Below are 122,108 nucleotides of genomic sequence, written 5' to 3' on the forward strand. Positions count from 1 at the left end.
ATAAGAGTGAATCCCATTCTCTAGGGTTTTCTTCCAAATGTCTTTTAATAAGGTTAATAATGACCTTATTAGATGCCTCTGCTTGCCCATTCGCCTGAGCGTAATAAGGAGTTGAATGAAGCATCTTGATCCCCCTGGATCTAGTAAACCCTAACACTTCCTGACCAGTAAATACAGTACCCTGATCTGCCGTTATTGTCTCTGGTATTCCATATCGATGAATAATTCTTTCCTCTATAAACTCCTTTACTACTTTTTGAGTTATGTTCTTATACGAGGCGGCTTCGACCCACTTGGTGAAATAATCTGTAGCAACCAATATGAAACTATGTTTTCTAGATGATGGAGGATATATTTTCCCAATTATGTCCATTGCCCATCCTCGAAATGGCCACGGTTTGATAATGGGTTGCATAATTGCTGCAGGGACATGTTGTAATGATCCATATTTTTGGCATGTCTCACACCCTTTAGCATAATCAATACAATCTTGAGTCATTGTTGGCCAAAAGAACCCAAATCGTCTTAATAACCATTTCATTTTTATACCTGCTTGATGCGCACCACATATTCCTTCATGTACTTCTGCCATTGCTATAAATGACTCTTTTTTACTTAAACATCTAAGCAGAACATCATCGATTGTCTTCCGATATAATTCTCCATCCAACAGCAGGTACTTCAACACTTGCTTTTTAAAGGATTTATCATTAGAAACTGGGTTCTCTAGATATTGAATGATAGGTCTCCTCCAATCTTCTTCATCGACATCGATATGCTCCCTATTGGACTGTATCATCATAATTCGATTGTCTATCGATGGCAAATTTTTTGTTTGTGTAACAATAAGTTTTGCTAATTCTTTTGATATTTTATACCCAGATGCCATTTGAGCTAACTCATTGGCTTCCGCATTATCATTTCTTTTTATATGCTCCAGTTCATAATCAAAGAACTCGTTCAATAAAACTTTCGCCATATCAAACTATCGAACAATATTATCATTGAAGCATTGATAATTTCCCGATAACTGATTGATCACTAATTGGGAATCCCCTTTTATTCTTACAAACTTAACGTTCATGTCAGCCAATATATTAAGGTCAACAATTAACGCTTCATATTCTGCTTGGTTATTGGAGCAATCAAAATCAAGTCGACACATAAGTTTTGTTCGATGTCCCTGAGGGGATACGATCATGATCCCAATACCAAATGTTGTTGTCGTACTTGACCCATCAAAATACAATGTCCATGGTACCACCTGTATCGATCCCTCGACATTTTCCTCTTCCAGATGTACACATGGAAATTCTGTAATAAAATCAACAACCGCCTGACTTTTAACTGCTTTAAGCGGCACGTATATCAAATGTATTTCGGACAAAGCGAAAGCCCACTTGGCAATTCTTCCTCTGATAATTGGGCGAGTTAACATATATTTGATAATATCCGTCTTACAAATTACCTGAACTGTTGTCGGCAACATGTAATGACGTAATTTTGTACAAGCAAAGTACAATGACAAGCATAACTTCTCCACCGGAGTATATCTTTTTTCTGCATCATTTAACATCCGGCTGAAATAATATATTGCTTGCTCTTTTCCATTGTCATTCTCCTGTGCCAACATGCTTCCAATGGTATTGTTAGCTGCCGACAAGTAAAGCTTCAACGGCCTACCTGGCTTGGGTGGCATCAAAACTGGTGGACTGATCAAATAGTTTTTAATCTGCTCAAAAGTATGTTGATGCTCTTTCCTCCAAACGAATTGATCTTGATTCTTAAGCTTAAGCAGTGGAGAGAATACCTCTATCTTACCCGACAGATTTGCAATAAATCGACGCAAGAAATTTATTTTACCTATGATCATCTGCAATTGTTTCTTGCTTACAGGTGGTGGCAATTCCAGAATAGCTTTAGTTTTATTCTTATCTATTTCTATTCCCCTTCGATTAACCATAAACCCTAGAAAGTTGCCAGCTCTTATCCCGAAAGCACATTTAAAAGGATTCATTTTCAATTTAAATTTCTGCATCCTTATAAAAGCACGTTCAAGATAGGTTAGATGACTTATCTGGTCTGATTTGATGATGATGTCATCGATGTAAACCTCCATGAAATCCCCAATCATATCATGGAAGATAAAATTCATAGCTCTCTGATAAGTTGCTCCAGCGTTTTTTAATCCGAATGGCATTACCAACCATTCGAATGTCCCAATAGCTCCTGGACATCGAAATGCTGTTTTATGAACATCTTCTTTCAATATAAATATCTGATTATAACCCGAATGACCATCCATTAATGACATAATCTCATTGCCAGATGCTGAGTCGATTAACATATATGCCATTGGCATTTGATACTCATCTTTTGGGGTTGCCGCATTTAGATCACGAAAATCTATACACACCCTTATCTTTCCATTCTTCTTTTTAACTGGCACGACATTTGATAGCCACTCGACATATCTTGCAGTTCTAATAAAGCCCGCTGCCAACAAGCGTTCAACTTCCTCTTTAACCTTATGTACAATTTCTGGTGCAAACCTTCTTGGTGTTTGTTTATGTGATCGGAATCCTTTCTTAATTGGCAATCTATGCTCAATCACATCTCGTCCTAGTCCCGGCATTTCATGATAATCCCATGCGAAGCAATCCCTATGCTTCCGTAATAACTCAATCAACTGGGACTTTGCATCCTCATCTAACAGTGCACTAATGAAGATTGGTCGATGATGTTGGGCATCTCCAATACCAACTTCTATTAGCGGATCTTGAGCTTCAATAAGTTTATTGTCCTCTTTGAGGGGTGATTCTTCAAATTCCATAATGCAGTCATTAAGATCTTGACTACTTGCTTCGGCCTTATAGGCCGTATACCTCCTATTGAGGTCGCCTAATAATGTAAGGTTCTCCATGAACAACCTTGTCCAAACACCCCGCCAGGTCAGTTTTGGGAATCCAATGAACATTTCCCTTGTCAAACCAGCAGAATGCAACATCCCTTGAATCAATTCTTGGTGGTTCGATAACACATGAATTATCATCTGACATCTTCCTTAACTCTCGATCAGTTCTTAAAGCATGTGCCCATGACACATGAGCCTTACTATTAGCTTTAACATATTCAACTTTGCTTCCGTTCCAGAATGCTAACATCTGGTGAAGGGTCGATGATACACACTGATTTCCATGGATTCAATCTCTTCCTAACAACACGTTATATGAACCATCTGCCTCGACAACACAGAAAGCTGTTCTAGAAGTTTTAGATCCTACAGTCAGGTCAGCCACAAATACTCCTTTGACCTCTGTTACTTCTCCTGTAAAATCCGACAATTGTATATTCGATGGGATAATTTCTTCATCTCTTTTTCCTATCTTTTTGAAGAACCTATATGGAATCAGATTTAAAGTGGATCCTCCGTCGACCAGAACCTTGGAAACCGGACGGCCATCTATCCTAGCATTTATATTAAGTGCCCTCAGATGTTTGGATCCTTCGTAAGAAGGTTTTTCAAACTCCATCAATTCTTCTTCATTCTCAAATTGAAATTCTGCCTTGTCTTCATCATCAATAATTGAACCTCCATTGGTTGTTGATTCTACAGATGTCACTCTATATTGCATTGGAAGTCTAGCTTGAACCATACATGAACTTAAAGGTGAAACAGATCTCGATAATACGGCAGGTCTAAGTGCGACTTTATCATTAGTCTTAGCCTTTTTCTGATCATTTTTGTGCTTATCCTGACTAGAATCCCCAGGATTCCTTTTCCATGCTAAATTCCTAGCTCGGAATTTCTTAGGTTTATAAGGTATTGATGGAATTTGAGTAATATGAATCTGATTAACCTGTCTTTGTAGTTCATGCATCTTCTTCTTCCTTTGTAACCTCCTTTTTTGAGTCCTTGTTACATTACCCCCTGGACCTTGAACTTCTCCTGATTCAAACCACTCATCTTCAAGCGAATTGCTTGGTATTTTCAAAGTTCTAGTTCGATGAGGCGTTACAGTCGTCTTGGTCTCTCTTTTAGGTGAATCATCAAATTCCTCACCCCATCCAGTTGCAACCACTTCTTCCGAATATATAGGAGGTGGACCATAGTCAACATAGTAGTCGAATTTACCACTAGGCTCTCCTAATGTTCCAATTCTAGGGTCGCCTTCTTCATAACGTTGCTTGAAAGACTTCCATTTTGTTGAGTGTTGTCTCGAACTATCGATATCCTGAGTATTTTGCTCCTGATTCGGACGTTCATTCCTGTCTTGACCATTTCGAGATCGACTCCGATATTCAGTCTTTTTGTTATAATTTTGATATCCAAATTGATCCCAAAAAGGTTTCTCTTGTGAAACATCCTGTTTCGAAAGATGCTCTCTAAGTCGATCATAATTGATTTCTTTTTTACACCGAGCACATAGGTGTGGCTGCATCATTCTTCCTTTAGGTTTTAATGATACCATTCCGGTCATCACGGGGAATGGATCAACATCCACCTCTATAGGAGCCTTTTCTTTGTCATCTGCAAATTTGATTTTGCCTTGTCGAATTGCTTCTTGAATATTCTTTCTTAACACAATACAATCAACTATATTGTGGCTCCATGAGTGATGCCACTTACAGTATTTCTTTCCTCTCATATCTTCTGGGCTTGGTATAACTTGGCCTTCAGTAAGCTTGATTTGCCCATCAGCCAAAAGAAAATCAAATATTTCATCGACCTTATTTATGTCAAAGGAATAATACTGGACGTCCTTTGATTTGACCATGACAGTCCCCTTTTCTTTCGTTTTAGCTGGCTTCAAAGCAGGGCAAGTGTATGGCTTTTCTATTATCATCTTGGCAACTGCCACTTCAGCATACTCTGATTCATTTTCATCGACCAGTGTTTCATCGACAAAGTTTACTTCATGTCTAGCATGCTTTCGATCTTTTTCTTTCAAAAAGTTTTCATGCTTCACAGCAATGGTAGTCAATAAAAATAAATCATAATAAGCTTGTCCTACCATTCTTTCCCTAATGGCAAACTTTAGACCGTTAAAGGCAAATTCAGCAAACGTTCTCTCAGGCAATGGTACGAGACATCTATTCCTTGCCTTTCTAAATCGAAACATGAACTGATCAACTGACTCATTATTATATTGTCTCATTGCTGATAAATCTGCCACAGATATGTCTGGCACTGCCCTTTGAAATTGACTATGAAACATCATTTCTATTTGATCCCAAAAGGTTATAGAATGAGGCGGTAGAGATGTGTACCAGGTAAAAGCGGTTTTGGACAATGATAACGGAAACAAGCGCAACTTCTAATGATCTCCGTATGTAGCATCTCTACATAAAGCAGTGAATCGATTGATATGTTCCTGTGTTGACTGCTCGTCTTCGCCAGTAAACAGGCTAAATTCCGGCATCTTTAACCCCCTTGGGTACGGAACGGTATCCATCCATTCTGGGTAGGGCTTCCTGTACACTTGCCTAAAAACTCCTGGTTCACCACCGTATTGCCGTAACATTGGATCCACTATGTGATGGTTTTGTCCTATTGGGATTACAACTGGTGGTGCATTTTGTTGCAGAAGTTGATGCATCTGATATTGGGGTATTGGCGCTTGTGGTATTGGTTGTAGTAATGGATATTGTGCTACTGGCTGTGGATGCTGTGGAGTTGGATTTTGTAGTGGTGGCTGTGGATATTGTGGAATTGTGTTTTGTAACGGTGGTTGTGGATATTGTGGAATTGTGTTTTGCAACGGTGGTTGTGGATATTGTGGAATTGTGTTTTGTGGTAAGGGCTGTAACGGTTGTGGCACTTGATAATGTGGCATTGGCTGCGGCGTTGTTACATTCCTCCCTGGACTATCCGTATTAACATTTGACCTGAATAACCCTTGAGGAACGCTTGGTTGAGCAACAAAACCACTGGTCAACACATTGTTGTGTAATTGATACGGAGCAATATGCTGAGGAACCATATTTGCCGTAGTCACATTTGTCTGAACTGAACCAGACGAATTTGCTCCATTGGCTACTAGTTGAACCGTATTGATATTCTCGTTTCGATGTGTTGAATTAACCGCATTACCTTCAATTGTTGATAACTGGGCGCGTGTTTGATTTGCCAACGCATTTTCTCCTCTCTGAAGAATTCTTACTGGTGCAAGAGGCATAATTTGCCCTGCTGTTGCACTGCCAGAGTTTGTGATTATCGTTTGTCCAAGACTTCCAACTGCACCTGGAGGTACGACTGGGACAGTCTGTGGTTGAGAAGAATTCATCGATGAACTCGGCCTTCCAGTGATTTCTTGAACCGTATTGATAAACAATGGCCTAACAGTATCAGCCACGCATCTAGTGACTAAATTAGCCAGATCATTATGTTGTTCTTCCATGATTCTTCTCATAGTAGCAAGTGTAACTAGATTTGGTTCTAATTGCCTTCTTTGCACTTCAATAAGGTGTCTGGGAAACTCTATCTCCCCTACCTGACCTTGCTCTGTAATTGTTCACCCGTTTGATGATTCTGTACGTGTCGCTCGTTCTACAGCAGGATTCGGGGGTGCACTGCTCCCTGGAACATTGTTATTCTGGTCCAATTGGCTCTGACTTCTCGTTCGTGCCATTGTTACTCCTCCAATTGATCTAAGAGGTCCCACTGAGCGTGCCAAAATTATGTTTCATCGTAAATGTCCTCACGACGAAATATAATTCACCGAAAGTAGTTCTTCGGCTCTTAATAAAAGGAGACTCGAGTTCTAGATCTAATTCGGACGGGAGCAATCCAGCGTGAATAAGGAACTTGATTTATATAGAAAATCTAGACGAATCCATCCAATTGCTGGTGGCGTCCGAAGTTACAAAGACCTGAGCAACTATAGCTAAGGAAACTGAAAGTACGAAACTGGAGAGTAAAGACTATAACTATAGAAGCTGAAAGTGCGAAACTTGGAAATAAAGATAAAAGACAACATTTGTTTTGTTCATGTGTGCCGGGGGGTTTTCTGTTGGTAATCAGATGCTATTTATAGCGCAGACTTGGTAACCGTTCTTGGTGTTGTATCCAATCTCTACCGTTGATTTCATCTTTACCGTTCATGTGATGACACCTGTTTATCAACCGTTATCGATCTTGTCTTTTGTACGAAGGGAGAACCGCTTTTAAGCCCATTTAGTCTCTGAAACGATAACCGTCATCGAGCCCATCGGTTCTCTGTCTGACACCTATCCCTTGGGATGATAACCATCATCGAGCCTTTTCTCCATTCGACACTTGTTTCTCGAGATGATAATCGTCATCGAACCTTTTCTCCACTTGACACCTGTCTCTCGAGATGATAACCGTCATCGAGCCTTTCCTCCGTTTGACACCTGTCTCTTGGGATGATAATCGTCATCGATCCTTTCCTCCGTTTGACACATGTCTCTTGGGATAATAACCGTCATCGAACTTTTCCTCCGTTTGACACCTGTCTCCTGAGATGATAACCGTCATCGAACTTTTCCTCCGTTTGACACATGTCTTTTGGGATGATAACTGTCATCGAACTTTTCCTCCGTTTGACACCTGTCTCTTGGGATGATAGCTGTCATCGAACTTTTCCTCCGTTTGACACATGTCCACCGGAAATAAGGACCTTCGTTGAGCTTTTCTGACTTGACGTCCAGTATCCTTTTCATCGATGAAAAGCACCTTTAGCACTTGGACATTTGTCTTTTCCGGAGCAAAGACTTTCATCGAATCTTTCATAGCTTTTCTCCGTCTGACACCTGTTCAACAGAAATAAGGACCTTCATCGAGCTTTTATGCCTTGACATCCATCACCCTTTTCATCGATTTCATCGATGAGAAGCATTTGAGCACTTGGACATCTGTCTTTTTCTGGAACAAAGGCCTTTATCAAATCTTTCATGGCTTGACATTCGTTCTTCTCCTTGTCGACATCTTCGATGAAAATTCTCTCAACATTCTTAATCCCCCTCCATCTGAATTTCAAATTTCCCGCTTACGACTGTCCGTACCTGCCTGCTGCCATTTCAGTACAGGTGATGTCATTTCTTGTCGTTTTATTCATATATCCTCACAATGAAATCTCTAATTAATTTCAGGTGTCAACAGAGTCAAATTCAACAAGGCAATATATTGCTTCTCCGAGAAACAAAGACCAAAGTTCTTTGTTTAGCCTCTACGCCTCGCCTACGTGAGAGACAATGTCACATGTGCTTTAAACCAATCCGTCCCCCTATTTCAAATCCCCTTCTTGAGGATGACTCCCCGTGCTTTGCATGAATCTTGAGAATTAGAGAATCCACAGTCGAAAGCTGAACTTAACTTAAAAAATGCATTGTCAGTTATGGTTTCGAATACAACCGAAATGTGATGAACTCTGCTCCGAACCGTCGAGAAGTTATTGGGTACTTCCGGAGTATAGCATGGGCAGCACTCGACTAGACAATAAAAGAGTTGCGAGACAGAGACTATACAAGGCTCGACGTACCTTTTTTTTAGAGAGCACCGAAGCGTCACATCTTATGAGCAACAAATTATTTCGCCGCACGGTTCTTGAACATGAAGGGCTCACACTTTCCCATGCGACATCACTTGCATGTTACAGCAATTGTGACTTCCTCATACAAATCGGAAAGATCTTTTGGTAATAGGATTCCAAAATGTTAAGGGGTCGAAAATGAAAATTCAAAAGGAAAGAAGGACTAGAATTGAAAAGTGAAAGGACTCCCCGGCGACGTTCCCACGTATTCCCCAACGGAGCAGTACCTAACAAGGAAGAGACAACACCGTCAATACTCCCTCCCTAACTTCACTTCATCACCGTTTTCTCTCCACTGCCACCTCTTCTTTTCCGCCGTTTCTTGGCGGACCTAACGCGTTCACTTTATCTTGAAATTGTTCCAGTTTCTTTGTTTGTTTGCTAGCTTGGTTACATAACGGTGCGGCTTTTCTTGTTGCAGGTCTGATCGATTTGAGCTCATTCTGAAAGAGAGGGAGAAATGTCGAAGACGCTGGTGCAGCCCGTCGGGCAGAAGAGGCTGACCAACGTGGCCGTTGTCCGGCTCAAGAAGCATGGGATGCGCTTCGAGATCGCCTGCTACAAGAACAAAGTCCTATCTTGGCGCTCTGGCGTGTGAGTCTCTCTCTCTCTCTCTCTCTCTCTCTCTCTCTCTCTCTCTAACTCCTCGGACGATGCGTGCTTGTTTGCCATCTTCTTTGGAACTGTATTGAGTTTAAAATGACCTGTACGCCGCTTGCCGTGTTAAATTTTGAATGGCCACTTCGCTGCGTAGGAGAATTACTTCTCCATGATTCTTTGTCTAGTATTTGAAATTTGAGTTATATGTATGTGAGCATCAAGAATGTTGAAGATGGTGAAAAATATAATTTCTGTGTTTTCAATTGATACTTCTTCATATTCACTTAAACTGTGGAAGACTCCCTGTTGATACTTGCTTCTATGTTTCAAACATTATATAGAAGGGAAGTATTTTGCGATGCAGATATAATTGTTACTTTTCGTGGAACAGCGCGCAGGATGTGGATGAAGTACTCCAGTCGCATACTGTGTATTCAAACGTTTCAAAAGGAGTTCTTGCCAAGTCAAAAGACCTAATGAAATCCCTTGGGACAGATGATCAGACAAAAATATGTTTGGAGGTCAGTGATATTATATTGTGGATCGTTACAAGGAGAAAATCATGTGTGTACAATTTTCTCTGGGGGTGAATTAGAATAGATGTCTGCAGTTCGCAAGTCTTGCAACTTCTGTTATTTGCATTTATTGCTCATGTAGATTTTGGATAGAGGAGAGCTTCAAGTTGCTGGAAAGGAGAGGGAGATCCAATTCGCAAGTCAGTTTCGAGATATTGCCACAATTGTTATGCAGAGGACGATCAATCCTGAAACTCAACGCCCTTATACTATTAGCATGATTGAACGACTAATGCATGAAATTCACTTCGCTGTTGAGCCAAATAGCAACTCAAAGAAGCAGGTATCAAGATATTCAATTTTGATGGACTTATAATAGAAATCTTGTTAAAAAGATGGACTTGCAGAATAATGTTTTGCTTCGGTTAAACTTTTAGAATATCATGAACTTGATGTTATAAATGTCTGTTTTCATACTGTATAAGGCCTTGTCATCTTTAGAGTATCATGATATTTTACTGTTGGATTTTCTTATCTTTTCTTTTCTTTTTCCTTGTTTCTCAGTTAAATTTCTATGGTAACTAGCTTTTCCCCGTTGCACATATTTACAGAGGAATTTTTGGACATTTATTGCTTTGAACTGTGTATGCAGAAAATAGCAAGATCGGACATCTATATGCTCATATTAACACAAACGTTTAATAGTACAAAACCTAATGAAGGAATCAATCTTTTGCAGCGCTTCACATCGCTATGTTTAATAAGCTTATATCCTAAATTCTCATGCAGGCACTGGAAGTTATACGTGAACTTCAAAAGCATTTTCCAATAAAAAGAGCTCCTATGAGGCTCAGATTCATCATCACTGAACAGAATGTTTCTTCGCTCGTGGAAAAGCTCAATGCATGGAATGCTAGTATCGTTTCAAGGGATGAATCTGCAAGTGAAATATCTGTTGTAAGTCTTAGACCATTTTCTTGGAAGATTTGCACTTACACTACATAAGTCGCACATGAAAACATTTCTGAATTCGTGAACTCTGAAATTATGTTCTTCACTTTTGCATGCATTTATTGGATTGACCCCATCACAGAATAAAGTGCATATCTAAGAGTATCTCTAATAGGGTGATTCTTACACACCGACTTACAACGTTGGACGAGTGTTAAGACGACTTCTTTCTTGTTTGATTATCATTTTTCATTTCCTTTATCCCCCTTTTAGGAGCTTTTTTTTCTCTCATATTAGCTAAGCTCCTGCTTCTGTTAGGGTAGGCTCTTCAATTTACCAGTTTCTCTAATTTTTCTTTGGTGCTGTTTGTAGTTTTCTGCGATGAGAATTAATGACATCTTCTATGTGCATAGATGTTTGGCCGGGGACAATATGCCTCTACGTATATGTACTCCATGAGTCTGGAATTTTCTTGTCAAGTGATGAAGTTTGGACTAATATCCGAAACCCCTCTTTAATGGAAATAAATTGGATCTCTTCTATATTGTTTTCTTGCACCTAGGATGACAAGAAATACATTCTTTTTTATGCATTACAGATCTGCTCTAGATAAGTTGAGATGATGCGGTAAAAATCCTAAGCTAGTGATGCTCTGTGCAATGAGGATTAGTCTTGTGTGTTTAGGTATGATGTGCCTCTGTTTACGAGCACACGCATTTTATGCAGGTATGTGAAATTGAACCAGGATTCTACCGGGACTGTGAAGCCTCGGTAAGAAACTTGCAGGGGAGAGTGGAAGTTCTTGCATATTCAGTGCATGCTGAAGGAGATACCCAAGTGGACCATATGATGATGACGAGGACATCCCATCCCGGTCTGAACCCGATTCGGTAGTCCAGCTAAGTGAGAGGATGCAGAAACAGACACTCACGTCTAAAAAGGAGAGCACGGAGGAGGAAGTAAAGCAGAACAAGTGCAGCACATGCAATGCGTTGGTAGGGGCCGCAAAGCAGTACAGGGAGCACTTCAAGAGCGACTGGCACAAGCACAATTTGAAGCGGAAGACCAGGCAACTCCCCCCTCTCTCAGCGGAAGAGTGCATGACCGACATGGACTTGGACGACTCGCGAGCAGATTTGAAGGATTACTCATTTTGAGGCTGGTTTTGAAGCTACTGAGGCTTGGTTTTTGTGGAGTCGATGCATGTACCCAAAATATATTTTAGTACAGAGTAAAACTAAGTCTAGTAAGTATTGTGCCCTCCGCTTACTTCTTGGCATATAGTCCTGGGGGCAAGTCAGATGGGTCGAATTTATCAAACACTTGTGTTCACTTTATTCCTTGTTCATCGTGTTCGGTCATCAGTCGATACTCGATAAGTTGGCCTCGTATTTCTGTAAAAGAGTTGAGCAGAAACTTTCCGACGAATGTCAAGCGACCTCACCAAGTTCCCGAGGACTTGACGAGTCTCACTGTGCTTTTCCTGTGGCCTTATTCTTTGGTATTCGAAACCAAATGGATTAGCTTGATGAACAGCATAGTTTGCATACTTAATATTATTATGAAGCCAATCGATCCAATGACACTAGCATACTGAATCAGCCACCAGTTGGAATTGATTTTTGATAATTCCTAACTTCTTCTTATCATGAATGCAAGGTTTTATTGAAGAAACAGAAAAGGAAGAAACCAATTTAGTGAAAACGCAAAACTTCATCAGAAGTGCTCCAAGTTTTCCATGACCAGGTTACCTATTGGAAAGACCGTGGAAGAAGTGAATGTTGCGATTCACTTGCTTTGATTGTCGAATTTTCGCAGTTCAATTCAGTTGATGTGTTGATGACATTTGGAGTTGCATTGAATTTTTTAGGGACAATCATAAAGCAAGTCCTTGAGACCTAAAAATTTATGTTTCAAGCATTTAAATCCTAAAACTCGCAACTTTGATGTACTTGAGGCCTCTTTTTAATTCCTTTAAAACGCCTCCATTTAATTATGCTAAAACGAAGTGGACGGAAAATGCCATGCGGGTTATTTTTCATTCTTACGTGGTTCTTGATGAAAAAAATGTAGCTTAAGCTTTCATCTATTAAAAACTAACGGAGCTAATGAAAAGATTAAAGTAGATGATTATGGTAAGTCCTAGGACATTTAAAGTGCGTCAATTGATGATCGGTAAGCTTGCCAACTCAGAAAAGATTAAAGTAATATTCCATCACCAATTTTTAAAATGCGATAGTAAATTGATGATCGGTAAGCTTGCCAAATAGTAATTATAGTGACTGTGCTGGTCCCTAATTTTAATCTGGAGAAGTAATTATAGTTCCTTGATTGAATGCAATTTGCAAGTCCTATTCATAAATTTTAGCATTCGTTTTACTCTATGCTGGCTCTGGAAGTCCTGTGATCAAAACAGGGAGTGTGATCTGTAAATATCTGCATCTTTGTTTGATTTTTTTTTTTGGCGCTTCTTTTGAAAATTAAGGATTTTTCTGTCTGTTGTTCGATGAAGGAATCACTGTGGTTCTTGATTGTGCTATTTCTTCGATCAGTGAATCATACTCAGTTTGATTTCCTTTTCCAGCTGGATGCACCGATGGAAGTCGCATTATATGGGACTTTGAGACCCGGGGCGTCGCAAAAGAGCTCCGTGACAAAGAATGCACTGCTGCAATTACGAGTGTCTGCTGGTCCACATATGGCCACCGCATGCTTGTGTCTGCTTCTGATAAATCTCTTATTCTTTGGGATGTTCTAAGTGGAGAGAAGATAGCACATACAACTCTGCAGCATACAGTTCTACAAGCTCGTCTTCATCCTGGTTCCTCGACTCCATCTATTTGCCTGGCCTGCCCTTTCTCATCATCTCCCATGATCGTTGACTTGAACACTGGAAGCACAACAGCTCTTCCAGTTTTGACTGCCGATGTGAGCAACGGAATTGCTCCTCTGCCCCGTAACAAGACATCAGATACATCAGTAACTTACTCTCCGTGCAATGCATGCTTTAACAAGCATGGGGATCTGGTTTATGCAGGAACTTCAAGGGGAGAAATTCTTATAATAGATCACCAGAATGTCAGAGTGTGTGCCATCGTCCTTGTTTCTGGTGGCTTTGTTATAAAAAATGTTGTGTTTAGTAGAAATGGACAGTACATGTTGACAAATTCCAATGACCGGATGATTAGAATCTATAAGAATCTTCTACCTCCTAAAGATGGATTAAAGATGCTTGATGAATTGAATGAGAGCTTCAGTGAACCAGATGATGTGGAGAAATTGAAGGCTGTTGGATCGAAGTGCTTGGAACTTCTCCATGAGTTTCAAGATTCCATCACTAGGGTCCAGTGGAAAGCACCTTGTTTTAGTGGTGATGGAGAGTGGGCGATTGTTGGTGCTGCAAGTAGAGGAGAGCACAAAATTTATATATGGGATAGGGCCGGGCATCTTGTTAAAATTCTTGAAGGCCCAAAAGAAGCATTGATGGATTTGGCATGGCATCCTGTTCATCCGATTATCATTTCTGTTTCTTTGACTGGCTTGGTTTATATATGGGCTAAAGACTATACTGAAAACTGGAGTGCGTTTGCTCCAGATTTCAAAGAGCTTGAGAAGAATGAGGAGTACGTCGAACGAGAAGATGAATTTGATTTGGTGCCTGAAACTGAAAAGGTAAATGAGCAGATTATGAGCTTGGCTTATTTTGCTTGAAAGGTTAACAATTATTGAATGTGTATGCATACAGGTGAAAGAACCAGATGTTCATGAAGATGATGAAGTTGATGTTCTGACTGTGGAGAGGGATTCAGCTTTTAGTGACTCAGATATGTCCCAGGAGGAACTGTGCTTTTTGCCTGCAGTTCGTTGTCTTGATGGTCCCGAGCAGCAAGACAAGTGTGTTGGCAGTTATTCCAAGTTGCCAGATGGTAACCATTCTGGATCGCCACTTTCAGTAGAGGCTGGTCAGAATGGAAATGGGAGCAACCATAATTCAAGCCCCCTCGAACGTAAGTTTTCTTTTCCCCGCTTGCTGTATTTTCTGAGTGTTCAGATGCTTCCCTTGTACAGCAGACTGGATTTTCCTGTCAATTCCTGCAATATAGCAATTAGGTTGTACCTGTGACTATTGTTCTTACCTAAAGCAGATGCCTGACTTAATGTCTGCATGATATATTGCTCACCTCTAGATTTGCTTAGCAACTGCTAGGAATCTTGGTAATGCATTTTTTTCTCTGACATGGCATAGAGGCAGAAAAGACTACATTGAGTATGTGTGATGAAAATTTAGCTGACAATATAGGCACACTATTAATGGATGTTACGGAGGAGGGCAAAGGAGAGTCTCGGAGGAGGGGTAGTAATCAAGTTGCAGGAATCTGTAGATGAAAATGTGATTTCAAAATAAGTGATTAATGGTTTTTAAGCATGTAAAAGGAAAGTGATGCTTAGGCTGTTTTGTGTTCTGTCTCTTGTGGGGAAGTTAATAGATTGTCATTCTCTGAGTTCATGTGTGGCTGAAAGATTTTTCATCTGACTTGTCTAACTTATGCAGCCATGGAGAATTCAACTGCCGAGGACACAGACGGAGCGCGATTAAAAAGAAAACGCAGGCCTTCGGAGAAGGGGCTGGAATTGCAGGCAGAGATGGTCAAGAAACCTGTGAAACCTTTGAAACCGTCTGGTCAATTGTCGAAAACTAAATAACCTGTGATTAATCCGGATTCTAGTAATGGTGTATATAGAGACGATGGTTCTGATTGATTCAATCAAATTGCAAATTCTCATTTCATTTTCACCCGCTTGACGCAATGTTTACTGATCTCTACACTAGGCTTTGCTTTGAATGCCGCCGTCACCAGGTTCACTGAAATATTCGAAATCCTTACCGTTTGGTTTGAACGAGGGATGATCTTCTTTTAATTCGTTTTCAACAATAGAACCATGATTACACTTGGTGATTCTCTGGTGATTGGCCAATTTCCTTCTCTTCATCTTGTTTAGTTAAAATTTGCGGGAAGACTTGAAAATATTAAGAAGAAGGGAAATGAAGTTGGAATTGCCTCACTCATCAGTATCAAGAAGAGAGCTTGGATCAATCCTTGAATCCGTTGGATTCCAATTTGCCATCGGTTTACCATTTTTTTGTCAGTTAACGTATGGATTTTGAAGCTCAACGAGGACCAAATTGATCCGTTTTTCTTGTCACATTTCATAAACTCTTTTTTATCACATTCCACATTTTTTTTCAATATTTTTGTGATGCATGATCATTCGGAGTCACAGAATTACCTTCTCAAAGGTTGAATTACAATTTGTTACATATTATCGATACTTTGGTCGGATAGACTCAATTGACAAAATGTGAAAAAGGTTTAGGAATCGATTGGCAAAATTGGAAGATTTATGATTGAATTGGCAAAAATATAATAGGTTTTATAATTTTTTTGGATAATTTTCGCCGTGATCCTTCTTAATGGGTCGACAAAATCGGCAATCCCTATGGACCCGGCCGGTAGCTGAAAGAGTTGGATTTTTGACTGTTTGAGCTTTAGGATTTATGACTCGACCGCCTTCTACAGAAAAGGATGACCCACTTTGAGCCAATTTCTGCATTGTTTATCTCATCGCCATGGCGAGTATACCAAAGCATTTTCCAATGGGTAATCACTTAATGCATGAAATCACCAAGCGTAATGAACTGCCCTCTCGTGTAGTATAAGTATGAGCAAGCCTGACAGTACATAAATGCAATCACACACAGACACAGACGCACAAGAAACACCTTCTTATCTCCATAGAAAACACACTTCACTCCCCACACTAGCTCGGAAATGGCACGTCCAGGAAAGTGCTTTCTCAATGTCGCGGCGGTGGTGATGATGTTGGTGTTGATTCTTCCATCCTTGAGCTATGCCGCTTCATATAATGTAGGGGACGATTTCGGCTGGTCTTATGATATTGATCTCGATACGTGGGTCGCCGACAAGACTTTCTATGTCAATGATGTTTTAGGTAATCGATTTTGCCGTTGTCATTATAAGAGTAGGAAATGCATGTTCTCACGAATTGGCTGAAGCGGCATGTCTACATATACAATCTGCATGGACATCACTTACCGATGCCGAATGACTACGTGCATGTCGTTTATCATGTTTAGTTTGTCCAGATTGTACTTCGATTGTGATTTGGATAAATCGAACAGTCAGTTTCTAAATTGAATAACGGCAATAGGATGAATGGGAGCATGTCGTCATTTCTTTTTTTGTGTTTATGGCTTCGACTGAACCGGTTCTAAGCGTTCATGTAAATGGACAGTATTCATCTATGACAACACCGCTCATGATGTGGTCTCCGTTGATGCAAATGGGTACAACACATGCTCGACGAGTACATACTACGGGACCTTTACCAGTGGCCATGACGAGATAACACTGACGAGCGCCGGCACATGGTACTTCATCTGCTCGTATCACTGCGACTTCGCCAACCAGAAGATGGCGGTCCCCGTCTATTCATCGTGAAGCGATGCCGATGCGGCGGCTGACCAGGGCAAGGATTTCGTCGGTCTTAGCACATGCTGCAGAGTAGATCTCAAGGTGTTTTGGCCTGTTTAGTCCTGGCAGTCACTCTCAATGCCTTTTCATTTTGGTGTGTTTACTTTCTTGTTTTCTCATAGTACGAAGTAGGGAAATGAAGTTGGAATTTGTCTCAATAACGAAGGCATGCGATGGCCTCAATAGAATGCTTCGAGTGCTTTGCCTTGTTAATTAAGGATCAGCAAAAGAGGTCTACTTATCCTTGAATCCAATCATTTACAACTTTTTTCCTTTTTATCTCTGGATTTTTGGAGCTCATGAAGCCCATATGTAATAATCACCTTGTTAAAGATGCCCCTTCACCACCTTGTTCATGAATTTGGCTATGCAAAAGCCATTCACGGTTGCAGAATTGCCTCTCCAATTTAAATCGTAAATTGTCACAAATTTTTGGGGGAAATTATCGAAAAGGTCTTAAACCTATTGCACATGTGTCAATTCAATCCTAAACTTTTCAATTTGCCCAATTTAGTCTCAAACATTTTGACGATTTGCTAATTTAGTCCCGAACCTTTAAATTGTGTCAATTTTTTTTTTGTAAGGTAAGATGTATATATACTAATACGCACCAATTACAAAGAAGGGGAGTCGTACTTAAATTGTGTCAATTTAGTCCTAAACCTTTTGATAATTTGCTAGCTTGTAATATGGGCCCGCATATTAACTTAGAGTAGTATGCACGCATTTAATTTGTGAAGATCCTGTTTAGTCGCTTATAATCACCATCGTCACCACATCTGCGCTCGATACTGTGGGCGACCAGAGCGAAGAGCAAGACTAACGATTTCTTCGGGTATCGGGTTGTGAGAAGAACGGGGCAGGGAAGTTTTCCTCTTGAACTTTTCCTCCCTCACGAACAAAGCATGAATAAGTATTTTTCCTTTTGTCACACCGGTCCGTCTGATACAACTTCTTTAGGGTGTCCAACTTTTCTGAAAATATACATGTTAAAATATTTAACTACCAAATCATGCTTTCATCGAACAAAATCGTTGAATACGTTTGAGAGAAAGATTCTCATCAGGAAATTTCTGCAACTTTGAAAACCATTCTACCCATTTGAAGAGTTGAGGATAAGAAATTTGCTTTTATTTGAATTTCAGCATTTGGGAGAAAGAAGACATATCTAGTTCAACTACAAAATGATATCCAAGAAGATGAAATTCAAACTTCTTGATGTCATATCTTATTACTGTAGCAATGTATTATTCATCAGTACTGTAGCAAGAAGAAAAACGTGCAAGATGTCTTTTCAAGCCTCTTATTTGCATCCCCATAATATATTTCCACGCCTAGTATTAGGCCAATTTATTGAGCGGAACCTTCAGCTAATTTATTAAGCGGGCCTAGCTCGCTTGTAATATGGGCCCGCATCATTGTGTTGGGCCAGGTCGGGTCGAATATCGTGCTCAGAAAGAATTGATCAATGCAACTCAATCCTTTAAATTCAAATATAAATTGAAAAAAGAAATTATTGCCATTTGGAAGGAGGAAGAGAATCTATTAAGAAAACGATTAGGCTGCGTTTGGTCGACCGGATAAAAGCCAGGATAGGATATATTTTATCCTATCCTGTGTTTGGTGGTGGTCCAGGATATGATAAGGTCGGATATAGACCGGATAAAAAAATCCGGTGGGGGGGTGGGATAGACCCGGATAGGATTTCTAATGCCTATTTTTCCAGAAACCCTACACTCCACTCGCCGTCATCTTCATCCCCACACCTTGTGCGCTTTCACCCAAAAAATTTCTCGGCTTTTTTTCCTTCACTGACTCCTCCGGACCCGTGAATAGCAAAAAAAAAAAAATTATCCTATTTGACTTTAAATCCGTAGTCCACCAAACAGTGGACAGAATATGAAGAAATCCTGGGATTTCTTCATATCCTATCCAGTCATATCCTGTTTAGAAATCCGGACGACCAAACGCAGCCTTAGTGGTTACGGAATGGAAATACTTGTGGACATGAAGTAAGATACAGCTTCGACTCTCACTAGATTTAGTGCAAAATAATATCATATTATATTTGGACTTTGCTAGCATAGCATTGTTCGAGCTACCGTCGGAATATAAGTATGTTGCGATGCATAAATTCTTGAATGAGTGAAACTCACAACAATTTATAATTATTTATTTTTTATTTTTTTATGTTTCAAAATATATTGTTATTCTCACAGTAAATTAATGACAGTCACGTAAGCATTTCTATATTCTAATCACCCCTATAGATCTGTCTTCATATCTTATTTCATTTATTGCGGTGATGAAATGAAAGAAGTGATTTGGCAAAAAAACTGACATGTGAACAGATTCTGATTTGAAAATTAAAAAGAAAAAAAAAACAGGAAAAGAAGAGGCCCAACCCCATTCCATTCTGCAGTAAATAAGGGTAAAAGCAAGGACTTGGGCTCTCACTCTCATGCATCACATTCGAAATTTCAAAAAGTGGCCAATTTCCTCATATCCCAAAGCCCCAAGCGAGCTTCCCGGAAAGAGGGATGGAGAGTCGACACCGACATTTTCGAAGTGGGGTCACAGCATAAAAATCAATTTTTTAAGGAAAAAGAAAGCCATAAACTAGTTATTTTCGAGAACATAATAAAAATTTCTGGACAGAAATTATTTTCGAGAATAAAATAGTTGCGAAACGCACCCTAAAAGCCCGGGACATCGACATGATTCTGTTCTGTTTTGCACCCTAAAAGCCCGGGACATCCGCATGATTCTGTTCTGTTTTTCAACCGTTTCCCAATGCAGTCACCCAAAAGAGCAATAAATTCGTTGAGAGAAATAAATTAAAAGGAAGGAAAGAGGGAGGGAGAGAGAGAGAGATTGCTTTTATTGGCCCCATTTAGCAATTTCTGGGCATTAAAGGACCTTCCTTTCCTCACCTGCATAAAGGGTCACTTCATGCTCTTCGCTCCCTCACTCCCAAAATCTCTCTCTCTCTCTCTCTCTCTCTCTCTCTGTTCCTCTCACTCTTTTTCTTTTTCACTCCGTGTGAGTACCGAGAAGTAGTCTCTCTGCTTCCTGAGGGAGGGGGTCTATCAGAACATTTATCCGATAATTCAGACCGACATTGCCATTCCTTCACTTCAATCACTTCACCTTTTGTCTTTTTGCTGGGGCTCTTTTTTGTGTTGAAACGTTCGAAGCAAAGAATAATCCCCATTAGCACTATTTCATCCCACATTTCTGATTCCCCATTACAAACTCCAAGACTGTCCAAACGCTCTCTGTTTCCTAATACTTGGCATTCCTGGGAAGTTTCGGTCACATTACGGAGAGGCTCGCGAGGCTCACCATTTCGATGGCTCCTCTGCTTCTGGTGCTGGTTCTATGCATACCCACCATGGTTCTTGGTGGTCATGACTATGGGCAAGCTCTGAGCAAGAGCATCCTCTTCTTTGAAGCTCAGAGATCTGGCCATCTCCCCAGGAACCAGAGGGTCTCCTGGAGGGCCAACTCTGGCCTTAACGATGGCAAAGCCAGCGGAGTAAGTCGCACTTTCTCCTCCTTTTTTGGCTACCCTTATCACCAAATGGCAAAAGAAAAAAAGAATTCGACACAATCTGCTAAACGGAACTTGATTGTTTCTTTTTGGACGTTTATTCTCTTTGGGGGGATCTACAGGTGGATCTGGTGGGAGGGTATTATGATGCAGGGGACAACGTGAAGTTTGGGCTGCCAATGGCGTTCACAGTGACGATGATGTCGTGGAGCATACTGGAGTATGGGAAGCAGATGGCCAAGAGCGGCGAGCTTGGCCACGCCATGGAGGCCGTCAAATGGGGCACCGACTACTTCATCAAGGCCCATCCTCATCCCTATGTCCTCTATGGAGAGGTTAGCAAAACTCATTCAGAAACTTCTTCTTTCTTTTCTCAAATGAATCTTCAGTCACAAACTAATCACAAAATCGATGCATGAACAAGTAGGGGCCTCCATCTAGTTTGATAATTACATACATTGATATTGATTATGGGGGTATCTTTCTGCCTTCTCTTTCTCTTTCTCTCTGTCGCTTTCAATGGATTTATCTTGTGCTCTTTCTATAGGTAAAACAGAGAGCAATTTGGTTTGAACATTAGTTTATGAATTAAATGTTGATAACGGTTTCTTTTGATGCGGTTTGGGGAATGCGATATTGGAATTGTCGCTTAGGTGGGGGATGGAAACAGCGACCACTACTGCTGGCAGAGGCCCGAGGACATGACCACCGACAGGAGGGCGTACCGGATCGACCCGAGCAACCCCGGGTCGGACCTCGCCGGGGAGACCGCCGCCGCCATGGCCGCCGCCTCCCTCGTCTTCCGCCGCCACGACCCCGCCTACTCCGCCGAGCTCCTCCGCCATGCCCAACAGGTTTCGCACTAGTTCGATTTACAGAAAGGCATTTTTGAATTGGATGTGGAGCTTGGTCGGTGCGAGCAGACACCTGTTTGCTTGCATTCATAGAGATGGACCACCTAGGGCCCGTTTGGTAACGTGCCAAATAGTGAAAATTTCTATTCTTTTGTTCCCAGAAATAGTTTGAGGAACGTAAATGCGTTTAGTAAACTTTTTGTTCTCGAGCACATTTTGCAAAAATTTGTCTTAGAAAGCAGTTTTGGAAGAGAAACAAGAAGTAAAAAAAGTTGCTTCTTGTTTCTAAGACAATTTTGAAAATCAGTTTTTTTTCTTCTTTTTCTTTTTTTTCTTTTCTTATTTTTGTGTTGTTCTTCCTTGGGCTGGGCCGGCGACCGGCCACAGCCCAGGGCCGGCGAGGGTCGCCCTCGCCGGTGAGGGCGACCCTTGCCGGCGAAGGCGACCCTCGCCTCCGCCGGCGGCCGGTGAGGGCCATGACGCCCTCGCCGGCCCTGGGCTGTGGCCGGTTGCCGACCGCTGGTCGCCGGCCAAAGAAGAAAATGGGTAAAAAGAAAAAAAAATTAAACAATTCAAAATATTATTAAAATATTATTTGGGAACAGAAATTTTGTGTAGTTACCAAAGGCATTTCTGTTCTTTTCTACTCTAGGAATAGAAATTTTAGACAGTTTATCAAACGCCTTAAAATACTCAGAAATTGTTTCCGGGCATAGAATAAAAAAAAATCACTTCTGTTCAGAAATAGTTCCCGGGCACAGAATGGTATTCATGCGCACCCCTAGTGACCTAGCTATCTCCTCTACATCACATTGTCCTTGGCCAAGAAAATCTTACTAAAAAAAAAGCTGATTTAAAAGGAACTAATTATTAAATTTAAAAAGCTGCTGGTGAAAATTTAAATCTCCTTATGGTATTCTACCTCAATTAATGCAACATGAGTATCCTTTTTTCCTTTATAGCATGATGTTTCCTTATCCCATCCAAAACATTTCGTACCGGTCGGTTTAAAAATCAAATTCGCAATTATTGATACTATCTTGGCATGTGTATATAGGGTCTAATAAGGGTCTATACAAATAATCTTCAAAAAAAAAAAGGGGAGACTTTACTTAAAATCGAATTTTAAAAGGAAGTCATTTATTCTAAACTTCAACTTGGATGACAAATTCATAATCGAATTTAAAAAAATTAATTTGGATATGGGCATAAAAAGAAATAATTAAAGAATGATGATAAATGGCGGCAATGAAGCTCGGCGTTAGGATTTGGATCTTCTTGGTAAGGCACATAGTATTGCGCCTAGATCTAAATCGTATCGCCGAATCTGGACCGTCCACTGTACCGATCGAGTGTGACTCCTCGTCCTTCTGCCGTATCTCATCACGTGAGAGGACACTGTCGGCGTCGGCCAACCTTCTTCCTTTACTAGTTTTTCTATTTTTTATTTTGCATTATTTTGTCCTCTATCTTCTATTAAATTGCAGTAAAAATAAAGAACCCAATCAAAACAACACAAAAAAGAAGAGAACAAGTATCTTAAGAATTCCTATTATGCTAAAAAAATGTATATAATTTACGTAAATTTTCCTTTTTCCTTTTTCTTTCTTTTTGTTGGGCGAAAAAGGAAAATGACAACGAGACTTTGCTTGGGTGTCTTTTTTTTTTTTTTTTTGTTTCTTCTTTTTTTTTTCCAGCTATTTGAGTTTGCGGACAAATACAGAGGGAAATACGACGACAGCATCACCCTGGCCCAGAAGTACTATCGATCAGTCAGTGGTTACAACGTGAGTGTCTCGGCATGACTGTCCGTATCAACTGTTCATTTTCCATGTCTAGATACTCGTAGATGCGTATAAAGATGGTGATTAGTTTGAGTCATGTCATAAGTTTCAGGGTTGGTTCATGTTGCATCTGTTTGAGATTTGCTAGCTACAAATGCGCTTGAGATTAACAGTACTTAGACCTCGCAACGACTCTGTTTATCGAGATCATGTGTTGCGATTGAATCAAGGCCGAGAGTTCGTATGTGCGCGTCGTAAAGAAAGGATTAAGATGGACTTGTTGGTTTTTTTCTTGGGGTGGTGCAGGATTAGCTGTTGTGGGCAGCTGCGTGGCTGTTCCGGGCAACAAACAATCAATATTACTTGGAGTACCTGGGCAAGAATGGCGACTCCCTTGGTGGGACAGGATGGGCCATGACTGAATTCAGCTGGGATGTCAAGTATGCCGGTGTTCAGACGCTTGTGTCGAAGGTCACTTCTTTTCTTCAATCACAGCACACATCAACCAAATCTCTTATCACTCGCTCGATCACCCATTTTATTCATTCGGCTAGAGACGAAATTGCATATTAACATGTCGGGCTCACCTCGTCTCGTTTAGTTGATCATTGGCATTATAGTTGTCGCATAATGCCAGTGTGGCTCGTCGCCACTCGGCTCTGTGAAGTTCAGTTGCTTATTAATGGGATGTATCCCGATATACGGGAGTTACAGACACAATGGATTAGTTTCTTATCATTCAATCTGCATATTGACGTGCGTAAACTCGCCATAGATCATGTGCGGTTTCTTGGTCGAATTTGATGAAGTCTTGGACTCTTTGTTCAACAAAGGATAAGCTCCGTGAGTTAGTAAAATCGATCTTTGATTTATGATAGGTGATTTTGTAATCATCCGGATTAGATGGTTCCTCTATACTAGGCAAAAACATCACTCTGTTGTAGCGGTTTGGATGAGGAAGCTTGACTGGGTTCTTGTGTGTCGCTTCCACTGCAGATTCTGATGCAAGGGAGAGCAGGTCACTATGCACCGGTATTCGAGAGGTACCAGCAGAAGGCGGAGTACTTTATGTGCTCGTGCCTCGGCAGAGGGACTAGGAATGTCCAGAGGACACCCGGCGGTCTCATGTTCCGCCAGCGGGGGAACAACTTACAGTTCGTCACCAGTGCCTCATTCCTGATGACTGTCTACTCCGATTACCTCGCGTCTTCTAGAAGGAACTTGCACTGCTCCTCGGGTGCCATCGCTCCTTCTGCGCTCTTCTCGTTCGCAAAATCACAGGCACGTTAATGATTCCTGACTCTCTCGCGTCTTTTCCTGGTTCAATTTATAGTCTAGTGAATTCATAAGAAATACAATAAGGAACCAGCTAACAAGTGCATCGACAAGATGAAAGGGCAAAGATTCAATCAATTGCTGGAGCATAAATCATTACACTTGCAGGTGGACTATATTCTTGGGGACAACCCAAGAGCAACAAGTTACATGGTGGGGTATGGAACCAACTACCCGAGGCAAGTCCACCACCGGGCTTCTTCGATCGTCTCTTTTAAGGTCAACCCCACATTCGTGAGCTGCCGAGGAGGCTATGCAACCTGGTTCAGCAGAAAGGCCGGCAATCCGAATCTCCTGACTGGTGCAATAGTCGGCGGACCTGATGCCTATGACAATTTTGCAGACCAGAGGAGCAACTACGAGCAAACCGAGCCAGCCACATACAACAATGCACCTCTCCTCGGCGTGCTTGCAAGGCTAAGTGGAGGCCACGGCGGATATAACCAGCTTCTTCCAGGTGAATAGATCATGATAATGAATGTTATATCCAAATTTTGTTTTGATTAGAAGCAGCATTTTGGACTAACTCCCTGGTTGTTCATCATTGACTAATAAGCATCTTCGTGCAGTTGAGCTTCCTGCCCTAAAACCGATTGTTTCGCGACCAAATCCAGTCCCAGGTAATTGAATTGTCTATAAATCCAATAACACATTTCTTCTTTTCTGGTGGGAATGTCTACATCTTAGATCTGACTTATATCATTGATACTAACAGGAACAGAACCATCATATCATTTGATTCGTCCATCCTAGAAAAAAAGAGATAAGCAAAAGCTTTACATTAGTGTGCAAAAATGGTGATGACTGGATGAGACATCAATACTCTAAGTTAAAGAGATTCATCGCTGATTCATCGCAAATTTGCGACGGACAAATACCATCCGTTGCAAATTTGCGACGGACAAAGACCGTCCGTCGCAAATTGGTGGCCGGTCGCCGGAACAACAAAAACAGAAAAAAATTAGCTACGATACTTACCGGTGGAAAAGCTTCACCGAGATTAATTTCTGGACGCACGGATTATTGAGAGAAATGATAGAAGGAGAAGGTGAGAGAAAAGCGGGCAACCTGACGAATCACTACTGAGAGAGAGAGAGAAATTGACGGGTCGGGTGGGGTGCATATCAAAAAATTAATTTTCCGTCACAAATTAGCGACGAACCCTTTTTCGTCGCAAAATCCGTCGCAAATTGCGACGGATAAAATATTCGTCGCGACGGAAAATAAATCCGTCGCAAATTTGCGATGGAAAATTAGTCGTCGCAAATTTGCGACGGAATTATTTTCCGTCGCAAATTTGCGACGGATTATTTTCGTCGCAAATTTGCGACGGATTTATAGTTTGTCGCAAATTAGCGACGAAAATAATCCGTCGCAAATTTCCGTCGCAATAATCATGTTTTTTTGTAGTGAATAGGCACAATGTCAGAACAATATGCACATGGGTACAATGTACCTTAACTGTATACTGTGAGGATCTTGCCCGTACGATCTAAACAAGGGTAACTTGAATCTCAAACAGTAAAAGTTCATTGACCGAAATAATTGATATTTCATACTTGATTGGAAATTTTCAAGGGATAAATGTAATTTCTATCAAACTTCCAATAATTTCTTGTTAGTAATTTCATTTGATCATATGATTAATAACTTTCTAAACGTGTTAACAAATCATGAATTTAGAGTCGAGATATAGGACAACGTATCACTCAAACTCGACCTTTACAAGAGCTAAAGCTTGGCCCTCTATTTAACATCAACTCGAGCTACTTGAGGTCGACCCAGCTACGTGCTTAACGGCTTGATTTGATCATAATTGAAGCTCAAGTTAAGCTATAACTTCAGACTCGGCTCGAACTTGAGTGTACAGCATTTGAATGACACGGTTTTCACGTTTCCCGTACTTCTCCAATAGGATCCAGCGAGGCAAAGCTCGAGTTCACGCCTTACAATGCTTGAGGTCGGCCCATTCTCAGCTCGACTTGACAAAAACTGACGGAGCCAAGGCTAAATAAGCTCCCCGCACATAGATTTGCCAATGCATGCCCTTGTGTTTAACGAACTTGGACTTATGTCACTAAGTTGCATTATCTCTCCAAGATCATTGGGTGAGGAAGATCTCATGATCCTTAATGGGTCGGCAAAATCCACAATCCCTATAGACACGGCCGATAGTTGGAAAGAGTTCGATTTTGACTATTTGAGCTTAGGATTTAGGACTCAACCGCCTTCCGCAGAAAGGATGACTCACTCCGAGCCAATTTCTGCATTGTTTATCTCATCGCCATGGTGAGTTTACCAAAGCATTTTCCAAAGGGCAATCACTTCATGCATGGAATCAGCAAGCATAACGAACCACCCTCTCATATAGTATATATATGTGAGCAAGCCTAACAATACACAAATGCAAGCACATGCGAACACACATACACACACAAACGATCTCCTTATCTCCATAGAAAACACGCTTCACTCTGCGCAATAGCTCGGAAATGGCACGTCTCGGAAAGTGCTTTGTCAATGTCGCAACAGTGGTGATGACGTTGGTGCTGATTCTTCCGTCCTCGAGCTATGCCGCTACGTATTATGTAGGGGACCAGGATGGCTGGACTTACGATGTTGACTTCGACTCCTGGGTTGCTGGCAAGACTTTCTATGTCGGTGATGTTTTAGGTAATCAAGTTTACCGAAGTAGTGATAAGAGTAGGAAATGCATTTGAGCATGCATACGCTAAAGCAGCATATCTACATGAACATCACTTACTAATGGCTAACGATCATCATGTATGATCTGTTGAGATTCGACTTCTATTCAGATTTGGGTAGATGGGAAAGCCTTTTTCTCATCTAAAAAATAGCGATAGTATTCATAGGAGTGTTGTTATATCCCGTTGTGCTTACTACTTGGACTGAATTGATTCTGAGTATTAATGTAATTGGCAGTTTTCATCTATGACAACACCCAGCATAACGTGTTCTTAGTCGATGCAAATGGGTACAACACATGCTCAACGAACAAGTATTACGGGAGCTATGCTAGTGGCAACGACCAGATAACACTGACTGCGGCCGGCAACTGGTACTTCATTTGTTCGTATCACTGTGATTACGCTAGCCAGAAGGTTGCAATCACTGCCTTTTCATCGTGAAGTGACGTCAATGTGGTCTACCGAGGCAGGATTTCACGGGTCTTAGCACCCGCTACACAGTAGATCCCAAGGTGTTTTGGTCTGTTTAGTCTTGACAGTTACTCTCAAGGCCTTTTCATTTTGGTGTGTTTCCTTTCTAATTTTCTCATAGTATGAAGAAGGGACATGAGGTTGGAATTGTCTCAATAACTAAGGCATGTAATGGCCTCAATAAAATGGTTTGAGTGCTTTGCCTTATTAATTAAGGATCAATAAGAGAGGTCTACTTATTCTTTGAATCCCCTGGTTACCTGCTTCTTCCTTTCTATATATCTGGATTTCGAAGCTCATGGAGAACTGAGACAAATCCTTCTTTCTAATTTTTTACATTCCAGGAACATTTTAGTCGAAAATATCAGATATTCACCATGTTAAAGATGCCCTTCACCTCCTTGTTCATGGTTTTGGCTATGAAAAGCCATTTGGGGTTACAGAAGTGCCTCTCGAAATTAAATCGTATATTCTGACGTAGTTTTGGCTCTTTTTACATTGATCGAGTTACAAATGCTTGAATGAGGTGAAGCCAGGGGAATTTGAACAAAGTGCCTTATGTCGATCCAGTGCTTATGTTCCATTTGGAGTGACTTTCATTGTTTCAAATTTTGAGATTTTCATAGTTTTGCTTCTACTTATCCACAGTAAAATCAGATTTGACGAAAGAGATGGCGAACTCGTTCAGCCAATTCTTAATATAGGTCGTTCAATGTCACCTTCTTCGTTCAAATTTACTAAAAATCACCCAAAAAATCAAACATGAGATTTATTCAACAAACTGGACGATAGATTTCACTTCATGGGGAAGCTGATGATGACATGTAAGTAAATTTCTTTTATTCGAGGATGATATGTTGTTGATAAAAGCTAGTTCTTTTCTCTTGTGGAAGATCCATATTTGTAGGACAAATAGGCCCCGAGAGCTACAATCACCACAATTGCCACCCCCATGTTCACAACCAGTTGCCTGTCTTCGTTCGAACCTCTGGTCAGTCCCTTCACTGCCCTCTTCACAGCACCCACCAAATCCTCGGTTTCAGTCACTTTCTTGCCTGAGAAGGCTTTTGGAATGCCGAGCTTTTGTGCATCATCATCCAATCTGGCCTCGTTGTTATTCTTCTTCAAAACCTCTATCTCTCCGTTCTTCTGCGCATTGTCCTCATTCTGTGATGATGTTTTGTTTCCCTTATCATGTGCAGTCTGTTGATCTCTGGGTTTCTTGATCGTCTGCGATTCATCGGCAGGTCTATCGCCCTTCTCCTTTGCTCCAATTCCCGAGCCTTCATCAACTCTATATGCAGCACGGTCCGACATTGCATTCGATGCAGCTTCTTTAGGCTTGACCCCGCTTGCATTCTGTGATGTTGGGTCACTGGAGGAGGCTTTTGGAGGGGCATCTTCTAGACCCTTTTGATGTTTTGGCTGATCAACGGCTTCCTTCGCGCCAGCGACCGCCTTGTCGTCGCTCTTCTTCTTTCCAATGTCATCGCTTGAGGTGGTCTTTGGGGGAACATTTTGTTGACCAACCTTAGGAGATTTTGGCTCTTTTTCAGTGTTCAAAGATTGTTTCTGAGTCCTCACTTGGGGTGGTGCTTCTTTAGGAGGGACTTGCGTGACGGTTTTCTTTGGCAGAGTTAAGACGAGAGTTCCTTGCTCGAACTTGCCCCTGATCTCGCCCGGCTTGCAATTCTCCGGGACACGGAATTCCTTGCCAAAACGGCTAAATTTGTTGGGCCCGAGAGGACGCTCTCCACGGACTTTCACAGTTCGCGGTCGCTCATTATATGTGACCCTGATTTGCTCCTTCGCAAAACCTGTGTATCAACATGTTCGCATACGATGTGAAAAGGCCGAATTTCGAGTTATCATGTTGGTGACAAGGATTTCATCATGGTCAGCTGAACCAATTGCGCGAGATGGAAACTCAGGACATGTCTTGATATCAAGAAATTATGACGCACGTACTAAACTGAATCGAACCGCAAAACATAATGCAACTTTGATTCTGGGATCGGGCGAAGCAAGAAAAGGGAGGAGACGAAATGCTGATGGAGAAACAAGGATGATACCAAGAAGAAAAAGGAAGAGATACGCCAAACCTGGAAGAGAAACGCTCAAGAAATTCGCGGTCGGTTCTTCCCGCCACTCGAACTTGGGCTCAAAATCCTCGTACACGGGACAGCCCAACGCTTGCGCCATCCGGCCAGCAACAGTCCTGGATGTTCTCGGCCCTGTCGCCATTAACGTGCCTTGTATTTTCTTCCTCCTCCTTAACTATTGATCGGATATAGTTATTCGTAGTGCGTCTTTTGCTTGATCGCAAGATAGACATTTTGCCCGGCGCTGTTGGTCCGTATATATAGTCTTCGACGATGGTATTGGTAATGCCCGCGGCGTACGAAGGCTTCTTGCGTTTTGTGTCTGATACGTGAGATTATTCCTTGTTGATTGCTGTGGTCCGTCTCTTTGTTGATGTTTTTGGAGTCAAATTCGACAAGGCAATACATTGCTTCTCCGAGAAACAAAGACCAAAGTTCTTTGTTTAGCCTCTACGCCTCGCCTACGTGAGAGGCAATGTCACATGTGCTTTAAGCCAGTCCGTCCCCCTATTTCAAATTCCCTTCTTGAGGATGACTCCTCGTGCTTTTGCATGAATCTTGAGAATTAGAGATAGTCGAAAGCTAAACTCAACTTAAAACATGCATTGTCAGTTCTTGTTTCGAATACAACCGAAATGTGATGAACTCTGCTCCGAACCGTCGAGAAGTTATTGGGTACTTCCGGAGTATAGCACGGGCGGCACTCGACTAGACAATAAAAGAGTAGCGACACATAGACTATACAAGGCTCGACTTACCTATTTTTTAGAGTGCACCGAGGCGTCACATCTCATGAGTAATTAATTATTTCTCCGCACGGTTCTTGAACATGAAGGGCTCGCACTTTCCCATGCGACATCACTTGCATGTTACAGCAATTGTGACTCCCTCATGCAAATCGGAAAGACCTTTTGGTAATAGGATTCCCAAATGTTAAGGGGTCGAAAATGAAAATTCAAAAGGAAAGAAGGACTAGAATTGAAAAGTGAAAGGACTCCCCGGCCACGTTGCCACGTAATTCCCAACAGAGCACCTTACAAGGAAGAGACAACATCGTCAATACTCCCTCCCTCACTTCACTTCATCACCGTTTTCTCTCCACTACCACCTCTTCTTTTTCCGCCGTTTCTCGGCGGACCTAACGCATTCACTTTATCTAGACCTAAGCAAGTCCTTAAAAGGCTTCATATTTATTCAATCCGGACCTCGGGACCTCCAAAAGGTAAAACATCTAGAGAGTATTGTCTAGAGCTACGCAAGAAAAAGATACAGACTCCAATTAAGAAAATAAGTCTACGGGTACCGGCACATTAAAATAAGGAATGCAGTCTGGCTACCCGTCTAATTATTAGCTGGAAACGTCCTGTCTTGGTGAGATTATCCTATTACCAGTCAACTGAGGATCCAGGCAGACCCCTTGATTTTGATAAATAAATGCCGCTTGGCGTATCCCGTGGTGTTCGCCATCGCATGGTAACTGTTGAGAAGACCTTTCGGTAACAGGATTCTCGAATGTTGAGGGTTCGAAAATGAGAATTCAAAAGGAACGAGGGACTGGAATTGGAAAGCGACAGCACTCCCCCCGACCACGTTCCCACGAATTTCCCAACGGAGCACCTAACAAGGAAAAGACAAAACTACATCGTCAACTAACCCCCGCCCTCACTTCACTTCATCACCGTTTTCTTCTCTCCAGCACCACCCCTTCTTTCCTCAGCGGGTCTAACACGTTCGCTTCACCGTCATCTTTTCGTTATTTCCTTTTTCTCCTCTCTCTGTTCATACCTGCCAATCACTGCTCTCTTTCGCTTCCATTCAGCTGCAAGCATCTCTCTCTGCTTCTTCTTTTTGCACTGTAAGCTCTCTCTGTCTCTCTCTCTCTCTAAAATGTGGCTTTTTGCTCTGAGAAAAGAATCTAGAAAGTGGTCTTTTTTAAGCTTTTGCCTTTACAATACTCGAGAACAGGGGATAGCGGATCGACCCTTTTAGCTCTTCAAGCTTCTTTAGCGTGACTAGGCGATAAGGGCTGTGTAAAGATGGTTCCTTTTTTTTAACTCGCGCACGGTTGCTTAACGAGAGAGGAGAGAAGCGCACTGTCGCGCGAACTGTTGTGCTCTCGCCTCTTTTTCTATGAGCGCGACAGAACGGGGCAGTTTCCCGGAAATGAAACTGATGGGTGGTTCCCTTTCTGGGTGATGCAGTACTGAACGAGGGCTCTTGTGGGTGGTGGGGGTCGTGGTGAGGACTGAGAGATGAGCAGGGCTTTTCTTCAAACACTTGGGGTGCTTTCGTTATGGTGGTTTGTGGCATCAGCAGTGGCTCAGTCCCCAGGGTACGTTGCGTACAAGGACCCGGAGCAACCGGTGGCCGCAAGAGTGAAGGACCTCTTGAGTAGAATGACGCTGGAAGAGAAGATTGGTCAGATGACACAAATCGATCGCATCGTGGCGACTTATGACTTCATGAGAACCTACTCCATTGGTAAATAGAACAGTTCCAACATCGTTTATGCTTGTGCATCTTATTTTATTTCTTTCTTGTGTTTCTTTTTGGGGCACTTGGTATGTGGGGTTTGTTGTTGGATTATTATATATTCTAAAAGTTCACATATTTTAAGGTGCAATAGTAAGGACCTACCATTTGCAAAGTTTATCAGGAGCCGTCACATTTCATGTCTGGGGTCCATGCATGTTAAACCTACTGTAATGTGAGTGAGGGGACACAAGATCTAGCAGTTTAATTTGCTTGTGTCACAATGATTGTTCAGTTTTAGCTATCCAGTGCAGTGTATAGGTTGCCACCAGACCGTCACAGAGATAATATTTTGTGGTAAAAATCCAGGAAAAAATCCTAGCATTATCAACTCAGGTATGCAGACACAGACATGATTCATTTTGGTTTCATTTTGCAAGGGAAGCGGTCTCTTCCCTTCCCTCCTATGCTTGCTTGGATCAGGATGCAGGGCCAAGCCTGATCAAGGAGTCTCTATTTTACTACGAGACGCTAGGGGTGATCAACCTCTTTCACGGTTGAATGTACAAGATGGGGTCTAGCAATAAGTTAGACCTCTCATACCGATAGAACTTATTTCAATGTTATAAAAGAAGCGAACTTCTATCTTGGAGTTGAAAAAAGCATGATTCTCCTTCCACATTTACTCTTGCAATCCTTATTGTAAGTGCGATAATAGGAATACAAAAGTCCTATTTATTTTTCTTCAAAAGTGTACATCCCTCGAAGTCATATGACACGTTTTGTCTGTAGTAAATCTGTATGTGATGTTACCATATATAAAGCCACACCAATTACACATACTTCATGCATTTTGTACATCAGAGACGCTGCCTCCTGAAGTCATGCTACGGAAGATGCTTTGCAGGCATCAATAACCGTGAACCATCTACTGAAATCTTTGGTTGATGTGATTATGATATGTTACTGACTCCATCAAACCCCGCCTTTTTTTTCACACTTAATCTCTGAGAAGTTTGCCGATAACTAATGCAATAACTCGTATCTGTTTATAGCTGTCACAGAGACAACATCATCTTAATATCAAGAAAGTGTCCCATAAAACTAATAGGTTCAATCGGCAGACTCTTGAAATGTCATTGGGCATGTTGCAGGGAGTGTCTTGAGTGGCGGTGGGAGCACACCACTTCCAGAGGCAAGTGCAGAGGATTGGGTCAATATGATAAATGGCTATCAGAAAGGTTCTTTGTCCAGTAGATTGGGTATCCCAATGATATATGGAATAGACGCTGTTCATGGGCACAACAACGTGTACAATGCCACAATTTTTCCGCATAATATTGGTCTTGGCGCAACAAGGTAAAAAAAGTGTTACTTCTTGTGGGTATTGTAATGTTATAGCTTTAAAAATTATCTACCCTCTAATGTGGTATAGAGTTCTGAGATACTGTCCTGTCCGATTTTTTACTGCATCAATTTTATATCAATTTCTGAAATACCAGCATGTGACTTGGTAGGTTTAGTAATCTGAATTAGTATCATTTGGTTTGAACTTGCTTGCCTGTACTTCCTTCAAGGCATAATATTTACCTGATATGCCATTTACTCCAGAACTTTGAAAATAGTTCTCTGGATCAATCTAAGTGGAATTTTTCATTGATTATTACCTCATGTGCAGAGACCCCGACTTGGTGAAAAAGATTGGTGCTGCCACAGCCCTTGAAGTCAGAGCCACAGGGATTCCTTACGTCTTTGCTCCCTGCATTGCAGTAAGCAGCTTAAACTAAATGTTGACAGAATCAAGCAAAAACATATCTGATAGACGCTTCTAAAGCTGTCAAATATGCCTTTTCAGTGCATCTTTATAGTACTTTCAGAATTTTATTTCTTGAAACTATTTTGATAGGTTTGCAGAGATCCAAGGTGGGGTAGGTGTTATGAAAGCTATAGTGAAAACGAGGAAATTGTGCGACAAATGACCGAGATTATACCTGGATTACAAGGGGATATTCCTTCTGGCTCTCGCAAAGGAGTTCCATATGTTGGTGGAAAGTATGAACTCTATGGCTTTCTAGTGTAGACTGGAGATTCAAATTGTAATGTGCTAAGTTATTATGTCTAGGCGGTACCCTTTGTTTTAAATGGGAAATATTTCTTAAGCAATTCAACATTTTCTGATGATTACATGATATGCCATATATGACACGCCCGGCGCCCTGGAAAGTGCATTCTCTCTGATCAGCCAAAACTGTAGTCATGTTTCTCTATGATTAGTTCCTCGGTCCGTCAATTACTACTGATCTTCTGGCACCATCTTTACTAAGAAATGCTCTGTCTTTAGTATTGAAGTCCCGTCAACTTTGATCTTTTCCTGTTCTAGTTGTCAGTTGTCAATATCGAATTGCCTTTCTAGATTATCCTCCTTGGTTTTTACATCAAAATTTCCACAGGAACAAGGTTGCAGCGTGTGCAAAGCACTTTGTGGGTGATGGAGGAACTACCAAGGGGATCAATGAGTACAACACCGTTGTTGACATGCATGGTTTGCTCAGCATCCACATGCCTGCTTATACAGATGCAATAATTAAGGGTGTTCAAACAGTCATGGTCTCTTACTCTAGCTGGAATGGAGAAAAGATGCATGCTAATCGTGACCTAGTTACTGGTTTCCTTAAGGACACCCTCAAATTCAAGGTTCGATCCACTCTGCATCGTTTCAGCTATATGCATGATTAGCACACCACAGCGGCATTTCATACTGCTCAACAAATTGTGTCCTCAGGAGAAGGTTTTTAGGAGTCCCGAGATGGGAACAAAGGTTTATATATGGCATTAGGTGGTCACATGATGTGCATAAAGAGTTCTGCTTTTGTTATTCCTAGCATTATAGTGTTTGTGCAAGTTTTTTTCAATGCTGATCCTCCATCAAATTGGGATGTCCGATTAAAATTCATTTTGAAAAACTCATCTTTTAGCCTCAACAACCTACATTCTTCATGCTCTGTTCATATGAATTTTCTGCCATCCTAGACTAATTTACTTAAAAATTTTCAAGCACTAGGCAAACTTGATGCATGAGAAATTATGTGGTCTAGCAATCTGCTTCTCTGTATGGCCTAATCATCATCTACATCTCCTGTGTTCTATCTATTTATATTCTAGTTCCATCGGTGCTACTCATCTATGTCAAATCCTCGTATATATAAAATATTTTAATAGTTAGCTTCTTGGTTGCTGAACACCATATACTGCCATGCACTTGATTGCAGTTATCCGACAAGTCGCCCACTTGCCAAATATCTTCATTAACACCCATATTCTGCCACAAACTAGCTCTGTCAAATGTTATCTACGCATCTTCACTTTTTGGAAGACATACTTTATTGAGATGTAATTGACGGTAGATCACAGTTATTAAAAGATATATAGTAGATCCCTGTTGAAGGTGGTTAAATCTAGGGTGTTGTGTATTAAGTCATCGTAAAATATCCATGTCACAGAATATCAAGCACTTACTCTTGGATATTTCAATGAATTTTAGGGCTTTGTTATCTCAGACTGGCAAGGCATAGACAAGATCACTTCTCCTCCACATGCAAACTACACCTATTCTGTAGAAGCTGGAATTTTAGCTGGCATCGATATGGTTAGGTTCTCTCTGCTATTTGATATTTTTACAACTGTCTTTTAAGAGATAGCTCCACATTTGACTTAAGATCAAAGCAAATGTAGTTAACACCTAGTCTTGGTTTTGTGTCTTCAACAGGTCATGGTCCCTTTCAATTTTACAGAATTTATTGATGATCTAATTTACCTAGTTAAAGAGAAGGTTATACCTATGGATCGAATTGATGATGCAGTGGAGAGAATATTGTCTGTTAAGTTCACCATGGGCCTCTTTGAAAATCCTCTGGCTGATCTTAGTCTGGTGAACGAACTTGGAAGCCAGGTTAGTGAAGTTATTGTTCCATATGAACATTCCAAGTTTCCATACTAGATCATGAGATCTGCGGGGGCTTGGTGCTAAGGCAAACGAAAAACACTTTACAAAGGATTGGGCATTTTACTTGGCATATTCCATGAAGCACCGTCATTTTTCAGTTACATATGCTTGAATTTCTTTATTTTCTCCCACTGCTATTGTAAGTAAGCTAACCTACATCACCATGGATAATTACTTGTCCTGTTAGTGTACCAGGCACACAGAGAGTTGGCAAGGGAAGCTGTGAGAAAATCTCTTGTGATGCTGAAGAATGGGAAAAATGAGACTGACCCTTTACTGCCACTTCCAAAGAAGCCAAAGAAGATCCTAGTTGCAGGTAGTCATGCTGATAATTTGGGTTATCAGTGTGGTGGATGGACGATCGCCTGGCAAGGATTTAGTGGAAATAACTACACCAGAGGTACTACTGCTGCTGCTGCTGCTGCTGCTACTACATCTACTACTTCTTTGTGTCTTCTTCTTCAGTTCTATCTAAGGATGTTGAAGTATTGTCCCACATCACTTGACAACGGGTCTTAAATACTTTTTATATTCATGTGGTCTCCCTCCATCTCTCAGTCCAATGCTATCCCTTTCACGAATGTGCGTCCACCCCCACTCATAATTCGGCTTGCACGCTCTTTATATTCATGTGATCTTCCTCCACCTGAAGCTTTTGGGTTAGAATTTCTAACAAAGGACTGTTTACACATATTGGTTCAAGAATTCTCTCATGCAATATTGACCTATAAGGGTTGTATAGCATCATGGCATTTCGTTTTCTTGAACAATTAAAGTCTTTTGTTTTGTTTCTGAAAGGAGACAGCAGGATAAGCATCTAAATGGTAAGCTTTGCAATGAAGAAAGCTTAAAAAGTTTGTGGTCAAACTAGTTATGCATTATGGTAAAGTGAAGATCTAGGTCATTTGTTTAATTACCCTGGTTTTGTTTCCATGTTGTGTTGGGAAAGGTAATGGTGGCATGAGGTTCCTCAGGAAAGGAGAAAGAAATTATCATTGAAGCCTGAACTTGCTAAGGAGGGCATTTGGCATTGTTCAATCCTGTGCAGACTTGCATGCCGATAACTGTGTCGTCTAATCTTTACCTAAAAGTTAAATTAAGAAAACTATTTGGTCTAGTCCAGAGATTACATACTATTGGAGCACAATCCTTGTCCTGCCTTGATCTCCTCTGGTGATGTTAAGCGCTCTTGTTCTGGGCCTGTTGGTTTTTAGTTACTAAGGATACGTGAAGTATAATCTTTCAGGTTCCTCTGAAGACAACTAAATGGAAACTTTTGTATTGATGGTTTTTTTTTATGCTGCCACAGGAACTACCATCCTCAGTGCCATAAAGTCTACAGTGGATTTGAGCACAGAAGTAGTCTACCAAGAAAACCCCGACAAGGATTTTGTTAAGTCCACTGATTTCGATTATGCTATTGTTGTTGTGGGTGAGCACCCTTATGCAGAGACCGCTGGAGATAGCATGACACTTACAATGGCAGACCCCGGTCCCACCACCATTACCAATGTCTGTGAGGTTGTGAAGTGTGTGGTCATCGTAATTTCAGGGAGACCTCTTGTGATTGAACCATATATTTCTTCAATTGATGCCCTAGTGGCAGCATGGTTACCGGGCACCGAAGGTCAGGGAGTGGCTGATGTTCTTTTCGGGGACTATGGTTTCAGTGGAAAGCTTCCGAGGACATGGTTTAAATCTGTGGATCAACTACCGATGAATTTTGGGGATTCGCACTACGACCCACTCTTTCCTTTTGATTTTGGACTTAAAACTGAGTCTGTCTCGGGCCTTGTAGCAAGGTAACTACTATTGGTGAATTCATTCTAAGGGGGTGAGCTCCAAAATTAAAACTGCTTTGGCGTTAAGATTATGTTGATTGGCTTATGCTGTCTATAATTTGGGTTGGCAATTGACAAATGTGGTTGCACGCTTATTGGAGATTAGACTACTTTAGATTTTTTGCATTGCCATGTGAATCATTCAATTCTTTTCCTTAACATTACCGTGGTATCTGATAATTTTTTGTTCGAAGAACTTGCTCTTTGTTGGTGTGGTGGTGATATGCTCCAACTGAATTTATCTCAATGATGACTGTAGATGGTGATGGTTTATTTACCAATATGCAATCCTGAAGTGCAAGTAATAGCTGTTACCCTGTATATTTGACAAGACAATAACCTGGTTCTTCTGTGCTGAATCAAATTTCTCTATACAGGGCTACCTCAGACGGCGCTGATTGGAGACCACACCCCCTAATGGTCATGGCCTGCTTAGCTTTCGGCCTATATTTCACAGGTACGTTGACACGACTTCCAACTGTCCATATCATGCTTCCATGGCTTGTTGCTCGACTTTGCTTTCAACTGGTTGATTTCTTTGTCATTTGTTTTCTGATGCCAGTAGGTTATAGGTGGCGGGCGTCGGAGGTCGAATTGATATGGTAGAAGATTTAGCTTCTGTAGTTCATTTGAATGTACTCCGGGGAGAATGATTTATCTCCTTGTATCTTCTTGTAGCCTTATTTGATTCATGAGAGCAAAATAGCTTCTCCCTCCCCAACTCTGCATTCCGACGGTGTAACGACGCGGGTTTCCGGAACTATATATCGGAGCATTTGTTGGGATCTTCTATGGTTTATGTATCTATATCTTCTTCACCACTCTCGAGAGGCGGAGTTCTGTGCACAGGTGCGGTTAGTCGGAACACGGAGACGTCGAAACTTCTCAAATTCCTGCAAATTAAGTAACGTGTCGATCATCGGAATTTCTCGATCATCCTTGAAAAAATTTCGGTGCCATGACATCCCCCGGTGCCATTTGATTCGACGAAGTGTGTCAAGCCTGTGAGATTAAAAATGTTCATCCTAATGACTGACCGGAGGTCATTGAGAATAATAGGACAGCGGATTCTTAAAAGCTCGTATTGTACTTACGTCGGCATTTTGGGTTTTCTAGCTCGATCGCTGATCATAAACGAAAAGGAGCCTTGATCACTGAAAATGGCACCGTTTGATTGCGCATGTCCTAGCTCAAATACCGGAGCTACTCTCCCTGATTTATGAATAAGCAACAAATAAGGCGGTGGTTTTTACATGTCGACACGTTTATAAAGTTACTAATGTAATTCTCAAAATCACTCACTTTTGAAAAATTACTGCCATTAATTTGAAAATTACCGACCATGTTTGAAAAGTCGGTGATTTCAACTTAACGTGGTTTTTGAACTATTCGTAAACGAGTAATGAATTATTAATTTTAACAATTGATTTACTATCCTTAAAAAAAAAATCTGAATTGGGCCGAATACCGTAGCGATACCAGATAGAAGGCCCAGGCCCAAGCCTCGTTCCGAGACGCGAAGGAAAGCTACGCGTGGACAAACTGGTGGTGGGGGGCATGCGACACGCGGCAGTCTCCTACAGGTCCACGGCTGAAAATCGATTTTTTTTCCCCTTATTTTCCGGACGATTTTCAAATTTCAAATCGCGCTCCAACGGTCATATTTTGCCCCTAGGGTTTCCACCAACGTCTCTCTCTCTCCCCCTCTACGGGCTACAAATACTCTCTACACCGTCCGGTCTCTGCAGATTTGCACCAAAACGCCTTGTTTTGACAAACGCCAAGCCCTCTCTCCGATCTTCTCCGACGCCGAATCCGTGGTCGCGATCTCTCGGAGCTGAAATGGAATTCCACACGCTGTCGAGGAGGGAGCTCCAGGTGCTGTGCAAGAGGAACAAGATCCCCGCCAACATGACCAACGCCGCCATGGCCGATGCCCTTGCCGCTCTCCAACATGTAATTAACCCATCTCCTCTCCTTCTCAGTGATTCCGATGATGATTCGACGGTGTATCGCCATCGATTTCGCCGCCGGCTGATTCGGTGAATCACGAGATTAGAGAAGGAATGTTTTGAAGGCAAAAAAAAAAAGTACTTTTGGAACAGTTTTGTGGGTTTAATAGTGGTTGAACTGACTACAAGGAGAAGGAATCGATTCGTATGCAGTTGGGATCTATTTATAATGGGTCGAGAGATCTTATTTTCCAGTGTAGAATGTCCTTGACGGGATTTAAATATTGAATGGGGTTGAGTAATTTTCGATAACATGAAGTTGCTTGAAAATCTGAGTGGAGAGAGAAATTTTCTTGTTTTTCTCCTGTTTCATCTAATTGGTTTTGCTCATACTTAAGATTTTAATGGAAATTTATGTAACAGGTGGAGGGGTTGGAAGAGTTCCTCAATCCATCCGAACCTAATGTTGCGATGCAATCGCCGGAGAAAGCTCCACCTGAAACTCTAGCGGTTCTTCGAACTGCGACTCGAGCCTCGGCTAGAGCCAAACCTACTAAGGATCCCGACAGCTCGCAGGTCGTGTCCCGTGCTCGCCGCAGCACGGTGGGCAGTAGGCACGCTGCAGCAGATCAGGAGAACAAACAAGTCAATCTGCCAGATACTCCTGCCGTGCCGAAAACCGGAAAAAGAGCCGGGCTTGCCTCGGCTCGGAGAAGACCGGAGGCTACGAAGAGAGAAGAGAAGAATGAGGAAGAAAATCGGGATGTACCAAAGTCTTCAACAGTGAAGGGCACGCAAAGACAGGCCCGAGCATCTGCAGTGCCAAGGGTATACAGCACGAGGAGGTCGGCAAGGTTGTTGGAGAAGTCAATGTCTGAGCTGAAGGTGTCTGAGGAAAGAGCCTCAGAATTGGAACCAATTAAAATGGATGATCTGGATTCGAAAGAAGAATCAGAAGAAGTCCTAGAAGAAATTCAAGAGAATAAGAATGCACTTGGTAGGTGTTTAATTTCACAGACGAAATTGATTTAGGAGTTATGAATTGGATAGAGTTAGAAGTATATATGACACTTTTCTTTATCATATTTATGTTTTTGTTGATGATACATTTGGAAGGAAGCAGACGACTATCTCGAGTCACTTTAATATGATGAAAAAAATGAGTTTTGGTCATCTATGTAAGAGTAGTTACTTAGTCATAGATTTTAATGAATGATAGTTCTGATTAGCGCCATATTATATATGCAGATGCTGATTCCCAGGCTGCAGAAGAGGAGAGTTCAAAGAGACCCGATCATTCAAATGTTCCTGTTGAGAAGTCAACTGGAATAGAGGAGAAGGAAAGAGAACTGCTAAGTGATGTGAATGTGAATGTGAATGTGGAGAGCAGTTGCGTCGGGGCTCTTGGTTCCGAGGTACTCCTGGAAGCTGAATGTGGCAAATCTGATTGCCTGAGTGCACTTTCTGATTCAAACTTGAAAGATGATGTCCTTGATGAGAAGTTAGATCAGTTGGATGACAACCTACATGGTAAGTTGAGTTATTGTATATTTTCTGGTACATTATTCACTGCAATCACGAGTATCATGCTAATCAATACAAATTGCTCTGTAGTGTCGACGTTGAACCAAGATGCGCCACCAATAGACAATCAAAGTGATGACATTGATGTTGCTGTGATATGTGGGACAGAAGAGAATGGTTTAGAGAATCCATTACTTCCCGAAGAGCAGATGGTGGAAAATAATGAGGGAGTTCTAATTTCTGAGTCAATCACGAGTATCATGCTAATCAATACAAATTGCTCTGTAGTGTCGACGTTGAACCAAGATGCGCCACCAGTAGATAATCAAAGTGATGACATTGATGTTGCTGTGATATGTGGGACAGAAGAGAATGGTTTAGAGAATCCATTACTTCCCGAAGAGCAGATGATGGAAAATAATGAGGGAGTTCTAATTTCTGAGACAATCATCTGTACCTCTGATGATTCAGATCAACTAGTTCCTCATATCACGGCCAACTCAGATCGATTAGTCCCTCATTGCGATGATTTTCAGGAGCCAGTTGGGAACAATGACGCGGGTGTTGAAATTTCCATGTCCAGTCAATTGGAAATTCGGGACATTGCTCCTGTTGAGCAAGAAGAAAGTATCAAGCTTGACCAGTTGATGTCTCCTTGTCCTGTTAGTCCAGTAGTTCAGACAGAGAAGCATGAGGATGAGCAATTGGTTGAAGTCGACGTGATCGAATCAGAAGAGTTCGCCATGGAAGTCCGTGAGTGGCACAAATCATTGGTTGAAACTTCTGCAGCTGCAAAATCATCAGAAGTGAATGCACCACACATTCAAGAATATGCCGATCTTCAAGGGCTAGTTGATGTTCATGTGATGCAAGAAGTGGAATTTGTCGAAGGAGCTTGTGAATTACCTCCATCTGCCATCGGAGACAAGACTCCAATTAATGTTAGCAACATAAGCCCACATTCTCCTCTCGCTGTGAATGGTAAAGTTGCGCTTTCCCCGTTGACAGCTGACCGACTGCCAAAGTCTCCTATGCTGATGAAGTCATCGAGTAAGAAGAAGTCCACGGTCAGAAAGATGGCCAATAAGCTGGACAATAACAAAGAGAACATGGGTATTCTACCCTCCCCATTAGCAGTAGCAGCTGACCAGCTGCAAGTGAAGTCATCAAGCAAGAAGCAGCTGGACAATAACAAAGAGAACATGGATATTCCACCCTCCCCATTAGCAGTAGCCACTGACCAGCTGCAAGTGAAGTCATCAAGCAAGAAGCAGTCTGCACTGAGAAAGATGACCACTTTGCTAGGTGACGACAAGGAGAATATGCAGAAGGGGGGCAGAAAAGTGGAGCCAAATACAGAGAAGGCGAAAAAGAAGAGCGAGGAAGAGAAGATTACAGATGAGGATAGAGTGCTGGAGTCCTTGCAAAAGAAGAGCCTCAGGCAGTTGAAAAAGATGTTCAAGGAAAAATTGGGAACGACCGAAACCGAAAGGGAGAAAGATGCCACTGAGGTATGCTGATTTTGCTTGGTGATGTTTTCTACTTGCTTTGTGGTTCGGTAACAATGCATCATTATTCGGTTGCTTCATAATGATTAACTGTTCCCTAAATGTTGAACAATGCATCATCATGATTAACCGTTTCGCAAATGTTTAACTGCAGCAGCAGCAATTGGGGAGTGCGAGACCGGCTCTGCGGGTGCTGTCTGAAAACCAAATGGCTCTGGGTGAGGTAGAGGGTAACTGAATTCTACGGTTTCGGGCAGGTGCTGTCAGAAAACCAGCCGGTTCTGGGTGAGGTTAAGGGTAACTGAATCTATGGTTTGGGGTATATGTTTTTGATCTGGAGGGCGCAAACCTCGGTTTGCATCTATTGAGTTCTTTTGTGATGTAATAAGAATCAAATGAAGACCATTCTGATTTGCTAGTCTTACACTCTCTCTCCTTTTACTTAAAGTTGGTTTACGGACCAGATTGCGGAATTTTTTCAATTCCTCAAAGTCTGTCAATTAATGTGCAACATTTTGAGATCTCGCGCAGTAACTATTGTCGAGGTATATACTCCCCTATAAGGATGAAGATACTTGCCCTGACTTTTGGCCGTTCAAGTTTTATCTGTTTATTTATTTTTCCGGTCCCTCCATATTGTGGATGAGAAAGCTGCTTCCTTCTAGGATAAGAAAAATTCAATAGCTCTTAGAAATTATTTTCTTTGCATCAGAAACTTGCCCTAGTAACCTTACAGAAAGAAAATTTCAAATGTAAATTGTTGAGATCCAACCATCGCTCAACCATCATCGTTCAATTACTTTCTCATGCAAATCCCGTATCTTTCTTTCCTCGGCATATCAGATTTTATACTTGCTTCATATTTTCTTCTAAGCATTTATGTCATTTATAATTTCATTCCGATATCCTCCTGAATTCTCACAGATAATGGGCACAGCATAAAATTTATGTCATTGAATGAAACAGAGGCTGCTTTAACCCTCCTGAATTCTCACGGATAATATGGCCACAGCATAAAATTTATGTCATTGAATGAGACAGAGGCTGCTTTATTCGTGGGTTATGCCTCCAACCTATCTTTCTAAGAGCCCTGAAGCAGATTATGCCTCCAATCTATTACAAAGTAGCAGGCATTGTCAGATTGAGCAATCTTGAATTGATGGATCTGCTCTGTAAGTGGGTGTTCAGAAAAGCCATGGTCTTTGGTCCTCCCCTCCTGAGAACGAGCCGTCCAACCAAGTCTGATGCATGTAGATCCACATAAATCCACCAGGAACTGATGGATCTGCTCTGTAAGAGGGCGTTCAGAAAAGCCATGGTCTTTGGTCCTCCCCTCCTGAGAACGAGCCGTCCAACCAAGTCTGATGCATGTAGATCCACATAAAGCCACCTGGAAGTTCGGCATGCTGGATTCCATGAAAATGAAGGCTTAGTGACTGCTATAGAGTCTCAACAGAATCATAATCATTGTTAAGATCATGAGATGATGAAACACAAATCAACGGCATTAATTCAGCCATACCCTTGAACTGAGCAAGACTGTTGTCACACGGCATTCTCTATCTTTACCTGCAGAACGATTGAACTCAGAACCATTTCGAAGATGAATTTTCAGGTAGAGTTACTGAACGTATTTTTTCTCAAAAGCATCTCATTTGCCGGGATAGAATTGCCGCTGTCACATGTCACTACCATCTATTTATTAACCACCTACTACCCCCAACCAACCACGAAATTGTCGTCATTTTATAGATTGTAGTCACATGAGTAATATCGTGTTTCCAAAATGACCTTGGAGAATGTATCCAAATAATCGTTCTAATAAATAAGAGCAATTTAATCAAGTACCTAAGCAAACTTATACTAACCTGAAACAAATGGAGTTACAGTACCACTGAGATTTGGGGACAAACTACATAACCTTAGGAACAAAGTACATTTTGTGCAACAGCCCTTCCTATATGATAGAAAAAGATCCCATCATCCTGAACTGATCTTACCTGGGATCACAAATCCCAAGTTTGTCTAGGAAGAGCAGATCTAATTGAATTAGTGTCTTGAATTGATTTCTTTTGTGATCTTCAAGAACAATACATTCCAAAACCGTTTTACCAAGCCTAAAATTCAATATTATGGTAAGTGTCTATACCGTCAGCTTTTTAGGGGTCAACTTGGTTTAAAAAGCTTCACCCATTACATGATCAGTCAGGTTGAATGAAGCTTCAATTCTTTCCCCGCTGCAACCGAGATCAAGTCTACTCGAAATACACCTACTCACCATTTTGCATACTAAAATGAAGCTAAGATACAAGCTCGATTTCCAACTGACAGTGTGCTTAGGTGACAAGATAACATATATCAAGATCAATGCTTTATTTTAGGTAAACTGTAGACTTCAAGGTCATGCGAAACATATTTCATTCAATCAAACACTACTCAAAACTGAGGGAGTGCTTCCAATTGTGGAAGAAGTATCAATGTCAGGTGATCTAGAGAGAAAATTTGAGGTTAGAATTTCAGTTCAGTGTAGTCAAGCTCCAATTGAGCAATTGCTACGCCTATTTAGCTTTTTGGATTTTATGCTTCCCCTGGCACTACATTGGTCCTGAGTCAACATCGTGTCAACCAGAATCAGATGAGAATACATAACGACAAGTAGATGGAAGAATGGTTAGAAATGAGTATCCTACCACATAATTCACACTTATCAAATTTCACCAGCCACGTGTCTGAACATATCTGAGCTACAGAAACTCTATCAACCCATAATCGAAACTGCTTTCCCAGCTGATCTCCATATGAGTTGGCCATCTCATCTATGCACTGGGAGAAAGGAATCTCTATTCCAGAAGGATGTACAAAAGTACCCAGTGAATTCTGCACAGAAAATAATTAAAATTTTCTTTCACCAAGTAAAATGGCAAGACTTTCGGAATTAATAGATAAATTGATCTCCCAGAAGTAAAATGAGGTCATAGGCCCAGAACATGCAATAGAAGATGCCAAGTGAGCTAAGAAAATAGAACATGTAGCTTTTGCATTGACGAGCCTCAGCATCTCAAAATTACTGTAGAATCAAGAAAAAATTTCATCTATAGGAGAAATTACATTTTCTCTTAATTGCAGTAAACGGAATTGACTATGATGCTAGACTGATAAGTGACTACTAAAGCTCACTTTACCAGTTTTGCTTGCTGTGGCATGATATACATGAAGGACATGTTTATTCTTTCCATTTGAGGTCTTACTATATGCAGGACTATGCAAAATCTGTACCCTAACAGCTTAAAACCATGTCTTTGCTACTGCCACAATTCCTTTAATTTATATTGATTAATTAACTATAAAAAAAGAAGCTAAGATTGTGGAGACACGAGGTTAGACTTGTGCTGAGTGTACCCCGACAAATGCAGTGGACACAGGATTTGGGGGAAAAGATGGATCAAACTTACAAAGAGTAATCTTAAATGATCAATAAAATGGTCGGACCTCTCAACTTCACCACGTCGCCATCTCTCATAGAACAGATAAAATTTCACTACTTCATGACACGGATTGCACATTTCTATTGTGCATTTCAGAAAGTCCCGTATATCCCTTGGAGAAACATTTGGACCGAGACTAAAAGTCCCAATCGCTTGGATGATTCCAGCAGCACATCTCTCTGTTGCATGAGTAATTTGATGGTTATTCTTTGCATTTTCTGAGTACCACTCTAATAATTCCTCCTGCGCATTGCTGACCTGCATATGGTAGGAGTTACACCATGCAAATTCACTTATAGGACTCTGATTTTAGACTAAAACTAGTAAATGCTACGAACCATCACACCATGTACTGCAGGGACAGTGAATAGCTCAGCATCATTTCCAGAGTCACCACAAACAAGAGTATTAGAAGGGACACGTCCCTTAGCTTTGAACTTCTTAAGCAAATAAGCTAGTGCCTGTCCCTTCCCAGCACGTCTTGGCAATACATCTAAAGCAATTCCACTGCTGTAAATTATTTTCACATCTAGCTGTCAATCAATACAATACCAAATTAATAAGATTCTACATAATTGGACAAAATTCAGAGCAGTTCTGGTATGACATTGGATTTCTCACATTGCAGATATGACTATATTTTCATTATTACCCCATATTTCTCTAGACATTGTGGAAGATCTTTCATCACTTTCATGGCTTCGTCCTTCTTCACATAAAAGCTGACCTTGTGAGGCCGTTGGTCTATTTCTGGCTGAATTTCAGTCACGCGATTTTCAAAATTAGAGAGAAAGGTTAATCACTATCACGGACAACACTTTCTGACTTTAAGTTGGATGTCGCCAACTGTGATTGTGGAGAAACACATACAGCATGGAGCTCATGGAGCACAAGAACCTATCCAGTAAACCAGAAAGCAATCTTAAGCTAGAATACATACCTGAGGAGTAAGTTCAGGAAACTTTGCTGTTTCTCCTGTGACTACATCGCGATTCCATTTCTGATTCAGATAACACTCCCACTCAGCATCCGGTACCATTGACTCACCATACATGATTTCAGTTCCCACAGACATAATCGTGACATCAGGAGTCAGTAAGGGCTTCTTGATTTTCAACTGCTTGTAACTTTTTGGTGACCTTCCAGTGGAGTAGACTAGAAGAGAATTATCACGGTAAAAAGCTTCCCACAGTGCATTAAACCTAAGAAGAGAGAGATTCTCTGGATCAAGATGATCAACCTGCAATGAAATATCTCAATTCCGCAACAAGAAGGAAAATAAAATTCATGTGCAACAGGCAGAAAAGCTACCTACCATGGTAGAGTCAAGATCCGATACTATCATGAGGCGTGCAGCACCATCAAGACGATCCATTATTTTCACACACAAACTCTACAAATAGGCAACAAGAGCAACTGCTAGTGGAATTAGTAAAAAAATCCTAAACAGGACAAAAGCTCTCTATGAGTGTAAATTAACATAAACTGATTCGTATTACCTGAAGGTCGGAAATTTAAACTAAAACAGGATAGTGGATTATCCTACAGAATGCGACTGTGATATTCTATATCCTTTGGCTACAAACTACGATCAAATCTTCATTGTTTCAAACTTCAAGCACACCATGAATGTCTTATGTGGAAAATGCATAGTTTTCTACAATGCAACTGTTCCTGAACAATTCAATTTACTCTCGACAACCACCCAATTTCATCAGTAAAGTTCTCAGATATCCCATGATGAGAAAAATGAAATGCTTGTAGTAGAATACTATCATACACACGACTTGGAATCTGACAGGGAGCGCAAACATACTCGATCGCTCCATTCCCAGATATAAAGTTCAGCCCGGCTTAAACGAATTTCCAGCAACAGAGCAACTAGTAAGCCATGAGATGGTTAATCGATCGCTAAGCGCATTCCCAACAACGCGCTCCTCAGAGAATCTATCACGCACGACTGGCGGATTAAGCTATATTATTAAACAGAATAATGAGATGCATAGCCACTTCCACTAGAGTTTTCTCAAAGGCAACCGGCTGCTGGGTCTCATAGAAAAATACATACGCAGAACAAAGAAAAAGATAAAAAAAAATCCTTTCTTTACGGCGTTAACTCGCATAGTATACCGTAGCTTCCTGTACAAAAATGCAAACAAGACGTTCTTCGTTCTTCCTTAGCAACTTCCATGCATAACAATGCTCTAAACCCGAAATCAGAAGAACCCAAAAGAGCATCGAAAGTGGGGTTTAGATCCTTCCGAAAATCGGAACATTCAACACCGGCAAACATATGTCGACCAAAACACACGACCACTCACGGATACCCACCTGTTTTCTTCTGGGATTTCTGCTTCGGGGAGAACGGTCCGGGAGTATCAGGGCGGGGAAGACCCACGATGCGAGACGAATCGAATGATGAGAAACAACGCGAATGGGGAAATCCGAAGAAGGGTAAAGATCAGAGATGGAAAGCGATGGGCAACGAGAGCATTCTTGAAGACGGAATATACCTGCTTGCTGGTCAGTGGACACCACTTACTCTTCTCCTCCTTCTTCTTCTTCTTCTTCTTTAACCAAGATAACCGCTCCTAAATTCTCCTAACTCCCTCCGCCATGCATCTTCTCTTTTCTTTTAGCCAAAAAAATGATACAAATGGTCTCCGAAATTTAGAGCAACGTGCAATATAATCTTTGAATTTTTAATTTTTTTTAATGTGATTTATAAATTTTTTGTGCATGCTCAATTTAGTCTAAAGTTTAATGTTCAGACACTAAATTGAATATGTACGAAAAGTTCATGTACCATATTGAATAAATTAAAAGTTCAAAAATCATATTACACATTGGGCTAATGTTTAGAGATTATATTGAATAAATTAAAATTTTGGAGATCATATTGCACGTTAAATCAAATTTTAGAGATTATTTGTATCATTATTCCTCAACTTTATTGACGAAGCAATAGAGGTTTTTTTTGTCAAGAAAACTGAGAATGTCTATTTTTTTAGGTAACATTTAACGCCATGCAGATAGAAAAACTGAAGACTACAACAAAAATCAAAACTTGGGGGCCTAATCTGTAACTTTTACAAAGTTTTGGGGCTATTGCACTGTGGAGGGAAAGTTGAGGGCGGTAATTGAAATAGGTTTATAGTTCCGAGGCTATAGTGCATCTTCCCCAAAATTTATGAGGGTTTTGAGCAATTGTCCTTTATTTTTTCTTAATGGCAATTAAACTATGGACATCGAAGAGTTAGCAACTTTTTTTGAGTCTATGAGACTTCTTATATGATTTTTTATAAAAATATTTCGCCTAGTCTACAAATTATGGCTTATCCATGTACACATTGGATCAGAATGCGAAACCATAAAAATATAATGTTTCAATTACAATTTATTTGTATACAAAATGCAAACCAAAAAGAAAGAACAAAGAAGATTGATTGAAACTTGTCTTTTTTTTTGTAGTTTTTTTCACCAATGACACCACACCCATAATTTTTTTCCGTAATTACCAGGTTCCTTAATAAGGTAGATCATGCCATCAATGTCAGTTACAATGTTTATGACACACGAATTTCAATTTTATCAAAAAAAAAAAAGACACGAATTTCAATAATCAACATTTCATATTGGTCTATCGCTAACTAAGGGTGTCAATAGGCCGGCTTGGTTGGGGTTCCCACTAATACTTCACTTGAGTCGAATGTGAGGGGTATATGTCTTTGTGATCGTATCGGGTTCTCCTCTTCCGTCTTCTTCTTTTGAACTGTGTATTCATTTTTTTATCGTCTCGACCCAAGTTTTAGAGATGTAATCCGCCGTCCAATAACGTCCCAACTGGTTCAATGCAACTCAGACGTAAATTCTGTGCCATCCTTGGGACTTGGATCTCGCCCAAATAACGAATGAATGGCGAAATTCGGATGATAATGCAAACACATGGTGTGAAAAATCTGTCTTGGTCTTTGAAGCTCCTGTCTGTCCTTGTTCGATCAAGAATGCAAAACACAACCTGAAACTCCCTCGCATTTGCTTCACTCTTTACTGATGCATTTCAATCCAAACTTCATGGCTCGTTCCTTGTAATGTTGGCCGACCAAACTACGGCGAATGGCGAAATGTTTTCTTCAATTCTTGCACCTTCAGAAAAGCAGACTGCTGATGCATAAATGTAATCCACACAGAGAAGGAACAAATTTAGTAGGTGAAATGTTTGCTTCTGGCCGTGGAAGCTCCGTAGTTAGGCCTCAAGGCTGGGACTAAGGGCGTTGACAAGGCCCTTATTGTTTTGATTTGGAAACAAGTTCGATAATTTATTCCGGGTTGGTTCAGGTTTTATGATCCAAAACAGAACCGAACCACCAGAAGCCCGTTGTTTCACTTAATACCGAATTGAAAGGAAACTTGATCAGAAACACCCGAAAGCTTTTGTTTGATTCAGGTTTCGGTTCGGAGGGTTCTTTTTGACATGCTTATCATTAAGGGCTTGGAACATTCATATAAGTCCATCTTACTAGAATGGAAACATCAGGTTTATGACTCTTCCATAAGATAAAAATCCATATAAACAGATCAGCAATAAGTATCGCACATCTATGAAAAATTAGAGAGAAAAAAAACAGCACAGCAGCATAATGCAAATTCCCAAGAACTAACCACCCTTTCATTAATTCAGAAAATGAATGGGATAAGAGCCTTGACATCTTCAGGAAAATCCTCAAATTTGGAAGTGTACCACCTCCTAGTGGCATAACTCCTGCCCAGAAGGTAGAAAAATGTGGCCAGAGACCAGGAACAAGAATAGACTGTCTGGGAAATGAATGAAATCCCCACAAAATCTATGACCTCAAACAAGTAGTGTGGACAAATGACCCAGCCAAACAGTCCCTCCTTGGGGATCTTGTACTCTCTGTCACCCTCTTGCCTCAGTTTGGAGAGGAGGATATGGTGGTACAAGTTGCCGGTTAACCCGATCAGGAATAGCGCTATTCCCGGATAGAGCAGGTCCACCGGTGGGTCAGGAAGACCCTGGGATAGGTGTTGTGAGTAGATCGATGTCACGGCTGAGAGGAAGTAGGCGAGAGAGATGACCACCGTGGAGTTCACACCCATTCGTCCACTGAACTTGTGAACCAACAACACCTGAGAAAAGGTTTAGGTTGAAATGAATTTGCTCTGAAAAATTGTAGGAGCGAACAGAAGCTTAGGGCGGTTTAGTTCCGCCTAGATTCGCCATTTCATTTTCATTTGAGAACTGAAAAGAGTTGTCCCAAGAATACATTTTGCCACATTTCAGAAGGATTTGCAAATCGGAATTAAAGCTGCAAACTGCAGATTTGCAAATCGGAATTAGTAACTGTTCTTGTGCAAAATATACTTATAAGAAGGAAGTGTTTCGCATCGTTGAAGAATGTGTCGGGGCACTTGTATGCTCAACGAGTATCCCTCTGAAGCGCCCGTTAACATGACCTTCTTGGGAATACGAATACCAAAGACATACTCATACAATATTAAAAAGCAAACGGCTTTGAGGGTAGCTTAGGGAGAAGCAATAGAAAAGAGACAAGTGCAGCTTTACCTCGAGGATTCTCTTGAAGAAATGGAGGGAGATGGCTGATCGTAGGATCAGGAACCTGAGGCCCCCATCGGGGAAGATCAAGAAGGAAGCGGGGCCCGCGAGGAAAGCCGGCTAGTAGAGGACCAACATCCCGGTCCTGCTCGGGACTTTCTTGTAGGGGGTGAGGGTGAACTTGGAGTACTGTAGGTGCACTCCTCCCGCCTCCGACAAGCCCAAAATGGCCAGCGAGGCCACGATCACCACCGACATGGCCGTCATGAACACCGATGGAGGTGGTGGGTATATGAAATTCAGTATCATCGATATTACCATCCCTTTCCCTCTCTACTGTGTTTTTCTGCAGCTGAGATGATGAACCTTTGATAATTGGATGGTGATTTTGGTTGGAATTGTGGTATGTGATCGAACAGGAATTACAAGTGGGCCGACATATATTAAGTAGATGATAAAAATAAAACCACCCAACCTCCACCGCCACGACAACGACCCCACGACAACGACAAAATGAGAACTCGACCAGAACAGCAACAACAAGAAGTCAACAACGACAAGCACACGCATAAATAGGATACGTCAGCAGTAGTGGAAACCCAAGAAAAAGCTGGCTTAACTTGGCCACTGTGTCTGAGGTTTCCCTGCTTTCTGCCCACATCCAAGGCTTTCCATCTGGAGAAGATGCCACCTTCTAAGTACTATTATTTTGCTTTCATTCTCAAGCATGTTTGTAATTACTCGGAAGGCCTAATTGGAAGAACAAAAATGAGCCGAAGCTCACCTGGCCTCTCTCCTGAATCCTTGATTCAGATGCACGTCGTAACTTGGATCGGAACACGGCAAATTTCTACTTTTTTTACGTCGCAATGGTTTACAGAGGGATACGACGGGCTGTCATGACCAAGAGCGAATCGTCGCTACCTCCCTTGGACAATTCTAGAAAAACCCATCTTCCTAGATAATTGTAGCGACAACTAATGATGCTAAACGCGACCAATATATTAGCCACACAATTCTACGCCCTTCTCCTAAAATACTCCAACCACCTACTATTATATAATTCAATTCCTTATCTCATGTGATGATAGACTTAAGTCGTGGGGAATAGTTTATTCCGTTGCAACTTTGCTGATTTTATAATCGCCTAAGGAAGATGACTGGAAAGTCAATGAATTATGTCTTCGCCTACTTCGTATTCTGTAAAGGTGATTAGAAAGGATAAGGAAGGTACTCAAATTTTTATCGAGAAAAGATAGGCCATAAGAACATCAGGTGTAAACTTCTTCTCCATTGCTGTTTCTCAGTTTGTGGAAATAAATGTTGGTGTCGGCGCTTCTCGTGTCCGTCCTGATAAAAGTTGTCTTCCTCGACTGATCTCTATGAATATATTACACTCTGATCATCTTCTTTAGATTGGCTTTTAACTGAAAATTTTAGTTTGGACCAAATTTATCGCCATATATTGGACAAATGCAATGAATTTTTGTTGCCTTTTTCCAATCTACGGCGATCAAAAATGAGTTCTGTCGACTTTGAGCGAGACAACCTCATTTTGCCGGACTTCATTATCCTTATCACCAAACCAACCTAGTTTACTGGTGATCATGGTAATGTAAAACAACAGAAAATGCTGTTGATTACAAGAACATTCCCTGCGAGTCGACAGTCGACTTGAGGCCTTCCTAACTTCGTGAACCTACTTTTGCATAAAATGCGCCGTGCTCAACATTACTAAAGAACCGCAATAGCACCAATGGGACACAATGGGAACTTTGATGACACATAAATTTGCTTTCTAAATAAACTAGACGACTCCCAGTCACCTTCGATCCCAATCAAGTCAGATAACCAAAGCCTGAATAGATCTTCTCATGCTGTTACATGTGATTCATATAAACACAAGATCTAGAAGCATTTCACAATGAATAGAACCAGAGCTCCATTGCAATGATGTTTACTGTGGTATCATCCCACCCAGATCTTTCAATACACATTGAAAAGAGCAGCAAACTAAAAAATTTGAGCTACAATACGCACCTCAGAAGAAGTTCAGGAAATTTTGCTGTTTCTCTTGTGACTACATCGCGGTTCTATTTCTGATTCAGATCACACTCCCATTCATCATCCAGTACCATTGACTCACCATACATGATTTCAGTTCCCACAGACATAATCATGACATCAGGAGTCAGTAAGAACTACTTGATTTTCAACTGCTTGTAACTTGTTGGTGACCTTCCAGTAGAGTCCCACCACATTGCATTATACCTGAAAGAAGAGAGGTTCTCTGGATCAAGATGATCAACCTGCAATGAAATATCTCAATTCCGCAACAAGAAGGAAAATGAAATTGATGTGCAACAGGCAGAAAATGCTACCTACCATGGTGAAGTCAAGATCCACTACTATCATGAGGCGTGCAGCACCATCAAGCCGATCCAGTATTTTCACCCGCAAACTCTAGTAGGCAACAATAGTTACCGCGAGTGGAATTAATAAGCAAATCCGAACCCTAGACAGGAGAAAAGCTCTCCATGACTGTAAAGTTAACATAAAGAATTCATAATGGGGTAGCTCATTATCCTACAGAAGGTATCTCATTTTTTTATATCCTTTAGCTACAAACCATGATTAAAGTCTTCCTTACCCAAAAAAAAACTATGATTAAAGTCTTCATTGTTTCAAACTTCAAGCACACAATGATTGTCTTATGTAGAAAATGCATGGTTTTTTACAATGGAACTGTTCCTGAACAATTCAATTTACTTTCAACAACCACCCAATTTCATCTGATCAGTTGTCAGACATCCCATGATGAGAAAAATGAAGTACTTGTAGTAGAATACCATCATACGCACAACATGTAATCTGACGGAGCACAAACATACTCAATCGCTCCATCCTCAGAAATAAAGATCAGCTCAGCTTAAAGGAAATTCCAGGAACAAAGCAACCAGTAAACCATGAGATGGTTAATCAATCATTAAGCGCACTCCCAACAACGCATTTCCCAGAGATTCTATCCTGCACAATCAGTGGATCAATCTATATTATTAACAGAATGATCAACTGCATATCCACTTCGACTAGAATTTCCTCCAAGGTAACTAGCTGTATTTAAGAATAAAATCCATACACAGAAACCTTTCTTTGTGGGGATAAGTTGCATCATATAGCGTAGCTTCCTGTACTAAAATGCAAATAAGCTGTTCTTAATTCTTCCTTAGCGAGCTCCAGGCAGAACATCAAAAAACCATAATCAGAAAAACAAAGAGCATTGACGTGTGATTAAGATTCTTCGAATATTAGAACAATTAACGCCAGACGGAACTCTTTGTAAGGGCAAATCGATGTCAATCAAAACTTCATCGACACACAGATTCCCTCTTTGTTGTTTTCAGGGATTTCTGCTTCGGAGAACGGTACAGGAAAATCATGGGCCACACCAGTAAACTTTTTTCCAAGAAAGATTAATCGAGAGCCTTTTTTTCTTTATAATTTTTTTTTTCAATCAATGATGGACCACACCAGTAAACTTTTTTCTGTAATTGAGTAGATCCTTAATAAGGTACATGATGTCATCAATATCACTAGCAACTCGGAACATTCATATGTGTCAACCTTACTCGAATGAAACATCAGATATTAGCCTGTATACGACTCTTTCTGTTAACAATAATCCATTGTACGAGTGTCCTTCCAATCACCACTCTCTTCAATTCAGAAAATGAATGGAAGAAGAGACTTGACATCTTCAGGAAAATCCTCAAACTTGGAAGTGTACCATCTCCTGGTGGCGTAACTCCTGCCCAGGAAGTAGAAAAATATGCCCAGAGTCCAGGAACAAGAATAAACTGTCTGGGAAATGAATGAAATTCCCACAAACTCTATGACCTCAAACAAGTAGTGTGGGCAAATGACCCGGCCAAACAGACCACCCTTGGGGATCTTGTACTCTCTGTCACCCTCTTGCCTAAGTCTGGAGAGGAGGATATGGTGGTACAAGTTGCCGGCTATCCCGACCAGGAATAGTGCTACTCCCGGATAGAGCAGGTTGACCGGGGGCTCGGGCAGACCCTGGGACAGGTGTTGCGAGTAGATCAATGTCACGGTCGAGAGGAAGTAGCTGAGAGAGATGACCACCATGGAGTCCACACCCATTCCTCCGCTAAACTTGTGAACGCACAAGACCTGAGAAAAAGTGCCTTGGTTGAAATGAATTTGCTCGAGAAGTTATATGAGCGAAACGGAAGCTTAGGCGGGTAAGGTTCAGCCGGATTTCCCGTTTCATTTCCATTTGAGAACTGAAAAGAGTTGTCCTAAATATGCATTTTGCGACACTTCCAAAAGGGTTTTCATATCAGAATTAAAGCTGCAAACTACAGACAGACTGATAAAACATTTTTAATGTCTTGCAGTTTCGAACGAGAACATGAGGTCTCATAACTTCCTCGTACAAAACATATAATCAACAAGCAAGGTTTCATATCATAGAGAGAGCGTCTCGGGGCACTTGTATGCTCAACGAGTATTCCTCTAGAGCACTCGTTAACACGGCCTTCTTGGGAACACAAAAACCAAGGACATACTCATAAACGTCAAAAACCAAACGGCCTTGAGGGTTGCTTTGCGAGAAGCAATAGAAAAGAGAGAGAAGTTGTAGCTTTACCTCGAGAATTCTCTTGAAGAAATGGAGGGATACGGCTGATCGTAGGATCAGGAACCTGAGGCCCTCGTCGGGGAAGAAGAAGAAGGAAGCGAGGCCCGCGAGGAAAGCCGGCGAGTAGAGGACCAACATCCCGGTCCGGCTCGGGACCTTCTTGTTGGGTGTGAGCGTGAACTTGGAGTACTGCAGGTGAACTCCTCTCGCCTCCGACAAGCCCGCATTGGCCAGGGAGGCAGCGCTCATTGCCGACATGGCCGTCGTGAACAGCGACGGAGGCGGCGGGTATATGAAGTTCAGTATCGTCGATATAACCATCCCTCCTCTGGTGTGGCTTCTCTGCAGCAGCCGAGATGACTGTCCGATAGTTTGGGTGGCGAGTTTGGTTTCAAATGGAATTGTGGTATGTGGTGATCAGGAAGTGCACGTGGGCTGAAATATGTTAGTGGACAATAAGAATTAAGAACTCAACCACCACGACAACATCATCAACCGAACGTGCATGAAGTAGAGAAGGTGAAATAACTAGACGTGCCATTCTTTTGCTTACGTTCTGAAGCGATATCCCTACTTGTGTCTTCACCTGCGCTCTCGTGTGAAAATCTGTTCTTAAAACCGGGTAGAGGTAGAGCACGTAATAGTTCAGTTGTAAGGCCCCATCGGCTCTCGAGGACACACTCAGGCAACATTTTCGACATGTCATTCGTGATATCCCCAATGTGGCCGTCGTGGTCGGCTGTCTTTCAACTCTCACCCAGAAACTCAAAAGACGAAACTGCGCCGACCCATCATAACCCCAGTCCTTAGGCCTCGCCATCCTTCTCACTAGACCAGCCTAATTTGCTGGTGACCATGACTGTGTAAAAACAAATCAGAGCAGTTGATGACAAGAACATTCCTTGTCAGTCAACAGTCGACTAGAGGCCTACCTGACTTCGTGAACCCATTTCTTCGTAACAGGACTAACGATTTCACTCGCACAGAACCGCATTTGGCGCCAGGGGGATAAAATGTGAACTTTGATGACACATAGATTTGCTATCCTCAATCAAATAGGCGACCCACGGTCACCTTCGATCCCCTTCGATTCAGATAACCAAGGCCTAAATAGATCTTCCCGTGCAATTGTATGAAATTCATATACACAAAAGATCTAAAAGGCATTTCACAAGGAATAAAACCGGAGCTCCTTTGGAATGATGTTTACAGTGGTATCATCCCGCCCAGATGTTTCAATACAACTTGAAAAAGAGCAGCAGACTAAAAATTCGAGACTACCGAACATGCTGCGATATTGCTACTATCTGAGTATGACATGATGACATCAGGAATACTTAAGCAGTTTGAATGACCAAACTACCTCTTTTACAACAAGCGAATTGTCGAGAGAATCGGTGGGGCAATTTCTGCAGGCCAACTGTAAAGCTTTTCTCGCAAGACAAAAACCGGCATCCTACATTAACATTTTACAAACACCACCTCCCCCCCCATACACTAATACATTGGGGTATAGACACAAACAAAGAATCAAATTGAAAATTTAAGAACACACACCCTATACCCTCTATACATCACCCACCCCAAAATTGTATTCATTGATTACACTGGAGTAAAGAAACCCCACCAACCTCCTCTCAGAGACGGATGCCTGAAGGTTGGCAAAAGAAGGTCCAGTATCAAGATTATCACAATCCATCAATCAAGTCCTTTGGCACCATGCCATAATACACCACTAGCTCTTCCAATGGCAGAGTCTAAGCTTGAACATGCGGAGCTCCTTCCTGATGGCGTGAGATGTCACTGCCCTCAACACATCCAATGAACTAGTGGAGGCTTGCCTTCTAGTTGTAGATTCTCACCGGCTTCTCAAACGTGTGACGATTCTGCAAAATTGAACATTCTCATAGGCTTCTTTACTTTCCATTTTTTTATCAGATGAGTTTTCTTTATTTGCCAGAGGGAAAAGGAGATTTTCAATCCACTACTATAACATAGAGGTCGCACTAATCGAGTTTTTGGTTATCTAGCCCAAATAATTCCATCATGTAAAAGTAATTGACAATGCCATAAGACTCTCCATTGCAATTTTTAAAAATTTGGATATTGTTGAAGTAGGATTACAATAGCAGGTTGATGGAGAATCAGCGTGGCTATCAAAGGTAGAAAGGGCAGATCCTACATTTTAAGACGAGCAAACAAAAGCGGTATGACAATAGAAAAGGGCGATGAGGGGGACAGATAAAAGTATAGTGAGGAACTTAGGAAGACAAGGATGAGTGCAAAGGCAAATTTGACGGTCAGTGTTGAAGCTTTGAGCAAAAAAGGGAACTCACTTTAGGCGGATTATAAAAAAATAACATGTGACTGAGGCCAGGTGAATGGTGGTTGTAAGGTTGCTTGCACTCGGTGTTAAACGGATTACAAACTCATTCCATGCACCAAAATCACACACCTCAAGTCTGTTCCTAAAAAAAGTCTGCTCCTTGAACCAACAATGCAACCTCACTGGGTTGTATGTATGACATGTTCCCTTTCAGGAAAGGCCAACAAAAATAAAATATTTCGGTTTCCCTCCCAGGCCTCAGAGAGGCTATTTCCACTATCAAATAACAGCAAAAATGGATCAAACGTGCCATTACATCATTACCCGCCTTCTTTAAGTCCCCAAGAGAAAACAGTAATTTTTCGATGTTCATTGCATCAGTCAGAATTGGATCATGCATCATATAGACTATTTAAGAAAAAGTAAGCATCTAGAACCTAAGCAAGGGAGATCTGTCAGAATTGGATCATGCACAATAAACTATGTAGGAAAAAATAGGCATCTAGAACCTAAGCAAGGGAGAAGGGATCCTGGAGATATGTCCTTTGCTTATCATTTCATCACCCATATCCTTTACAAAAAACAGAGCTCGTGAAAAACTACCTGATTGACTGCATAAGACCTTTTTGGAGCATTATCAGTATGTTCCAGTCCAAGATACTGCTCCCAAGCCCCATAGACATCCCTCCTCTAGTAAAATCAGAGACAGTAGTCATTAAATGACTCCAAAAGTTGCATTTAATTAAAGAAAGCATAAAGATAAATGGTAGGATTTCCTTTTCTGAGAGAGAGAGAGAACCTGAAAGCGAGTAGAAAGAACCTCAGTGTCTTCAAGATACTCTGGACGACCCAGTGACAGAAATGCAAACCTCCACTGACACATTATAGAAGAAAAGAGAGAATCATGTGATGACCAGTGATAGAGATGCACGAGTAAAAGAGAGAATGATGACAAAAAGAGTACATAGTCATAACATGTGTTATGTGCTATCCATCAAGAGGGCCGACCCAGACAGTAAACTGCAGCTCACTAGTTGCGCACATAATTAGCCAGTTTACCTTAACCTCAAGACACCATACCTTTGCAAATTCTTCATCTGGAACCTGCAGTTTTTTCTGTATACGAATTTTAATATCCGACAGGGTCTCGCCTTCATGGATAACCAGAAAAAAGGGTTCCCCAAAATTCTGAACCTATTAAAAAATAAAATTTGATTTAATACCAAGCATTATATGGCACAATGCAGAAGAACCGCGTGGGTTCAAAAATCTGAGTGGTGTCCAAAGGAAGAATATGCCTGTTCACTCTTCATCACCTGGTTTTGAGTAGTATCCTTCATAAAATGATAAACGTGAATAAGACGATCATGAGGACCAAGGTTCTTCTCCTCTTCGGGAATCTGCAGAGAGAAAATGTGATGTTAACATACAACAGGAACCAAATAACCACCCAGATAAACCAGCGACTGACCTCATAAGCAAGGGTGACCATCAACAGAATCAACAATGTGCAAAAGAACATGAGATCACTTGTCACAAAAAAAAATACTCAATCTAATATGCTTTTCTAATTACCTTCCAAAGTTCCACTGATTAAAACAAAATCTAGATTCAGGAAAAAAGTAAAAAACCAGATGGACTTGCAACAAATTCTTTACATGAGGAGACACACAGTTTAACAGCAGAAGGGATATGTTTATCAACATAATTTGCAAGTTACCTCCTCTGCACGCAAAGTCCAGTATTGATCATTTATATTCTCAATCTTTTCATTGAGTGGGAAAATCTGCAAGCAACATAATTGCAGTTCTCAATGAGGAAAAGAAAACTCAATAGCACACAAAGATTAGAATCAACTCCAACAGCAAACACTTTGACAAGAGTTATGGACCTTGTAGATCTTGTGATAAAAAACTTCAAGCAACCTCAGTTCGGTACTTGGATGGGATAAATCCACCTGCGTGAATAAGAAATTAGTAAAATGAGCCAAAACTCCTCCTGAACATGTGCCAGAAAGAGTTATAGAGAAGTAATGTAGACTGGAAATACTCTTCACGCTTGCAAATATAAACATGATGGGGATTTTGAAGCTTGAACTGATCAAGCATGGCATTTATCACTTCAGAAGCAGAAATATACGGCCTGTTAGAAAAGGAATTTACGGATTACCTTTGTCTTAAGGTCATTTATAACATCGCCAACAGTGCTTTGTTTTGGCAACCTTATGGAATGAATAATAACCTGAAAATACATGGTCCTATCAGGGGGATCACTTTTAAATAGAGGGACATGCAACGAAAACAGCCATAGAAAGTAACTATAGAAATGTAAATCTCGATGTCTGCACTCACTTCATCTTTGGTTGCATGATGAAAAGCCACCTTCAGAGTTTTCAAACCTTGCAGTTCAGGCAGGGGGATATCCAAGACTTCATAATAAAGGATATCTGAAGTCTAGCAACATAAAAGACAACCAAAGTCCCTGTCAGCTCTCACAACACAAAGATCTACAGAATAACAAATAAGTCTAAAAGAACTCCCAAAAGCTACACCAATCTTAAGGAAACCTGATTATAGTGAACAAGCATGTCACCCAAGTGCTCCGCTCCTCGATACTTGATTGGTTGAGGTTTAGGTTGTTGGGAGTAGCAATTATGAGGCGTTAGCCTAATTTTGGATGGATCATTTAAACCAAGATGGCGGGCCACTCTTTCCACGACATCATCGTAGTTATGAAGCTTCGACCTAGAAAATAAATAAAAAATAAAAAATTAAGTGGCACAAAGCATCTGAAAACATTATCCCAGCCTTTGAACCCACTTTTATGGCCCCATCTTAAAGTCATATACAGACAACAAGCACTTGGCTCGAAGGAGAGAGAGAGAGTGGGGTTTACTTAAAAAAGGGCGTTTGGTACAGCTTTACCCTAACTTTTAGAATAGGAAACAGATTTTTATATGGAGCACCTCAAATCTTTTGAAACGTGACAAAATTAACATTTAAAGTAACATCAGTTTCTTTAGTAATAATATAGGTAGAAATTCATGAAAAGGCCAAATGCACTTTCTGGCTCATGTTAAGGATGAACCAAACACTCCACAATATTTTCTTGACAAAAACTGCATTCCAGTAATGCGATGTGAAAGTAGTATATTAATAAAGGTTAGAAGTGTCTGATAAGCTAACATAGATGTCAATACTGTTTGAGAAAAAGCTTTACCAGTGTTCTATAAGTTTGCTCATTGTGAAGCTTTTTCCTTTGAGAAAAATAATTATAGAGCTGATACATGAAGAAAATCGTGCAAAAGTGGGGGAAAAAGACCAATTAAAAGTAACACCCATTGTCCACAAAAATAACTGTACATGCCTATATAGAATCAAAGATAATTTGGTGTGTAGTTGTAGTTTCACTTGTCTGAATTCATTCAATTCTAACTAAGTTGTTATGAAAAACAACACAAAAAAAAAACATCACTTTTTTTTATTGTTTCTAACTCATTTTATTCATTACAAGAATTTATTAGGTTGAGTACCAAAACTACCCTTATTTCTAATCATATTTTAGTGTTTAGCACTATCTCATTCTATATTGTGCGTATATTATCACAATGAAATTTTATCGAAGTCCCCATTTGCTTCCTAATAAATTAATGGTACCAATCATTTAGCATTTGACTCCATTTTCTGAGATTTAATATCTTTTACCTTCTCAAAATATTCCATGATTTTCTGAAGAAGGCTACGTAATTTTTTTATCATTTACCATGCCATTCAAGCAGACAATAAATGTACATGAACAAGAAAATGTCTGCCAGGAGGGGGCCATAGCCCCTCATGGCCTCCCCCTCCCTTGGGCAACTATCATAGAGCAAATATCTTCACTTCACTAACTTACAACTCAAGCGAGAACTCATCCTCTTTGGGTTTCTCCAATGATCGGAAACGAACAACCTGGGATTGGGCAAATGAATGTCACAACACATTAGTAACTAGCACCACCCAGTAATGCACTTCCTTATGTCAAACTTATAAACATGTATAAAACAGAGTACAAAATTACCCCAAGAAATCACAAAGGGTTGGAGCAGATTTCACATCAATTCTATGCTATTTTTTTCTTTTTTTTTGGTTGGACGACTCTATGCTATTGAAAATTCTTTAAAATAGTCAAATTCAAAGGCTTCACACTGTTACTCTGTACCATTGTTTAGCCCAACTGTAAAATCAATCATTACCAAATCACGAATTAACGCCAAATAAAATTAAACAACAAACTTAAATTGGGCCGGTCACCATAGTTAAATTAGTCCTCGAAAATAAAATTAGCTGGCGCCGCCAGTTGGCCATTGATGGAAGTTTTCTTTAGCTGATTAACAAGGAGGAGGAAAAAAGGAAGAATGAGAAGAATCTTAACGTACCTGACGATTGTGCACGTATTCCATAAATGCTGGAACATCAGGATAGCGATATTGTTCAGTACTGCCAACTTTAGACTTCTGAAAACATACTATATCCCCATCTTCAAGCTATAGAGAGAGATGTGAAGAATGAATTAGATAAACAATAATTTTAACTACATAACAAAAGTAGGAAGTTTTCATTTAATTAAGAGTCCAAAAAGGAGATAATTCAGTCATCCAAGACATACTTGACTAGCACGGAAAGTGAACTTCTTATCAACATGTTCGCACATGACAGTAGGTTCAAATTTGATCTCCTGAACACAGTTATGAAACAGTCACCAATTATACAACTAAGCACAAAGAGAATGAAGATAATCAATAAGGACAAACAAACCTCAAAAAGGTCAATCTCTTCATCGGGAGAGAAACCAGCCATTTCATTTAGTTTTGTAAGTATTTCAGCTGGCTTACTAGTTACTTTCACAAAGAGCCTTCCCACGTACCTAAACATCAAGAGAAAGCATAAGCGTCCATCCTTAATTCATATAAAATAACATTCCAGAAATGTTCAGTACCGAAGTTCCTCTTTCGAAGGGTCGTAGAGCTTGAAGAAGAGAAGAATATCCTCTTTAATCTTCTCCGGCAGCGGCACAGGGCGGAACTCCTGAACAATTTACAAAATCAGTGAAATTCCATCTATAAAGATCTATTTGAGTGAGTGAGTCAAGTCAATGATAACTACGGATTTACCACATAAAAGAGAGTTTACAAGGCCTATTAACTACAAAGAAAAATCGCTACTCAACTCCAAGAGAAGTACAGTGCTGTAGACAAGATGAGTTTACCTGCCCCAATTCTACCTCCAGAAACAGCTTCAATTCAGCAGTGCTTGCCTTATTGGATACTTCTCTCAATTGCCCAACCTACAGCGGTCCAGACTTATCTTGTCAATAGAAAATGGTGCATTGCATTTGGTTAATAATGTCATCCTACAAATCATATTGCTCCGTAATAACACTCAGAAAAAAGGTGGACATTTCACCCAACTAAAAGGTACGCTCTAAATCAGCACACTAACTTCCAACACAAGTATCAGTTAAAAAATCAACCTAAAAGCACAAGCCACAGTAGAATACACGGCCATAAGAGGACCAACCAAAACAAAAATATGATAATTCGCCTTGACAAGAAATAGATTGACTCAATCCAACAGAACCTGTGCCCACCAAAAATTGGGTCACAACGCAACTCAAAGTGTTAAATGAAGTTTTGATTCAAGATCTAATAATTTGAAAATTCTAACCAACTTATCACAACCCATTGACCAAGTCAACATTTTTATTTTTATCAACCTCATATTAAGCCCCAGCATGACAAAAAGAAGTTTTACACAAAGCAAACCAATTAAATTGAAGTGACAAGTCCATATATTGCAATCACAACAAAAAATATAGAGGCCCAACCAGAAAGGAGAATGACCTAAAGAAGTGAGGAACAAAAAGTTTAAAATTTAAATAAAACGCTCACAGATTGTGCTTCTTCCTGAGGTGTCAGTGGCCGATTAGGACGATATGTATGGTTTTGCCGCTTTGCCCACAACCAGAACCGTTGACATTGAACAGGTATGCCAAACTCTTTAGCAACTTCTTCCTGAGAAGAAACATAAATTAGACAATTCAACAAAAAGTGGAGAACAAAAAGGAATTTTAAAAGTCAGGGGATGCCAGAATGCCATGCAGTTTGACCTTAAGAGGATGCTGCGTGTGAAGACCCACAAGTGGCTATATAATAGTACTAAGGAGAAGGGTGAGTAAAAATAAGGATATCCATGACCACCTATTGTGGAGTGAACATGAGAGAGATCTGTCAGACTCAAAGCATGTGAAAACCCAAATTTACGTGCCATCACCACAGCATAATGTAGATACGACAAGCACTAGAGAAACCTAATTTAACCAGACTTGATGCCTACGAACATGCATAAGTGTATTCAAGAAACATAGAAAGAATGACAAAATTAAGCAGAAGGATTTCTTCTCAAATGCTCAAGGTGCAATTTACATCCATAATGAAAACTAAAGAAAGGAAGATTCACGAACATCTACATGCACTCGTATGGAAACTATGCAATTAACTTCAGTAACCTGAACCTTCAAAGTGCCACAAACCATAAAGTAGTTGGCCACATGCTATTAATTGGGACCACCAACAGATTCACTATATTGCAGAATATTGATTATACCCTCTTTGAAAAGAGTTACAAAAGCAGATACTTCAATCTACCCATCTTTCTGCTTTCTTTTGTGCCATCTCTTCAGCCATAGTAAATGGATGTATGAACATAGGAGGACAGCTTGATGAGTAGAAATATAAGGAACCATATCCTGCTTAGCATTTGTTTAGAACATTAAGTGACTTTAAATCGTTTATCAGTCCACTTCAAAGCCTTCTTAAAAATCCCAACTTCCCTTGTACTTAGGAATAAATGACTTCAAATCCACTTCGTAATTAATGTTATGACAAGACTAATAAAGCATATTATTTGAGGCTTCATAAAAGAATCTAATGAAATTAAAAAAAAATATTACGCCATTTTTACTGACCTATGAAATAAACAAAAGCAGAAAAGATATATTCATTGAGTCAATTTATATCATTTCAACTACACGCTAAAACTCAAAATTGAGGATCAACAACATCGAATACTGGTTTGTGTTGGGTAGTGGCGGGTTCTGATGAACAAGAAATCTAAGCATAGCAGGGTATAGAAAATCCCTTTAGCAAGAAATATTATGTCTCTGTATCATGCTCATGCAATGGTTCCTATCCTACGTCATTACATACATACAAGGGCCTACCATCCTCAAAAGCAAAAAACTCGTACTGATAAAATTGCATATAGATGGTTCGCAATTTACAATAAAAAAAAATGGAGAGTTCATTCACAATTTTTACAAGCAAAAAGTAGAGACAGCGAGTACCTTGAATAGCTGAAAGGGCGTCTGCTTCTGAACACGAAAACTTCGTACTTTATCATGATCCACAAGATCAAAATATATGTCTCTGCCAATCTGATCATGTAGGTCCCCATCGCGTGCGACCTAGCATTGCCAGTATAGTGCATTCAGTGAATGAAATTGAGGCAAGGGGAACCATATTACAAGAAAATGCAATTTCTCTAGTAAACATTTACCTTTATGATGGTATATAGATGTGCCTCGGCTTTTTCCTTTCTCTTCTTTTCCTTCTCTTCTTGCTCTTTCTTCAATCTTATCTGGAGACAAAGCATATGTTGGCTTCATTGGCATCATAACTATTCAGTTACCCATTTCTAATAGATAATAAACGTCTTACCCTAAGGTGCTCAGCAATGTCCTTCTCATCCACACTACAAACAATTTTGTCCTTGTCACTTTCACGTATATATACTAGCATATACGCGTTCGAGTATTTTGTGAACTTGAATGGAGAACTGTTGAATCCAGGATTTGTTTGTGGTAACTGTTGAATGCAATAAGTGGAGCAGGAAGCTATCAAGAACAAAACAAGTAAAAATAAGGGATCAAATCAATGTCCAGAATGAACTACCTCTTCCTCTCCCCCGTATTGTTCCTCCAATGCCCTCTTTATATCTTCCTTCGTCACCCGTTCATCATCAAACTTGAACCTGCATAAAGCAAACCTTGCCAAGTTATCAAAGGTAAAATATTCCATCTGATGAAAAATAAGAAAAGCAAATAATTAATCACACAGTTGCGCAATGCAGATACGATTCAAGAAGCATAACCTTAGGCACATACATTAAGTAACCTCAAATAACAAAAATTGCCATTAAATAATTGCCAAAATCAAGACAGACAAATAAAGTGCAGGTGGCAGCACATTCCATGTTTTGCCAATCAGAATACAACAATCTTTTTCCACACAAACGATCAGTAATGAAATGGTCATATTGACAACAGCAACTTAGAAGTTCAAAAAGTGTGATGCATACCACTGGTCTGAGAGGGTTGGCCTAATGTAAGCATAATAGTGCCCCCCGTGCACACCACCACTGTGAACCAAAACACTGCCACCAATATATTTAGTAAAAAATTAGCAACTGTTGCTGAATCATGATAATGCATAGAGTAAGTAACTCAGCTGTTTTCTTATATCAGTAAGTAACTCAACAGAAAGTAACAAAATATAGTGTTTAGCATTGAGACACTAGGACGACACCTCGTTGGCCATAATATAATTTATCAATGAAAATACAAAGCGAAAATCACAGCAAAAGGATAATCCTGAAACTAGGAATGAGCTGACAAAAGATAATCAAGGAGAATCGACCATAGAAGTTTATTTCACTCAATAGGAATCTGTGAACAGTGAAACACCTATCCACTTTTGAGCTTCATGTGTTTATTCTATTCTTTTATATACATCAAATTAAAAATCCAGTGTTACAGAGAGCCTTGGATCCCAAACTGAATAGAGGATTAATGCTGAAAAGGAGGAGGAGGAAAGAATCTTCCTCTCATGAAGCTAGATGAGAATTAATGCTTTACTAAATGATAAATCAGCCAAGAAAAAGAAAGAGCTTTATAAGTTTTTCTTTTTTTTTTTTTGGCCAGAAAAGAGCTTCATAAGTATGTCGCAATTAAACGGGTAAATTTTCTTCAATCAGCAGAGTATGCTCGGATAATTCAACCAAGCATAGCATTTGATATCTTGTATAAAGTACCCACAAATATTGCAAGCAGCCATTGACAAGGTAGCCTGAAACTGGTTGTTAATAATACCTGTGAAGTGTGTACAGGTTGCGAACACTCCGATCTGCATCAGGTGACAAATACTTTCCATTCTCTCTATCGAGATCAAGTTGCAAAGGAAACTCATAACGATCATTTATCTGTTTATTGTTGAACAGAACAACTGTCAGCTACCCTCCACGGAGCTATAAACATGAGAATAGAGAGCTGCATAATTAAAGACCCTCCACTCAATATCCAATGGTCAGTATGACCGGTCACAAGATGCGAATACCTTGTTATACTTACTGTTGATCAATGAACACCAAGATAAGATTTAGATGCTAAAAAACAGGAGAAAGCCAATTGACCTCCATCCAAGCTAAATATAAAAGCACATCAGATTCAACCTCCAACGATGATAAGATTTTTACAAGCAACCAAGCTTTCAAAATCATGATGCTGAAAGAATCACTTCTAGACAGGAAATTTTCTTCTTCATTCAATCAGATGAAAATATTGAAAAAATAAGGTTTCACATTCTCTCATTTCAGAAAGGCCATACAAAATAGCTATAGCTGATACAACTTGATCAAAGCTGAATGCTTCAGTCATTTCCCAATACTGGTGACTTTAACAGTGGCAAAAAAAGAACGTTAAAGCTAAAAGATATGCAAGTCAAGCCAAAGCACATATCCGGATGTAAAGCTGATCCTACATAACCAGAAAAGTTCTTCATATGGATATACACTTTGTAAAAGTTCGATTTATGGGCCAGTGAAACTTAAAAAAGGTTCTAAACCAACTACTCTGCAATGGAAGATGACCTTATGCAAAAAGAGACTTGAGGAAAATAAGATTTACTATTTGCTATCAACTAAATTCCTAGATGAAAAAAAAAAACAAATCAGCAATTCAAAAGTCATTCTATTACTGTTCTTCTTGTCTTAATTTGTTGACATTTAGATATTGCAGTAGCTTTCTCCAAGCTTAGGAACCCAAGGACAGATGTCTCATTTTCCAAGTTATTGACAATAGGGGCTAACTATATGTAATCAATGGATTTATATTTTATTTTTAAGTAACATGCAGAGTCTTGATTTGGACTCAACTATTCAGAACAGCCAAAATAAAAGTATGAAAAAGACACAAATGTGAAGCTTATTCAGAATAGCCAAAGTATAAGTACAAGAATGTTGCATACGTGAAGCTTAAAATCTCCTTCATAAGATCTCATATTAGAAATGCATCTTCTCAACTCTCGCTTTTCCCTGATAAGCTAAGGCGGACAAAATCTGACTTAATCAGAATTAATTTCTGAAAATTGTCCAAAAACCTCTAAAATCTATTCTTGGTGGACTATCCTCATTATAAGGTAGTTACTTGTTATATTTCTTTTGATCAGTCTCGAACAAACCCTCAAAAATAAAGCCTCCCTGGGCTGTGACCACATTGACACACTCGATTAAAGGTGGTTAACTGCATCTCTCAGTTAGTCGAAATGTAAACACTCATTTACGATGCTCTTCATCAAATAACGGGTCCTGTCAATGATGTAGCAGATATATGACTTTTAAATCAGCCGGCAACCCCCTGGCACCATTTTCTGAATCTATATTGTTCACAAGAGAAAAGAATCAAACTGAGCTCTCTGTCTTATAGATTTCTGTCTAAAATTCTTATCTACCAGTATGATAAAAGATACACACAGCATCAGACTTCGCTCAAGGCAACAAAAGCTCGAGGACTAACCTTAACCATAGTATCCCGCATAAAATCGTACTCGAACCTTTTTAACTGAAGTTGAAGAACGGGGGGGAAGTCTATAAAAAGTACACCCTTCTTCGCATCCTGACAAATGTACAAGCAAGTAACCATGCAAATTCAAAGGTTAGATTTTTCATCACAACAATACTCATTCAGTCGAGCATAAGCGACAAATTGCATAATCATCAGAACAGCTATTGCCAGGTAAAAGGAAGAATAAGAGAGGATGGAAGAAAAGTGACTCTTGACCCCAGTTAAAACACATGCTACTATCGAACAAATACCACTAACAAATAAATTACTTATCATATACACTATCAGAAGGCTGCAATCATGATTGATGCACGGAACTTCTAAGAAACTATACTCTGCTTCATTCATGCACAGTTTTTCACAAACAAGTTAAAAGAAGATGAAAATTGAAGCAACCATGATTGATGCTGTCTCACCTGTAAACCATGTTGTTCGGCATGATATCGATTATCACCTTCAAGTCTCTCCACTTCCACGTACTTGTCAAAAGAAGCATATACATCTCGACAGCCTTTCACATCAAGCTGAAGATCTATTTTCACAAAAGCAAATTGCAAAAAATAATCAAATGCCCAGCAATAATCTCTGCATGAACATCTTTTTGTGGCACGCAATATGTACTCTGATTTCTACATATATCAGATTAGATGGGGTATAAGTTTCTTTCCATTATCAAAGTTTCCACATGTTTTCAGAGACTACGAGTTAGACAACATACCGTAAAAGGACTCCTTCCTCGTTGACTTGTAGTCCACATTAATGCATTCAATATAGTTCATATGGTGACCTTCAAACAGCTGCTGAATTGTACCCTCCACAACAGTTCCCTGAACAGATGAAAGGATAGGTCTGCTTACTTAAAGATATGGACAAATATAGGCCAGTTCATTTTGATTAAATGGAAAAAAAAGGTGAGGAAATATCAAAAAGAAATTCCTAAATTGAAAAAGTCCCATTCTTGGTTCTCGCTACTAGTTCAAGGAGAGAAGGAAGAGACTTTGACCTTTATAGGCTTCTGCGAGGACAATAACGATAGATAACTTATTGAAAATTTATGCAGTTACACTTATTTTCCTCAGCCAAGAAACAAAGAGTTGCTTGCTATCATCTCTTCATCCTTTCTCTATTTCCTTTTGTCCTCTCTTGGGCCTTTTTACCCAGCATAGCAAATAAATCAACAATAAAAGCAAAGATTTTTCATACCAAAACTCATACCTTCATCTTGTCTTCAAGCTTTTCACAGAGAACCCGGTTAAGCTCTTGCACATCATGCTGCATGAATGAATCATAAGTGTCCCACCCAAAGGATTTTGTCAACTCTTTTGTCGCTACACTGGTATCACTGTACTGGAGCTTATAGAATAAACTTTGCAAAGCAAGCGGTATGCTTCCTGAAGGCATATCATTTTCTGTTGTTGGCATATGATACACCGCCTGAAACCACAGGTCCAGATGAGGATGTCCCAAATCATGATTTTAAGAGAAGATTATAAGAGTGGATATTTGCTACCTTTCTGAAGTAAGGTATGTGATACAACGTCTGAAGAAGGGAATTCATGTAACAGGTAGCTCCTTGGTTCTTAAGTCCAACATAACCAGTCTCCTTTTTAGAGTCATGTGACCAGTAATCGACTATTCTACGAACTTCAACATCAGCTTCAACAATACACGTGTCGTTCACCAGATAACCTCTGCTAGGATTATACAATTCACTCAGATGCATGAAGGAAGTAAAACCCCAATCACTCTCCCGTGCATTGAACTGGTGCTGTGTCTCTGCAGAATCAAAAGGTTGCAAAATGAAGCTCAAGAATATTTTCTTAATTGAGAAGAGGAACAAAATGAGGACTCTTATATGAGAACCATCGAAAGTGCGATGGCACCTAACCTCAGCATTTACAGACCTTTAGATCTATTAAGTACAGAATATGAGCACAAGATACCCAATGACATGTGTTACTTATGGGCAGAGGACTACTTATCGACCAACTCTTTAGCACAAACTGAATTAAAATTGACTCTGTTATGAAAGAGAATCGATAAATGTGACTTGCAACACAGATTCAACCGAAAATGACGATGCACTTGTAGATAACGTTGCCGCCACATAGCAGTCGAATTTAAAGAATGACATAGCTCAATTACATCCTTCTCCACTCATCCAATTTAAAATCTGCATTACGTACATATCTTGCGGTTTTCATTTTCGGATAGATCATGAAATAAACATAGCCAATTTTACTAAATCAGATACTTAGTCCAAATATAGTGCAATTTTTGGAATCCATAGGAATGCAAATCTAATAAATACGCAGATGTGAAAATGAAAAATCCTTTATTGCATCAAAATGAATCGTATGAAATAAAATTGGCAAAAGGAAAGTACTCCTGAGGAAGTTCAAGCAGTAAATACCTTTTCTTATGGAGAATTTGTTGTGCATCTGATTAATAACAGTTAAGCTGAACTGCGCATATCTACTCCAACCATATGGCAAGGTCGCCGAATCCGCAACGTCCAGATATATTGACAAATGGTCCACATTATTCCCCTTTGGGAAAATAAGAATTCGCCTAACAAATATAAGGTTAAATAAAATCTTACCAACTAACAAATCCAAAGTAACTGCCGATTGTTTAAAATAGAACTTCAAGGAAACTTAGAGAAAACTAAATACCACTTGTATCCGCCAACATAAAAGATGTCAGAATAAAGCTTCTTGGTGTTAAGCCGTGAGAAGTTCTCTATCGTCCAGGTGAACCTCCCTGATGGGGGATCTTCAACAGCTTGTGTTTCGACTGTACCTGCAGTATCTGCTTGAGCTACAAAACCAATACCAAACATTAATGACCCAACTCCCAAAACAAGAAGTAACGCATAACACACGACACGGAAATCCCCCGCTGATTTGCCATTAGAAAGAGGACAAAGCACTCTGCCTCCAAGAGCATTACAACTACATGTCACAGTAGACAAGTTCCAAACTTTACGAAACCGTAGGCACAACCAGACTGACAGAATAATTAAAACTTCCGCTTCCCATTCTTTCCTCAGATTTCTAGGCGACCCCAAAAGAAAATGAAGCATGTACAAAGCCGTTCGGTGCAGCTCCCTAAGCTATAATTAGCAACACAAGTCCAGTAACCATATAAATTAACCCTTCCGACTAGGCCGCGCGATGCGCAACCTGGACGAAACTTCACTCGACGATCGAGCGAAACGAACAACGATCCCTCACTTTCCAAAAACAAAAACCCCAATCCAAGCAGCTGGCCTCGACAACGTGCAAAATTCCTCGTCCCAATGCGCCGAGCGCAGCAGCGAGAGAGGAACAGAATTCCCGCGCATTCACCGCGAACAAAAATAAAGAGAAAAAGAAACACAAAGACAAGGAACAGTACCTTCCATGGGCTGAGGGCCCTCGGTGAACTCGGTGTTCGGGACCAGCATCTCGTCGTCCTCCTGCTGCGGAAAAAAAAGAAAAAACAAGAAGAAGAAGAAGCCACAGAAACCGTGAGACCTCGGATCGGATTACGCGAGCCCTAGGCAAGTAGCGGAAACAGCCTGAGGGAGCATCAATCGCCGCGGGAAACGAATCGCGGGAGAGATCAGAGGGCGAATTGCAGTCGCGACAGTGACGAAATCGGAGAGATGGTGAGTGGGAGGTCGGCGATTACATCTAGAGGCGGAGGAGTCATCAGAGTCATAGGGCGGCGGCGGCGGCGGCGGCGATCGGCGGCTCCGGAATTGCGATCGCCTGAATCTGCGGGCGCGAGGGGGGCGAGGGCGAGAGCGCGGTGGTGGTGATGGACGGGGCGGAGTAATGAACAGGAAGAAGAAGAGAGAAGCTCTGCAACGTAACGCGATGAATCGTGCGTGCGAGCGAGCGAGCGAGCGAGCGAGGCTGGGTTTTCCTTTCCATGAGGGACATTTTCGGTATTTCACAGGGCACTTTCTTTCTTTCTTTTTTCTCTTCTGTTTTTTTCCGTTTTCTTGCCGTAATTTACAATCTCGGGCGTAGACTCGACTCGAGAGCTATTTCTCAATTTTTCCCCCTTTTTCTTTTTTAATTTCCGCAAAAAATTCGGAACATTTATTAAATTCCGGAAAATGAGGGAAATGAGTCCCGCTGTCGGCGGTTCATTTCTAGGAAATGATATGTACTTGCTCTTCACGTCACCGTTCGTAAATGCAGCTCGTACGAGGAATAAAAGGGCAAAATGCTTGCTATGGATATTTTTTAATGGTTATTACCGCAAAAAACTTTAAACTGGTATATCTGTGATAAATTTACCCAAAACAAATTATAAACTGGTACATCTATGACAGAATTACCCTCCATTATTTTTCATTAAATTTTATCGTCAAATTACTTGGTTAAATAACACAAGGCAGTTGACGAATGTACCATTTTGGAGTTTTACTTTCCGTTTGTCTTAGGTGTACTAGTTTGTGATTTTTTTTTTATCAATTCAATTTAATTGAGGGTAAATTTATCACAAATTTACCAGTTTATGATTTTTTATGGCCAAAAAATTAGTTTTTGGTAAATTTGTTACGGTGTAACAATTTGGGATTTTTCGTGATATTAACCCTTTTTTTAATTGGCCAAATTCCCAAAAAAAAATTAACTTTATCTTTAGTGATAATTCTGGCCCAAACTTCTTTTGTCTCATAAAATGTTACCAATTTTCACTTAAATCTCAAATCTTGCTCAAACAATTTGAAAATTTCACATCATGGGGACTAGATTTGGAACTCGAGTAAAAGTTGATACTCTTTATTAAGACAAAAAAAAATCGGACCAGAATTGTAACTTAAGGAAAAATTTGTGCTTGTTTTTGGAATTAGGCCTTTTTTAATTAGGTTGAACGATGATCCTATTAATAATGAATATTAGATTTTATCGCAATCCTTTTGACGATCGATATTGCGCGTTTTATTTTTAGTAAATTGGACAGCTTACAAAAATAAATAAGCGTGTGGATAATTTTTTGTGCCCGACATGTGGAACTTGGTCACGAAATCCTTCGCTCCATCAAATAAGGGGATATGGCAAATGTCGTTCCGAAAGTTTCAAATCCATTTTATGCGATTAGTTCTGTGTATTGTACGTAGGATCGAACTTGAAAAGAAAAAAATGATGCGTATATGACAAAGGAACCCTTTGACACGATAATCCAAGTAACACAAGGTGCGATTTAATTTTGTAAATACTCGGTACGAGATGCTAAGTAGCTTTCAAAGTATATCACCACTTTTGATCCATCAAACTCAATCATCAAGCGCAAGCCATTGCGTTATTTAAAAATCGGCAACCTTCATCCTATTTAAATCCGTGTCTCTAAAAACGATCGAAGACGAAGGAAAGAATTCTCGAGGGAACAATCGATTTCAATAGATCGGAATCATACTGATGTCCTCGAAATTTTCCCGATTTTTTTAGGTCGAAATGTGTCATTCTCTTTGTTGCCTACCTAATGCAAGGCGGCTCGAGTTGCCTTTAATCTTCTTCTTTTATTCAAAAAAAAAAGAAGCTATGGGTAGCCTTTTTAATTTTCGCATAATAAATTACAAAAGTACCAAAAATCTCTCCACGAATCTATTAAAGACTAAATAATAACAATATTATAACAACAATAATAATAATAATATGACGAGATAAAACGGGAAATTTTTAGTTTTGCCTTCGCTCCGCCGTCGGTTTTTTTGTCTTCTTTCAACCCCATTCGACTAAGCGTAGCTAGTAAAGGTTCTTTTCTCCTTTCTTTTAATCATTCAATTATTTTTCTAAATTTTTTTTTTTGTTTTATTCCCTCTTGCTTTATTTAAAGTCAAAAGGGTTACTACCAGATTAGCAGACATACTGTAACTCCACCTCATTCGAGGACTATGCTTTTGATGGAATACCGGTACTTTTCTTCTCGCCTTTACACGTCCACGGCTATAATTCGATGCCGACCCGACCCGGGATCGAAACCCGGGAGGCGCGGGCGATTGGCGAAAGTGTAAAGGGAGACAGGTGTAGGGTTTTTTTTGGGCCATTTGGGCCAGATTAGAGCATACACGTAACCCATAAGATGTTCCGATCGATTGAATTGGTTGGTGGATTCTTCTAGTTCTTGGGCTTCGAATTATCCATGGCATTTTCTTGTCCATATTGTCGAAAGCCCAGTTCATATGCTGTAATACTCTCTTCATGGGAAAATTACCAAAACAGTCCGAAACCTATTGCAATTGTGCCGATTCAGTCCTAAACCTTTTGGCTGCGTTTGGTCGACCGGATAAAAGTCAGAATAGGATATGTTTTATCCCATCCTGTGTTTGGTGGTGATCCAGGATAGAATAAGGTCGGATATAGACCGGATATAGCCCGGATAAAAAAATCCGAGGGGGGGTGGGATAGACCTGGATAGGATTTCTAATGTCTATTTTTCCAGAAACCCTACGCTCCACTCGCCGTCATCTTCATCCCCACACCTTGTGCGCTTTCACCAAAAAAATTTCTCGGCTTTTTTTCCTTCACCGACTCCTTCGGACCCGTGAATAGCAAAAAAAAAATTTTTTATCCTATCCGACTTTAAATCCGTAGTCCACCAAACAGTGGATAGGATATGAAGAAATCCCAGGATTTCTTATCCTATCCTATCCTATCCAGTCCTATCCTGTTTAGAAATCCGGACGACCAAACGCAGCCTTTGTATTTGCGCCAGTTCAGTCCGTCCGGCCGACGCTGACGTAACAATTTTTTAAAATATTTTTATTTTTTTCCTTTCTCTTTCCTCTTTTTTTTTTCGTTTCCTTCTTCCCTTAGGTCAAGCCTCGCCATGGCCGACCTCGCCTACAGCGATGGCGAGGTCAAGGCTCGCCCTTGCCGGCTGTAAGGACCCGGGGTTTACACTGTGTAATATTGTCCGCTTTGGGCCCACTGACCCTCACGGCTTTAAAACGCGTTGTCTTGGGCAGAGGCGCTCTCTGGCCCTTCCTCCCCCAAGCCCAATATTGTCCTCTTTGGGGCGCTCTCTGGCCCTTCCCCTCAAGGCTTTGTTCTCATCATGCGCAGCGGAAGCAAGCCCATGTGAAACGCGTTACACGGAATAAAGAACCCAAGCCTTATAAACTAGCCCAGGACTCCCCCCTAAGCGATGTGGGACAAGAGACATGCCCCCCATGCCATCCTAGAAGCCTACCAGGAGCCGCTCCTTGTCCAGGCCCTCTGGCCCCGGCGATCACTCCCCGCCCTCGTCGGACCGGGTAGTTACACCGGCCCTAGCCTCTGGCCGGTTCAGCGACCGACTAAGGGAAGAAGGAAAGAAAGAAAAAACAAAAGAGAAAGGAAAAAATTCGAAAAATATTTAAAAATTGCCACATCAGCATCGATCGGCGCCAGCCGGCGCTCACGTCAGTGCCGGCCTGCCAAAATCGGTTGGATGGACTGAATTTGCATAAATGCAAAAGGTTTAGGATTGAATTGGCAAAAAAAAAAGGTTTAGGATTGAATTGGTACAATTGCAATAGGTTTAGGACTGTTTTGGTAATTTTCCTCTCTTTTGAGCTCTTTTTTTTTAAAGCGAAAATTCGGTCTTTGAGCGGGCTTTCTAGCACCTCAATCGGTTCGCTTTCCCGGGCTTTCTTAACAACGCATTCCCCAACATTGACTTGATGTATTTGGGATTGTACTTTTGGATTGCTCCATATAAGAATTGAACCCAAGACCATGGGAAATGGAGCAAACTCCCTGGTCATACGAGGGAACATGTTGTTGGTTGAACTCCTTTTTATTATTTGACCCAAAAAGACCAAAGAAAAGGAAAAAGATTTTACAATTTTGCAGTTGATCTTATTTATCGGATGTTTCCATTTCTCAAGTTGGGCATTGTTGATAGATTTTGAATACTGACTGATGCCCTGAAAAAAAATATATTAATTGTGCTCTTTATGTGTTGTGTTTAGTTGAAACTAATTGCATTTTTACATGTTATGAAGAATTAATTCAATTCAATTGTAATGGTACTCTTCTTAATACTATGTCGAAATATGTGTTTTATCTTCTCTTCTATTCACAAATAGCGCGAGTAATATTCAAACTTTTTGTTTAATAGTATCATAACTAAACGAAACCGATGACAAACTAAAATTATTAATGCGATTTGAGCCGTCATTTCATTGGGTTGATTTGAGTTTTGGTTAAGATTCTTTGGAAATCAATGAGTTAAAATACCTTTGAACCGAATTAGATCAAACCATAAGCACCATTAACTCTAGAGGGGACAATGATAACTCTGACCCGTTTGGTGCCTTAATAAATCTCAACCATCGATAAGCTAGTTACAGATTTAAAGCTGCCTTTTATTCACGTGAATCAACGGTATGGATGGATGAGACGGAATCAGCACACCGAGTAAATTATCCCGTCCCACCTTAAAAGAGGATGGTCGAGTGGTTGGTTCGGGTGCGAAATTCCCGTGTCACCCAAAATAGCCGATCAGGCCCCCCACACCATCGAGCGATCCTATTCTACGTACATGAACGAGACTACGACATTCTACATGCGTTCATTGAGATCGCTCGAGCCGACACATCGGGTAGGCGGCATTTTAGGGTCAGAAAGACTGCAGTCGCTTTGCAAGCTCAGACAAGTTCCTGCGTTCGAACAATTTCTTCAATGTTCAATTGATGCGTGCGTGCGTGCGTGCATGCGAGCCTCATGTCTCGCCGCTACAGTTGCGGATTCCACATGACACGACCCAGGGAAAGAGAAGAAAGCGACAAGGCGTGGGAATTTCACAGAATATCGCACCAGGTTACATCCGGCGAAATGAAAGTGGGTGTGCTACAATGGTGCATCTGCCCGAGTTAGATTCTAATCACGGTTTACAAGAACTCGAGGGACTCGGGAAGCCTTGTACAGCTCGTGAATTTGGTATAAAGAAAGAAACCACTAGACAGATACGAGCCACATGGTTTGGTACCGGCCAAAAAAGATAGGGATAAGAGCACAATTGGTATCCGAACTTTGATTCAATATGTAATGTTGTTCCCAAAATTTTTAATTTGTTAAAAATGTGATCACTAAACTTTGACATGACACGTAATGTCGTTCTTGAACTTTTAATCTGTTCAATGTGGTCTCTGAACCATTGGTAAATATTCGATGTGGTTCCTAGACTATATAAAAAATATTTAAAATTCAGGGACCATACTGTACAAATTAAAAGTTCATGAACGATATTACACATCGGACCAAAGTTTACGAATCATTCGTGTCATTTTTCCGAAGAAAAGTATTTGTTTGCTTGAGTTTGAGTTTTCTTTGATTGGCTCAATTTAATTTTAAGTGCTAAAAATAAAAATGAAAAGTTGAAAATTGATCACCGAATATTATGAATTTATTACCATACATGGAAGTTGTGATTTAATGGTAGGTTTTATCAATTGGCAAGATTTTAAATTGCGGTCAAGATTAATGCTCAGATAACGGCACCGTTTTTGGACTACAAAGACCCTTTCATTTCTGAATTTCCTTACTGAGCTTGTTGCTAAAATTGTATATACGATTATTTGTTATGGCTTAATTAGGGAGATAATCTTAAATTTATTGCTGTATATCAATGTTGCCATATATAATTTCAACATTCATGAGTTCGGCCAAAAAAAAGAAAACATCCATGCATTATTCGAAACACCGGATCTGGGTGTGGGCTGGCGACTTAGATGTGGGAGCAAGGCATCCAGGCCTAGCCGCCGGTGCCCCGAGCATAGGTAGTGGGGACTCGAGCATGGGCACCGGGGTCCCTGGCTCGTCCTCAAGGGATCTCAGCCCATAAAAAGAAGTTATGTTAACTCATTTTACTAAATAATCCAAATGTTTGGAAATAAAGAAAATGTTTGGCGATAGTAAATTTTTCGCGAAATAAATAGACCATTTGAAGATTAGGGTTCGTTAATCGAAGATCCTAATGCCCGATTGGATGCTTAAAATTTTTTTACTTCTCCATATCTATCAAGATCAATAATATGCTATTGATGTTTAATTTTTTAAATCCAACTTATTTCACAAGAGACAACTTACGCATCGAAATCAACCTCGAGAGCTCGAGGCGCAACACGAAGGCCGCCGCAGCCAGCTCGACCGACATCCTAAGCGTCGCGGTCGGGGTAGCTGCACATTATTTCGATCAAATCGAATTCAATGCGAAAACACTTTCGGACTCTTTGGGGAATTATCAGATCAATGACCTTGAGGTTCCCGTCATATCACCATACGGCACGACTCAGCAACGGGCAAAACCTTTTGTTTTGTAATGGAGGGAACGAGCTGCCCCAGGAACACCGGCCCAGGATCGACATGTCCGGCGAAACGCGTCGGCCGTACCACCGGCGGAGTCTTGTCCGAGAGCGCCCCGATGCCTGCACGGAGCGACGTGTACGCTCGCGCCATCCCTTTGCTCCTTCCTTAGTTTATCCGGAGAAACGTGAATAGAATATAGGCAAAAAATCCTTCCTTTCTTTCCTTCTTCTTCTTTTTTGTTTATAGCTTTTGGTTTTTTCGATCTCTGTTCCGTCTTCTTCTGCTCGGTCTTTGACTCTCCGTTGGCTTTAAAAAAAAAGTAAAAAAAAAAAACCCAAGAAATGAGCCTGGCTCGTCTTCCCCATCTTTTCAACGGAGCGACTCGGTAAAGCCCCCCCGACTTCCGAGCTCCCCTCTGTCTTTTCCTGAGCACCCATTTCAGATGTCCGAGATCTGAGACTCTGGATTGCTCCTTTGGTAATTCTTGGATTCGATTTCCCATTTCTTTGGATGAGCATGAAGCTCGCTGTAGACGTTGTCCGATCGTTTATCTGCTGACTCCTATCGTCTTCCTTGGAGCTTGAGCTTCCTTAGCTGTTATCCTTTGGTCGAGCTCACTTCTTGGGTCAATCCTTTTGCTCATGTTCCGTCTGTAGAGCGACCGGTTGTTAATTTGTCAATATTGAAGAGTTGGGTACATGCAGAACCGATTTCTTCCTGTTTGACACTGGATCGGGGTTGTTAGCTGCGTTCTCGAAACCTTCTCAAGCTCTGTTCTTGGTTTTCACAGCCACATTCAGAGTCAACGCCGAGGTAGCTCTAGTGGGAACCGACTCGATCGATCTATTTGGTTGTTGAAGGTCAGGTTGTTGCATAGTGTAATTAGTGGCGTTTGAGGCGATTTGATCTTCATGTTCAAGGGTAGTCAACTGATTTACTAGAAACTACACAGTAGTTATAGTAATGGGCAATACCTGTGTGGGACCGAGCATTTCGAAGAATGGGTTCTTCCAATCAGTCTCCGCCGCGATGTGGCGGTCCCGACTGCCAGAAGATTCAGTACACACGAATGCGGAGACTGCAAATCAGGCGACAGACAAAGAGCCCGAATCGCCTTTGCCGGTGCAAAATAAGCCTCCTGAGCAAGTAACAATACCAAAGCCGGAGACCAAACAGGAAAGTCCTCCCAAGCCCAAGAAGAAGCCTCAGATGAAGAGGGTGTCTAGTGCAGGACTGAAGACTGATTCGGTTTTGCAAAGGAAAACCGGCAATTTCAAGGAGTTCTATAGCTTGGGGAAGAAGTTAGGACAAGGGCAATTCGGAACTACCTTCTTGTGCATAGAGAAAGCCACAAGGAAAGAATTCGCTTGCAAATCTATCGCCAAAAGGAAGCTGATCTCTGAAGAGGATGTCGAGGATGTGCGAAGAGAAGTTCAGATAATGCACCACTTGGCGGGGCATCCGAATGTTATATCCATCAAGGGGGCTTACGAGGATGCGGTGGCGGTCCACGTAGTTATGGAGTTCTGCGCGGGTGGTGAGCTCTTTGATCGGATCATTCAACGTGGGCATTATACCGAAAGAAAGGCCGCTGAGCTTACTAGGACTATAGTTAGCGTAGTTGAGGCTTGTCATTCTCTGGGTGTGATGCATCGAGATCTTAAGCCCGAGAATTTTCTCTTTGTTAGTAAGGAGGAGGATTCCTTGCTGAAGACAATTGACTTTGGATTGTCAGTATTTTTCAAACCAGGTATATTCGAGTGGTTGTTGCTCCTCTCAAGAGCTTTCGAGATTTGTCTGTTTAGCTTAGAATGCTCTTTGCTTGTAGATAATTCGGTAACTGTATACAGGACAAACAAGTAGAAAATTCCCAAAAATATGCATCCAACGCCAAAACCTATTTCAAGTGAATTTGGTACATAGAACACGAGTAAATTGTAGGTGGTCTAAATCACGTGCTTGTTATTCGTTTCTAAAAACGTGAATACTAGATCAGGTGTAGAGTTGTTACTCAACTATTGGAAGGGTGAAAAGACAGCGACAGGGTTGGCAAGAAGGTTAGAGTGTAAAAGTTGTAGCATGCATTACTCTTTTTAGGTCTCTACTCTTGACTGATGCTATAAACAGTTCTCATGAGTGAAAATGAATGATGTTTCTCCCAGGTGACAAGTTCACAGATGTGGTCGGCAGCCCTTATTATGTTGCACCAGAAGTTCTCAAAAAGCGTTATGGACAAGAAGCTGATGTTTGGAGTGCTGGGGTTATCCTCTACATACTGTTGAGTGGAGTTCCCCCCTTTTGGGCTGGTGAGATTTGTTTTTTCCCTTTTTCAAAATTATAACTCCCGTGTTTGCATGTTCTTAGTATGTTTGCAATCCTGACATTGTCAACCACATTTTATATGATCCTTTTTCGTACCGCCAATCATGAAGAGAATGAGCAAGGGATATTTGAACAAGTCCTGCATGGGGATCTTGACTTTTCGTCAGACCCGTGGCCTAGTGTCACAGAAAGTGCTAAAGACTTGGTGAGGAGGATGCTTGTTCGAGATCCTAATAGGAGGCTAACTGCTCATGAAGTTTTGTGTGAGTTGTTTCCTTTCTATTTTGAGGAGTAAATGGATGTGAGTTTTTTCCTTTTATCACCTACGATTTGAACCCTGACAGCATGCACTGAAAGTGAAGATCGAGCATTTGCTTAGCTGCTGATGAGAATTCAATTTCCTATAGGCCACCCATGGATCCAGGTTGATGGTGTTGCTCCTGATAAGCCTCTTGATTCTGCAGTATTGAGTCGCTTGAAGCAATTTTCAGCGATGAACAAGCTGAAGAAAATGGCCCTTCGAGTAAGTCTCCGGATTCAAAAGATAAGATGCGATGGCTGGAGAAAAAGGCTTCTAAAATATCCAAAAAAAAAAAAAAGCTACTATGTAGACTTCTGAACACCTTTGATAGGATTGGCACATCCAATTTGATTCTGCAACGTGTCTTCACATAGTTGATACCTGTGCAGGTTATAGCAGAGAGCTTATCTGAAGAAGAAATCGCTGGCCTGAAAGAAATGTTCAAGATGATAGACGCAGATAATAGTGGCCAGATTACCTTCGAAGAGCTTAAGGCAGGATTGAAAAGAGTGGGAGCCAATCTAAAGGAGTCAGAAATTTATGACTTAATGCAAGCGGTAAGCGTCAGCTAATGAATAAATTTTTTAAACCAATCCTCACTTGTGCCTATCTATTTAGGCTCCTATCTAATAAGACAGTGTCATACTGCAGTAGACCTCAGCTTTACTTGAAAGACTTAGCTTGTTGGACTGTTATCAACAGGGCAAATACGAGATATAAATGACGAAAGAAGATAAAAGCGCGCAAAACCTCATCTGGCATATACTTTCACCATGGGATGTCAATGTGCCAGTGAAAAGTGAAACTTCTTCTTCTTTACGAATAGCATGAATTGTCTTTACATGCTTATTTGTGAAGCCTCAAACCTTTCAGTTTACATGCCTGAATACATCTTATGTTGCTGTGTGAGCAAAGGTCACAAGCTGAGATGATTCAAGCCATATTTCTTACAGAGCTGGTTCCTAGTATTATTCGGAAAAGCGAGCTCTTTATTGTGGTGCCTCCTGTATCATCTGGATTTGTTCGTCTAATGATTACTCTAACCTTGTGCCCGCTATTTTCAGAATCATACTTCATCTTAACAAGTTATTTGTTAGCTTCAGACTAGACGAAGAGAAGGAATATTTAAATTATTCTGGAAGATTGTGTGAAATTGGTGTTGATGCTGATCCACCTCTTGGGGAGTTACCATTTTGGTCATCACGGTTACCGTGGACCCATGTTTTAAACACTTCGAAGCATTGCCATTATCTCACTGATTGAAGAATGGCAATGCAGCAGATCTTCCTTCTGGTAGATCACTGATTGGATAGCTGGTCTTAAAATTTGTAGGCGGACGTGGATAACAGCGGGACGATTGACTATGGGGAATTCATTGCTGCCATGTTGCATTTAAACAAAATCGAGCGAGAAGATCATCTGTTCGCTGCTTTTAACTACTTCGACAGGGATGGGAGTGGCTACATCACTCAGGATGAACTTCAACAAGCATGCGAGGAATTCGGCGTTGAGGATGTACGCCTGGAAGAAATGATCAAGGAAATCGATCAGGATAATGTAAGTCACGTCTCAAATAAAGTAAAATTTACCCACAACTCAATAAGTGATGGACAGGTAACAGAAACCATATCCTAGATATGCATTAGACCTAATTTGCTGAAAATAACGAAAGAGTCAAGCTGACTCGCAGACAGTATCAAACTTCTATCTCTTTCCCATCCTTCACCTGCGTAATGCTGCATTCTGTCTGCTATTGGCCTATTGGGACTCCAGTAAGTTGCTTCCAATGGTCATCAAGGTCAGATCAAACCATTAACCATAGGTTTCTTCAGTAACACTCGAGAAGTCTGTTATAATTTATTTCTGTTACATCCTTAATGGTATTATTTTGTCCTGGAGGTTGACGTTCGCCAGTTCCAATGCGTATTGACTGGGCGCCTATTGATTTTGCAGGATGGACGGATAGACTACAATGAGTTTGTTGCAATGATGCAACAAGGAAATGCGGTGTTTGCAAACGCAGCTGCTTTCGGCAGGAAAAGCCTAGAAAATAGTTTCAGCGTCGCGCTTAGATAAGCTATATAAAACTCTAGTTTCACAAGCAGCGGCGACATTCCTCTTTGGTTTCCTTCTCTTAAATATGTAATCTTTCCTTTTCATTTCGCAATTTTTCCCCTTGAAGAGAACTAGAGTTATCAAGAATGCATGGAACCAGAGCCAGCAAGGCCTGTTTCGTGTCCTTACTCATGGGACATAAGAGAGCGATTTTTCACCCCGTCTTTTGCAACCCCGTCTTTCGCACCCAAAACCTTCTTTCCTTCCTTCCTTCTTTCCTTCTTCCACACAGTGTTTGAAGACTTCTGTAACTGGTTGTATTGTGTTTTTCCAGTTCAGGATAGTTCTTTATTGTTTAACATAATAGAATGGTTGTATTTCTCGGTGAAGTTATTGGCTTTTTCCCCCATGATGCACCTTGTGCGCGGCTCTGTTTTTCGCTCACGTACGTACATCTGACTATGCACATGCATTGGATCGAAGGCCCTTGAAGCTTTAACCAGTTTTCTGTTAACACAACTATCCTATTCTGCAGGTATTGTGACAAAATTGTTGCTGATGAGTCAAACACAAACTCTCGCCTCTTCTCTCTTTTCTTCTTTTCCTCCTTTCTATATTATCTTTTGCACCATTTCATTGGAAGAAGTTGTCGGAACGACCAAGACAGCAAGGAAAAGGGGGAACAGAAAGACTAGGCGGATGCCAAGAGTTATCATCATCGTCTGCACGAGATTAGGTTGAAAAGGAGATCTTTTTAGGTCATGTGGAGATCTTTCATGTAAACGCCTGCCAATCCAAAAAAACATCTTGCATCAGACCAAGTTCATTTGCTTCCATCATCTGGCTTTGCATGACTGATAACACCATGCTTGGTTCGGGAGGGATCATCAGCTCACATCATCCACTTCTTCCACATCCTCCTCCAATTTCGCCTTTTTCGATGCTGAAATGACCGCCCGTCTTTGAAAACCCGGACCCGCTATTCACACTTGATTCGCCTGCGCCTTCACCTTCGCCTTCACTGCTATGGCAAATGCCGAAAACTGGGCTTGGGTGTCTCCATCAGCCTTTAGTCCACTTATCCATCTCGGCACAGCCACAGCCACGGCTGCTTCGACATTGACCATATTTTTCCATCCGCTTTCACGTGGGCACCAACATATTTTAGCCGTATCATGTTTTGGTATGTCCGACAGCCATGTCAGCCGAATTTAGTCAGATTTAGTGTCAGATGGATTTAATTAAAAGTATATAAACTTGATTAGAAAGAACGTTGAAACAAAAGTAAGAAATTCCATTCATACTCACGGAGTGCAAATGATGTATGATTAAACAAAGCAATGTGTGATGCTGGAGGTGCGGCTTAAAAAGCTCACAACCAGGTAAACAAGCCTAAAACGCCCGAGAGCAAGCGCCTCTGTAATCTCCGGTTAATCCTTTTTTGGCCATTTTTGTTTAGGGAAAAAGCCATAAAAAAAAAAAAACTCTTAATATGCCGTCCGCAACATATTTACCTTAAATTTTTTTTGCGACACAAAAAATCTCAAACTTATATTCGTACGACACGTTTACTCTCTTTCTCTAGGGTTTCGTCGTCGAACAGGATTAAAAATCTGCCTACATGGATGACATAGCGCCCGAATAACTTAAGTAAAATAGAAACGACGTCGTTTCAGCTGGAAAATCATCCAAATCCAACGGAAACTTGACGGGAATGCAAATGTGTTGCGTATGTATAAATTTGAAGCTTTCGATGTAAAAAAAAAAATTCAGAATAAGTATGCCTGACTCGTCAGCATAATTTTGATACTTTTTTTGTGAATATTTCCCTTTTGTTTAACAGGAAGGGTAGTAATTGATTCTCCCAGCACCAAGCCCACAAATAATCGCCGATTATTTGAACCCGCCACCGCCGGCATATAAAAAACCATTTCCTCGAAATCGACCGCCGGCGAGCGAGCGCGAGGGCGATAGAGAGAGAGCTCGTAACGAAGTACGACAAGGTAGCGGCGAAATCTTCGCCGACTTCGACCGGAACATGTGGCGGAGGCTCGTCTCCGGTGGCCATCTGCGCCTCCTCCCTTGCCGCTCCGTCCCGCGTCGCTCCGCCGCCACCGCCTCCTCCGCGAACCCCACCGTCTCCTCCGCCGTCAACTCCATCCTGCTCCGCTCCCTCAAGGAGCACTACCTCGAGGTCTCCAAGATGACTCCTCCTCCTGTACGCCTCTTCCTCTCACATCTCCTTTTTCTCTCCGCTTGATAAACCCTCGAAAGAGGTTTTGGAAAGGGTCACCATTGATAGGGGTTTTGGCGTGAGTTCGATGAAGCCTAATCGTTACTGGTCTTGCGAACCGCAGAAAGTGAACCCTCCGTCGCTGTTCACGATCGTGAAAGGCGCGCTCGACGCGGACGGTCCGGTGCTCAGGCGAACTTACAACGACGAAGAGATCAGCGTCTACGTCATGCGGTTGGCGAATCTGGTTCCCGGCGGCGGCGGAGAGGATGACGGCGAAGACGACATCAATCAGCTGTTCCTTCACGTGAGCATCGCGAAGCCTGGTCAGAAGGAGGCCTTGCATTTCCTGTGCGGGCTGTATCCGGATGCACTGGGGATCCACTCCGTTTCGATGAGGCCGAAGCTCGAGACCACGGGTTTTCTCGTGGTTCCGTCGAAATACAACGGCCCTGTTTTCGAGTAAGTCGGCGTGGGCTCTTTCGGCGATGGCATTTTATTTTTGTGTATGCACTTCTTGGCTCTGGTGTGGCATAGAGTTTGTCTGAAAGAAGACCAATTGAAATGGGATGGAGAGGTTGAAGTTTCTGATCATTTCATTACGAAGCTCGTGGAGATCGAGCAGGGGATTTGATATGCATTGGTTCTGTATGGAGGTGCCCTTTAATTTCTAGTTTTCTTCAGTGTAGAAATGTGGTAGGATGTAGGAGTGCCAATTTTAAGGCTAGCTATTTAGACCGAGTCGAAGCAAACATTCTTTCCATTGCCAAGATGACTAGATGCGAGATTCTTCGAGACTGTGCAAGACTACTCTGGCAGCTCCACAAATTTACCATCGGAGGAGGAAATTGAGGGAATCTTGTCATTCTTCCTCAGTTGAAAGAATGAGTCTTGTCATTCTTCCTTAGGTGAAAGAATCAGTCTGCTCTACAAATTTATGATCTGATAGTTTGAGGGAAATTTTAGTAGGCAGGTGAAAGAATGAGTCTGTTTATGTAATGATTTTTTTTTGTGTTTGTCCTATTGCTAACTCTCTTCTCTCTCTGCCTTTTGCTCTGCCTCTTGTAGAGCGCGGGAGTCAAATCCCGCACTTATGATACTAGCGTCCCCACCCTCCCAATTCCTTTGCCAGCAGTGCCGCATGCCTATTGGCCTATGTATGTAATGATAAGTAGTAGAACTTTAGTAGCCTCTTTGAAATCTACCTAATGACCCCTCCTATCCGGCATTGTGTCTAGTTGGGTTATGATGGATTGATGGTTCTATGACTTATGGTCGAATCTTTATAATGTTTTTAAATCTTATATCATGACAATCATGTAATATGATATTGTTCAATTTGAATGTACATCTTTTGTTATTTTATGGGAGGACATACGTATTTGATGGTGCGTACATATTAGCAGACTCATAATTCAGTTGGAAAATTAATGTGCAACTCCCCCCAAAAAATAGAGCTTTAGATGGGATGCAGATGCATTTTGAGCTGTTAAAAACGATACATGTAGCTCGCTAGCCGCTACCTTGTCCTAATTAGCTTAACTTTGGAAGATGTTGAGAGAATTGAGAAATCATAGTACTGCACGACAAAAGGTGGCAACTCTACAGTCTCAATTTTTAGAGGGAAAAGTTATATGTGCATGCAGTTTGATGGTCAATATGTGCTCGGGATTTGTTTCTGGGTGCTTTCAACCTTTCACCAATGGTTTCTATCATTTTATTTATGTGATGAGTTTATTGCAAGTAGTTTTTACCAATGTGCAGAGAACTTGATGAAAAGGTGAGGGATGCGCTTCACAGCTACATTGAGGAACGGGGGGTGAATGAGAGTCTCTTCCCATTTCTCCAAGCATGGCTTTATGTCAAGGATCATAGGGGTCTGATGCGTTGGTTTAAATCAGTGGGTACATTTATCAACAAAGATAAGTCGGCAAAAGATGCTTAATTTCAGTGAGTACTTCGATTGCGGAAGACATCCATAAGTGAAAATGCTGGTTTTCGCCGCATTTCCTTCCATAGCCTATCAGGGGAGGAAGTTCTACAGGCTGCAGAAAGCTTGGTGATTGAGCTGCTACTGTTTTGTGGTCATATAGATTGCTCGGTGATGTTAAGAAGTGCTAGTGGAGTGCATTTTTCAGTTGCATTTCACTTTGGCTTATTGGGAACAAGAGATTCTCAGATTCAGGTACTTACTCGTTAGTTCGCTTTAGATTTTTCTGCTTGTTAAGTTGAGATGAGATATGGATGTGGTTCCTCATATGAAGATTCTGCAGTGGCAGATGTTATATGGGACGGGTTTGATGAACCATTTTGGCTTGTAATTCTTTTCTTCACCAGTTTAACGTGCCATTGTTTTGCCATCAACTAATTACTTAAGCTTTTTCTTGTTACCTATTTTGTCGAGCTGATTATGTCATTATTGGACTTTCTCCGCTATCTAACTGCTCAATGTTGGTTTGAATTTTGAACCTTGCTACTGCCAGGTATGGGGAGCTTTTCCATTTTCATTTAGGCTACGTTTGGGGGACCGGATGTAACTTTGGATAGAATAATTTATATCCTATCTCATGTTTGGTGTGATGCAAAATCCGGATATATACCAAATATAAGCTGGATAAAAAGATCCCACCTAAAAGGGGGATATATCTGGATATGAGATGGATTAAAAGAAAAATAAAAAGAAAAGAACAACGTGAGTAAAAAACGGATCAATGGAGAGAAAACAAGCATGGGAGCTCAGCCCATCGGATACTATCGGATAACTTAAGACCCGAAAGCAATGCTGGGCTGAACCTCGAAACTGAAAAACAACATTCCAGATACTCCGGAAGACATTTCCACGGTGACATCTGAAAGGAGATGGGAAAAACGAGTCTAGTCAGATACTAGCATCTGATAGTTCTTCTGTTTTTTTGGCACAAAGACATCCAGATAACTCTTCCCCTTTCTACTAGGACATCGAAAAAACCAGAGTCCTTTTGGTAGAGTTGCTTAGCATTTGGAGACACATCGCTCGGATGCAAACGTTTACAATGCAATAAATCACCTGATTAACTCCATTTTACGTGATCATATCTGCCTAGCAGTTCGAATTCTTTGAAACTAGCATTCAGTCCCTGAAAATTTTTCTAAGTAAACCACTTGACATGGAAATGTACAAGTTCCCTCATAACACGTACGTTGGCTAGCTTATAGAGATAGAAAATAGAAAATAAAACAAAATGCAACGGCAATCTCCCTTAGTGGACCGAACGTAACCTTAAGATGGATCCATACGTTTCATCCTACTTTTTTTATTGCAGCACTGCTGATTACGATGATTAATTTCATAAATTATGATCTCTCTGCGACATTTGTGCATAAACTCTAGTTGACATTAATCTAGTATCAAAGCATCCAGGAAGATAGTCATACAAAAACAAAGCTAGACATCCAAGTGGTTCCCATGCAGACAATCAGGGAAAAAAGAGCATCTTCCCAAGAAATAAGATGCAGTCAAAGATGACTGGAGTACAAGAAGGCTTGTTTTGTTATAGGGTCCTTCAAAGGTTGAAGTGAACCATATGATCAAACCAAACGACATGGCGGAGGAGGTGACACTGTTTAAGACATGGTCGAGCGCATTTGCTTTGAGGGTCGTTTGGGCACTGCAGCTCAAGGGCGTTCAATACAAATCCGTCCTGGAAGATATCTCCGACAAAAGCGAACTTCTTCTTCATTATAACCCAGTTTATAAGAAGGTACCAGTGCTTCTCCACCAAGGGAGACCGATCTCAGAGTCCCTGATAATTCTCGAGTATGTCGACGAGACATGGAATCAATACCCACTTCTCCCACAGGATCCTTATGCAAGGGCCATGGTGCGATTCTGGGCCAAGTTCGGTGACGACAAGGTAATACAGCGTTTGTTTCTCTTATGCACCATGCTCACGGATAACTGTTCGATCACAAGAAAGAGTCGGGTCCATGACTTCATCAGATTGTATGGTTTTAGAGAAGTCAGTGACAATGTCAAGATCTGAATGTGTTTCCTTAAGATCTGAATGCAAACATACCATCCAAATGGCGCATCTCTTTAATAATTTGTTTCGGGTGGGGGGGGGGGGGGGGTGGAATTTTGCAGATTATGCCATCAATATGGACTGCTTTTATAAGTGAAGGCAAAGAGCAAGAAGCAGCTCTTGCAGAGGCAAGTGAGCACTTGCAGAAGCTGGAAGAACAGCTTGAAGGGAGGAAATTCTTCGGCGGAGACAACATCGGATATCTGGACATAGCACTTGGATGGTTGGCCAATCTACTTAGGGTCTTTGAGGACATATCCAGCCTCAAAGTGGTTGATGGTGAGAGGTTTCCACTTCTATTTGCATGGTTGAGGGAGTTCTCAGATGCTCCAATAATCAAAGATTGTTGGCCACCCCATGACAAGCTTATCCCTAAGTTCATTGCTCTTCGTCAAGTGTATCGTGCGAAGTCATCAACTTGAACTTTTTCTTTTGTTGGAGGTTGTTAAGACTCATGTTACTGGCAATTTTCGTCTTCATATTCCAGCTTGCTTACTGATCTTTTGAATCGATTTTCCCTTCAATTATGAAATAGTTTGCTATCCCAACTGATATATTGCTATATACATCATAGTTTGCCCTGAGTGCATGATAGAGCTAAAATTGCTATGAATTCAGTGGACATGGAACATTTTGCCAGTTTCGTACATGAAACAATTGAAGAGTTCAAAGTGTAATTCACAAAGCCAGTAATACATGGCTACTGGCTAGTTGCTGCACTGACCAAGAAATGTACAATGCCATCGCATTGAGTTTTCTAAGAAGTGATGGCAATAGCTTGAAAATTCATATAATGCCCGGGAAAAAAATTACGGAATTTGATTCAGTGATTAGAACGTCGAACATAATGGCCGTGCCACATAGTTCCTACTTCCTCCAAATAAGCAAGAAAACCAAGAGAAACAGAAACAACTATGCGAGTATTGTAGAGTCAACTGACATCATTGAACAGTAACAAAATCTTGTAACAGAGGATTGATATTTAAAGCTTAGAACATGTACAACTCCACCATCCCACCTTCGGTTAATTAAGCAGAAAAACCATTTTGACGTGTTGTAAAGTCAACACAAGCATGATGAGCCTTCGAGGAGCAAGTTGTCAAGTCTGCACAATAATTTTCAAAATAAATATACTGAGCAAAGATGATTTCGCAATTTGTGAAGTTGTGCTTACAACTGATAAATAGTCTAATCTGTACCTGGAGGCTCAAAGAGTTTCATCTAACAAATAGAAGCCTCAACATTGTCCGATCCAATCTAACTAGCGCATACACGCCTCCACCAGACAATATTAACTGAATCTAGGATGCTACACTCTTTTCCCAAGACCTTGAGCTGTAGAACTCACTTCACAAATGGAACCCCTGAAGGGACAGTTCGGGCATATTTCTCATACTCTTGCCCGAAGAATTGTCTCAGGAAAAACTCTTCATACGGTATCCGTGTTGCGAAGAAATGCCAAACGACTGCTGCGAATGCAAACGTAGACACGGGATTGCACAGCATTATCTGAGTCCCGACCGACCAGATGAAAAATCCACAATATCCAGGATGACGGATAAACCGATAGATTCCGTGAGTTATCAGCTTGTGATGATCCTCATGATTAATTTTGATCAAATGCGTGAACGACCGCCCAGCAGTTATAATCGCCATCTTCCTAATGATTTCGCCAACTACAATCATGGCTACGCCGAAATTGCTGATCCACCAGAATTCTTTCCAAGCTGGAAATAGAGAAACTTCAACAATATACTCCACCAGCGAAAAGAACATTGCAAGAAGATAATTTTGGCTGATCAAGAGGGATTTAAGAGTTACATTTGATCTTCCATGAAAGGCAACTGCAAGGATATACTCAGACCCATGGAAGAAGATAATTGACAAGAGTAATTCGGATAACTGTCTGCAAGCTGTGTAACTATATATCTCTGCCATCATTTGATCAGACAAGGTGCATCAATTTACAGTCTTGAATGTATTCTTCCGGGACCAGAGGATTCAGCTATAGGATTAGTAATCTCCTCAGATAACTTCAGACCTGAAAGCGATGCTGGGCTGAACCTTGAAACTGACAAACAACATCAACGATCTTCCGGAAGACATTTCAACATTGACATCTAAAAGGAGATGGGAAAAATGAGATTTAGGTTATAAAAGAATCAGATTCTAGCATCTAATAGTACTTTCGCGTTTATGGCACAAAGACATCCAAATAACTATTTCCTTTTTTTTTACTCGGATACTTACAAAACCAGAGTCCTTTGGATAAAGTTGCTTGGCAATTGGAGACACACTGCTTGGATGCAAACATTACCAACGCAATAGATTGCCTGATAACTCCATTTTATTCAGTCATCATATCCGTCTAGCAATTCAAATTTTTTCAAACTAGCATGATGTCCCCGAAAAATTTTCTGGGTATACCGCTTAACATGAAAATATACAAGCTCCCTTACAACATGTATATAGAATTGGCTAGCTTATAGAAAAAAGATAATAGAAAAGAATATAAACTGCAACAGTAATCTCCCTCAGTAGACAGAAGGTAACCTTCATGTTTCACTGCATTCCAAGAGGGCATAACATTCTCTAACCTAACAACCAATAGCACACTAGACCAAATCCAAGCATCGGCGCAGCAAGTTAATTTCAATCATTGTAATTAGCAGTGCTGCAACAGAAACTAGGACGAAAACTTCCCTACAACATTTGGAGTTTAGCTTTGATTTTAAACGCTGAGCCACGACAGCATCTAAAGACGACACGGTGATTTCAACATCTTTAATGCAATAAATTACACTGGATTTTAGCAATCAAGAGCAATACATCTAAGCCTAGACATGATCAAAAAGCACAACCGGGCAGATTTTCTTAGTCAAATTCAATAATCAGCGGGTCAAGATTACGCGAATCAAGCTCGTCTCGACAGTCGATAAGATTAGCAGATGTCATCAGCAGGGAAATCACACACCAAAGCCAAAGAGAAACGACGGCACGAAATGAATCCAGCTGCCGAATCTGATATTGGGTTTAGCCCATTTTTCGTTATTGCTCTCCACGTTTCGAGGGGCTATCAGAAGAAGGCACGAGCGAAAGCATTCGATCAAGCAATAACAGAGCATACCCACACCGAGCTCGTTGGAGCAAAATTAGAGCGAAGAGCACGCGCCTTCTTACCAGTGAAAGCGAGGATTTTGACATGGCCAGAGCTCGAAGACGCCCGAAAAGGAGCGAACTTCAACACCGGATTCACCCCCCAAGAAACCTTCCACGACTCCAAGAAAGACTGATAAGAGGTTCTGAGCTGCAATGGAAGAGTAAAGGATTTGAGACTGCAGAGTGCAGAGAAAGAAGGTGGCAGGGGTGGTGACTGTAGAAGTCGCGGAAGATACCGGAACGACCGGTAGCAGGTTAAAGATGTTCTCGGGACTCACGAGAGTACAGCTGGGCACGGCAACCATTCTGTGCCCAGAATCAGATTTTAGGCAAAAATAATTCTTTTTGATTCTGTACCCGGAAATAATTTCTAAGCATTTGAAGGCGTTTGGTAACTGTCCAAAATTTCTGTTAAAGAACAGAAATGCGTTTGGTAACTATACAAAATTTCTTTTTATTAATAATATTTTGAATTTTTTAATATTTTTTTCTTTCTTTCCCCTTCCTTTCTTGGCCATGGCCAGCCGCCGGCGCTGGCGACCGGCCACAGGCCAGGGCCGGCGAGGGCATTGCGGTCCTCGTCGCTGGCCTCGTCGGTCGTGACGGTGAGGTCAGCCTCGCCTTGGCTGGGCAAGGCTCGACCTCGCCGTCACCAACCCTAGCGATGGCAAGGCCGGCCTCGCCTTGGCCGGGCAAGGCCTCGCCATCGCGGCCGCCAGCCGCCCTGGTCGGCCATCGGTGAGGGTCGCGGCCGTGAGCCGCCCTCGTCGGCCACCGGTGAGGGCCGCGACGCCCTTGCCGGCCCTGGCCTGTGGTCGGCGGCCGGTGGCAGATGGCCGGCGGGTGGCAAGTGGCGGGTCCGAAGAACAACAACAAACCAAAAAAAAGAAAAAAACAAGAAGAATCAGTTCCGGAAAAATTGTTCTAGAATCAAGAAGCTACTTTTTTTTGCTTTTTGATTCTGTTCCAAAACTAATTCTGGGCACAATCAAAATTGTGCCTGGGCACAAAAAGTTTAACAAACGAATTTCTATTCCCAAACTGATTCTAGGAACAAAAAAAAAAGAATCAGTTACTATTTGGTAAGTTGCCAAACAGGCCCTAAAGTGCAGTATTGATTGAATTTCTTTTGTCATTGTCTCCTTTTTTAATTTTGGGTTCTGTAATTATGGAAAAAAGTAGTCATGCGACAGATTTCCCTACCTGCTGGCTCAAGAATAAAAGGCTCAAATGATTCTTTCAAACCACAAAACTGAATCATGAAATGACTTAATTGAATTGGAAAAAGGATTATCACCTTTTGTAATCTTATAGCCAAAAAAAATGAGATGTTGGTCGTTATTTTCCTATTTGCTTATGGTTTTTTTTAATCCTTAAATATGGCACAAAAAGAAAGACAACACCCGAAATTAGTGTTGCGAGCAGGGCCAATTAATAGTGGCAATGAATCGATGGGTAGATGGAGACATTAGAGTCGAGAATGTGAGAGACTAATGAGTGCAGTAACAAAGAGAGAGAGATAGAGGTATATTAAGAAATTGGTGTAGGATTAAGATATGGTTTATGAGGTTTATGACTGAATGAGATGGATAATAAATTATGACTTTTCCAATCTCCTGTTTAGTGCGGAATCAATAGTTCTAAGATAAGAACAAAGATCTTACTTGATATTCATGACATGAATCGAGAATTAGATTGGTTTAACTAAGAACCGAAGTTATCATATTATATTTCAAGATGAATCGACTCGTTGGTACAGTATTAAAAAAGATTAATGTACCTACGATGTCAATCTAGTTTCATTGCAGTTCTTCTTCAGCTTTTACCTATTCCGAGGTCTTCGTATGCAACTTGATTGATGCAATTCGATGTTTCATTTCCATAAGTTCGTCCATGTTTTGTGATGCCCGTTCGTTGATGATACTTTCAACAAATCTACCAAGTCTTTGATACCAAAAAATACGTGTTACTTTAAAATGTTATGGTAATCTAGAAAATTATTTTCAAACTGGCCAAACCAATTTGTTTCTTCAGTTGAACTTAGTCTAATCCAATGGTAGAAAATATTTCATTGAAATTGGACGATCCATCGACTCCGCCACGGAAAAGAATTGATGATCCTCTTTCCCATGGTTCAAGCCGTGCAAAGTCTTCCTCAGCTTCTGTCCATTTTTACATGTTTTGTCAGACAACACTTTACACGTAACATTTTCAGAATATGTATTGAAGCACATACCCAAAAGATCTCATGAAAAGGGACTACAACACATGAGCAGCATGAGGAATGATGACATGCAGATTGCACCAATTCCAGAGTAAGTTCCTAAACTTAAGAGGGAACACAGAACTCGGCCTCGGCCTTTGCCTTTGAATCTAAAATGCTCCCAATTCAAGAGCTGTCTATTATGAATGAGCAGGTTAGTTCGATTCAACATCACAGTATCTCTACCATGATGTTGTAGCAGATCTATTGCAGAGGGATTCGATTCCGAGGATGGTCGTATCAACTACGGCTTCGGGTATTTTCTTCTCTAGTTCAGATTCACCGACCCACATGGAGCTTCTCCGGTGCAACAGCTCATGGGCCCCTCTTGTTATATGTTCCCTCGATGTCTCTCTCGTCCTCCAGTCCTCGAGTCTCTCTTCAGCCCTTTCCTTTCATCTGCATTCGAGCCATTCGGGAAAGGACATCGCCATCTGAGCTTTCTACCAAAAGGGGGGAAACGCAAGGAAGAAGGGGAAGGGATTTGGTTCATACGAAAATGAAAAGCACGTTATTAACTGCACTGCAACCTCACGAGCAACAGAAACGCCCTGTGGTAGAAAGAGCTCGACCATTGACAAATCTGCTTGAGAAGCATAAACAGAAGAAGCACTGCCATGCCCTAGACTAAACTACCAAAACTGAGAAGTCAGCTTCGATGAACGTAACTATTAGTACATGGTCACTGCAATGCTTGTCCCAGCTGCAGTTTCTTTGCGCACGATTCATGTTGCAGAGTCGCCGCGGCGTATGCAAGTGTCATTTCCCATGCACCCTCTCAGGGTTTTGACGCTCTCCATCTTAAAGCGAGGATTCTTTTGATTGTCGCTGCTCGGTTCACTTCCAAGAAGAATCGACTTGTCTCGATGCTCGTTACTAAGCCGAAGGCACTCAATTCCCAAAGAGAAGCGGCCGCATTCTCAGAAAGAGGAAGGACGTCGTGTTCGGCGAAAGCCAAGCGGAAGAGGCGCCGCTACTTCTTCGATCGCTATAAACCTGCAACGTTTGGGCGCGCGGGGCCGGGGGGGCATCAATCACCAATGCCATCCCCGCTCCCTTCGACTTCGGACTTCACATTCGCTTGTCATGAGGGAGCGCTCTCCCCTACCATCGCGCGCGGATCGCGAGCACGAGGCTTCGCGCCACCTGCGTGATCGATGCAAATTATGTACAGAGATCGGATGTTGCGAGGACACTGCGGAGGATGAGACACGACCATGAATTTCAAAGTGCTGGTTCCCATTCGTTCCGCCGGGAAATACGACTCCATGAATTTTAAACGTGTTTCTTTTTTTTTTTTTTTTCAGAAAATCTTTCGGTCAGTTCTTTTTGGGAAAAAACCACCAAAAACCCCAAACTTTACCATTTGTGACACATTTACACCGAACTTTTTTTTGTGCCAAGAAAAATCCTAAACTATGCAATTTGTGACACATTTACCCCAATATACTGTAACCTAGGGCATTTTAGTCTTTTTCCCCTTTTCTATTTTTTTTCTTTTTTCCGGCGGGGGCTGAGGTCGCCGGCGAGGGCGAGGGACCCTCGCCCCGCCCAAGCGAGGCGAAGGCCGCCCTCGCTGGGCGGCGAGGGCGGCCCTTGCCGGCGTTGGGCGAGGGCGCCTTCGCCTCGCCCGGGCGGGCGAGGGTCCCTCGCCCGACGCCGGCGAGGTGAGGGCCGCCCTCGCCCAACGCCGGCGAGGCGGCCCTCGCCTGGGCGGGGCGAGGGTCCCTCGCCCGACGCCGGCGAGGCGAGGGCTGCCCTCGCCCAACGCCGGCGAGGGCAGCCCTCGCTTGGGCGGGGCGAGGGTCCTCGCCCTCGCCGGCGAGGTCTCCGGCGACCTCGCCGGCGAGGCAGCCCTTGCGAAAAAAAAAAAAAGCAAAAAATAGAAAAAGGGAAAAGACTAAAATGCCCTAGGCTATAGTATATTGGGATAAATGTGTCACAAGTTGCATAGTTTGGGGTTTTTCATGACACAAAAAAAAGTTCGGAGTAAATGTGTCACATGTGGTAAAGTTTGGGAATTTTGGAGGTTTTTTCCCGTTTTTTTTTTTCTTTTTTTTGGGTTTTTTCCAGAAAAGGACGGGACAGCTCAGCAAGTGCAACGGCATGGTATCATCAGCGTGGCACTATCGGTAATTAAAATAATAATAAAAAAGCTGGGGATTCTGGTCATGCTGTGCTCGCGGCTCCACAGCTTCATCGCCACCGCCACAGCCACCGCCACCGCCGCCATCACCATTCCCACTCGCCGCGGCGGCCGCGGCCGAGCTCGCGCCCCGAAGCCCCGCCCCGTAGCCGCCGCCTTCTCCTCCTCCTCCTCTCTCGGTTCGAGGTACGGGCTCTTTCCTTCCCTTCTTTTGCCTCTCTTCCTCTTTCGTCTGCGCCATCGCTTCCCGTTCCGTTCGGCGCGCGCCTCGCGTTCGTCGTCTGCCGCCTAGTGCTCTGTCGAAAGCGCGAGTAGGCCGGTAATGTAGAGTTCCCTGTGGCAGCTGCGGCTCTATAAATCGTGGGGAAATGGGCGACGGCGGTCCGTCGAAGGGTTCGGAGGTGGTCGTCGACGATCGACAGTCGCTTGATCGGAAAATCGACGCGGTTCGGAAGGCCGGGCCTCAGAAGCTGCAGGTCCTCCTCTTTCCAAAAAAAAAAAAAATTTTATTTTTGCTGCTCGTTTGTTTGATGTGTGGGGAATTTGTCTGAACCTAAGACTCCTTCAGAAGTTGTTTGTATGATGTTGTGGTGATGATGCAAGGAAACTGATAAAGATTTTGCACTCGGTGAAGTCTGTACTATCATCACTTGCCAGCGGCGTCAATTTACGCATTTCTGATGAAAAATCAGTACCGGTTGTCCGTGATTTTTTCGATGATGGTGAATGTATGTTAAATGGTAGGGTCTGCATCTGTATTTTGGCCCAACATTATCTAGGAATGTGGTATGCCTGATATCTATATGGCAACACTTTTGTATTTGACACCCTGTTGGTGGAATTCATATCTAGTGTTTTTAAATTCCTTTTTTTGGCACATGGAAGTTTCCCCTGCATTCGTTTATATATTGATATATGCAGCATCAGACAAAGATTTTGGGTCGTCACCAGTATTATTGGCAGGTGATTGCAGATTTTGATGCGACACTGACTAGGTACCGGGTTAATGGCTGCCGGGGCCAAAGTAAGTTGCCGTTGATTGTTTTGGATTATGTTCTGTTATTTCCTGCGTCATTGTTGGTACCCACCCTGGTTTTCATGTCTAATAATATTAGTAGGCAGTCATGGCCTTTTGCAACAGGGGAATCCGGAATACGATGCTAAGAGACACCAATTATATGAATATTACCATCCGCTAGAGTTCTCACCAACAATTCCAATTGATGAAAAGACAAAGCTCATGGAAGAGTGGTAAGCAATGTCTCTGCTCTTAATGGTACTATTTATGCTTGTTGTACAATGGGACTTTGTTATGCGTAAGTTTGTAGGTACTGTTGATATCAAGTAACACGGGTTTTGAGGATCTTAGCATGAAGTAAAACACTTAAAATTTAGTTGCTAATTAGTGCACCAAAATGCTTCAGTATATTAACATCTCTCTCTGAATTACTGTAATCAACACAGGTGGGAGAAGACTCATGCTCTTCTTGTTGAGGGTGGCCTTACATATGATGATATAAAGAAGTCAGTCGCTAGTGCTAACATTGCTTTTAGGGAGGGTGTAGTTGAACTCTTTGAATTTTTGGAGGTAAGTTTCATCTTTCATGGAATGACCCCTGCATCTGGCTGTGACACACCCCCTAGAGCGTGTGAAATGCTTATATTCTTCTTTTCCAGTGGAGTAGATGTCATCAAAGAATCAGTGTAAATGATTAATTTCAGCATCTTGTTTATAGGTATTAGTGCCTTGAGTGTAATTACGCTAGTTATGTCTCAGTAAACTCTCTGTCGGTTGCAGGAAAGAGGCATTCCCATCCTTATATTTTCTGCGGGGCTGGCAGATATTATAGAGGAGGTTAATACCGAAAGAGAAAAACAATTATGGTACTATTTTCTGATTGAGTGTTTTTCTAGTGTAATTTGATTCTTTTTTCTATGTTGACACTAGGTCTTGAGGCAGAAGCTCCACAGATCTTTCAGAAACATCAGGGTTGTCTCAAACCGGATGGAGTTTGACAATGATGGTCGCCTTATATCTTTCAAAGGTATCAGCTAATCAATTTCATGCTGCAGAAAAATGTCAAATGTTATGCATGACTTTGGCAATAAATTTTCATACGACAGTACTTCCCTGATTTTCCTGAGATCCTGTTAGCTGGAATATTTTGCTTCTTTCTTGAATCCTTTTTTGTGTAATTAATGTTCTTATCTAATGACCTACTTCTGCATGCACTTGCGGTTGATTTTTGTGGCTGTCTTCTTTTTGTTGCTATTATCTCTATGATGAGGAGTAGCAGTGAGCTTTTGACATCAGGTGGATCAATTGACTTCTTGTTGTTGACCACTCCACTGAAGCTGATAGAACTTCTACTGCGATTAGCTGCTTACTTTTATGCTTAATGGATTACTTATATCAATCTGTGGTTATTTAATGCATTGGGGATGTGGTAATATAACTTGGCGGACTGGGAGTAGAATTTTCTTCTTCTGCTGCTTATTCTTCAGATGTCATCATCAGTTTATATATGACCTTTGCTATTTATATGGATTTTGTTACTAAGTACCCTGCGATCACTTGCTAAACACCTCAATAAAGATAGTTTATCATTGCCAATGCACTGTCTTTCTCAGGTTATGTGTAATCAGTACATTGGAAATGAAAAAATTTCTTTATTAATTATGGTTAACAGTGCCTGGAGCACTCATCAGCATAACCCTTTTATATAGGCATGAATTGCATCACTGTTGTCTCCCACGATGTGAATGTTTCAGTTTGCTTGAGTATGTGCTTACCAAAAGATGAATACAGCTTTACTTTTCTGTATACACGTTGAAATGTCCAGGCAGGACAATTCACAGTCTGAACAAAAATGAGCATGCACTTGATATGGCTGCTCCACTTCACGAGCGATTAGGTGATGTTGATGGACCAGTTGACGATAGTGCCTCAGTGAAGATGAGAACCAATGTCTTGCTTCTCGGGGACCATATTGGGGACTTGGGGATGTCTGATGGTCTGAACTATGAAACTCGAATATCACTGGGATTTTTGTAAGTCTATTTCCCTTTGTTGTGTGCAGGAGTTCTGAGTGTTTATATTGAATTTTGTGGCCATCGCACCGTAGATTTAGCCTCCACCTTAACCAAAAAAGGAATAAGAAAAAAAGGGATGTACCGAATGTATTTCACGATAATCTTCTGGAAGTGCATGCCATTTTTTGCTATACTTATAGATGTGCCTTCGATGCCGGAAATAGTCACAACTTTTAATGTGGAGGTGAAATGACTGATCTGATGTTTGCGTGTCAACGGTTTTTTGTTTCCTATTTCCTTGTTTAAAAAGCGGCCATTGCTAGAGAAGTCTGTCCTCCGCGGATTCATCTGCTTCTTTGACGGTGTGAACATCTTTTCCAGGAATGACCAAATCGAGGGTTCTATCAATAGCTACCGCAAAGCATTTGACGTGGTTTATCTGGTTAGTCTATAGACTGAACTCCTCAATAAATTTCTCGCCCTTTTTGTGAACTCGATCCTCTTGTGATTCTCATTGCATTAAATGTCTTCACTTTCATAGAATGACGCTCCCATGTGGGGGGTGCTGGAGCTTGCCTCTCAACTTCTTCCAGCCGAAGCCACTTAAGACTGCAGCTGGTCCCTTTTTTTGGTCAATTCAGGCGTTTAATATTGAGGCAGAAATTATTCGTGATACATTTAAGATGAATATTAGACTCAGTAGAAAGATGCCATTATATCTTCTGCTGCTGAATTACAGTTCTCGCCTCCACATTAGTCTCGAGATGAATCGTGAAGGTAACCTGATGAGATTTAATTGGTAGACCCCATGCCATGTTGAACATTGGTAATGCAGCGATGCATCGGTATTCTTGGTCCTAAAGTCCATAAAATTCTCTGTATTTAGGGTCTTCACGCCCCGCTTCTTCAATTCTTTTCTATATCATCTGCCCTTTTTCCTTTTGGACTGATTATGGGAATCGAATTTCTACTCGGAAAAGGCTTTTTGCCCATTGAAAGACTGATCCCCCTTATTTATCAAGCACGACGTCAACTGGCGAAACCCCTGTCTAAGCCGCACACGAACTTGATGCACCTTAACTTATTAGGGAAGTCCACGCACCATATTTACAAGATGTGGGCTTGGATGATTGTTCAACGTTTTCAGCAAAGTAAACAATGTTTTTCCCGAGCGTGCGGCCATTGGATTAGAACTGGTCCGCTGAATTTATCAAATCCGAGGGTTTGCAGACTATGTTTACATATGTTTAGAATCGAATATCATAAAACCAGCAGCGCAGGTAGATTTCATGAGGTATAAAGTCGAAATGGGTTCTGATAATGACTTCCCTTTCATCCCACAGCCAATAAAATTTGGTCAACACCTGTCTATCTTCTCTTTCTTCATCATCATCTGATCCATTGAATTAGCAATCCTTTTCTTTTCCTGTTTCTTTCTTTTTTTCTTCCCAGCAAAAGAAGTTGTCTTACCCTTTCAAATTCCAATTGCAGACTTCTTCGTCCCATGAGAAATTTTGCAACCCCAATTTCATTTCGAAAGAGAAAATGAATATACAAAGAGAAAATCAGAAGAGATTGGCTCCGTTGAAGCCAAGAGAAATAGAGGGTAGTTTTCAAGATTGAGGTTTCGAAACTTCCGTGCTTGCTTTCGGTAATGTTGCAGGCGTGTTCTTCCATCTGATCATTTTCCGGCGAACACCCTTTTGAATCAAGTACCTAGCTTTAGTAGCTTACCTGTCTCCGCCGTGAGGATCACCGTCGACCCGCACGGCCACGGCCGCCGGCGACTTCCTGCAAACGGGGCACGTGGCGTGCAGTCTCAGCCACGGGTCGACGCACCTCACGTGGAAGAAGTGCCCGCACACCGGCAACAGCCGCAGCACATCGCTCTCCTTGTATTCGCCCAAGCATATCGGGCAAGAGCCGCCGCCGACCCCATCGCTCGAGTCCGCCGAGCTGCTCTTGTCGTGGTGCTTCGCGCTCGAGAACAGGACCGTCGGGTAGCTCCGGAGCGTGGCCTCGTCGATCCCCCCGCCCGCTCCGGCCGGCCCGGCGACGAGGCCCCGGAGCACGAACCGAGCCGGGCTGACTGCCCCGCGGTTGCTGCGGATGCAGATGTAGGAGGAGAGGGTGATGATGAGGACGAGGACGATGAAACCGATTATGAACGCCATGTCGTACGTGAACGAGCTGAGGTCGTCCGTGTGTCCATTCGAGCTTGCGCTGCTGCTGCTGCTGCTGCTTGAACTGCTGTTCATGTTCTGCGAGCGTTCGAGAACAGAGAGGGAGGGGAGAGACTGGTTTTACTTTACAGTTTTGTATGGCAGCAGACGCCAAGGTCATCAATGAGGTGTCGTATATTAACAACGAAATCGATTTTATCAAGCAATATAATAATTTGAAAACGACCCATCTCCCTATTTTATAAATCAATTTCATTTTCCATATTTTCGAAGATAATTCAAAGGAGTTTCACGAGTTTAACTGGAGCAAGATTAAGCACAAGAAGCCACTGAATTTGATATGATGACTCTCTTCCTACGAAGTCGTTCAGCTAAAATTCTTCTATGTATCAATCATCCCCCTTTACATATGGAGTGTGTATGTACGCGGCGTCGCTGATGAAAGGGATGTTCGCGTAGATCCCCGCGACCGCGCACCTCACGCACTCCATCAGCAGAAATATGAAGGCCGACCCGACCATCGCCCAGTAGTACATGCCGAACCGGCCCCCGTAGTGGATCAGCGGCGCAAAGTTGCTGGCGTACCACAGGATCTGCAGCACGTTCTCCAGCAGGATCCCCATCATCACGTGGTACCGGAAGAAGTGCGGCCACTTCCGGTTCCGCACGACCCCGACGTACACGGCGAAGCAGTACACCATCAGGAACCAGGTGGGGAGGCGCCGGATTGCCCCCGGGATATAGTAGCTCAGGAACTCGAATTGCTCGTAGTGCTCCATCAGGGGCTGGAAGTAGAAGGCGGTGTCGGAGACCTGCAGGGCCATCAGGTACGGAACGCAGGCTAGGGTCCGCCACCACCACTCTGGCTTCTTCACAATCTTAGGGTAAGGGATGCTGAATGGATAGTCCAGGTACACTCTTGGAGGCACCGGGCATTTGCTTCTTCCGGTTCTCGGCAGTAACATACTTCGGTCCTTGCCGAACAATGGAGTCGATGCAGTGGACAGATGCAAAAGAGGCCGACCTGCTAAATTTTGAAAAGTAATGTTAACATGATCCGTTTTAGCAGTTCAACAGAACAAAATATTTTGATAACCATGACTGAGTATCAAGAAACTACTTAACGATATTCTCATTTTCTAAATCATACGATCTCTTATCTTCCTTATTGTTACGAACAAAAGCTCTTCACATAGTTACTCCTTTCCTTACCGTCATCCGCAGAAAATGAGGATGGAAAACAATTCAAGAGCGAAAAGGTGATCAGAGAAGCTCATTCATTCAGGTAAAGAATACTAGTTCTTCACCGCGTTGGCTTTATTATCGGTTAAATCCGTTCAAAGCAATGGGGCATACATAAGCATGAAGAGTGAATATGCACCTTTGGATATCTGAGATTGCAGCTCGACGCTGTTTGACAATACAGGCCTCACAGGCCAGTGATAGTCACAAGTAAACGCCAGGCTACACGATGGGAATTTACCAGCCTTGGGACGCACAGAGACGGTCCTGGAGGTCTTGGTCCATCCCCGCCGACTAGCATTCAAGTGCCTGTTTAAATTACAAAGATTTCAAGAACAGTTTAACGAGATGGTTGTGCCGACTGCTAATAGACCATGAAGAACAATCAAGTCGGCTCAGAGATGACCAAAAGAATGACAGACAAGTCTGCATAACAATGATCAGCCACACAGTGTCGGAAAACATCGAATAGCAGCTTGACCAAGTATGCAAATTAACAGATTTCCCATCGCATTACAATATATCGGTCGTATCAGCGCCATCCAATTTTCAGAAGAGACACTTGTGGCTGCAATAATCCACCACTCCTTACATTCTTTCATATTGCCATCATATCAGGCGTGTGGAGCTAGATAGGCTCTCTACTTTTGGCGTATTGCATGATGCATTCATAGTGACACCTTCACAGTTGATTTGAATGAAGATGAGATCACATGTCTGTCTCTGCTTGAAAGCAAATTTGGAGAGTTTTAATCAACTGTAAAGTTACTCCTTCCGTTTACCGCTAAAAACTCCTCAATAGTTTCCAAGTTTTTACTGTATAAAAAACTAGGCAAAGCTATCTCCCCTACCACGATTCAACTGCTTTAACTCGGTCAAACGCATAAACCCAAACATACATCCGCTATCTAAACAAAAAGCCGGAACATCTAGCGACACCCTCAATATTTTTTGCTTTGTTTCCTCAAAAGTCGAAACCGCGAAGTCAATCCAGACACGCCTCTAGTCTCTCTTCTTGAGATGCGTGGATCCATAGACGAAAGGCTTATTCCTTTACAACACATAAGTACTTTTCAATGGGCTCCAAGCGAAGTGACATTCTTGATCATAACCTTTGCGGGTAATACTACAGAACTCCGAGGCAGAAGCGACATCATCGATCACATCTAATACATGCATATAGAGTGCAATCTAAGTCGTTTGATAGAACAGATCTAATGAAGCCCGATTTATCTTAAGACCGGAGAAAACAGCGCCGCTTTTGGGGGGCTGCACATTTGATTGTTTGTGTACTCGTTTGCTGTTGCTTTAAAGTACCCATCTTATGCTCCCAGTAAAGAAAATGAGACAGAGACCAACGGAACGAGACACAGATAGAAAGAGAAACATCTTTCCGTATTCTTTTTACCAAGCTAGTATATCCAAAAGCGAAAATCAAGAAGCACGTACAGAGGAGGAATCGCCGCCTTTTGGATGGCGGCGGCAGCGACTGCCGGCATCTGAGCCGAACGATTCTCCCTCTTCTCCTGCAGTCACCCACCAGCAAAGATCTGCAAAAAGAGAACAAAAAAGTGATGAGCTCGGAATCGATTAGACCGGCACATAAAGATCAGAAACATGGTTCCGGAGATTCTTGCATCGATGAGATCAAAGGCGAACAAACCACGCCGAGAATCGTTACCTGAACACGAATTCCGGGTCGAACCAAAGAATTCTGGGCTGAACCAACGGCACGGAGATGCAAAGAGAAGGGAACCGACGTTGGAGGGTTGGAGGAAGAAAGAGTCGGCGCTTGGGAAAATGATAAGCGTCAGCGTTGCAATTTATAAGTCGGCGGGCACGGATGGGAAAATTGAAAGAGAGGAAGAGCCGGTGGCTGGTGAAATTCTAGGTGCTTCCGAGGAGTTGGGCTTGGGCCGTGACTTCTTATGTCCTTCACATGATGGGCCCATTGGACCAGTAGGCAAACCTAGGTGTTATCCTCCTCCTATGATAGTAATGTTACGTTCTTCTTTGGTTGGTATAACGACACAAATAATCTATAAACTTTAGTTTAATGTGCAATATGATTCATGAATTTTTAATTTTTTTAATGTAATCTCTGAACTTTAGCCTAATATTTAATGTGAACCCCGAATTTTTTGTACATGTTCAATGCATTCACTGAACTATATATAAAAATATTTAATGTATTCCTTTCATTAATTCAAGCTCGGGGACTACATTGAACATTTTCATATAGTTAAGGGACTAAATCGAATATGGATCAAAATTTCAGGGACGGTATCGAACAAATTAAAAGTTTAGAGATCACATTGTACATTGGATTAAGGTTTATAGACCACATCGAACAAATTAAAAATTCATGGACCACATTGCACATTCGACCAAAGTTGAAGGACTATTTATTTCATTTTTCCTTTTTGGTTTTGTTCGAGATTTAGAGCTCTTTGGCCGGCCACTATCCGAGGGAGAAGGAAAAAGAAAATTAGAAAAAAAGAGAAAAAGAAATTAAAAATTCGAATTTCTTTTTGCATATTTTTATGAGAACAAACATTTCATTAATCAAGGACCCGCACCCAAGTGGCGAGGACCCACGCCACGGCCTTTGCAGACTAGAGCTCGAGTGTCGAAGACCCGATTTATGGGCCTGGGCTTGAGTGTCCGACAATCAGGTACGGGCACCAAGGGTTCAAGCCCGACCTCAATGGACCTGGGCCCGGCTGCCGGAGACTTGATCCTAAACGCCGGGACCTTGGAATCAACGTTAGGGTTTTCGTGCCCAAGTGTAGAGTTTCGGGTTCAAATGCCGATATTTAGTCATATTTTGAAAGATGTTTTCCAACTTTTCAAAAGAGGAAATCATTTAATTTAAACATAAGTCTTCCGTTGACTCATTTTCCTTAGCAGACCAAACGCCAAAAAATGAGGAAAATATTTTCCGCAAAATAAACAGAGCCTTATACTTTAATCTATGTGATGACCCAAGTCCATCTGTAGCTGCTCATGAATTAATAGGTCTCGCATTGACGAGGTCTTAGCCGCCCCGGGAGAACGTTCTTTGCGGATATTATTACCAATATTCAAAATTGGGTTATTCATAGTATTACTATATCTTCCCTATTTATTGTGGGTTGGTTATTCGTCAGCACGGGTTTAGATTATGATGTGTCTGGAAGCCCTCTTGTCCAAACGAATATTTTATAGAGAGCCGACAAGGAATATCATTAATAACTGGCCATTTTGACCCATTACTTCCCCAAACGAGCTGATCTACGGTCTCTTTCATATATGTCGATACGATCATTCCGTGTAACATTCTTGCAGTTTCGATGACCCCAATTAATGAATCTTAAGCGAAGATTGATCGTGTCTGCTTTTATTATCTGTTGTGAAGATTTGAGGGAGCGAAAGACATGAACAACTTTGAGTGGAAAGGAAGCAAGACAAAAGCGCAGAGAGAGAGAGAGAGAGAGAGAGAGAGAGAGAGAGAGAGAGAACCACCGAGTTTCAATTCTTTCCTGATGTCAAGCAAGAATATATGCCTTCATGTCATGGCAACTGAAATACTATACTAGGAACAGAGAGAGAGAGAGAGTGTACCTTAAACAATATGCCCGTAATTACGGACGCCACTTTTGGTCCTTTTTCTGCATTACTTAAGCTCGATCACTTGCACATCAGTGAAGCAAAGTCGCTGTTTTGCAAAGCGATCATACAGAAGAATCTTCCTTCTTTTTCTGATTTTTTGGGGGCTTGCACATAAAGAATCCTCTTTATCAGCAGTTGCTTCTTCCTCAAATTTATTCCTGTCTAATGTACAGCAAAAGAAAAAGGCAAAAGGACAATCCGCTCGCATGATCTAGCATTGTCTATACGTCCTGTCGTCTATATATGAGCACGCGCTGTGGAATCTGATCTTGCTTCCCCGCAGTGAGAGAGGCTTGTAATCTTCTGGGTTGATACTCAAAGAGGATCAGAGCATTACTCCGAGAGAGTGTGGCTATGGAGAGAGGCAGAGCATGCCTGAAACTGTGGATTCTCCTCCATCTATTCTCCTTATCCATTGTCTTCATCCACAGCGGTAAGCGACCGTCGCAATCGCGGCAGCATTTCGCGTTGCGGACCGTCTCATGTTTCTTGGTCGAGTATTCTTCTTTAGTCAGTCTCACTGCCGCTTAAATCAGTGTCATTCTTGGTCATTCATTGTGTTCTTTTCATCCTATGTCCTGCTGATACATGCTTGTGACATGATTGATGACCAAATCTCAGTGATGTATTGAATGGTCATTTTCCTCGATTAGTATCACCTGAAACTCGGGGCTTTTTCTTGTCTTGTAGATGCGAGAAGGATGACGCCACGGTCCAAAGGCGCGGCGCATCCAAGGATTCCGGCCCTGAGATCCACGAAGAGGATGAGAGTGACGAGAAAGCTGGACTTGCCGTCGGACATCCAACCTTACGTGAGCTCGCCGTTCACGTTGCCGCCGTACGATTCGCTTCCCCCGATTCCTCTGCCTGATCTCAGCCCTCCATACTGCATATACCCACCATTGACCCCACAACCCCCGGCTTCCACAACAATCCCACCTCCCACAATGACCACACCATCACCACCCTATATCTACATCCCACCAATCCTTCCCATTCAAAACCCGCCTCCCAGCCCGACCGTTGTGATTCCGGGCCCACCCGAGTCTTTACCGAGCCCTCCGGGACCTGCAATTGTCCCAGCCCCCCCGGGCCCCGGAACCGGTCCTAGTCCTACCCCGCCGATGATCAACCCGCCTTACGTTGTGCGTAGCCCCCCAATCTTCATTCCGAGTCCGTCCTCCTATGTCCCATCCCCGGGCGGAGGCGGCATTGTCCCAAGCCCGACTATATTCCTCCCGCCAATTGTCTACCCTCCTCCCACGGTGCCGCCACCCCCTAACACCAGCCCGAGCATAGCCTTGTGGTGCGTGGCCAAGCCCTCAGTGCCCGAGCCCATCATCCAGGAGGCCATGAACTACGCCTGCGGATCCGGCGCCGACTGCGACTCGATCGAGCCGCAGGGCTCGTGCTTCCAGCCCAACACGCTGTTCGCGCACGCTTCGTACGCGTTCAACAGCTACTGGCAGAGGACCAAAGTGGCCGGCGGCTCATGCTCCTTCGGTGGCACGGCAATTCTAGTCACCGTGGATCCTAGTAAGCGTACATTTGCATAGATTACTTGACCTCTCTATACTCTGCAACATATCCTAGATTTGCTCTTTGAACATCCTCCATCGGCTTTGCAATTTGAAAATCTCAAGTAATTATTTACGTTAAACCAGTTGTTAATGCCTCCTTTCTTTCTGGGGCCATTTTGTGCAGGCTATGATGGATGCCATTTTGTCTACCTGTAGCGAGTGAAACAGCCCTGTTCTTGGCAACGTCGAGAAGTAGAATTCGGATGATTTCTATGTCATCCCAACTTCCTAATTTTTTTTTTCTTTCCCTTGGAATAAAGTAGGAATTTCGGTTTGTTTTATCAGAGGATATATGGATTTTTGGCAGTAGATATATATTCATAAGGTGTATCAGATGACAGGGTATGAAAGTCATCACTTTCTAGTGTTATAGAAACAACCTCTTCTTCACTCCCTATGTTCACTCATGTGGGCAAGTGCAACATCATGCTGAATTTTAGCAGATAACAACAACGGTGAAGTTTAATTTGCAATGGAATGTTGCAGCTGATGAAAAATTTCGCCTTCATTTTTTTTTATCATTGCATCTTTCAAGAGAGCTAACAAATTTGAGGTACAGTTAATGAAAAACTCACTGAAGATCCTTCAAATTTACAGAAAGATGTAAAATTTTGGCTTTAATCATTCATAGAAGCACCATCGAATTTGGCTAACCCGAAATCACACTCGGTTGATGTAGCTTCTGTCGTCAAGAACTAGATGGTAACTACAGGTTCACCAAAGCTAGTGCATTAGACTCTGTAATATAGAGGATACATGCAGAGTCAAGTACCTGTACACTGTTGATACCAAAGTAGATCAGGCGAGTGCCGCTGAGACCAAACTTCCTATCTCTGCTTTGATTTGTTCATATATCAATCACGCACACATGCACGTACACAAAATATACATCTGAGCGTTTGTTCTTGCCACTAATTAGCCAGTTCCGAACTTGTCAGAGCACTTACTTGTTGCTAGTGTCGTATACTGTGTACCAAAATTGTTGTCCTACTGCAGCAAGTTGCTCTTCCTAAAAATGGGGAGGAAAAAACATATTACAACTGAAGCACGTATAATACATCACTTTGGTTTCTTACCAAAAAGAGGTGATCATGTGATAGGCCAAGCGCCATTCAAAGATGTATGCACAAAGGGTACCGACAGTTTCACCCGAGAAATTCACTCCTATCCACATGCTCAACAAAACTAATCGCAATGCAACAAGTGCGTGCGATCTGTGCCCTCATTGATCGACAAGCTCCAGTACCATTGTTTTGTTTTTCCATTTTCTATAATCGATTCTGCCGATCACAACGAGGTTTCGAACGTGCTTCATGAATGTGCATGGACATGAATTTTTGCACTCGGGGAAAACAATTCCCTAGAGCTTCAAGTCCATCACATCACCAGTCCAACCGATCCCTCGGTGCTGTGGACGGCAGAGCAGCCTTAGCAAGAGGGGTTGGGATCGGCGAGCTCCGACAAACTGGACACGTCGGATGCATCTGCAGCCACTGGTCCACGCACTTCCTATGGAAGACATGGTGGCATTCAGGCAACAACCTCAGGACGTCGCTGTCCTTGTAGTTGCGCAAGCAAATGGAGCAAGAAGAACGAGTCGAGTCCGAGCCCGAGCCTGAGTCGCCCTTACGGTCCTCGGCCAATTTGGGACGCACGAGCTTGTCAGGGCCATTCCTTTTGCTGACAGTGTCTTCTTGATCTCCTTCGACCTCTAGGATCGTTTCCGGACGTTGCTCCGGCGAAGAGTCGCGAGCAGGGTTCGGAGATGGCTGGTCGTCCAAGTTCGCGCGCATGCGGCTGATTATGTACGCTACAACAGCCACGAATATGACGACGACAAGGATGCCAATGGCGACTCCCCTACCATGTCCGGAATCGGCGGTGCCGTCCATTGTCAAAAAGAGGCGGGGGTTCGGGAAAATGATGGTGGCATATGAAAGGAGATGAAGGAGATAGCTAAAAACGGGAGCTGAACTCTGTCTCGCCAATGGCGTTTGAGCCACGAATCTGCAAGATAAGACTAGGAAGGGAGGAGAGAGTCTCTTTGAAATTCACAGTCAAAAAAGTCAAAATCAAGAAATCCATCTTTCCCCTCCGCAGGTCTTCCCAATGCCGCCATGGTGAGTCAAAGGTGGAAATATACGGAAGTTGCACGATTAGAAATTCTTAATTAGAAAGTCTCTTTTACTTGCGTCCCAAGTAATAAGTTTCATATTCGAATCCCACTCGTCAATACGACCTTTTAAGGTTAAACTACGAGCAATTTCATTTCTTGGCCAATCTCTAGTCTCGACACGAATGGCCTCCCCCTTAACCCGACCGAGAAGTGATGGGACGTAATTGGCACATCGATTGGAAGTCAAACCCGGAAGTCATTGTTTAGTTCGGTCAATAGGCACCACAACTACTTTTATTATTTTGCACCAAGCAAAAGGACCAAGACAAGCAAATGTTAGATAAAGGTGACATAGACCTTGATACGCAAGCAGAAAACACGACACTATTATTAATTACTACCTAGCGACTTTGCTCTACGCAAGGACGCAAGCCGGACCCCACGGACACTGCTGACATGCATGTATTTATTTGCATATTGATGTGTACAGGTACGAGAGCCGCGAAATTCCGCGTTGTATTTAGTCAAGATCATAATCGAACCATACACACAAAGACAAAACGGTGTTCTGGATAAATAATCTACGGCGATGGATTGCTTGCATTAATTAATTTTGTCATGAAAGTTGGCACGATAACTTGGTTCATAATTTACATTTCTTCTCTCTCCCGGGTCTCCTACCTCTCGCTTCCTTGCAATTAGCAAAGGAGATTCACAGAAATTTCGAAGAGAGTGACAGTTGCCCTTTGGTTCAATCAAACAATTAATGCATGTTGTATTTAATGTACATGTCGGACAACGTTCGCAGCTGTAAAATTCAAGGTAACGTGGGTTTTGCAAGGGAGACTTCGATTAGGTATGGTCTTCGATTTGTCCTCTTTCGAGTTTTTGGTTTAAAAAAAACCTCTTGGATTAGAAAACCAAAAGCGAAGTCAAAGTCTTCCCTTTGCTCGTTTAAGCTTATCATTTCTTTTGGAAAAAATACCACAAAAAATTCCAAACTTTGTCATTTGTGACAAATTTATTCTGAACTTTTTTTTGTGATACGAAAGACCTCAAACTATGCCACTTATGATAAATTTACAATGAACTTTTTTTTGTGACACGAAAAACCCCAAACTATGCCACTTATGACATATTTACCTCACAATATTTTGATCTATAGACATTTTCGTCTTTTTCCTTTTTTTTTTTCCTTCTCTCTTGTGACATTCTGGAATCCGACCCACTTGGGAATTATAAAATGAATGGTTTATGGACGTGCTTGTAGTTAGATCTCGCCCGAAATTGATCACTCCGGGAGTGCTAACCGTTAGGGAAAGGCTAATTAGGGATTTAAATTCGCGCGACCAAACAACTCGATCGTGAACCGACTTTCGACCATGAAAATTGTCGAGGTGACATTTTGAGCCAAAGTAGGCCGATCCAAGGATAGTTAGGGATCAGTTCGCCATTGTCATACGAGTGGATCGTGGGTGATTCCGCTTGACCACGAAATGAATTGACGAATGACCCCAAACCTATACCAAACGATCGTGCCCGTCGGAACTAGCGATCGATCCTCGCGATTAAGTGACAACCGAAGTCGTTACGACCCGAGTGAACTTGAACGTGGCTTGATTCAGTATCGGCCACGGATCAAATGTGCGAATTTACCCAAAAGCCACCCTTTAGTTTGAGATATGATCAAGTCACGTTAATTAAATTTGGTCATTAATTAACGACCAAGATTGGGCCTCGGAAATTATGAAGGTCATGACAGGATAATTGGACGATGTTGTCATTAGCTCGGTTAGCCTCAGATTTGTCCGGATTCTTCAGAAAAATCGAATTTCGCCAAAAAATGGAAAATGACCGTTTTACCCCTGGAAGTTTGTTAAGGCCAAGTGTAAATGGGGAAGGGCATTTTGATCATTTCACCCTAGCTTTAGAAATAGAAATTTTTGGACAATTTTGCCCTTGGGAATTTTGTGAAATTTCAATTTTGCCCCTGGATATTTTTGGTAAGGATTAATCTTGGCCGTCGATCTTAGGATAAGATCAAATCGTGACCGTTGATTTGGAAAGTAGAGAGGAGGGTAGGATGGTCATTTGGCAAAGGGGTTAGACACAAATTATTGGATGTTAGTATTTATTCTCTCTCTCTCTCTCTCTCTCCCCTCTCTCTCGGCCAAGCCCTCTCTCCCTCACGTGAAGTGGCCAGCCGGCCACGCCTTTGGCCGACGCCGCACGTCCGTCCACCGCCGTTCCGTAAAGCCGCCGTTCGCCCCTCTGTCTCGCCACACCACCGCCACCACCGTCCCTCTCTCTCTCTCCTGTTTTTCCCATCACCGAAACACCATCACCAGCCTTCATTTCTGTTCAGTCCAGCCGAGGAAGACCAGCAGCTCGTTGCCGTCCGCCGTCGTCCACCCGTGGCCGCCGTGAGCCGCCGGTGGTCCTCGCCGCTTGACGCTGTCGCTGCTGCTGTTTCCCCGCTGTTCAGCCATCTTTGGGTGCTTGAACTCGCGTAGGACCTCGAGTAAGTGATACCCTAACCCTCGCCTAGGATAACGGGTATTTTCGGGTTAGTTCGGGGCCGTTTTAGCGAGTTTTAGGGGTTAATCGTGGGATAATGGTTGGACTGATTTGGCTGAGTGTTTTGGGTGAAATTGTGATGATTTTTGAGGTGGAATTGATGTTAGAATTGATTGGTTAGGTAATCGGAATGAATCCGAGTGATTATTGTGGCTTATTGCGCGAAAAACGGGCCTAAATGTGCCGTTATGGTGATTTTCTGTTGTGGCCGAGTTACTGTTCATCCAGTGGCCGAATTGGTGTGTATTGGTGATTAAAATATAGTGCGTGTTGGTTTGGGGATTGTCGGTAGAAGTACGACACCCGTGATTGGCGGAATTTGGCCTAAAATGCAGAAATTCGGGTTAATTGTGCACGTGCGAATTTAATTGGGTTGGCTGATTTGTGGGTGAAATGGTGATGATTTGGGACTGAATTGAGGTTGAATTGGGTGCTGGAAATTGTGGCTGGCATTGACGAGCGTATGGATTGATTTAGGGACAAATTGTGCCGGTATGGCGTGCCGTGTGGTGGCTGAATTGTGGGGTTTGTTAGGGCTGGAAATAGACTCGGAAATGCTGAATTTATTCCATGATTGTGGCTGTGATTGTGGGCCCGATAGTGGCCTTGTATGTTCGTTGAATTGTGAATTGATTGATTGAAATGTGGATCGTTATGTGCACGCATTGGCTGAATTGATTTGATTGGTAATTGGCCATGATTGAGTGTTGATTGAGCATGTGAAATGCGTGTGGTTTGGTGCGTGCACGGGCCAAACTTGAACGGCTAGTATATTGGCATGTTGGCGTGTAAATCGAGCGAGTGATCAAGTGAGAATTGTGGGTGATGCTGTATGTGTGGCTATGAAAATCCCTGAGGCGGTACCATTACGTGGGGAATTGATCCGTCCTGAGGCGGTACTACTACGCGGGACGATGCCCGGTATTACCGGAGGACGGCCAACCTGAGGTGGTACCATTACGCGGGTTGTGTCGTAGGTGGTGGATGTTGAGCCTGAGGCGGTACCATTACGCGGGCAAGACATACGGCCTGAGGCGGTACCACTACGTGGACCAAGAAGTGTTGTGAATATGAGTTGGTCGCAGTGAACCTGAGGCGGTACTATTACGCGGGTCACTGGAGAGTTGAGTGGAAAACATGAGATGGTCGCAGTGAACCTGAGGCGGTACTATTATGCGGGTCACTGGCGAGTTGAGTGGAAAACATGAGATGGTCGCAGTGAACCTGAGGCGGTACCATTACGCGGGTTACTGGCGAGTTGAATGAAAAGAGTGTGATGAGTCAAGAACGAGTGCGTGAAATGTGTTTGGAATGTGCTTGTGGTTGGAAATTGTATTATTGTGGCTATCGTGCAGGTTGCATGCGTGAAAAGCCCAGGTAAGTGCAATTGTGTGCAGGATGTGTTTATTGAGTGATGTCATGTTTGGTTTTTTCTGGAGGTACGTGTTAGCCTAGGTGGGGTTTAGGGTGTTACTTGCTGAGAAGTGTTCTCACAGTTGTTTCAACCAAACAATTTCAGAACCTCGGCCTGAACAATGAACCCTCCTCCGTCGCCGCCGCAGCGTTTTGGGATTTCAATGCACACCGACCATAACGTGGTAGAGTACCCGACGGACGAGCAGGAGGCTCAGAGGGATTCAGACTCGAGTTCTGAGGAGTCGGATTCAGAGTGGATGCCATCTCGAGGGCGTAGGGGCTAGTATAGGGGCTAGGTAGACCTTTTGATATATCCCATTTTTGGAGATAGGGTATACCCAGGCTGCTGATCCTTTTTTATATCGGTGGTATATAGTTTAAAGGTTCGGTGTGTATGTATATGTTGTGGTTATGTAAATGATGGATATTGTATAAGTTTGAATAGGTAATGGATGTTTATTCTCCCTTGTACCCCTAGCAAATTATTGTCCGGGAATTTGTGGCTTTCGCTGATTGATTTAAATCTCTGATAAGTTGAATTGGGTCGGCGATTTTCTGGGACGTCGCGATATTCGACCGAAGAGTGTTGTTGCGAGCTCGATGGGGTTCGGGGCGTGACATCTCTTCCCTCCACCGGCCATGGCGGAGGAAAGCCGGCGAGCGCCCTCGCCCAACTCTGACTCAAGTGAGGGCTGCCCTCGCCTGCCCAGGCAAGGGCGACCCTCGCCAACGTCGGGCGAGGATCGCCTTCGCCAGATTCGGCAAGGGCAGCCCTCACCCAGCGCCGGCGAGGGCCCTCACTGGCTTCCCTCCGCCATGGCCGGCGGAGGGAAAAGAGAAGGAAAAAAAAAAGGAAAAAAAAAACAGAAAAAGGAAAAAGACGAAAATGCCCATGGATCAAAGTATTGTAGGGTAAATGTGTCACAAGTGACATAGTTTGGATTTTTTCGTGTCACAAAAAAAAGTTCAGGATAAATTTATCAGAAGTGGTATAGTTTGGGGTTTTTCGTGTTACAAAAAAAAGTTCAGGGTAAATTTATCACAAATGACATAATTTAGAGTTTTTGATGGTATTTTCCCTTTCTTTTATTGTGGGGGTACCCTTGGACTTGATTGTACAATGCTATTGCTTTACTTGGGTTGTACATGGACGTTTTGACGTCCCAATTGCATTTTTTTACCCTTTACGACAGGTGAAGAGAGATTCGCGCCGTTCTTACTCATGCCAATTACGGCGAGTAAAACTCTCATGTAGCGGTAGGAGGGCCTCCACCGTTAGCATCAAGTCCAAACTGAGTGATTGAAGGATAATTTGAATTCAGCATTCGAAGGTAGGAACGAAACAGCATCTCTACAAGTGCATCATACATGATTATGATTTGACTTCATTAACTCCAACTGGATTGTGTGAGCTGATGAATATATTAATGGGGTGTGTAGTGGTCAAGAATAGAATTTGTTGGATCAGTCCTAACGGATGACAATTCAGTTTAAAATTTTTCAATTTTGCAAAATGATTCCTAAACTTTTGCACGAAATTTTAATATAGTCATTCAAGCCAATTTTTATCGGGTAATCGCTAATATAACGGTGTGCCACGTAGGACGGCCGATAATGACTGAACGCAACGTCAGCGATTTCTGAAAAAATTTAGCTGGCTAGAAGGACTATAATGAAATTTAGTGCAAATATTTATGACTCAATTGGCAAAGTTGGAAAGTTCAGGACTGAATTGATATCCACACAATAGATCTAAGATTGATTGGATAATTTTTCCATGCTCAAGATATAAATACATGCAAAAATGGTGCATAACAAAGAAAAAAGAGGAAAAGGGTGATTGTGGTTTGTCTTCTCAATTAAACTATAGATGATCATTTTTTATCGCCCACGTGGTATCACAATAGATGTGATTTAATATTTAAATATTCTATCACCCCATATGCTTACTATTAAGCATGGAAATATTTCATTGTGGAGTCAAATAGAGGTATGAAAAGAATTGAACTCGGGACCTCCTACTCTGATATCATATGAAATTTTGTAGGACTGCTGCCAACCGTTATAAAAGCTTAAATTATTATATGAAAGCTTGGTTTAATATTTAAGACTCCATTTGTTTCGAGGAAAGCATTTTTCGGCATTTGGATCGCTTAGGAAAATAAGTCGACAGAAAATATTTTCCTAATAAACGGAAAATGTTGTCTTACCAAAGTTTAAATTAAGAAAAATGATTTCCTCTTTAAAATTTCAAAAATCATTATCCAATATATGACTAAATACCAGTACTTGGACAAGAAACTTTGCGTTTGGACACATAAATCCCAACACTCGTTCCCAAGCCATTGGCAACAAGGCCGGGACTAGGTTGGGTCCTCAGCGCCCGAGCTCAGATCCATCGAGGTTGGGCCTAGGACCCCGACGCCCCTACTGGGTCCCATTAGGTTGTGCCCAAGACCTCAGCCGCTGCACCGAGGCCAAGCATAGGACATTGGTATCGATGCTTGTGCTCGGGATGCCAAGTACAGGTCCTCGATGCCTATGCCCAGGTCCATCTAGGCCAGGCCTCGGATCCCGGTTCCATGCCTAAGACCCAAACTCCCAAGCCCAGGTCCATCGAGGCCGAGCCTGGTACTCCCGTGCCCGTTCTCTTGCATGTGCCTCGATCCATCAAAGTCACAATTAAATCTCTTCCTTCGCTTCTCAACATAGTCCGCTGCCTCATTACCAATCCATTTTCATCCAAAATTTTTCTACCTTTCTTAAATCTCGAAGCTATTAATTTACGAACATTACTGGTTAACTGGTCAAGAGTCTTTGATGATTGGTAGTGCCACCTTAGAGAATTAACGCTATGAATGTGGAGCTCGAGTTGCTTATAAATTTACTGTTCCTTTGGCAGTCCGAAAGGATTGCAAGAAGCCTGGATTCAGTAGTGTCTTGTCGTTCAAAAAACACGAGCGGAATCTATCACGTGCATAGCTCATCGCCTCACGATCAAAACCTACCCGAAGGTTCTCTTCTTTTGTGATCGGTCTCTCTAGTCGACTTGCCTCTTCCTCTTTGATTTTGTCAAACTAAAGACCCTACTAGTACATCACAACTTTTTATCCATTCCTTCTCCAAACATCTTGGAAATGCATATGGGAATTGGCAATAGCATGAGAACCCATTTGGTATTTGGTACGGTTGTGGCTGCGTTGATGGTGATGGTGGCTTGAAGACGATGGGTGATGGCAATGGGAGGAAGGCCGAAACTGAGAGTGGAAGAGGACATTATCGAGATTATCGAGGTTGTGGGACAAAAAGGAAATTACAGTTCTTCCTCATGTCTTTGGTAGACCTAAACCCGTGCTCTGGCCTAGATTTTTATTCCCTTCTTTCTTTCTCTGAGGTCCACCTCGCGCCCCATTATATTGCCCGAAAGCCACCCTGATCTTGATCAGTGTGAAAACTACTAAACACTTTGTATTAACTTTCAATCACATTTATCGTGTGGGCACACACTTAAATAGTTAAATGAACCCTTTCAGATCCTTAGTTGATGTAATTAACTTTGAAATTTCAATATCATCCGATCCCACAATCATGTGTGCACAGCTTTCACATCGTGTTGGGATACATTTATGTAGTGTCGAATTCTATTTAAAGTAAAACTCTATAGAATTTGCACCCTAATGTTTCCTAGGATACAAATTTGAGATGGTGGCTGATTTTTTAAAAACTTTAGGTTTGAAATCTTGTTTTCAACTCAATAGTATGTATGCAAATTCATATTCTTCTTTCAATGCATGCCCATGGGGAAAATTACCAAAAAAGTCCTAAACCTTTTGCAATTGTGTCAATTCAGTCCTAAACTTTTTTTTTGCCAATTCAGTCCTAAACCTTTTGCAATTGTGCAAAATTCAGTCTATCCGGCCACTTTTGGCCGGCTGGTGCTGACGTGGACGCCGGCCGGCTGACGTGGCAATTTTTAATATTTTTCTCTTTCTTTTTTTTTCCCCGGTCGCCGGTCCGGCGATCGGCGAGAGGCTGAGGCCGACGGGGTGGACCTCGCCGGCCATGGGCGAGGCTGGCCCTCGTCGGCACTGGCGAGGCCTCGCCAGATCTGGGCGAGGCCTCGCCGTCGCTGGGCGAGCTCGACCTCGCTCGGCCATGGCGAGGCTCGACCTCGCCCGGCGACGGCGAGGTCTCGCCAGATCTCGGGCGGCCTCGCCGTCGCCGAGGCGAGGTCGAGCCTCACCGTCGCCGGGCGAGGTCGACCTCGCTAAGTGACGGCGAGGTCTCGCCAGATCTGGGCGGCCTCGCCGTCGCCGAGCGAGGCCTCGCCCAGATCTGGCGAGGTCGACCTCGCCGTCGCCGGGCGAGGTCGACCAGATCTGGCGAGGCCTCACCGTCGCTGGGCGAGCTCAACCTCGCCGGCATTGGCGAGGACCAGCCTCGCCATCGCCGAGCGAGGTCGAGCTCGCCCAGCGACGGCAAGGCCTCGCTAGATCTGGGCGGCCTCACCGTCGCCGTCGCCGGGTGAGGTCGACCTCGCCATGCGACGGCGAGGTCTCGCCAGATCTGGGCGGCCTCGCCGTCGCCGGGCGAGCTCGATCTCGCCCAGCGACGGTGAGGCTGGCCCTCACCAGTGCCGGCAAGGGCCAGCCTCGCCCATGGCCGGCGAGGTCCACCCCGCCGACCTCAGCCTCTCGCCGATCGCTGGATCGGGGAAGAAAATAGGGGAAAAAAAAAGAAAGAGAAAAAAATAAAAAATCGAAAAATCTTTTAAAAAATATTAAAAATTGCCACGTCAGCCGGCCGGCGTCCACGTCAGCATCGGCAGGCCAAAAGTGACCGGATGGACTGAATTGGCACAATTGCAAAATGTTTAGGACTGAATTAGCCAAAAAAAAAAGGTTTAGGACTGAATTGGCATAATTGCAAAAGGTTTAGGACTTTTTTGGTAATTTTCCCCATGCCCATGGGATGTGTGGGTCTAATGATAACAACAACTAAATATTGTTTCCACTTCAGAAATGCAGACAACAAGATATTTCACTCATTTCTCACCTCACATGCATTGGAAGATGGATATGAATTTGCATATTGGCATACTATCGAGTTGAAAATAAGGTTTTATACGAAGTTTTTAAAAAATCAATCCACTATCTCAAATTTGTACCCTAACTAGGAAACATTAGGGTGAAAATTCTATGGAGTTCTACTCTAA

At 41.9% G+C, this 122,108-nt stretch overlaps 19 protein-coding genes and 2 pseudogenes across 47 annotated transcripts; 12 read left to right on the forward strand and 9 right to left on the reverse strand.

The window, feature by feature from the left end:
• The first annotated feature begins 9,000 nt into the window (after nt 1–9,000).
• Nucleotides 9,001–12,023, forward strand: LOC130135298 (uncharacterized; annotated as a pseudogene).
• A 766-nt stretch (nt 12,024–12,789) lies between these two features.
• On the forward strand, nt 12,790–15,416 carry LOC115664217 (protein RBL). The gene is made up of 4 exons (XM_030586167.2): nt 12,790–12,796; nt 13,206–14,293; nt 14,367–14,628; nt 15,174–15,416. Exons 1-4 carry the CDS (start codon nt 12,790–12,792, stop codon nt 15,323–15,325), a joined length of 1,509 nt encoding a protein of 502 aa, XP_030442027.2. The 3' UTR covers nt 15,326–15,416.
• A 1,036-nt stretch (nt 15,417–16,452) lies between these two features.
• LOC130137333 (stellacyanin-like) lies at nt 16,453–17,142 on the forward strand. The gene is made up of 2 exons (XM_056308120.1): nt 16,453–16,633; nt 16,937–17,142. Exons 1-2 carry the CDS (start codon nt 16,453–16,455, stop codon nt 17,140–17,142), a joined length of 387 nt encoding a protein of 128 aa, XP_056164095.1.
• A 3,028-nt stretch (nt 17,143–20,170) lies between these two features.
• LOC115669516 (endoglucanase 6-like) lies at nt 20,171–25,415 on the forward strand (annotated as a pseudogene).
• Nucleotides 25,416–27,193: 1,778 nt separating this feature from the next.
• Nucleotides 27,194–27,850, forward strand: LOC130137334 (blue copper protein-like). The gene is made up of 2 exons (XM_056308121.1): nt 27,194–27,374; nt 27,645–27,850. Exons 1-2 carry the CDS (start codon nt 27,194–27,196, stop codon nt 27,848–27,850), a joined length of 387 nt encoding a protein of 128 aa, XP_056164096.1.
• Nucleotides 27,851–28,633: 783 nt separating this feature from the next.
• LOC115668820 (inactive protein RESTRICTED TEV MOVEMENT 2-like) lies at nt 28,634–30,195 on the reverse strand. The gene is made up of 2 exons (XM_030590198.2): nt 29,983–30,195; nt 28,634–29,697 (listed from the first exon to the last, which is right to left on the reverse strand). Exons 1-2 carry the CDS (start codon nt 30,122–30,124, stop codon nt 28,751–28,753), a joined length of 1,089 nt encoding a protein of 362 aa, XP_030446058.2. The 5' UTR covers nt 30,125–30,195; the 3' UTR covers nt 28,634–28,750.
• Nucleotides 30,196–31,675: 1,480 nt separating this feature from the next.
• On the forward strand, nt 31,676–39,088 carry LOC115673134 (uncharacterized). 4 transcript variants are annotated; one of them, XM_030595218.2, is made up of 12 exons: nt 31,676–31,837; nt 32,184–32,463; nt 33,609–33,813; nt 34,133–34,223; nt 34,361–34,506; nt 34,905–35,148; nt 35,996–36,100; nt 36,221–36,403; nt 36,653–36,857; nt 37,767–38,259; nt 38,676–38,755; nt 38,864–39,088. In XM_030595218.2, the coding sequence occupies exons 2-12, from the start codon at nt 32,235–32,237 to the stop codon at nt 38,902–38,904; spliced, it is 2,022 nt and encodes a 673-aa protein (XP_030451078.1). In that variant the 5' UTR covers nt 31,676–31,837; nt 32,184–32,234; the 3' UTR covers nt 38,905–39,088. The 4 variants fall into 4 exon arrangements, with proteins under 4 accessions (XP_030451078.1, XP_030451079.1, XP_056164616.1 ...); XM_056308642.1 differs by lacking the exon at nt 31,676–31,837 and adding an exon at nt 31,880–32,012; XM_056308641.1 differs by lacking the exon at nt 31,676–31,837 and having other exon boundaries at nt 31,878–32,463.
• Nucleotides 39,089–40,016: 928 nt separating this feature from the next.
• LOC115673323 (uncharacterized) lies at nt 40,017–43,706 on the forward strand. 3 transcript variants are annotated; one of them, XM_056309037.1, is made up of 5 exons: nt 40,017–40,254; nt 40,674–41,247; nt 41,499–41,780; nt 41,865–43,285; nt 43,440–43,706. In XM_056309037.1, exons 1-5 carry the CDS (start codon nt 40,141–40,143, stop codon nt 43,518–43,520), a joined length of 2,472 nt encoding a protein of 823 aa, XP_056165012.1. In that variant the 5' UTR covers nt 40,017–40,140; the 3' UTR covers nt 43,521–43,706. The 3 variants fall into 3 exon arrangements, with proteins under 3 accessions (XP_056165012.1, XP_056165011.1, XP_056165013.1); XM_056309036.1 differs by having other exon boundaries at nt 40,018–40,254; nt 43,437–43,706; XM_056309038.1 differs by having other exon boundaries at nt 40,018–40,254; nt 42,063–43,285; nt 43,437–43,706.
• Nucleotides 43,707–44,207: 501 nt separating this feature from the next.
• LOC115673069 (sucrose-phosphatase 2-like) lies at nt 44,208–49,385 on the reverse strand. 11 transcript variants are annotated; one of them, XM_056308565.1, is made up of 10 exons: nt 49,099–49,361; nt 48,584–48,714; nt 48,083–48,160; nt 47,708–48,007; nt 47,420–47,521; nt 47,106–47,300; nt 46,735–47,025; nt 45,973–46,159; nt 44,805–44,851; nt 44,208–44,688 (listed from the first exon to the last, which is right to left on the reverse strand). In XM_056308565.1, the coding sequence occupies exons 3-10, from the start codon at nt 48,140–48,142 to the stop codon at nt 44,587–44,589; spliced, it is 1,284 nt and encodes a 427-aa protein (XP_056164540.1). In that variant the 5' UTR covers nt 48,143–48,160; nt 48,584–48,714; nt 49,099–49,361; the 3' UTR covers nt 44,208–44,586. The 11 variants fall into 11 exon arrangements, with proteins under 11 accessions (XP_056164540.1, XP_056164537.1, XP_056164539.1 ...); XM_056308562.1 differs by having other exon boundaries at nt 48,083–48,183; nt 49,099–49,360; XM_056308564.1 differs by having other exon boundaries at nt 48,083–48,183; nt 49,281–49,302.
• Nucleotides 49,386–51,444: 2,059 nt separating this feature from the next.
• Nucleotides 51,445–51,885, reverse strand: LOC115673054 (uncharacterized). The gene has a single exon (XM_030595084.2). The coding sequence runs from the start codon at nt 51,883–51,885 to the stop codon at nt 51,445–51,447; it is 441 nt and encodes a 146-aa protein (XP_030450944.2).
• Nucleotides 51,886–54,251: 2,366 nt separating this feature from the next.
• On the reverse strand, nt 54,252–58,010 carry LOC115673071 (uncharacterized). 6 transcript variants are annotated; one of them, XR_008815845.1, is made up of 6 exons: nt 57,559–58,010; nt 57,015–57,440; nt 55,972–56,536; nt 55,234–55,369; nt 54,728–54,805; nt 54,252–54,613 (listed from the first exon to the last, which is right to left on the reverse strand). XR_008815845.1 is itself a non-coding variant. In XM_056308572.1 (3 exons), the coding sequence occupies exons 2-3, from the start codon at nt 57,324–57,326 to the stop codon at nt 56,066–56,068; spliced, it is 783 nt and encodes a 260-aa protein (XP_056164547.1). In that variant the 5' UTR covers nt 57,327–57,440; nt 57,559–58,010; the 3' UTR covers nt 55,958–56,065. The 6 variants fall into 6 exon arrangements, 1 of the variants encoding a protein (XP_056164547.1); XR_008815843.1 differs by having other exon boundaries at nt 54,724–54,805; XR_008815844.1 differs by having other exon boundaries at nt 55,192–55,369.
• Nucleotides 58,011–58,149: 139 nt separating this feature from the next.
• On the reverse strand, nt 58,150–74,118 carry LOC115673067 (ubiquitin C-terminal hydrolase 12-like). Of its 3 annotated transcripts, none has more exons than XM_056308558.1 (32): nt 73,942–74,118; nt 73,666–73,726; nt 72,942–73,086; nt 72,680–72,837; nt 71,777–72,042; nt 71,482–71,700; nt 70,985–71,093; nt 70,683–70,798; nt 70,219–70,317; nt 68,518–68,627; nt 67,728–67,802; nt 67,322–67,400; nt 67,088–67,234; nt 66,927–67,007; nt 66,715–66,834; nt 65,261–65,383; nt 64,579–64,656; nt 64,309–64,397; nt 64,128–64,236; nt 63,979–64,047; nt 63,749–63,856; nt 63,226–63,281; nt 61,898–62,075; nt 61,683–61,784; nt 61,501–61,572; nt 61,223–61,288; nt 61,052–61,117; nt 60,630–60,731; nt 60,412–60,525; nt 60,131–60,205; nt 59,935–60,021; nt 58,150–58,891 (listed from the first exon to the last, which is right to left on the reverse strand). In XM_056308558.1, the coding sequence occupies exons 1-32, from the start codon at nt 73,969–73,971 to the stop codon at nt 58,850–58,852; spliced, it is 3,351 nt and encodes a 1,116-aa protein (XP_056164533.1). In that variant the 5' UTR covers nt 73,972–74,118; the 3' UTR covers nt 58,150–58,849. The 3 variants fall into 3 exon arrangements, with proteins under 3 accessions (XP_056164533.1, XP_056164532.1, XP_030450969.1); XM_056308557.1 differs by having other exon boundaries at nt 73,666–73,729; XM_030595109.2 differs by having other exon boundaries at nt 60,648–60,731; nt 73,666–73,729; nt 73,942–74,117.
• A 6,749-nt stretch (nt 74,119–80,867) lies between these two features.
• On the forward strand, nt 80,868–85,653 carry LOC115673068 (calcium-dependent protein kinase 1). The gene is made up of 7 exons (XM_030595110.2): nt 80,868–82,305; nt 82,718–82,861; nt 82,988–83,140; nt 83,285–83,400; nt 83,568–83,735; nt 84,511–84,735; nt 85,132–85,653. Exons 1-7 carry the CDS (start codon nt 81,519–81,521, stop codon nt 85,252–85,254), a joined length of 1,716 nt encoding a protein of 571 aa, XP_030450970.1. The 5' UTR covers nt 80,868–81,518; the 3' UTR covers nt 85,255–85,653.
• Nucleotides 85,654–87,123: 1,470 nt separating this feature from the next.
• LOC115673072 (mitochondrial acidic protein MAM33) lies at nt 87,124–89,830 on the forward strand. The gene is made up of 3 exons (XM_030595122.2): nt 87,124–87,451; nt 87,591–87,928; nt 89,231–89,830. The coding sequence occupies exons 1-3, from the start codon at nt 87,272–87,274 to the stop codon at nt 89,409–89,411; spliced, it is 699 nt and encodes a 232-aa protein (XP_030450982.1). The 5' UTR covers nt 87,124–87,271; the 3' UTR covers nt 89,412–89,830.
• Nucleotides 89,831–90,486: 656 nt separating this feature from the next.
• On the forward strand, nt 90,487–91,949 carry LOC115673303 (glutathione transferase GST 23-like). The gene is made up of 2 exons (XM_030595431.2): nt 90,487–91,359; nt 91,590–91,949. The coding sequence occupies exons 1-2, from the start codon at nt 91,030–91,032 to the stop codon at nt 91,947–91,949; spliced, it is 690 nt and encodes a 229-aa protein (XP_030451291.2). The 5' UTR covers nt 90,487–91,029.
• Nucleotides 91,950–92,643: 694 nt separating this feature from the next.
• Nucleotides 92,644–94,883, reverse strand: LOC115673301 (protein-S-isoprenylcysteine O-methyltransferase A-like). Of its 3 annotated transcripts, none has more exons than XM_056304360.1 (3): nt 94,708–94,883; nt 94,502–94,600; nt 92,644–93,647 (listed from the first exon to the last, which is right to left on the reverse strand). In XM_056304360.1, exon 3 carries the CDS (start codon nt 93,466–93,468, stop codon nt 92,872–92,874), a length of 597 nt encoding a protein of 198 aa, XP_056160335.1. In that variant the 5' UTR covers nt 93,469–93,647; nt 94,502–94,600; nt 94,708–94,883; the 3' UTR covers nt 92,644–92,871. The 3 variants fall into 3 exon arrangements, with proteins under 3 accessions (XP_056160335.1, XP_056160332.1, XP_056160334.1); XM_056304357.1 differs by having other exon boundaries at nt 93,778–94,600; XM_056304359.1 differs by lacking the exon at nt 94,502–94,600.
• Nucleotides 94,884–99,105: 4,222 nt separating this feature from the next.
• Nucleotides 99,106–103,009, forward strand: LOC115673234 (uncharacterized). The gene is made up of 10 exons (XM_030595342.2): nt 99,106–99,281; nt 99,439–99,571; nt 100,059–100,119; nt 100,214–100,346; nt 100,560–100,683; nt 100,894–100,950; nt 101,044–101,140; nt 101,939–102,146; nt 102,510–102,570; nt 102,670–103,009. The coding sequence occupies exons 1-10, from the start codon at nt 99,121–99,123 to the stop codon at nt 102,733–102,735; spliced, it is 1,101 nt and encodes a 366-aa protein (XP_030451202.1). The 5' UTR covers nt 99,106–99,120; the 3' UTR covers nt 102,736–103,009.
• A 624-nt stretch (nt 103,010–103,633) lies between these two features.
• Nucleotides 103,634–104,448, reverse strand: LOC115673237 (RING-H2 finger protein ATL67-like). Its single transcript, XM_030595349.2, has one exon. It carries the CDS (start codon nt 104,384–104,386, stop codon nt 103,859–103,861), a length of 528 nt encoding a protein of 175 aa, XP_030451209.1. The 5' UTR covers nt 104,387–104,448; the 3' UTR covers nt 103,634–103,858.
• A 175-nt stretch (nt 104,449–104,623) lies between these two features.
• Nucleotides 104,624–107,387, reverse strand: LOC115673236 (protein TIC 20-IV, chloroplastic-like). Of its 5 annotated transcripts, none has more exons than XM_056303495.1 (4): nt 107,235–107,387; nt 107,003–107,073; nt 105,693–105,862; nt 104,624–105,338 (listed from the first exon to the last, which is right to left on the reverse strand). In XM_056303495.1, exons 2-4 carry the CDS (start codon nt 107,050–107,052, stop codon nt 104,701–104,703), a joined length of 858 nt encoding a protein of 285 aa, XP_056159470.1. In that variant the 5' UTR covers nt 107,053–107,073; nt 107,235–107,387; the 3' UTR covers nt 104,624–104,700. The 5 variants fall into 5 exon arrangements, with proteins under 5 accessions (XP_056159470.1, XP_056159474.1, XP_030451207.1 ...); XM_056303499.1 differs by having other exon boundaries at nt 107,003–107,079; nt 107,235–107,380; XM_030595347.2 differs by having other exon boundaries at nt 107,003–107,103; nt 107,235–107,376.
• Nucleotides 107,388–109,486: 2,099 nt separating this feature from the next.
• LOC115673235 (36.4 kDa proline-rich protein-like) lies at nt 109,487–111,174 on the forward strand. Its single transcript, XM_030595346.2, has 3 exons — nt 109,487–109,637; nt 109,895–110,740; nt 110,909–111,174. Exons 1-3 carry the CDS (start codon nt 109,559–109,561, stop codon nt 110,938–110,940), a joined length of 957 nt encoding a protein of 318 aa, XP_030451206.1. The 5' UTR covers nt 109,487–109,558; the 3' UTR covers nt 110,941–111,174.
• Nucleotides 111,175–112,166: 992 nt separating this feature from the next.
• LOC115673135 (putative RING-H2 finger protein ATL71) lies at nt 112,167–112,676 on the reverse strand. Its single transcript, XM_030595220.1, has one exon. It carries the CDS (start codon nt 112,674–112,676, stop codon nt 112,167–112,169), a length of 510 nt encoding a protein of 169 aa, XP_030451080.1.
• Between the last annotated feature and the right edge of the window lie 9,432 nt (nt 112,677–122,108).

The sequence above is a fragment of the Syzygium oleosum genome, unplaced genomic scaffold (assembly GCF_021117445.2).
Source record: "Syzygium oleosum isolate NSW1041296 unplaced genomic scaffold, Sole_v2.1 Sole_v2.02, whole genome shotgun sequence".
Taxonomy (NCBI): Eukaryota; Viridiplantae; Streptophyta; class Magnoliopsida; order Myrtales; family Myrtaceae; genus Syzygium; species Syzygium oleosum.

Coding starts and splice junctions, on each gene's coding strand:
- LOC115673301 (XM_056304359.1), bottom strand. CDS start 93,468: ATGATGGCAGAGATATATAGTTACACAGCTTGCAGACAGTTATCCGAA.
- LOC115673069 (XM_056308566.1), bottom strand. CDS start 48,142: ATGGATCGTCTTGATGGTGCTGCACGCCTCATGATAGTATCGGATCTT. Junction 48,008..48,082: donor CGGATCTTGACTCTACCATG/GTAGGTAGCTTT, acceptor ATTTCATTGCAG/GTTGATCATCTTGATCCAGA. Junction 44,689..44,804: donor CAGTCTTGCTCAGTTCAAGG/GTATGGCTGAAT, acceptor CATGGAATCCAG/CATGCCGAACTTCCAGGTGG.
- LOC115668820 (XM_030590198.2), bottom strand. CDS start 30,124: ATGGCGACAGGGCCGAGAACATCCAGGACTGTTGCTGGCCGGATGGCG. Junction 29,698..29,982: donor CTTGAGCGTTTCTCTTCCAG/GTTTGGCGTATC, acceptor GTTGATACACAG/GTTTTGCGAAGGAGCAAATC.
- LOC115673236 (XM_056303495.1), bottom strand. CDS start 107,052: ATGCCGGCAGTCGCTGCCGCCGCCATCCAAAAGGCGGCGATTCCTCCT. Junction 105,863..107,002: donor AAGGCGGCGATTCCTCCTCT/GTACGTGCTTCT, acceptor TAATTTAAACAG/GCACTTGAATGCTAGTCGGC. Junction 105,339..105,692: donor GCAATCTCAGATATCCAAAG/GTGCATATTCAC, acceptor TTCAAAATTTAG/CAGGTCGGCCTCTTTTGCAT.
- LOC115673235 (XM_030595346.2), top strand. CDS start 109,559: ATGGAGAGAGGCAGAGCATGCCTGAAACTGTGGATTCTCCTCCATCTA. Junction 109,638..109,894: donor CATTGTCTTCATCCACAGCG/GTAAGCGACCGT, acceptor CTTGTCTTGTAG/ATGCGAGAAGGATGACGCCA. Junction 110,741..110,908: donor TCTAGTCACCGTGGATCCTA/GTAAGCGTACAT, acceptor CATTTTGTGCAG/GCTATGATGGATGCCATTTT.
- LOC115673067 (XM_056308557.1), bottom strand. CDS start 73,971: ATGACTCTGATGACTCCTCCGCCTCTAGAT. Junction 73,730..73,941: donor TGACTCCTCCGCCTCTAGAT/GTAATCGCCGAC, acceptor TTTTTTCCGCAG/CAGGAGGACGACGAGATGCT. Junction 60,526..60,629: donor AGGTGATGAAGAGTGAACAG/GCATATTCTTCC, acceptor ATTTTTTAATAG/GTTCAGAATTTTGGGGAACC.
- LOC115673135 (XM_030595220.1), bottom strand. CDS start 112,676: ATGGACGGCACCGCCGATTCCGGACATGGTAGGGGAGTCGCCATTGGC.
- LOC115673237 (XM_030595349.2), bottom strand. CDS start 104,386: ATGAACAGCAGTTCAAGCAGCAGCAGCAGCAGCAGCGCAAGCTCGAAT.
- LOC115673134 (XM_030595218.2), top strand. CDS start 32,235: ATGAGCAGGGCTTTTCTTCAAACACTTGGGGTGCTTTCGTTATGGTGG. Junction 34,224..34,360: donor TCTTTGCTCCCTGCATTGCA/GTAAGCAGCTTA, acceptor CTATTTTGATAG/GTTTGCAGAGATCCAAGGTG. Junction 38,756..38,863: donor TTTCGGCCTATATTTCACAG/GTACGTTGACAC, acceptor TGATGCCAGTAG/GTTATAGGTGGCGGGCGTCG.
- LOC115673323 (XM_056309036.1), top strand. CDS start 40,141: ATGGAATTCCACACGCTGTCGAGGAGGGAGCTCCAGGTGCTGTGCAAG. Junction 40,255..40,673: donor CCCTTGCCGCTCTCCAACAT/GTAATTAACCCA, acceptor TTTATGTAACAG/GTGGAGGGGTTGGAAGAGTT. Junction 43,286..43,436: donor GGGAGAAAGATGCCACTGAG/GTATGCTGATTT, acceptor GTTTAACTGCAG/CAGCAGCAATTGGGGAGTGC.
- LOC115673071 (XM_056308572.1), bottom strand. CDS start 57,326: ATGGTTATATCGACGATACTGAACTTCATATACCCGCCGCCTCCGTCG. Junction 56,537..57,014: donor TCTTCAAGAGAATTCTCGAG/GTAAAGCTACAA, acceptor ACTTTTTCTCAG/GTCTTGTGCGTTCACAAGTT.
- LOC115673234 (XM_030595342.2), top strand. CDS start 99,121: ATGCTGTGCTCGCGGCTCCACAGCTTCATCGCCACCGCCACAGCCACC. Junction 101,141..101,938: donor TCGCCTTATATCTTTCAAAG/GTATCAGCTAAT, acceptor TGAAATGTCCAG/GCAGGACAATTCACAGTCTG. Junction 102,571..102,669: donor CATTTGACGTGGTTTATCTG/GTTAGTCTATAG, acceptor TCACTTTCATAG/AATGACGCTCCCATGTGGGG.
- LOC115664217 (XM_030586167.2), top strand. Junction 14,294..14,366: donor TGGTGCCTGAAACTGAAAAG/GTAAATGAGCAG, acceptor GTATGCATACAG/GTGAAAGAACCAGATGTTCA. Junction 14,629..15,173: donor TAATTCAAGCCCCCTCGAAC/GTAAGTTTTCTT, acceptor TAACTTATGCAG/CCATGGAGAATTCAACTGCC.
- LOC115673068 (XM_030595110.2), top strand. CDS start 81,519: ATGGGCAATACCTGTGTGGGACCGAGCATTTCGAAGAATGGGTTCTTC. Junction 82,862..82,987: donor AGTTCCCCCCTTTTGGGCTG/GTGAGATTTGTT, acceptor CCAATCATGAAG/AGAATGAGCAAGGGATATTT. Junction 83,141..83,284: donor AACTGCTCATGAAGTTTTGT/GTGAGTTGTTTC, acceptor AATTTCCTATAG/GCCACCCATGGATCCAGGTT.
- LOC115673072 (XM_030595122.2), top strand. CDS start 87,272: ATGTGGCGGAGGCTCGTCTCCGGTGGCCATCTGCGCCTCCTCCCTTGC. Junction 87,452..87,590: donor CCAAGATGACTCCTCCTCCT/GTACGCCTCTTC, acceptor TGCGAACCGCAG/AAAGTGAACCCTCCGTCGCT. Junction 87,929..89,230: donor TACAACGGCCCTGTTTTCGA/GTAAGTCGGCGT, acceptor ACCAATGTGCAG/AGAACTTGATGAAAAGGTGA.
- LOC115673054 (XM_030595084.2), bottom strand. CDS start 51,885: ATGGGTGTGAACTCCACGGTGGTCATCTCTCTCGCCTACTTCCTCTCA.
- LOC130137334 (XM_056308121.1), top strand. CDS start 27,194: ATGGCACGTCTCGGAAAGTGCTTTGTCAATGTCGCAACAGTGGTGATG. Junction 27,375..27,644: donor CTATGTCGGTGATGTTTTAG/GTAATCAAGTTT, acceptor TGTAATTGGCAG/TTTTCATCTATGACAACACC.
- LOC115673303 (XM_030595431.2), top strand. CDS start 91,030: ATGATCAAACCAAACGACATGGCGGAGGAGGTGACACTGTTTAAGACA. Junction 91,360..91,589: donor CCAAGTTCGGTGACGACAAG/GTAATACAGCGT, acceptor GGAATTTTGCAG/ATTATGCCATCAATATGGAC.
- LOC130137333 (XM_056308120.1), top strand. CDS start 16,453: ATGGCACGTCCAGGAAAGTGCTTTCTCAATGTCGCGGCGGTGGTGATG. Junction 16,634..16,936: donor CTATGTCAATGATGTTTTAG/GTAATCGATTTT, acceptor GTAAATGGACAG/TATTCATCTATGACAACACC.